This window comes from Nycticebus coucang, chromosome 3, assembly GCF_027406575.1.
Source record: "Nycticebus coucang isolate mNycCou1 chromosome 3, mNycCou1.pri, whole genome shotgun sequence".
Lineage (NCBI taxonomy): Eukaryota > Metazoa > Chordata > Mammalia > Primates > Lorisidae > Nycticebus > Nycticebus coucang.
In genome coordinates, this window is record NC_069782.1 from 148,504,760 (window position 1) to 148,648,938 (window position 144,179).

General features: G+C 41.5%; 1 protein-coding gene, 1 long non-coding RNA gene and 1 pseudogene across 5 annotated transcripts; 2 read left to right on the forward strand and 1 right to left on the reverse strand.

Annotated features, from left to right (window-relative positions):
- Positions 1-6,427: 6,427 nt before the first annotated feature.
- Positions 6,428-56,770, forward strand: SEC23IP (SEC23 interacting protein). Of its 4 annotated transcripts, none has more exons than XM_053584535.1 (19): positions 6,428-6,755; positions 12,095-12,624; positions 16,147-16,354; positions 17,425-17,618; positions 23,056-23,145; positions 25,214-25,334; positions 28,285-28,374; positions 30,017-30,158; positions 31,717-31,925; positions 32,276-32,394; positions 33,135-33,284; positions 34,971-35,066; positions 37,653-37,850; positions 43,987-44,142; positions 44,533-44,635; positions 45,887-46,072; positions 46,746-46,908; positions 47,394-47,495; positions 55,617-56,770. In XM_053584535.1, the coding sequence occupies exons 1-18, from the start codon at positions 6,593-6,595 to the stop codon at positions 47,473-47,475; spliced, it is 3,000 nt and encodes a 999-aa protein (XP_053440510.1). In that variant the 5' UTR covers positions 6,428-6,592; the 3' UTR covers positions 47,476-47,495; positions 55,617-56,770. The 4 variants fall into 4 exon arrangements, with proteins under 4 accessions (XP_053440510.1, XP_053440511.1, XP_053440512.1 ...); XM_053584536.1 differs by having other exon boundaries at positions 6,525-6,755; positions 46,749-46,908; XM_053584537.1 differs by lacking the exon at positions 6,428-6,755 and adding an exon at positions 8,161-8,200.
- Positions 56,771-113,500: 56,730 nt separating this feature from the next.
- LOC128581140 (60S ribosomal protein L31-like) lies at positions 113,501-116,431 on the reverse strand (annotated as a pseudogene).
- A 4,504-nt stretch (positions 116,432-120,935) lies between these two features.
- On the forward strand, positions 120,936-126,953 carry LOC128582165 (uncharacterized). The gene is made up of 3 exons (XR_008378997.1): positions 120,936-121,023; positions 124,597-124,693; positions 124,876-126,953. It is a non-coding gene; the product is annotated as an uncharacterized LOC128582165 (long non-coding RNA).
- The last annotated feature ends 17,226 nt before the right edge of the window (positions 126,954-144,179 follow it).

The window sequence follows — 144,179 nt, forward strand, 5'->3', positions numbered from 1 at the left end:
GGGTGTTGTCAGTTCATGCCTAGCAGGATTCAATGAAGGAATGAATGATTCAATGTGTCTTCCACCTTCCTCCTTGTTTCCAGCGGGGGTCTTGATGGCAGTTACCCTGCTTTTGTTCCACTACAGTCTATCTGGCATCTTATGGTTCAACAGACTGAGGGACCACATCCAGACCCAACAGAAGGGGTTGAGCTACACCCTAAGATCCTGGACTTTTAAGCTAGAAGTCTGGCTGCCTCCTCTGGAAAGGGACATGGATGTATGTTCTATGCCTGGGAAGGGTTGGGTGTCTGGTAGCCAGAGGGGCAAACTGTGGTGGCAGTCATCATATGCCCACCAAGTCTTCTGGTAGAATGTGGCTACCCAGGTGAGAACTGTATTTCCCAGCTCTTCTTGTATCTAGCAGTGCCTTTTGTTAAAGTACTTTTGGTGGGATATGAACCAAAGTGATGTGTGCAATGTCTTTCTCACTTGTTAAGATGAAACATTTGTCCCTGAACTGCTCTGTCTCTTCCTGGTGACTTAGATGGCAACACTGGAGTAGCCTTGGAAGCCCTCGTTGAAGACAAAAAGCTGGTCACCAACATGTACTCTTAATGTACTTCTCTTTTGTTTGATTCATTACATTTTTGGGTCTTTTTTGTTATAATAGCTTGCAGTCCCTAGTATATCTATGTTGGATGTCATATTTCCAGTATCTCATGTAGAAAGATTTTTCTTAGTTTGTTCCTTTATTTTGGTAACACACGTCTTCTTATTGCTTTCATAGAAGCTATCTTTGAGAGGTAAATTTTGGGGGAGCATTTGATCAGTTTTTGTTCTGCTGAGACCTTTAAGATCTTCTCTTTGTATCTAGTGCTCTGGTGTGGATCTATTTTCAACTTTTTTTTTTTTTTTTGTAGAGACAGAGTCTCACTTTATGGCCCTCGGTAGAGTGCCGTGGCCTCACACAGCTCACAGCAACCTCCAACTCTTGGGCTTAAGCAATTCTGTTTCCTCAGCCTCCCGAGTAGCTGGGACTACAGGCGCCCGCCACAACGCCCGGCTATTTTTTGTTGCAGTTTGGCCGGGGCCGGGTTTGAACCCGCCACCCTCGGTATATGGGGCTGGTGCCCTACCGACTGAGCCACAGGCGCTGCCCTATTTCCTTTCAACTCTTTCCGTCTAGAAACTGATACTTTTTTTTTTTTTTTGAGATAGAGTCTCACTCTGTCCTGTTACCCTAGGTAGAGTGCTGTGACATCATAGCTCACAGCAACCTCAAACTCCTTGAGCAATCCTTTTACCTCAGCTTCCCAAGTAGCTGGGACTACAGGCATGAACCACTATGCCAGGCTAGTTTTTTTATTTTTAGTAGACAGGGTTTCACTCCTGCTCAGGTTGGTCTCAGACTCCTGAGCTCAAGCAATTCACCTGCCTCTGCCTCCCAGAGTGCTAGGATTATAGGCGTGAGCCACAGCACCTGGGCCTAAACTGGTATCCTTCATTTCTAGAAATAAAAAATATTTTTTCTTTGGATGATTCCCTCCCCTGCATTTTCTGTCTCTATTCTTTTTTTTTTTTTTTTAGGCAACCTCAAACTCCTGGGCTTGAGCAATCGTTTTACCTCAGAGTCTCACTGTGTCACCCTTGGTAGAGTGCTGTAGCGTCCACAGCTCACAGCAACTTCAAACTCTTGGGCCTTAGCAATTCTCTTGCCTCAGCCTCCCAAATAGCTGGGACTATAGGCACCCACCACAACACCTGGCTTTTTTTTGTTATTGTTATTATTGTTGTTTAGCAGACCCTGGCTGGGTTTGAACCCACCAGCCCCAGTGCATGTGGCTGGTGCCCTAACCACTGAGCTTGGGAGCCAAGCCATTCTGTCTCTATTCTTAGAAGAACTCCTGATATTTGGACATTGGATTTCCTTGCCTGGTATTCTGATTTTCTTATGTTATTTTTTTCTTGTGGTTTCCATCTGTTTGTCTTTCTGCTTTTATTTTTGAGAAATTTGCTCATGTATACTTTTCTTCTATTGAGTTTTAACTTTCTGTTATCTTTCTTTCTTTTTTTTTTTCAGACAGAGTCTCAAGCTGTCGCCCTGGGTAGAGTGCTATGGTGTCACAGCTCACAGCAACCTCAAACTCTTAGGCTTAAGCAATTCTCTTGCCTCAGCCTCCCAAGTAGCTGGGATTACAAGCGCCCGCCACAACACCAGCTATTTTTTGGTTGTAGTTGTCATTGTTGTTTGCCAGGCCCGGGCTGGATTTGAGCCAGCCAGCTCCGGTATATGTGGCTGGTGCCCTAGCTGCTCAGCTATAAACGCCAAGTTGATCTTTCCTTTTTTGTTCCTTGAATATTTCTTTCTTTTTAAAAAGTAGGACCCTGATATTGTTTCTTGTTTCTAAATTCTTTTCTCTCTCTGAAGATTTTATTGATAGGTGATTTTTTGTTTATTTGTTTTAGTCTTTTTCTTCCTGTTGTGGCCTGAATGTTCGTGTTCTCCCCAAATCCATGCGTTGGAATCCTCACTCCCAAGGTGATGGTATCAGAAGGTCGGTCTTTGGGAGATGATTACATCATGGGTGAGGGTGTGTGTGCTCATGACCGGTCCTCTTATATAAAAGGCTGGAGATAGACCTCTTGCCCCCTCCACTATATGAGGGCACAGTAAGAAGCTGCTGTCTAATGAATCAGGAAGGAAACAGATTCTCCCACACCAGACATTGAATCTGCTGGTACCTTAATCTTGGACTTCCTAGCATCTAGAAGTGTAAGAAGTAAATTTTTCTTTCTTTCTTTTTCTTCCTTCCTTTCTCTTTTCGTTTTAGACAGGGACTCACTCTGTCATCTAGGCTGGATTGCAGGAGCACAATCATAACTCACAACAGCCTCGAACTCCTGGGCTCAAGTGATCCTCTCACCTCAGCCTCCCCAGTAGCTGGGACTATAGGCACATGCCACCATGCCTGGCTAATTTTAAAATTTTTGTAGAGACCGTTCCTTATCTGGAACTCCTGGTGTCAAAGGATCCTCCTGCTTCAGCCTCCAAAAGTTCTGGGATTAAATATGTGAGCCACTACACCCAGCACCTTTTTGTAATTCTGTGATATAAATCAAGTTGACTTTGGGCTTTTTCTTCTTCTGGCTTGCTAAATCAGACTATTTGTCCATCACTTTTGCTGCAAAATTTCACTGGAGTCAAATTCTCTCCCATTCTCTGTATCCTTATGGTTTATACTTAAAAACAAAAACTATTTGTGCTTTCAGCAGGGTTTCAGGAGGAAGCAAATGATGATGCATGTGTTCAATCTGACATCCTTCCCAGAAATTAGTCCTATTTCTGATCATTCCTCCTGCAATCACCATTATTTGAGCTGCCATCATCGCTCACCTGGTTCACTGCAACAGCCTGCCAACTGCTCTTCCTACTTCCAGGTTTGCTCTTTCCTTAACTATTTTATTACACTGAAGTCAGAGTGAACTTCCTTTTTTTTTTTTTTTTTTGAGACAGAGCCTCAAGCTGTCACCTTGGGTAGAGTGCTGTGGCATCACAGCTCACAGCAACCTCCAACTCCTGGGCTCAAGCAGTTCTCCTGCTTCCGCCTCCCAAGTAGCTGGGACTACAGGTGCCCACCACAACGCCTGGCTATTTTTGGTTTGCAGCCATCATTGTTGCCTGGTGGGCTCAGGCTGGATTTGAACCCGCCAGCTCGGATGTGTGTGGTTGGCGCCTTAGGTGCTTGAGCAACAGGTGCCGAGCCCAGAGTGAACTTTCTACAGAATAAATGTTATTTCTCCACCCTTCTTTAAATATGTGAGCCACCTTACAGAATAAATGTTATTTGTCCACCCTTCTTTAAATCCTTGTTTGATTCTCTTTTTCTCGTAACCTGTAAGACCCTCCACCAACTGGCCTTTGTCAGTTTTTCATCCTCATCTCCCAATTTCCTCCTGTTGTTCCCTGGGCTCCGTCCTTACTGTGACCTCTGTTTCTCTAAACACCCCAACTTGGCATCTCAGTGTTTCCCACATACTGTTCTTCAGCGTGAAATTGTCTCTATTGCTTCCTTTCATCCCAGCCTTCTCCAGGCTCTTCCAATTAACTTCTATTCATAGTTTTTCAGGTCTCAGTTTTAATTTTTCTTCTTCAAGGAAGGCTTTCCAGACTAGGTAAGTCCTCTGTTGATTGATGGTTTGAAATATTTGCTCTCTCTCTATGGAAAGGTTGTACTTCCCTTCCCAAAGATGTCAAAGTTCCAGGTAATGCACTCTGGGAAATTCTGCAGTATAACATGGATCACACTTCAGATCATTATTGTCATGTGTCTGTCTTCTTGATCAGACCCTAAGTTCCAAGAGGGAAAAGTCCTGTGTATATCTTGTATACCATTGTACCCTTGGTGTTTACAATACTCTCTCCCATAATGACAACAAAAACTCTACATTTTAGCTGGGCTTTGTGGCAGGCGCCTATAGTTCCAGCTGCTTGGGAGATTGAGGCAAGAGAATCACTTAAGCCCAAGAGTTTGAGGTTGCTGTGAGTTGTGACACCACAGCACTTTACTGAGGGTGACATAGTGAGACTCTGTTTCAAAAAAAAAAATAGAAAAACTGTCAATTTAAGGCCATGTATCTAGGATGATCTTGGCCCCCCTTAAGATGCTTGCCTGAGGCTGGGCGCCAGCCACATACACTGGGGCGGGTGAGATTGAAACTGGCCTGGGCCCACCAAACAACAATGACAACTGCAACAAAAAAATAGCCAGTGTTGTGGCAGGCTGAGGCAAGAGAATCGCTTAAGCCTAAGAGTTGGAGGTTGCTTTGAGCTGTAATGCCATGGCACTCTACCAAGGGCAACATAGTGAGATTCTGTCTTGGAAAAAAAAAAAAAAAAAGATGCCTTCCTGAGAAAGAGCTCAACCCTGCCAGGAAAATTTACTACTTGTTCCAGCCTAAACTTGGCCATATGCAGATAGGTTCCTGAGCCCTTTCTTTGAGTGTCTACTTTAGAAGTCCTTTCTCTGCCCCTTTGAGATATAAATCTTTGACCTAGGACAACTGTTTTCTTAAGGGCCTGACAACCACCTCCTTGAAATGCAAGCATTTAAGGAGATAGTTCTCAGTCTTACTCCCAATTCTGTGGCTGCCTTGGTCTAACTTACACCCCTGCCTGTCATGAAGCTGGGAAAATTATATATCACCTGTGGATAAGCACCATTTAACCCCAGAGGGCCTACTCGTGGGGATCAACCTCCCTTCATAGGCCTCAGTACCTTTCCTTCAGTGCCTTTAATTTCAGCAAAGGTGAGTTCAGTTCATGCTGGACCCTCTCCCCAACTGGAAGTTAGTACAAAATAAAATCTGTATCTTACTGCTTTAACTCGTGTCCAGCTTTTAAAAATCTTTGACAGTAATCATATTAGCTACTGAATTAATGAATTTAGGTTCTATATAGGTGTAAATAGCTGGGAGAGTGAGTTTCGTTATTTGAGGCTTCTTTTGGGGTCTCTTCTTCTCCCACTCTCCAAGAAGCTGAAAGATTGCTTATGTTATTCTTTTCTTTCATAATCTTGAACTATGAACAGTAACAATTATATCCAAATTATCCACAGTGCATTCTGGACAGAATTGGTGAGATTACTGTGGCTATTTAAAATGTCACACCCCAAATCTCCTGGTTTTCTTTTAAAACAATTTTCTCAAGGAGAGAAGTGGAGGGGGGGTGGGAAGGGAGGAGGTTTGATGGAGGGTAAACGGGGGTGGGATGGGGTGGCGGGCGTGGTGGGGTCCACACTGATGGAGCATATTGCAAGGGTACAAATCAAATCTATCAAGAATAGAATGTCTCAACACAATAATTAAGTAAATGAAGTGAAAGCTATGTTTAGTTTGATGTAAGCACTCCAAATTGTATTAAAAAATCAACACACTGTACCCCACAAATGCATAAATGTATTCATGATCTATGTGTATATGACTTAATAAAAGGAAAAAATTTTTTTCTTCCTGTGGCTTAAGAAGTTGATAACATTTACCATTTACATTTTTTCTCCGGTGCCATTTCTATTCCTGAGCCAACAAGAGTTCAGCTCTGTCCAGGAAGACCTATGGGGGCCAGAGTGGGCTAGTTTGTAAGGCCTTGGCTGAACATTGCCCACAAAACCTCTTGACAACGCTCTGCTACTCGCTCCTGAGGGCTTCCACTGTTTCTCCAAAATCTTTGCTGGTAAAACTATCTCGTGGGTACTTTTAGGAAGACCACAGCGCCCCGCCTCCACCCCTGATTAAGCGTCACTTCGTGTATTGAGCCTGAATCGGCAGGGGCAGCTCCCCAACACTCCGGTCTCAGATTTGGCCCTGAGCCTCCAGCTGCGCCTGCGCAGCGGCTGAGCGTGTCTCGTGTTAGGTTTGGGCTTGAAGCCGGAGTCGCCATGCTGAGTTTTGGCGGCACCCGCTACGGTAAGGGAGAGGGCAGTTGAGCAGCGGCTTGGCGTTCCGGCTGCTGTGCGCAAGTGCGGAACTGCGCTGGCCCCGAGGCTGAGCGGTTTCCGGTCGGTGGTGCCTCACCGGCTGCCCGGAGACGTGTAAAGGACGGTAGGCCGCCGCCATGGCCGAGAGGAAACCTAACGGCGGCAGCGGGGGCGCCTCCGCCTCCTCGTCGGGCACTAACTTACTCTTCTCCTCCCCGGCCACGGAGTTCAGCTTCACCGTGCCCTTCATCCCAGTCACCCAAGCCGCCTCCGCCTCTGCCTCCCTGCTCTTGCCCGGAGGTAGTAAGGGGAGGGCGGTCCCGCGAGGCCAGTGTGTGCGGGAAGGCGGCGGGGGCCGTGGGGCGACGAGAGCTGGGCTGAAGCGTTTTCTTCCGCCTCGACCCACCCTCGGGGTAGCTTGGCGGGACCTCCAGGGGCCATGTTTGGGTCGGCCGGGGGCTTTGGGATATTGGAGGCGGGGAACGAGTGAGGAGGCTTGCTCTTCGTCGAAGGAACCCTCTTTTCAGAGTTGTCCAGAGTGCTGGACATCCTTGTAGTGGCATGCCAGGTGCTAGCAGGGGATGTAAGTGACTTGGATAGTGGCCCTTCTAGGATCTAGTAGGCTACTCCCACTAGGAGAGTCTTAGGATACAATAGGATATTTCCTAGGATACAGTAAGATGTCTGCTGGGGTGGACAGTCTCCCAGGATACAGTGGGCTGTCTCCTTCTGGAATACTATAGGCTGTCTCTTAGAATACATTAAGGTATTGCTTGTGCCCTTCTCCTAGACTGGACACGTAATGTTTGCAAAGTAAATACAGAAGGCATTCCTTGTCTTTCCAGACAGTCCATCTTCTCTAACAAGTTTTTTTCTTGTTCTCTTAGGCGCCCACTCCTATGTGCTCCCCTGGCTCTTCGTTCATGTCTGTATTATTGTCTAGGGAGATTGCCTTTTGATGTTAGGTTGCATAACCCAGGGCATGATTAGGAGCACAGACTGTCCGTGTTTCAGTCCTGACCCTGCTAGTTAGTGACATGCTGGGTGATCACAGACATGTTACTTTACCTTTCTGTGCTTCAGTTTCTGTAGAGGTGTAGCCTCTTAGGATTGTAGTGAGAAGTGCATTAATTTTGGTAAAGCACCAAGTATAGTGTGATATACTATTTGTGAAATAAATGCATCTCCTTCTCCATTTGGACTGTGAGTTTCTAGAAGTTTGCAATCATGATTGAGTTACTTTTCTTCCTTCTTTTTTTTTTTTTCTTTTTGCAGTTTTTTGGCTGGGGTTGGGTTTGAACCTGCCACCTCTGGCATGTGGGGCCAGCGCCCTACTCCTTTGAGCCACAGGTGCTGCCCCCTATTGAGTTACCTTTTTATTTCTGGGATCTTATTTAGTGTGTAGAACATAGGTCCCTTTTAAATCCTGATTTTTTTTTTTTTTTTGTAGAGACAGAGTCTCACTTTATCGCCCTCAATAGAGTGCTGTAGCGTCACAGCTCACGGCAACCTCCCAACTCCTGGGCTTAGGCAATTCTCTTGCCTCAGCCTCCTAAAGTAGCTGGGACCACAGGTGCCACCACAACGCCCGGCTATTTTTTTGTTGCAGTTTGGCCCAGGCTGGGTTTGAACCCACCACCCTTGGTATACAGGGCTGGTGCCCAAATCCTGATTTTTTTTTTTCAGTGAATAATTTATTCACTGAAAGTTTCATGGATAAATGAAGACGGGCAAACTGGAAGCAGGTGCACATGACAGTCTCCTTCCCTTGTGTTATGTTTTTTCCTGGTGTTTATGACCACCTGACATATAAACGTATTTATTTTTCCCCACTCACATGTAAGCTTTATGAAATCTAGGACTTAGCTTTATTTACCATTATATCCCCAGTCCCTAGAATAGTGCCTGGTGTGCAGTAGACCAGTTATAGTTTTCACAGCTGTTTGTTGAATGAATGAAAGAATGGGAGTCAGGGACGTGTATATCTCGTTTTGACAGTGTGATTAGAAGGTTAGGTATTGCCATCTTTGCGGAAGAACCAACATGACTGGAGCAGGATGCTAGAATAATGTCATACCTGGGGTGTTGTGTAGTCCTCTGCTTCATGAATGTTGTTTGGTTCATATCCATCTTCCTTACCATATTATAGTATTTGGTTTGTGTGTGTCATCATTATTCAGTGCTAAACATTTTCATTGTGAAGTATAGGATAACTACATCTGTCTTTAAAACTCTTGTTTCTTAGAAACGGGGGTTTTTTTGGTCTTTTTTTGTAGAACATTAATAATTTTGAGAAGTAAAATTCTGTAGTAATTTTTCTACCTCTAAAAAATGATTGCATAGTTAGAAACCCATTTGGAGAATTTCTAGAGACAAGAGAAGAACTTGTCTCCTTGGAAGTAGCAGTTAATTTTATCAGTGAATGTTGGTGCCTGTAGTGGGCACCCTGTCGCCGCACGAATAAAAACAGCCCGGACCACGGATTGAAGATACAAATGCCTCCAAGAGGTGGGCTTCCCATAGGTGCAGGGAGAGCCTCAAGCAACCTCTGTCGTGGCCTTTTATTGAAGCATTGTACAGCAGGTGTGAGGGCCCACTTACTGGAGCTATGTATTTAATGATTGCTACGTGCTCTTTCCCACGGGCTCAACTCCCACCCTGCTGCACCACAAATGTCCAATGTATAACACCTGCTTGCTAACAAGCCACCGATCTGATCTCATTAACCCATGCAGCTGCTGAAGGACTTGTCGCTGGGCAGCAAAACATCTCCATGCTGGCTCGGAGATTGTCTTGCTCCCAGCTCCTTAAGAACCTGTTGCTGCTTCTGTAAGACTGGTGCTTGGTCTCCTACAAGTGAAAGATAGATTGGAAGCAATTTTATACACTTGACAAACATGGTATGAGCAGCTTTATTTTTCAGACTCTGTTCTAGATGTCAGGGAGACACAGAAGAGCAGATAATGCTACCCTCAGTGACTGCACAGTGTGTATGCATACACAAATATTCACCTCTGTAAGCAGTAGTGATACAGATTTAGAGCAGTTACAAAGAGGGTTTCATAGGCTGCTTGAAGGCTGGCAGAGTGGGGAGTGGACATCATTAGGCCTTTTAAGGCCTCATAGAGGAGGTAATGCTGGTGCTGAGTGTTGAAGGATGCATAGAAATGAGGGAGTCTGGAGGTATGAGAAAATCTGCAAATTTGGCAGGAGTTGGTGGTGGATGGTATGGGACAGGGATGGAGCTGTCGTCTCCTGTCCTGTCTCTCCTCTTCCCATTCTTCACTGCTTCTCAGGAAGATCACTGCAACTAGAGTGTTTACAGGGAAGAGGCTCCAGTGGTCTGTAGACCTCATACACCATAGTCAGGAATTTGTAGTTAACCCTGTGAAGTTAAAGGGAGTGAAATTAGAGGTGTGTTTCAAAGAGACTGGAGTTTTCTCTAGTTACACTGGAATAAGGCTGACTGTAGCAAGAGCACTCAGTCTAGAGGCCACGATCAAAGTCAGGTAAGACTGAATGGCAGTCTAGCCCAAATCAGCCACATAGAGTATGAAGGGCAGGGAGGAGATGTGAGAATTTTTTAGACTATACAGTTGTAGGGGTTTAGTGACTCACAGGAGGCCACACTGTCAGCTCTGTCAGTGTGCACAGAGACCCATTCTTGTCAGTCTAAAAAACTTTTTTTTTGAGAGAGTTCTCACTCTGTCACCCAGGGTGGAGCACAGTGGCACTGTTCTAATTCACTGCAGCCTTGTTCTACTGGGCTGAAGTGATCCTTCCACCTGAACTTTCCAAGTTCCTGGCACTATAGGTGTGAGCTTGTTCAGTTTTAGAAGAAGCTCTGCACCAGGTACATCATGGGTCCTATCTAGATACTTCTTGAATGAGTATTTGAATAATTAAGTGAAGGGTATGAGAGAAAGGAAGGAGGGAGTCTGGGAGATTTGAGGTTTCTGACTTGAATGTCTGGAAGGGCATAGCCAAACGTCTATTGAGATGGTAAGATATGGTAAAAGGAGCACAGTTAGAGAATAAATTCGGTTTTAGGCTTATCACTTTGAGGTATATGTGGATGAGTTTGCCAAAAGTATTGAGGTAGTTGTTGGAAAATAGGTTCTGGACCACATGAGAACAGTTGGGTTTGAGATGGAGTTTGGAGTGTCACAAGCGTGCAAGTGCTTATTAAAATTATGGCTCTGGATGCTGTATGTATGTGTATGAGACTAGGCAGTGCTCCCGAGCTGAGGTTAGTTTGTGGAGATCAGCATTTCATTTGTAATTGATAGTAATCAGAAATAAGTTTCTTGGACTAGGTTAATCTAGAGTTTTCTCATGGATAAAAGATATCACTGAGGTTTTTCTCATGGTTTTGATTGTTTGGAAATGAACTAAGAGGCACTAAAAAAGAGCTGTGGAAACTGAAAATATATCAGAGAAGTGGCATGACACAGCAGACAAAGGGCTTCTGCAGGAACTGATGTTTAGTCACAAAGAAACTAGCCCCGGCCAAAAACTGCAAAAAAAAAAAAAAAAAGAAAAAGAAACTAGTGAGAGGAGTATTTTGAATAGTGGAGTATTTTAGTTAAATTGCTGTGTGCGAATTATAATTGGTACAACCTAGAAGCTCAAGCCCAAGTCTCTGACGGCCCAGTGGCCTCCCTTAGTAGACTCAGGAAGGAGCCCAGGACTTGGAAGAAGGTTGCCCTTTGGCAGGTCTTCAAGGGCAAGTGTGCCTGTGTGCTGAGAGTGGGTCTATCCTTCTCATGGACTCCATGCTGCCAGTAAAGAAATAAGAGACGGTGAAACAAAAGCAGGAAGATTAGGAGGAGGAAGTTGAAAGCTGTAAGCTATAAGCTAAGGGTGTGCACAAAAGTTTAGTAAGAAATAGTGAGGTGGACTTCTGAGGTGACAAGGAGGGAAAATGCTCTTATTTTACAGTTTGGTAGTAGAAGAGAACTTGGTGTTGTTGATGCCCACAGTGAAGATCAAATTGGGCAAAGGAAAGTGAGGAGAATGTCCTTTGGTTGGAAAGTGACTTCTCTAGCAATTTGTGTTCTGTAATGATATATGATTGTCATGCTGCATGATTTTAGGGGTGGCAATTAGTAGTTGACCTACTTTGCTTTGGGGATATAAAATGCCTCATGTTCACTTGTACAAAAGTGCTTTGTAGGTAAGAGCCCTGACACAATCCTTGTCAACAGTGTGAATACCTGTGCTTTAGTTTCTCATCATGACTCTAGAAATAAAATTGTACATCTTTGGGTAGAGGAGTAACATTTGAATTATTTCTTTCCAAGAAAGAAAAGATCAAAAATAGTATGTAAAAGTATTAAGTATGCATTTTGTTTCTAATGGAATATATTGTATTTACCAAAATGTTAATAGTGATTGTCTCTGGGAGGTGGGCTTGTGAATGAGTTACAATTTTTCTCTCCTGTGTTTTTCTTATTCATATTTTCTACTTTTTCTTTTCAAAGAAACAAATGTTCAAAGAAAAAAAGTTTATTTCTCTAATGCAGAATAGTGTAAGTTTGAACAAGAAAGAAGTGCAATTGCTGGCTCTTCCCTATATAATCATGTCTGCAGAATGAGAGAGTACCCTTTAAGCCATTTGCTCTCCTGTTCTATTTCAGAGGATTCCACAGACGTTGGCGAGGAGGACAACTTCCTTGGTCAGACTTCCATTCACACATCTACCCCGCAGACATTTAGTTACTTCTCTCAGGTATCAAGCAGTAGTGATCCTTTTGGCAATATTGGACAGTCACCATTGACGACTGCAGCAGTATCAGTTGGACACTCAGCATTCTCCAAGCCTCCAGCTGCTCTCCCTCTTACAACTGGATCCCAGGATGTGTCAAATGTGTTTTCACCATCCATTTTGAAGGCTCAACATGGTGCTCTACCTTCCTCACCAGTGGGAATAAATACTTACCTGCCTTCTCAACCCAGTGGTCTTCCACCTTCAAATTTTGGGAGCCCACCCCAAGGAACGCCCCAACCAGGACACAATCCATATCGTCACACCCCTGTCAGCAGCAGGGCTAGTCCTTACATAGCACCACCCCAGTTGCAGCAGTGCCAAACACCAGGCCATCACTCTCCTCCACCCTCTGCACCCCCTGTTCACATGTACCAGATGCCTCCAGGATCTTTGCCACCGGTATGGAGACATGCTTTTATGTCCTTATTTACTCCAATTTCTTCTCTTTATCACGTTAGCCTGTGTTTAAAAAAAAAAACAGTGTCAGTATGATGACAAATTATTTTCAGAGGACATTCTTGTAAGCTACATGCTTTGAAGGTAACATTCCTTTAAAGGTAGCTCACTGGGTGCCTTATTAGTGAATATTACTTATTTACTAAAGTGATAATCGATTTTAAAAAGTGAGTTAGCTATATCCCAGGATTTCCAGATCTTAGTGTAAGATACCAGTAATAAATGTCATCTATAGATAGTAGCAAAAGCAATTATTATCTAACAGATTACCACTTCTTATCTTTTAATTATACAAATCAATCAAAGCACTCAATTACAGGGACTAAAATTGATCATTCCAGGAATTTCTTTTCTTTTTTTTTTTTTTTTTTTTTTGTAGAGTCAGAGTCTCACTTTATGGCCCTTGGTAGAGTGCCATGGCATCACACAGCTCACAGCAACCTCCAGCTCCTGGGCTTAAGTGATTCTCTTGCCTCAGCCTCCCGAGTAGCTGGGACTACAGGTGCCCGCCACAGCACCTGGCTATTTTTTTGTTGCAGTTTGGCCAGGGCTGGGTTTGAACCTGCCACCCTCGGCATATGGGGCCGGCGCCCTACTCACTGAGCCACAGGCGCCGCCCCAGGAATTTCTTTTCTTTGTATTTATAGAGACTTTCTTTGTATTTATATCTAGACAGCCAAGGGAGGGGAGTGATGGAATAACATTGCATTGGGTAAACTTTATGAATTGCCTTTGTGCTTTTTTTCCCCAACTTGTTATTGAACAGACTTCCAAAGAAAAAGCAACTAAATCAAACAAAAGGGGGATGATTAAAAAGAATTGAGAACACAATCCAATGTGGCTGTGATTGGAGTACAACCTCTTTTCTTGGAAGTGGAAATTGAGTTCTGTTTTATTGTTTAATTTGAATCATACGATTGTGCAAATTCTTGATCATGTTGGATTTTAGCATATTGGAAAGTAACCAGATTTATAGTGTGTAGTAAAGTTAGTACTTTTGCTAATTATAGCAAACTATAGTTTACTGATTAAATTTTTTAAAGATTTTTTTAATTAAGAAGTAAAAAAAATAATTTAGCCAGGTATAGTAGCACATGCCTGTAGTCTTGGCTACTCTAGAGGCTGAGGTGGGAGGATCATTTAAGCCCGGGAGTTCAAGGCCAGCCTGGGCAACATAGACTCTTTCCAACACCCCCTCCCTCCCAAAAAAATTACAGATTTAAAGCAGAAAATTACTAAACTAAAAATAGCACAAAGAATGCGCCAATATCCTTTACCCAGATATACCTTTTGTTAATATTTTATTTTTCTTTTTTATTTTCTTCTACTCAGATAGTCTTGCTGTGTTGTCCAGTTGGAGTGCAGTGGTATCATCATAGCTCACTGCAATCTTAAACTTCTGGGCTCAAGCAGTTCTCCTGCCTCAGCCTCCTAAATAGCTGAGACTACAGGCATGCCCCACCATGCCCAGATAATTTATTTCTTTTTCTTTTTTAGCCTGGTTAATACTCTGTTGACCAGGCTAGAGTACCATGGCCTCATCTTTGATCATAGCAACCTCAGACTCCTGGGTTTAAGGGATCCTCCTCTTAGCCTCCTGAGTAGCTGGGAGTACAGTGACCTGCCACAACACCTGGCTAATTTTTTCTGTTTTTAATGGAGATGGGGTCTTGCTGTTGCTCAGGCTGCTCTTGAATTTCTGGATTCAAGAATCGTCTCACCTCAGCCTCCCAGAGTTTTGAGATTATAGGTTGGAGCCTGGTTGATAAATTTCTTTATTTTTAGTACAGGTGGGGTCTCACTCTTTCAGGCTGGTGTCAAACACCTGAGCACAAGCAATCCTTCCACCTTGGCCTCTCAGTTGCTACAGGTTTGAACCACCATTCCTGGCTCCTTTAATTTTTAGTTTGTCCATGTGCACGCTCTAATGTGTTTGAGCCCTCCTCCCCTTTTTCCATCATCCCTTTCCTCTTCCTCCCTTCTCTTTCATTCTCTTTCTGTATATATGCAGTTTTTTTGGGAAATGTTTGAAGGCCATTTAAATATATTATGACCAGTACAGTGATCAGTTTCAGTAAACTTAATGTTGGTATAACATTTCAAAATCATTAATTTAAAAATTAAAAAAAATTCTAGTTTTGGGGCGGCGCCTGTGGCTCAGTGAGTAGGGCACCGGCCCCATATGCCGAGGGTGGCGGGTTCAAACCCAGCCCCGGCCAAACTGCAACAAAAAAAATAGCCGGGTGTTGTGGTGGGCGCCTGTAGTCCCAGCTGCTTGGGAGGCTGAGGCAAGAGAATCGTGTAAGCCCAAGAGTTAGAGGTTGTTGTGAGCTGTGTGACGCCACGGCACTCTACCGAGGGCGGTACAGTGAGACTCTGTCTCTACAAAAAAAAAAAAAAATTCTAGTTTTAAAAGCATTTTCATTGTAGAAAAATTGAAAAATACAAAATAACCAAATTAATAAAAATTGTCTATAGGTAACCACTGTTTCCATTTTGCTATGTGTCTTTTTTTCAGGGCAAACATTACATAGTACCTGTATTTTTTGTAATCTATTTTCTATGGACGTATTTTAGATATTATTAAGATTTTTTTTCTAAAACGTTTAATGGCTCTAGAGAATCTAGCATTTGAGTGAAATATAATTTATTCAATCAGATTTCCATTAGACATTTCAGTTACTTCCACTGATGTTCTGTTATAATTGACCCTTTAGTATAAATCCTTATGGGTAAATTCTATATTTTATATTTTTTATAATCTATATTCTGTGGACATATTTTAGATATTAAGATTTTTTTTCTAAAACATGTTTAATGGCTCTGGAGCAGTGGTTCTCAACCTTCCTAATACCTCGACTATTTAATACAGTTCCTCATGTTGTGGTGACCCCCACACATGAGGGGGCATGTCTCAGTGACCCCTGTGAAAGGGGAAAGGGTTGTTCGACCCACAGGTTGAGAACCAAAGGGGTTGCGACGCACAGGTTGAGAACCACTGCCCTAGACAATCTAATCTAGCATTTGAGTGAAGTATAATTTATTCAGTCAGATTTCCATTAGACATTTCAGTTATTTCCATTTATTTTCTATTATAATTGACCCTTTAGTATAAATTCTTAAGGGTAAATTCTTAACTTGTTTTATATCTGTAGGATAAATTCTTAGAAATGGAATGGCTGGGACAAAGAATATACACATTTTGAAGGTTAAATAAATCATAGGAGATGGATTGCTGGGTTGTTTGCTGTGCAGGTGTTTAGCATCAGTGTGGAAAAAAATTGACTTTGCAACTGATTTGGGGTTTGATTAGATTAGACTTTTTTTTTTTTAACTTTTAGGGTCTAGTTATACTAATTTTCTAGAAGTGTATGTTGGATAATTATTACTTATGTCAGTTTGGTTCTGAAACATAATTGTTGTTTTGGACAAGCATGACAGTCTTGGCTTTGCTATCTCCTCCAGATTCCTCCTTCAGTACAGTCACCAACACAGCAGGTACTTGCTAGACCCGGGGGTCCCTCTGAGCAGATGCCACCTCCCGTGCTACTTCAAAACCAATATGAACCTATTCAGCCTCACTGGTTTTATTGCAAGGAGGTAGAATACAAACAACTATGGATGCCTTTTAGTGTGTTTGACTCTTTGAATCTGGAAGAAATCTATAATTCAGGTAAGTGCTGGTTATGTATCACTCTTACCTGATTTTAGGAAGAGAAGAAATGAGAAGTGTTTATCTATGGCCTACTTTTTGTGATTGTCAAATCCTTTAATCACGTACATGTTGCTAGATTCTGTACCTTACAACAGTGATATTAATATAAATCTGGAGTTACCTGAGCAAGATATTTGAAGAAAGGTAGTAGCAAAATTTCCTTATTTTTTTAAAGATGTTTTAAATCAGGGAAGCTAGGAAGTTGATATAATCCAGATTGCAGTTTTCTTATTTCCCTTATTTGTAGCTTTGGGGGCATTTATGAAGCATTTTCTGTAAAACTTTTTTTTTTTTTTTTTTAGACAGTTTTAAGCTGTCACCCTGGGTAGACTATTGTGGTATCATAGCTCACAGCAACCTCCAACTCTTGGACTTAAACAATCCTCTTGCCTCAGTTTTTGTACTTTTAGTAGAGATGGGGGTCTCCCTTTGGCTCAGACTGGTCTTGAACTCGAGAGCTCAGGCAGCCCACCCACCTTGGCCTCCCAGAGTGCTACGATTACAGGCGTGAGCTACTGCATCTGGCCTTTTCTGTAGAACTCTTAGTCCTTGAGATGCTCTGTAAAAAAAGTTTAAGAAATGCTGCTTACCACATCCACCCTTGAGAGTGATGATGTGCAGGCATGTGTTAATGCTCTCAGAAGCCTAGAAGGATAGAACTATATTTCTTTGTTTATCTTGATGTTATTTGATCATGAGACTTCAAAAGAACCACCTGTTTGTATCCTTTAGAAACATACTTTATGGAGGATTCCTTATGTAAATGTTATTGCTTTGATTAAAATGAAAACCCTACCAGTATTTGAATTTTTTTTATGATTACGTATTTAAAGTTTGCTTTGGCTGTTACATTTTTACTTAAGAAGAGTTATAATTTTGAGCTGCACAGATTAATCCTAATAGTCTGTTTTTAAGTAAAAATGAACTTAGTTCTTTGTCCATAAAGATTGACTAGTTATTATATTCATTGTATGCTATTTTTAAATATTTCGTTAACAGTTGGGTAAAGTTTTGATTTTGTTCTCTAGTCCAACCGGATCCTGAGAATGTGGTCTTAGGCACAGATGGAGGGCGCTATGATGTGTACCTCTATGACCGTGTAAGGAAAGCTGTCTACTGGGACGAGGAGCCGGCTGAAGTGAGACGCTGTACGTGGTTTTACAAGGGGGACACAGATAGCAGATTCATTCCCTATACAGAGGAGTTCAGTGAAAAACTAGAGGTATGTGAGCTTTATTCCTTTGACTTTTCTTAAAAAAAAAGAAGGTTGTGTATACATTGGAGCCTTATGTAACACCATTCACAGTGGGACTGACTTTGTTTTCAGCACAGCTTTTCTTGGAGTTGTTGACAAAGACCACTTTTTATTTATTATTTTTTTATTTTCTATTTTTATTTTTTTATTGTTAAATCATAGCTGTGTACATTAGTGCAATCGCCTGTACCCATTCTAAGATGCACCATAGATGTGGCCCCACCCATTACCCTCCCTCCACCAAAACCTCCCCCCTCCCTTCCCCTTCCTTGGCCCTTTCCTCATAGTCTTGTGCTATAGTTGGGTTATAGTCTTCATGTGAAAGCTATAATTTAGCTTCATGGTAGGGCTGAGTACATTGGATACTTTTTCTTCCATTCCTGAGATACTTTGCTAAGAACATGTTCCAGCTCCATCCATATAAACATGAAAGAGGTAAAGTCTCCATCTTTCTTTAAGACTGCATAGTATTCCATGGTATACATGTACCACAATTTGCTAGTCCATTCGTGGGTCATTGGGCACTTGGGCTTCTTCCATGACTTAGCAATTATGAATTGGGCTGCAATAAGCATTCTGGTACAGATGTCTTTGTTATATTGTGACTTTTGGTCTTCTGGGAAAGACCACTTTTTAAATGGTGCCATTGTTCATGGGTACTCATTGTGATAGAATACATTTTTCAAAGGTACATCACAGATCTAATAAGTACTTGTATCATACCTTCAAAAGAATTCAGGCTGCCAGGATATTATTGACAACTGATACCAAGCATATGGTCGTTTTCAAATTAATATTCAGTATAAGGCTTGAAATTAACCTTTGTTTCTAAAAATAAATATAAAACAGAAATGGCAGAAGTGTCATGAAACGAGTTAGTCCTCTTAAAACTAACTGGCTATTAATGTTGTTTTATATAATTGTGTCAATTTCTTGTGATAATTCTACTTGGGTATTTGAGGTAAATTATGTAAATTTATTTGCATACATGGAAAATGAGATATAGAATATTTTAGTTAAATTTTTTTAATGTAATAGCTCTTCAAATTTCTTTTCTTTCTAAAATGTTAATCATATTTTGAATTACGTCAAGCAAGAACTGTTCCTTATGTTCTGTTTAGGAATTGACAGTTCAAGTATCACTATTACTAAATTGTTTTTCCTTGAGGAACATATAATTAATAGAAATAAAAAATTTAATCATAATCTCTTTCAAATCATATTCTACGTGTAAAATATTTTTTAGACTTATCAACATACATATTTTTCCTAAGAATTCTAGATTTTTTGTGGGATTTTTTGCTTTTTTTTTGTAGAGACAGAGTCTCACTGTACCACCCTTGGTCACACGGCTCACAGCAACCTCTAACTCTTGGGCTTACGCGATTCTCTTGCCTCAGCCTCCCGAGCAGCTGGGACTACAGGCGCCCGTCACAACACCCGGCTATTTTTTTGTTGCAGTTTGGCCGGGGCTGGGTTTGAACCCACCACCCTCGGTATATGGGGCCGGAACCCTACCGACTGAGCCACGGGCACCGCCCGATTTTTTGCTTTTTTTAAAAAAAAAGAGGGCGATGCCTGTGGCTCAAAGGAGTAGGGCGCCAGCCCCATATGCCAGAGGTGATGGGTTCAAACCCAGCCCCAGCCAAAAGCTGCAAAAAGAAAAATAATAATAATTTTGTAAGTTCTTAGATATTATCAGTTATGCCTGCTCTGAAAATACTAAGTTCTAAATATCCTTTTATAACCAAATCAATACCAAAAGATAAATGCTGGCTTAAAATAAGACAGAGGTTAGTTGGGCTTAAGAAAATTGGAATGAAGCTTGTTGAGGGAGAAGCTTCAAACATTTAAATTTTATATCATAGTAAGAAATACAATTTTTTATTTTTTAAGGGACAGGCTCTTGTTGTGTTGCCTAAGTTGGACTTGAACTCCTGGGCTCAGGTGATCCTCCCACTTCAGCCTCCCGAGTAGCTGGGACTGTAGGAATGTGCCACCAAGAAGTACATTTTATGTTGAGATTTAGTACATATACTTTACACACACATATACATATGTTTATTTATCAGAAACAATGGTGTTCCATTAAACTGGCTCTCTGAGGAAAGAAGTCCCTGATACAACATTGCTGATTTCCATGGAATGGGGAACCTGTAACCACCCACATGTAGCCTTCTGGATCCCTGAGTGAGGTCCCCTAACTGAATCCAAACTTTATAGAACAAATCACTGTGGCCAGTTTTAATCTATCAATATGATGTTGCAGGACATAGAGTTGGGAAGACATATGTGATCAGGTCTTGAAAGCTAGTGTGAGCCAGTTCTAACAGAGTACAAGATACAAAGGTCTGTGGACCAGTAATTACTGTACTGTGAATTATTTATGTTGATATTTTCTATTTTATTTAAAACAGTGATTTCACAGCTTATTACTGGTCATGATCCACAATTTGAAAAATACTGATTTAGAGCATTGTCAGAACCCAGTTAAGAAGGGTAAAGACTGAAGAAAAGAAGGCATGATATTAACTTAGTCTCAGAAATACCAAATATCAGGAGGAGGCACCAGTCTCTTAAAAGACAATTTTAGTTATTTTAACAAGGAAAAATGGTGTGAAGGAATATTGATATATATAACATAATTTTAGATTTAAACAAACATGTAAAGGTATGTTATAATTTTTGGTAGCCTTGGCCTCTATGGAAGCTATAATCTCCCAAGGTTAAATGTTCTAATCTTATTATTTTGGAGCTAGACTATATATTTTCAAGTCTAAGCAGTATCTCAATGTATATACTTTATTTTAACTGTATTTGATGCATGAGTGACATAGGCTTTGAGGGTGGGATAATTATCTCAACAGCACATGGCTGTTCTTCACCAAAGGAGACCTTAGCTCCTGTCTAGCCTCTTCCAGGAAACCCTCACCAGATCAGGGAAGAGGCAGATTAGGTTAGGAAGTAAGAAGGCCAATGACAGAAGAACCAGATAATACATATCACTTAGTGTCATGTAGGTGATCCTGGTCTATCAGAGTACCTCGGAAACAGAAAACATTTTTAATCTGATGATGACATGGTTGTCTACATAAAAAACAGAGGAACCTCTAGAAATACCATTAGCACAAATAGAAGAAGTTACAAAGTCTATGTGTATAAAATCAACATATAAATTTTAAAAAAATTCCAGTACAATAGAAATAATCAATTAGAAACAGTAATAGAAAAAGAAGATACTATTTAAAATACAAAACTACAGGCTATGTAGGAAAAAAGTCAAACAAAAGTAATATATGAACCTTATGGGGAAAAACTATAAGACAAAATTAAAGTGGAGCTAAACATTATAGGTATAGTTTCAATGTCATAAAGATGTCAGTTCTCAAATTATTTGACAAATTTTAGGTATTTCCAATCAAAATTTGCCAACTACTCCTAAATTTTACAGGAAAGATCAAAATGTTAAAGATAACTGAGACTTTTTTTTTTTTTTTTTGAGACCGTGTCTCACTCTTAAACCTGGCTAGAGTGCTGTGGCATCATTGTAGCTCACAGCAACCTCAAAGTCCTGGGTTTAAGTGATCCTCCTGCCTCAGCCTCTCAAAGGGCTGAGATTATAGCCTGAAATTTCTGTTTTGACAGTCAAATAATCACTGTCACTAATTTAAAAAAAAAAAGACTAACAATTTTTACTTGTCAACTAAAAATTAAATAAAAAAAAAGACTTTATAGTGGGTGCTCCAGATCCCTTACCTCAGGTTGAATCTCTCCCCAAGAGGCATCAGAGTTTTTTTTTTGTAGAGACAGAGTCTCACTTCATGGCCCTCGGTAGAGTGCCATGGCATCACACAGCTCACAGCAACCTCCAACTCCTGGGCTTAAGCGATTCTCTTGCCTCAGCCTCCCGAGTAGCTGGGACTACAGGCGCCCGCCACAACGCCCAGCTATTTTTTGATTGCAGTTCGGCCGGGGCCAGGTTTGAACCCGCTACCCTCTGTATATGGGGCCGGCGCCTTACCGACTGAGCCACAGGCGCCGTCCGGCAAGAAGAGTAGTTCAGTTGGCCCTTAATATTCACAGGTTCCACATCAGTAGACAATATTTGGGGCCTGGAATTGTGGCTTATTCCTATAATTCCAACATTTTGAAAGGTAGAAGCAGGAGGATCGCTTGAGGCCAGGAGTTCAAGGCCAGCAACATAGAAAGACCTCATCTTTATAAAAATTAAAAAAAAAAAAAAAAGCTGGGTGTGGTGATGCAGGACTTGCAGGAGGATTGCTTCAACTGAGGGGTCCAGTGTTACAGTGAGCTATGATGGAGCCATTGCACTGAAAGAGACCTTGTCTCTAACAAAAACGAAAAAGAAAACATTTCAGGAAAATAAAACACAACAATACAATAAAGTAATATAAGTAAAGAATACAGTTTAACTACATAACATTTACATTATAGGTATAAGTAATCTAGAGATGATTTAAAGTATATGGGAGGATGTGTGTGAATTTTATTCAGATAGTATACCATTTTATATGAGGGAGTTGCATACTTGGAGATTTTGGTATCTGTGAGGGGTCTTGGAACCAACCCCTTGAGGATTCCAAGGAAAGACTGTATGTCTAGGGGAAGAGTAAGAAGGTGGTTGGTAGTTAAGATTTTGGAGTCAGAATTTCTAGGTGAGAGTGAACCACAGTTCTGCCATTGCTGTTTCCCAGTTGTGTAATCTTTTACAACTGTGTACAGTACTTAAGATGCCTATTAGGGGTTGAATTGTGTCTTTTCTCTCCTCCCCCCAAATATGTTGAAGTACTAATCCTCAGTACCTCAAATGTGACCTTATTTAGCAGTAGGGTCATTGCAGATGTAATTGGTTAAGTTGTGGTCATCCTAGAGTTGGGTGAGTCCCCATTCAGTATGACTGGTGTCTTTATAAGAAGGCAGCTACACAGAGAGAATGCCATGTGATGATGAAAGTAGTGATGGGAGTTACAACGGAAGCCAAAGATGACCAGCACCCGACCAGAAGCTGTGCAAAGAGGATTTCCTTGTAGGTTTCAGAGGCCCTGCTGACACCTTGATTTTGGACTTTGAGTCTTTAGAATTATGGAACAGTAGATTTCTGTTTTAAGCCACTCAGATTGTGGTACCCTAGGAAACTAATAGATTGTCTAAATCATGGTTTTCTTATTATATAATGGGAATCATTTAGTAGTGATTGAGAGGAATTAGTTAAATGAGATAACATAATTTAAGGTGATTTTAAGGAAGTATGGTAATAATCAGTAAATGAGAGCTGCTATTACTATTATTTTTATCACCATTCTAGTTACATAATTTTCCTCCACACTGTCTCTCACTATAATACAGATTTGTTATATCGGATTATTTGTTGTTTCTGTCGTAGGCTGAATATAAAAAAGCTGTAACTACAAATCAGTGGCACCGTAGATTAGAGTTTCCAAGTGGAGAGACGATTGTTATGCACAATCCAAAGGTAATGGTATTGTTTAAGACTTAAAGTGTTAGGTTCATTTTAGTAATTATTTTGCTGTGTGTGTTTGATAAATGTTTATTTTCAGGGCGGCGCCTGTGGCTCAGTGAGTAGGGCGCCAGCCCCATATGCCGAGGGTGGCGGGTTCAAACCCAGCCCCGGCCAAACTGCAACAAAAAAATAGCCGGGTGCTATGGCGGGCACCTGTAGTCCCAGCTACTCGGGAGGCTGAGGCAAGAGAATCGCTTGGGCCCAGGAGCTGGAGGTTGCTGTGAGCTATGTGATGCCACGGCACTCTACCAAGGGCCATAAAGTGAGACTCTGTCTCTAAAAAAAAAAAAAAAAAAAGTTTATTTTCAGTGACTTTTATAGTTGGGATGTATTTATAACAAGTGTATTGCATTTAAAGTAGTTTACTATAGTTCACATTGATGCTAGAAACAAAAACACAATTCATTACCTCATGAAGTTTCTCTGTATGGCAGTATGTTAACTGAAGTTCAGTATGTACTGTAGAAGGTACTTGATACATTTTTCATTTGATCAGAGTTGCCCAAGTTTTTCTTTAAAGGGTCAGAGGGTAAGTATTTTGGCTTTGCAGTCCATATGGTTTTTGTTGCAGCTACCAACTCTGCCATTGTAGTGTGAATGCAGCCAAAGATAATACACATGTAAAGTAATGAGTATGAGAGTTTCAATAAAAGTTTTATTTACAAAAACAGATGGTGGCCAGATTTGTCCTGAAGGCTATAGTTTGCCTACCTGCCCTTCAAAATGGTTCATTTTAACTTTTCAAGTAAAAATATATTCTTTTTCTTTTGTTTGTATTGTCTCTGTGAACTTTCCTGTTTTGTTTTTTAAAGATACTGATCAGTAGTAGTGTTCTGATTCTTTGGTTCTTTGATATACCGTCTTAAATTTCTCTGAGCTCCAGATTCCTCATCTGTCATAATATCTACCTCTTAAGGTCATATTTTAGATTGAATGAAGTAATTTATGTAAAAGTAACTGTTAAAGGGCTTGGCATACAGTAGTTTCTGAGAATTAGGCATTTAATTAATTAATTACTTATTTATTTTTGCAGTTTTTTTTTTGGCCGGGGCTGGGTTTGAACCTGCCACCTCCGGCATATGGGGCCGGTGCCCTACTCCTTTGAGCCACAGGCACCACCATCATTTAATTATTTTTACATGAAAGTATAAAACACAAAATTCAACCTGATCACTTTTATAGTCCTTATCGATACTGAAAGAAATTAAAATGTTCATAGGCCAAGAAAGTTTAAATGGTTCAAAAAGGCATTAAATGAAGAATAAAAGCCTTCTGCTTTTATCTTCCTCATTTGCATACTATCTTTATATGTATTTTTTAAAATTTATGTATGGCACAGGGCTGAATTTAATATGGTTAATTGAACAGAATAGATTTTTTTTTTTTTGAGACAGAATCTCATTGTTGCCCTCAGTAGAGTGCTGTGGCGTTCCAGCTCACAGCAACCTCAACCTCTGGGCTTAAGCGATTCTCTTGCCTCAGCCTCCCAAGTAGCAGGGACTACAGGTATCTGCCACAATGCCCGGCTATTTTGTTGTTGAAGTTGTCACTGTTGTTTGTTAGGCCCAGGCTGGGTTTGAACCCCCCAGCTCCAGTGTACGTGGCTGGCGCCCTAGCTTCTGAGCTACAGGCACTGAGCCAATTGACTTCATTTTCTTTTTTTTTTTTTTTTGTGGTTTTTGGCCGGGGCTGGGTTTGAACCCGCCACCTCTGGCATATGGGACCGGCACCTTACTCCTTGAGCCACAGGCGCCACCCTGACTTCATTTTCATAGACTGGGTATGTACCACGTGTACCTATTAGTAATAGTAGACTTAGTTCCTTATGTTGACCACCTCTGTATATTGACCAGTTCGTTATAGTCCCTTGGATGGTCAACTTACAGAGGTTCTACTGTACTTGATTTGTAAATTATTAGTAATACGAAGTGTAGTTTATCATGTATTAAAATAAATTACCTAGTCTATAGTGGAAAGAATTTCATAATGAGCTTTGTCGTACTTGTGTTGTATCTTGAAGGTTATTGTTCAGTTCCAGCCTTCCTCAGTGCCAGATGAATGGGGGACCACACAAGATGGACAGACAAGGCCTCGTGTTGTAAAGCGTGGAATTGATGATAACCTTGATGAAATTCCCAATGGTGTGTGACAGATCTTTTGTAGTCATCTCTATTTATTTATTTTTAGTTTTTTTTTTCTTTTTTTTAATTAGTCATCTGTATTTTAGCATCATTCTTTAGAATGTTGAAAAAAGAAACATAATTGTTAGGATCATCTGACATAGCATGTAGAAATCAGGTAGTTTGGCATATATCTTTTTGATTTTATTTTTATATCATTTATTTGTTTTGATACATATTATTTATGGAGTATATGTTATGTTTTGATGTATGCATACAATATATAATGATCAAATCAGGGTAATTAGGATATCCATTGCCCTAACATTTATTCTTTTGTATTGAGAACATTTCAAATCTTCTAGCTATTTTGAAATAGAAAATAAATTAACTGTAGTGAGTAGGGTTATAGTCACCCTGCTGTGTTGTTGAACACTAGAACTTATTATTTCTGTGTACCCGTAGCTTTATACCCATTAACCAACCTCTCTTCCTGTCTACTTCCAGCCTCTGCAACCATCTTTTCACTTTCTCCTCCATGAGATCTACTTTTTTTAGCTCCTTCATATGAGTGAAAACATGCATATGTAGTTATTTTAAAATCTGGAATTCTGTTGAAGATACCCAAATCACACAATGTAGATTCTAAAATATGTTTTATTATAGAGAAGCAGTTTGCTGGTTGGAACCAAGCTTTGGCAGTACTTTTGGATATATTTTCATGCCTTGCTGGTTTGTATTACTCTAGTACAGTGGTTGGCAGACTTTATGTAAAGGGTCAGATAGCAAATGCTTTAGGCTTTGCAGGCCATGTGTACTCCATTATAACTAAACAGCTCTGCCATTGTAGTGTGAAAGCAGCTATAGACTATATGTAAACAGGCATGGCCATGTTCCATTAAAAAGTTATGTATAAAAATGAAAAAAGGTGGTGGGCAAGATTTGGCCTAAGGGGTGTAGTTTGCCAACCTCTGCTCTAGTGTATGTGCTTTATTTTCCCCTGTGATGCTGTTTAAGAAGGGATTCTATTTTCACAGTTATATACACTTCATGTTTGTTTCATTGTCTTTTTTTTTTAATTAAATCATAGCTGTGTGCATTAATGCAGTCATGGGGTACAATGTACTGGTTTTATGTACAATTTGAAATATTTTCATCAAACTGGTTAACATAGCCTTCATGGCATTTTCTTATTGTATTAGGACATTTATATTCTACATTTAGTAAATTTCACATGTACTCTTGTAAGATACACCATAGGTGTGGTCCCACCAAATACCCTCCCTCCACCCATCCTGCCCCTTCCACTCCTCCCCCCTCCCTTGCCCCCTTCCCCATATTCTTAGGCTATAATTGGGTTATAGCTTAAATATGAAAGCTATAAATTGGTTCCATAGTAGGGCTGAGTACATTGGATACTTTTTCTTCCATTCTTGAGATAGTTTGCTAAGAAGAATGTTCCAGCTCCGTCCATGTAAACATGAAAGAGGTAAAGTCTCCATCTTTCTTTAAGGCTGCATAATATTCCATGGTGTACATATACCACAATTTATTAATCCATTCGTGGGTCAGTGGGCACTTGGGCTTCTTTCATGACTTAGGAAATTATGAATTGGGCTGCAATAAACATTCTGGTGCAAATATCTTTGTTATAATGTGATTTTTGGTCTTCTGGGTATATACCTACTAGAGGAATTGTAGGATCAAATGGCAGATCTATTTTTAGATCTCTAAGTGTTCTCCAAACATCTTTCCAAAAGGAACGTATTACTTTGCATTCCCACCAGCAGTGTAGAAGTGTTCCCTTTTCTCCACATCTATGCCAACATCTCTGGTTTTGGGATTTTGTGATGTGGGCTGATCTTACTGGAGTTAGATGATATCTCAAAGTAGTTTTGATTTGCATTTCTCTGATGATTAAGGATGATGAGCATTTTTTCATATGTCTGTAGGCCGTGCACCTGTCTTCTTCAGGGAAGTTTCTCTTCAAGTCTCTTGCCTAGCCTGAGATGGGATCACTTGTTCTTTTCTTGCTAATATGTTTGAGTTCTCTGTGGATTCTGGTTATTAAACCTTTGTCAGAGACATAACCTGCAAATACCTTCTCCCATTCTGAGGGCTGTTTGCTTGATTTACTTACTGTGTTCTTAGCTACGCAGAAGCTTTTTAATTTGATGAGGTTCCAGTAATGTTGTTTCATTGTTTTATATGTAGTAACATTATAAAATAAATAGGTATGCATATTATGAAGTCTGAAGTAGAAAAATTAGTGTATGAATCTGATATCTGAAGGATTTGGGGAAAAAATTTTAAAGTTTTATGTTGGCAAATTTCTTATCCATGTGGGGCTTAGTGCCCTGGGGAGTTCTGTAGCACTCAGGAAGTTATGGAGGCTCTGTAGGCACAAAGTTGCTGGTCATCACATGCTGATAGCTGCTGGGGACAGAGCGTACTTCCTTCCCTTCGTGTTCTGGTTTGCTATTATTTGCCATGATGTACAAATTGTTCTATTTGGTAGAGGGTAATGAGTCTTACATGGCAGGGTTATGAATTTCTTTGGCAAGTTTGTAATGACAAAAGGGTTATCTAGAATGCTTTTTTCTTTCTTTCTTTTTTTTTTTTTTTTTGAGACAGTCTCAAGCTGTTACCCTGGGTAGAGTGCTGTGGCATCACAGCTCACAGCAACCTCAAACTCTTGGGCTTAAGCGATTCTCTTGTCTCAGCTTCCCAAGTAGCTGGGACTACAAGTGCCCACCACAATGTCCAGCTATTTTTTTTTGTTGTTGTTGCAATTATCATTGTTGTTTTAGCTGGCCCAGGCTGGGTTTGAACCTGCCAGCTTCCGTGTATGTGACTGGCACCCTACCCACTGAGCTACGAGCACTGCCATATCTAGAATATTTCTATTGAATTTGGAAAACCCAAAGCAATTGCAAGCTTTTATGTATGATGTATATATTTTTTTTAATAGGGGAAATGCCTCAGGTTGACCATTTGGTGTTCATGGTGCATGGAATTGGACCTGTGTGTGACTTGCGCTTTCGAAGCATAGTTGAATGTGGTAAGTGTTTGTTGCATTTTATTTCATGGAATGATCTGAGAAGTAATAGAAGAGGTTTTAAGTATTAATTTTTAGCTTACTTCCTAGCAATATACTACTTGCTGAGGAGCTTTAAAAGGAGATTTGAATGATCAGTGGGAAATATTTTTTTTGCACTTGATTTGCTCTTAGCCATGTATAATTCATAAAATCTTAGAGTCTGAAAAATTAGAAAGGATCTTGGAAATAATTTAGATCTTCTGACAGCCGCTGCCTGAGCACTTTCAGCACCTAGGAGTACCTGTGTGTTGAACAGTGTTTAATTTATACCTGTAATGAGTTGTGAGAAGTTATTTAATGGAACCAGGTAATCTGTCTGGTTGACTTAAACTTTTGAAATTTTATTTTTAGTGTATAATAATAGTTTATATTTATTGAATACTTTGCATGTATTGTCACTTATCCCTTAACCCTCACAAGGAAACCTTTGAGTCTAGGTACTGTTGCTGTTATCGCCACTGTTAGGTGAAGAACTGAGGGCTGGTGTGAGTGAAGCTGTCCCTTGCGGTCCCTTGTAGTCAGTAGGTCCTGGAGCCTGGATCCCATGATAGGTAGTTGGATTCCAGAGTCCTTCCCTGGGGCTCTATGCTGCCTCCAGTTCTCCTGGCAGTAAACCTAATGTTTTGCAGGCATTTATATATTCCTCTAAAATATTGAAAAGTTAAAAAGGGCTTTCTGGGGTTTGGGTATTCTTTTAATTTGTTTTTATTTTTATTTATTTATTATTATTATTTTGAGACAGAGTCTCAAGCTGTTGCCCTGGGTAGAGTGCCGTGGCATCACAGCTCACACCAACCTCAAACTCTTGGGCTTAAGCGATCCTCTTGCCTCAGCCTCCCAAGTAGCTGGGACTATAGGTACCTGCCACAACACCCGGCTGGTTTTTTGTTGCAGTTATCATTGTTGTTTTAGCTGGCCAAGGTCAGGTTGGCACACGCCTGTGTATGTGGCTGGCGCCCACTGAGCTACGGGTGCTGCCTATTTTTTTTCTTTTTTTGGCCGGGGCTGGGTTTGAACACGCCACCTTCGGCATATGGGACCGGTGCTCTACCCCTTTGAACCACAGGCGCCGTCCTATTTTTTTTCTTTTTGAAACAGAGTCTCAAGGTGTTGCCCTGGGTAGGGCCATGGCCTTATAGCTCCCAGCAACCTCCAACTTGATCTCAAGTGATCTTCTTGCCTCAGTTTTTCTATTTTTCTGTTTTTATTTTATTTCATTTTATTTTTTGAGACAGAATCTCACTGTGTCACCCTGGATAGAGTGCCGTGGTATCATGGCTCACAGCAACCTCAAACTCTTGGGCATAAGCGATCCTCTTGCCTCAGCCTCCCAGGTAGCTGGGACTACAGGAGCTCGCCACAATGCCCAGCTATTTTTTTGTTGCAGTTGTCATTATTGTTTAGCTGGCCCGCGCTGGGTTTGAACCTGCCAGCCCTGGTGTATGTGGCTGGCGCCCTCACCACTGTGCTATGGGCATCTAGCCAAAATATATCTTCATATTATAAAAAATACTGGCATATTTGAGATAATTGCTAACTAGCTATACAGCTAGGACTATTTAATCAATTTATCTTTTCTGTTTTTTTTTTGTTGTTGTTGAAGTGGATGATTTTAGGGTGGTTTCTCTCAAATTGCTGCAGACACATTTCAAGAAATCTTTAGATGATGGGAAAATAAGCAGAGTGGAGTTTCTTCCAGTTCATTGGCATAGTTCCCTACGTGGGGATGCCACAGGTGTTGACAGGTTTGTGGATTTTTATAACTGATTTCAGACTAGTCAAATTTAAATGCAAAATTTAAGCCATAATATGAAATAGTTTATCACTTCAACAAATAATATTGAAAATTATAACTTGCTGTCTCATGTGATTAAATACTGACTGTAAAGTTTGCATGTTGCTTTTCTGCGTGCTTGTGTGTGTTGTGTACGTATTCCTGTTATGAATATTCAAGAGAATCTAAGACACGGCTGGTTTTTAAATACTGTTGTCATCTCCACAGTGGTTGCTTGGTGGCCTCTCCACGCACTAGGCAGCAGTAGCGTGCCTTCTCTCCACCATGTGACAATGGGGAAATGTCTCCAGAAATTGCCAAATGATGCCTGGTTAAAATTGCTCTTCGCTGAGAACTGCTCATTTGGAGTGTTATTTCTCAATGGAGATGCTCTTGGCAGGGCAGTTCTTCGCTGTGTAAGACTTAACATCCCTCATCTGATAGCCACTAAATTCTAGTGGTGCTTACCAGGCACTGTGACAACTAATAATACTCTACTGAATTTTAAATACTCCCAATTGAGAACCACAAATATAGGTAATATTATGCTGGCACACAAGACCAGTAACATGCCTGGATTTTAGTGAACATCATAATGTTCAGGGCACATGCTTTAATAAAACAAATTCTACATACAGCATTCTGTCTGTCATAAGCCCTATTATGGGGGTGTTTTCTTTTCTTTTTTTTTTTTTTGTGGTTTTTGGCCGGGGCTGGGTTTGAACCCGCCACCTCTGGCATATGGGACCGGCGCCCTACTCCTTGAGCTACAGGCACCGCCCTATGGGGGTGTTTTCTTTCTCTGTGGATGTTCATGAACTTTATTTTGGTCATTCTCAAAGCAAGGAAAGTTTTCATTCCATATAGCATCTTTTATTCTCTGTGTAACATTCTCTTTTGTCCTTTCTACCCACTATTTTTGTCAGGTGTCCAGATTTACAATTAACTGAAAGAAAAATGGAAGAGTAATTTTTCCTCTCTAAAAATAAAATCAAAAATCTTTGTTTGCATATGTTACTTTATATATCAATTTTTTTTTTTTTTCTTTTTGAGACAGAGTCTCACTTTGTCACCTTGGGTAGAGTGCTGTGGTGTCATATGTCACAGCAACCTCAAACTCTTGGGCTCAGGTGATTCTCTTTACCTCAGCCTCCTGAGTAGGTGGGACTATGGGCACCGCCAGGACACCTGGCTATTTTTAGAGACAGGGTCTTGCTCTTGCTCAGGCTGGTTTCTAACTCTTGAGCTCGAGCAATCCATTCACCTCAGCCTTCCAGAGTGCTAGGATTAGAGGCATGAGCCACTGTGCCCTGCAATATACCAGTTCTTTAGAGAATCCCAAAATTCATGGTATAGTTATAGTTACAATTCTCTTGTTTTATCTTGATTTATAACTTAGTCTGCACAGTCAAGTCATATTTAATCTATAGGGATTTTTACTCAGTGTATTTTTGGGAATCAATATCTAAACTTTTAAAAGTTGGTAGATTTAAGGTGGATGCTAAGTATAACTTTTTTTTTTTAAACAGGAATATTAAGAAAATCACCTTACCCAGTATCGGTCGGTTTCGGCACTTTACCAATGAAACCTTGCTAGATATTTTATTTTATAATAGCCCTACCTACTGTCAGACAATTGTGGAAAAAGTAGGAATGGAGATAAACTGTCTGCATGCACTCTTTATGAGTCGGAACCCAGATTTCAAAGGAGGAGTCTCTGTTGCTGGTCACAGTTTAGGTAAAACTGTAAAATATACACATTTTAAACATAATTTTCATTAAGTCATCTTTGCTTGCAATGTAGGTGACATTGTTTGTATAATATTTAGAATTATCGATCTTAAGTTTTATAAAGGGTAGAAATGAATGCTTTGAGTTTAGATTCAGCTTTTGCTGTTCACCTCTAGTATTCTGTAGGAATGCCATGTATTTTAAATTCTACTGTTTGATAAAATAAGAATATTGGTTATTAGATCTTGATTAACATCTTTTTTATGCACTTTAGCCTGTACACTTTGAAAAAAGAGTTTATTTAGTGTTACATAAGCACCTACTACATTATAAAGCAAAAATCCTTCTTTTTCTTAGGTTCTTTAATATTGTTTGACATCTTGTCTAATCAAAAAGATTGGGATTTATCAAAGTCTCCTGGGCCTCTTTCTGTTGCTAATGGAATTGTGAAGCAGCCACATTTTCAGGAAAAGCAGGTATTTTCACATGGCCCAGTTAACATTTATATTTATTTACAGTTAGATTTGAACAGTTTTCCAAAATTGGAATTGTTACCTGAAAATGTTTTTAAGTGTCAAAATACACTGAGGTTTAGAAGTGTAGTAGAATCCTGTAGCTCATTGAGTTTCTCAGTCTTCTTTCTTAGACATTATAAATTTAAATGTAAAACCTTGTGATTGCTCCTTCCTTCCTCCCTCCCTCCCTCCCTCCCATTGTTCCTTCCTTCCTTCCTCCCTCCCATTGTTCCTTCCTTCCTTCCTTCCTTCCTTCCTTCTCTCTCTCTCTCTTTCTTTCTTTCGACAAAGTCTTACTCTGTTGCCCAGCCTAGAGTGCTGTGGCCTTAGCCTAGCTAATAGCAACCTCAAACTTCTGGGTTCAAGCTATCCTCCTGCCTTTAGGCTCCCAAGTAGCTGGGACTGTAGATGCACACTGCAATGGCTACCTAATTTTTTCTACTTTTAGTAGAGATGAGGTCTTGCTCTTGCTCAGGCTAATAAAAGCTTATGATTTTAAATAATGTAAATAATATGAAATGGCATGGATGATTTATTAAATTCATACAATTTTCAGAATATTCAAACTTTGGCAGAGAACTCTACCTAAAATTGTGATTTCTCTGTAAAGCAAAATTGTTTTAAGATTTTCCATAGATCAGGAGACATTTTATGGTAGTTTTTTCTGAACTTTGTAATGTTTCCCCTACTTTTTTTTTAAGATGCCTGAAGAGCCAAAGCTGACTTTGGATGAGACATGTGACCTCGATGATAAAAATGAAGTCCTAACTTTGCAAGAAACTCTGGAAGCACTTAACCTTGCTGAATATGTTAGCACGTTTGAAAAGGAAAAGATTGATATGGAATCTCTGGTATTGATGATAATTTGATTCATTTTTGTTTAACATTTTTCTCCTATGTATAAGATCGAAAATTAAGAATGATCTAAATACTTTGATATAAAAATATAATCCAGGTAAGGCAAAGGCTGATATTTTAAAAAAATTGAAAAACACAGAAGAATTTTTATATTTTATAATCTAGGAAAGCTTTTCTTTTCTTTTTTCTTTTTTTTTTATTGTTGGGGATTCATTGAGGGTACAGTAAGCCAGGTTACACTGATTGCATTTGTAAGGTAAAGTCCCTCTTGCAATCATGTCTTGCCCCCAGAAGGTGTGGCACACACCAAGGCCCCACCCCTCTCCCTCCTTCCCTCTCTCTGCTTTTAGGAAAGCTTTTCTAAATATGAATCCTGAAACCATAAAAGAAAAAATTGTGTGACAATAGAAATCATAACATCTGAAGGCCAGTGATAGATTAGGAAAAAAATATTTGATACACTCATTACAGAGGACTTATTTCTTTTATATTCAAAGTTTCTACAAATCAGTTACAGGAAAACCATAATGTAGTAGATAAATAGGCGAAGGATATAAACTTGATTTATAGAGAAGGGAGTAACAAATGTCTTCTTATCATATAAAAACTCAGAAATGCAAATTGAAAGTTGAACGAGATTTTCTTTTTAACCTGTCAGTTTAAAAAGTAGAAAGTTTGACACTTTATGGGGGCAAGACATGATTGCAAGAGGAACTTTACCTAACAATTGCAATCAGTGTAACCTGGCTTACACTGTACCCTCAATGAATCCCCAACAATAAAAAAAAAAAAAAAAAAGTAGAAAGTTTGATAACATACTGTGTGGCCTGGTGTAAATTGATATAGCCTTGGTGGAGGGCAGTTTGGCAGTATCTTTTAAAGTATAAAAATTACATACGCTTTGCCGAAGCAATTCACAGCCAGGAATATTTTCTGTAGGGAAATAGTTAAGAATATCTACAAGGATACTCTCTGCAGCACTGTTTGTAATACAGGAAATCCTTGAGGTACAAATATCCTTGAGTTACATACAACTTGCACTTACACATGGAGGCTATTACAGGTAAATGGACCTGTTCCAACTTACGTACAAATTCATCTTAAGAACAGATCAACAGAACCTATCTCATTTGCTACAGTATAGCAAAACTGTAGAAACTTCTTCAGTATTGGGTAGTGGGATACTAGTTAAATCATTTATGGTGTATCCACGTAATGGACCACCCTGCACTGTTGAATGGATGAGGCATGTCAGGATACTGATCTCTAGGATACATTACATGAAAAGAGCAAAGTTCAGTCTGTGTGCATAGTAGGTTACACACAGATGCTGTGTATATATAAGATATCTCTGCAAAGAGCAGATTACCAGCAATTGCTGTTGAGGGGAGGATTGGGTGGTTGGGACAGGAGTGGAGGGAAGAGATGTCATTGAGTGTTTATAGCTTTGGAATTTTGTACAACATGCATGGGTTTTCTGTTAGTAGAACGTTGTGGTGTCCAAAGGTTTTATAGCCTAAACTAATACATGGTTTAAAACCAAAAAGATTAACTTTAAAAAAATTGGCTCTTAGATTACTTTAGATGATATAGTTTCTTTGTATAATTTTCCTATTCTAATTTTAGTTCCTTTGTCACTAGCTTCCTTAATCAGTGTGCTTGTTTGTTTCCTTTTGAAGCTTATGTGCACAGTCAGTGACCTGAAGGAGATGGGGATACCCCTTGGACCCAGAAAGAAAATAGCTAACTTTGTAGAACATAAAGCAGCCAAACTGGTAAAGTTCATATCTGTTCTCAGAAAAACCCTAAAATTCCTGGTGTGAACAGCTCACTTACATTTTAGAAATTTTTTTTTTTTTTTTTTTGTAGAGACAGTCTCACTGTACCGCCCTCAGTAGAGTGCCGTGGCGTCACACAGCTCACACAAACCTCCAACTCCTGGGCTTACGCGATTCTCTTGCCTCAGCCTCCCGAGCAGCTGGGACTACAGGCGCCCGCCACAACGCCCGGCTATTTTTTTTTTTGTTGTTGTTGTTGTTGCAGTTTGGCCGGGGCTGGGTTTGAACCCTCCACCCTCGGCATATGGGGCCGGCGCCCTACTCACTGAGCCACAGGCACCGCCCACATTTTAGAAATTTTTAATAGTGCAGTGGTTAGGTAAGCTAGTTAGCTTCCTACCTGTCTATGCCAAGGTATGGCTGTGTGCTCTATCTGTGGAGCACAGTGATGCAGGCTGGAGTTTGGAGTCAGTCAGAACTGAGTTTAAATACAAATTAAGCTACTTGACCAGCCTGGTTTTCCTAAGATGGAGAACATTCCCAGGACACAGGACTTTGAGTTTTAAAACTAATATTTAGATTTTTCTGGTGCAAAAACTGGTTAAGTTCTGGACAGATAGATAAGTTGATCACCCTAATTTGTGGTTCAAATAAATATTCATGAGTAATTTGTTTAATTTTTCTGATCCTTGATTTCTTTCATTTCTAAAATTAGAATAATAATACTTTTCACATTGGGTTAGAATGAGCATGTAAAGCTTAGCACCCAATAATAGCTTACTTTTTCTCTCCCAGTCTTTCCAGTCATCTAAAGAGATGAGGAAACATACATGTACTAAAATCTTATTAATCATCAAACAGCAAAAGTTCTAAATGGTATAAAACAAAGCAACTGCTAAAAAGCATTTAAAAAGGTCTGAGCCAGGAAGTGGAAAGGAAGGGAGCAATTCCAGAGACACTGGAGACGTAGGACAAGCAGTATTGGGTTAAGTGTTGAGAAAGGTTATTAGCTTCTCCCTGCATGTCAGATCATACTAGAATTATAGTTTACAAAGAGCTCTTCATCTCACTTGAGCCTGACAACCACCCTGTGAGCAGATCCCCAGTTATCTGTCTGTGCTGAGCACAGTGGTTAGACTGAGGGTAGAAGACAAGAGTGTTAGTATCTGTTCCTGTGCACAGGCTGGGTGCTCCATGCCTTAAGTCATTTGTTTCATGTACACATTAGTGATGCAGAAGCCCGTAAAAAAGACAAAATGGTGGCGCCTGTGGCTCAGTGAGTAGGGCGCCAGCCCCATGTACCGAGGGTGGCGGGTTCAAAACCGGCCCTGGCCAAACTGCAACAAAAAATAGCCGGGCATTGTGGTGGGTGCCTGTAGTCCCAGCTACTCGGGAGGCTGAGGCAAGAGAATCGCCTAAGCCCAGGAGTTGGAGGTTGCTGTGAGCTGTGTGACGCTGCGGCACTCTACCGAGGGCAACAAAGTGAGACTCTGTCTCTACAAAAAAAAAAAAAAAAAATCATTCATAGCCTGGGGAATAATTGCTGAAACTCGTGTATGTGGGGTATAGACAAGTCCCCCATGACAACTGTTTACATTCCCCTGATGTTACCGTTGGGGCTGTATTCAGGGCATAATTACAAACCATTGTGAATGGTTTTTGTTTCATTATAGAAATAACACCTTTTATACTGTTGCACCCAAAGCTTTTATGTATTATTTGTTTATGGAAATGCATAGATCTAGGCCTGTAATTGTAGCACTCTGGGAGGTTGAGGCAGGAGGATCCCTTGAGCTTAGGAGTTTGAGACCAGCCTAAGTAAGAGCGAGAGCCCTGTCTGTACTAAAAATAGAAAAATTAGCTGGATGTTGTGGCAGTCACCTGTAGTCCCAGCTACTTGGAAGGCTGAGATTGCTTGAGCTCAGGAGTTTGAGGTTACTGTGAGCTAAGCTCGTAGCACTCTAGCCTGGGCATTAGAGTGAGACTTTAAAAAAAGAAAAAAAAGAAATGCATAGATCTGAAGCATTTAGTACAATAAGTCAGTAAGTTTTTACAGTTGTATGTGTCTGTGTAATCACTTCCTAAAACAAGAAACTATACACTCCTGTCTCTCAGGTAGCTTCCTCATGCTTCTTTCTAGTTAACTTCTCCCACCACACAACTGCTATTCTGATTTCTGTTACTATATAAACTAGTTTGTCCATCCTGCAAGTTCATATAAGTAGAACGAACATTATGTACTCTTGTTCCTGGCTTCTTTTGCTCAAAATAATATTTTTTCAGTTTGCCTAAAGATAGTACTTAATGAATCATAGTTGTTTTGCCATATTTTTCTTTTGCTTCCTAGTCGTTCTTCCTAAGAATTGTAAAGTAAATTATAGACATCATGGCATTCCCCCCAAACATTCCCCTCCAAACATTAGTATGTGTATCTAAAAATGACACGTCTCATAATAACAGTGCTGTTATTATGCCTAAGAAATTACTAGTCATTCCTTAATATTGAGAGAACATATTTTGTAATAATACCTGAAAACTCAACCTATTCTCAAGATTATATTATGACATTTTGCTATTTCATAGGAAAAGAAAAAAGCAGCATCAGAAAAGAAGGCAGTGACACCCGCTTCTACAAAAGGACCAGAGGAAAGTGCTCAGAGAACTAAAGAAACGGCTTCTCTCCCCTCTGAAGCCAGTGAGTCACAGAGGAGACTTCCACTTGGTGCTTACGTTTCTTCTGTGCGCGTTGATTATGATTCTTTCAAAGTTGGCACAGGGCAGGTAAGTTTATATGCTGACTAGGGCTTCATATTTTATTTTGGAATCATACATCTTTATCATTTAGGTTGGCTTTAAATTCTTGAAATATTCTATTTAACATTTAGGGCTTTGTGGAGAAAACTGATTTTTCTCTTAGTAAAAATTTTATGGTTCTTTAATAATACTCAAAGTAAGGGATTGAACATGTACAGAACATGTCATCTAACTTTCAAAATCGTCTTTATTTCAGTTTCTCCACCACTCATAATTTTTGTTTGTTTGTTTTTAATAGAGACAGAGTCTCACTTTACCGCCCTCAGTAGAGTGCCATGATGTCACAGGACTCACAGCAACCTCCAGCTCTTGGGCTTTCGCGATTCTCCTGCCTCAGCCTCCCGAGCAGCTGGGACTACAGGCGCCCGCCACAACGCCGGCTATTTTTTGGTTGCAGTTCAGCCGGGGCTGGGTTTGAACCCGCCACCCTCGGTATATGGGGCCGCGCCCTACTCACTGAGCCACAGGCGCCACCCCACCACTCATAATTTTATAGCATTAATCTGCACAGCCACTAACAACAAAAGTGGCTATAGCTAGGAAGTTATGTTCAGAATATACTTAAATTTCTGTGAGAGAAACTTACTGTATTCACTCAACTAAGTTTTTTTTTTTTTTTTTTTTTTTGGCCGGGGTTAGGTTTGAACCCGCCACCTCCGGCATATGGGACCGGCGCCCTACTCCTTGAGCCACAGGTGCCGCCCTCAACTAAGTTTTTTAAAAGTACTCATAAGTCTTCCCTTGGAGAAAAAAATGCTGCATTTAATATTCTTTTTTTTTTGAGACAGAGCCTCAAGCTGTCGCCCTGGGTAGAGTGCTGTGGCATTACAGTTCACAGCAACCTCCAACTCCTGGGATTAAGCGATTCTCTTGCCTCGGCCTATAGGCACCCGCCACAATACCCAGCTATTTTTTGGTTGTAGTTGTCATTGCTGTTTGGCAGGCCCTGGCTGGATTTGAACCCACCAGCTCTGGTGTATTTGGCTGGTGCCTTAGCTGCTTGAGCTATAGGTGCTGAGCCAATAATATTCTTTAAGGCTTGGTGCCCATAGCTCAGCAGTTAGGGCACTGGACATATCCACTGAGGCTGGCGGGTTTGAACCCAGCCAGGCCTGCTAAACAACAATGACAACTACAACAACAACAAAAAATAGCCGGGCGTTGTGGAAGGCGCCTGTAGTCCCAGCCACTTGGGAGGCTGAGGCAAGAGAATCGCTTAAGCCAAAGAGTTTGAGGTTGCTGTGAGCTGTGACACTACAGCACTCTACCAAGAGCAATGTAGTGAGACTCTTGTCTCAAAAAAAAACAAAAAAATTCTTTAATGTACTTGTATCTGAATGGCTTGGAAATATTAAAATTCTTTTAGACAGTGTTACTTGCAGTATATTTACAGTTGTATATATAAGAATCCATTGCTTTAAGTGAGTTCCTAAAGGCATTAAATGGAACTGGATATTCAGTATATCCTGTTTAAGCCCAACTCATTTTTAAAGTTTGCATTTTTATTTTGTTTGTTTATTTATTTATTTGTTTTTTGAGACAGAGTCTCAAGCTGTCACCTGGGTAGAGTACTGTGGCATCACAGCTCACAGCAACCTCAAATTCTTGGGCTTAAGCGATTCTCTTGCCTAAGCCTCCCAAGTAGCTCAGACTACAGGTGCCCATCACAACGTCCGGCTATTTTTTGTTGTTGTTATTGTTGCAGTTATCATTATTGTTTTAGTTGGCCCAGGCTGGGTTCAAACTCGTCAATCTTGGTGTATGTGGCTGGTACCCTACCCACTGAGCTATGGGTGCTGACCTAAAGTTTGCATTTTTAAAATATCTCTCCTTTTAAAACATGAGCAAACTCCAATTACACTGGCAAATAAAAGGCAGGTGTTTCCTCACCTACCTGTCAAGGGCAAGTGTAGAAGGGGCTCTGTTCTGCCAGGACATTTCCTGCACACCTCTCTGGGAGGTGGCTTTATTCACAAAATAGAATCTTGGGTGATGGTGGCTCTGGGCTCATCTTCTTACAGCTTTATGACCACAGAAGAAAAGGAATCTATCCTGCTAGGTCCAGTTGAAAAAGTTTCAAGGAGGGATTTTGTTTGCCCTGGTTTGAGTCCATCCTGAACTGTATGTTATGGCTGGGGACACAGGGTGATGGGGACACAGGGTGATTGACCCAGCCTGTGTTACAAGGCACCTCCGCGGCGGGTGGGCTGAGGTAGATAGGAAGGCAGAATCTGCTGAGCAATGGGTTGTCGGGCAATCCAGGTCATTGCTGTAGTGGGCATCATTCATTTCCAGAAAATCAAGAAACAAACAAATAATACACACCCTCATAATCTAGTCAACCAGAACCAACCAATCTTAACTGTTTAAGCAGGGCCTTCCTGACTTGTTTGAGCATATATTTATGTACATATTTTAACAGAAATAGAAAAGTATGTAATGCTTTTGCTAAGGCATATGCTGCTACATTTAAAAAATTTTTTTTTTTTTTCTTTTTTTTGTAGAGACAGAGTCTCACTTTATGGCCCTCGGTAGAGTGCTGTGGCGTCACACGGCTCACAGCAACCTCCAACTCCTGAGCTTAAGCGATTCTCTTGCCTCAGCCTCCCGAATAGTAAAAATATTTTTAAAAGTGTATTTAGAGTATTTTTTAAAATGTTTTTAAAAATGTTTAAAAGTATTTTTTAAATATTTAAAAAAATATATTGAAAAGTATATTATGAATACATTCCCATGTAAATAAGTATTTTTTTACAACTTCATTTTTGGTGAAGTTGGTGCCATTGTTCCCTATTTGGAAATATAATAATTTATTCTTACCCCGTATTATTGGGTGCATTGTCATGGTTCACTATTTGGAAATATAATAATTTACTCTTACCCCGTATTATTGGGTGCATTTTTCCTAGGGTTGCTGTACCAAAGCACCACAACATGGGTGGCTTTCAACAATGGAAATTTATTGTCTCAGGTTCTAGATTCCTTAAGTCTGAGGTCAAGGTGTTAACAGGGCATTCTCCCTCTGAAACTTGGAGGGGGGGGTCTTTCCTTGTCTCTTTCTAGTTTCTGGTGGGCCATCTTTGACAGTCCTTGGTTTATAGGTGCCTCACCCCAGTCCTGCATTTTCATGTCTTGTTTACACTGTCTCTTCACATCATCATTCCTCTGTGAATGTCTGACTCCATGCCCAAATTCTACCCCCTGCCCCGTTTTTTTGAGACAGTCTCACTATGTTGCCCTCAGTAGAGTGCTGTAGCATCACAGCTCACAGCAACCTCAAACTCTTGGGCTTAAGCAATTCTCTTGCCTCAGCCTCCCAAGTAGCTGGGACTACAGGTGCCTGCCACAATGGCCAGCTATATTTTGTTGCAGTTGTCGTTGTTTTAGCTGGCCCAGGCTGGGTTCAAACCCACCATTCTCCGTGTATGTAACCATTGTGCTATGGGTGCTGAGCCCAAAATCCCTTTTTTTTTTTGAGACAGAGCCTCAAGTTATGGCCCTGGGTAGAGTGCCATAGTGTCATAGCTCAGAGCAACCTCCAACTCCTGGGCTTAAGTGATTCTCTTGCCTCAGCCTCCCAAGTAGCTGGGACCACAAGCACCTGCCACAATGCCCGGCTATTTTTGTTGTTGTTGTTGCAGTTCGGCTGGGCCAGGTTTGAACCCACCACCCTCGGTATATGGGGCCAGCGCCCTACTCACTAAGCCACAGGTGCCGCCTGCGAATTTCCCCTTTTTATAAGGACACCAGTCATTAGATTTGGGCCCTATACTAATGATTTCATTTTTACTTGATCATCTCTGTAAGACCCTGTTTCCAAATTAATTTACCTTGTGAGGTACTGGTATATATCTTTGCTGTGGGGACACAGTTCAACCTGTAACATTGAGCATGTTTGCAATTTCTAGTTTTTCACTTTTTTTTCGTATTTTGAGACAGAGTCTCCAACTCTGTTGCCCTGTTAAGAGTGCTGTGGCATTCTCATAGCTCAGAGTAACCTTGGACTCCTGGGTTCAAGTCATCCTCTAGCCACATTCTTCTGAGTAACTGGTACTACAGGTATATACCACCACACCCAGCTAATTTTTCAATTTTTTTTAGTAGAGATAGGATCTCCCTCTTGCTTGGGCTGGTCATGAATTCCTGAGCTCAAACAAGCCTCCCCCCTCTGCCTCCAGAGTGGTAGGATTACAGGCATGACCCCCTGCACTTGGCCCAGTTTTTTACTCTTTCAAGCAATCCAGTGATGAACATTTAAAAATCAATTTTCTGTGCACATTGTTTATTATTTCTTTTTTGTCAAATTGGTAGAAGTGGAATAGCTGGGCATAAGATTTACACATGAAAGTTCAGGTGGTTATTGCTGCTAACCCCCGGGAAGGTACAGTTTGCACTTTTGCTGCCAGTTTATAAGGTTGTCTCTCTCGCCTCTCCTTTGCCAGTACTGGTGTTATTCTTTAAAAACATGTAGCAGTTTCATCTTCATTTTCTTCTAAAGAAACTTCTTTTATATGAAAATAGATTTTTACTTTGTTCTTAGTATTTCATTTATGTTTCTGATAACCTTATAAGGACAGTGGCACTACATTGTATTTCTTTGAGCACAGAGAGGTTAGATATTTTCTCATGTATTTTCGACATTTTTTGTGAAGTGCTGATTTTACTTTTCTACTGGGTTTCTTTTTTCTTTACTGATATTTAAGGCTCTTAGCCCCTTGTTATATATGTTGTAAATAATTTTTCCAGCTTGTAATTTTTCATTTAACTTTTTGTCTCTTTTTTTTCCTTTTTGCGGGAGCAGAACTATTGAACTTGCAAATTCAAGGGCAAGTCTAGAAATGTGAAGTCTAGACTTTGTTAGAAGGGGCAGACTAGTGTAGTAGAAAGAGAATTGGATTTGGAATTAAAAGTCCTGGATCTAAGTCCCCATTCTGCCACTCACTGGCTATGTATTGGGTAGGTCATGAGGCGTGTCTGTGCTTCACTGTGGGAGTGATGATTCTTCCCTTACCACTCTCTTTCCCTGGACCTCTTGATTCCTTGGATTATATTATATTGTTCATTGTTCTTTGCTCTCAAGATACTAAATTGAAAAGACGTATTTTCTGCCACTGAGAAATGAAAGACCTTTATAAATTAGAGTGCTATACAAATGTTGGTACTTTCTCTTGAGAGACTAGCAAGGTACCCCAAACAGGAGCTCTTGCAGGACAAATTATTTTTCTTATGGAAACAAATTTGCTTTAACTAGAGATGGTGGTAGTTAGAAGTAATACTCATTGAATGCTTACGATATGCTGAGCTCTGTGCTAAGCACTTTATGTAGATTTGGTTATTTGTTATTTGTTTTTCAACCACACTTGCGAGTTTGGCATTGTTATAATTTCCATTGTATAGATGAGGAAACTGAGGTGGAGGTAAGAGAGGTTAAGAAACTTGCCCAAGGTCACACAGTGAGTAAGCAGTGGAACTGATTTAGACCAAGTGGAATGATTCTGGAGTCTGCACTTTTAATCGCATTCACTATGTATAAGCATAATAAGGTTAATAGTATATTAAAGTAGACAATAAGTAAAAGTATAGTCAGAGGATATGATAGTCTATAACGATTTTTTTTTTTTTTTATCTTTTGAGACAGTCTTGCTCTGTTGCCTTGGCTAAAGTGCTGTGGTGCCAAATCTAGCTCACAATGACCTCAAATTCCTGGGTTCAAGCGATCTTTCTGCCTCAGTCTCTCGAGGAGCAGGGACTACAGGCACCTGCCAAGATACCTGGCTAACTTTTTTCTGTTTTTTTTTTTTTTTTTCCTTCTAGTAGAGATGGGGGTCTTAGTCTTGCTCAGGCTGGTCTCGAACTCCTGACCTCAAGCAATCCTAATCCCAGAGTGCTAGGATTCCATGCATGAGCCACTGGCCCAGCCTCTATCTAGATTTTAAAGAGAAATTTTTAGTCCTTTTAGCTAGGAACAGCTGTCAATGAGGGGTATTATTTGTCTTTGGATTCTTTTAAGTATGTAGTTCTAAGAATTTTTGAAAATTCAAAAGAATTTTGTATATTGTAACATTGGAATGATCATCTTTTATTCCTGTTTGATTCTTCCTAGGTATGTGTTGTTTACGACTCATTAGACTTTGAACCAGAAATATTCTTTGCCTTGGGATCTCCAATTGGTATGTTTCTCACCATTCGAGGAATTGATAGGATAGATGAGAATTACAGGCTTCCTACCTGTAAAGGATTCTTCAATATTTATCATCCGGTGAGTGATTTGAGTTTACTTCTTCTCTGAAGAAGATGAAGAACCTGTCCTCTTCATGCTAATAGATTCTCATTCTTGGAAGTTAGTATTGACCCTTGATTTTGTAAGGTTCAGCTCTCTTAACCTAAGAGATAACAGTTCAGTAATGTCCAATAAATTTTTCTACCCAGAAGCCTTTGTTGAAGGAAGTAATTCTGTTGCTCACAAAGTAGTTTTACTCATAAACGTGAAAATCTTAAAATTGCCAGTATTTAAATAAGGAGTGTGAAAAAAAAGTTCTGGTTTGTCAATTATTCATTTTCTTACTTAGCTAAAGCATAGAATGTAATTCAGAATGAAACAGCTTTTCATAAATTTATTCATTTATTTATTCATAAATTCTGTTTACAGCTTGATCCAGTGGCATATAGATTAGAACCTATGATTGTTCCAGATTTGGATCTAAAAGCAGTTCTTATTCCACATCACAAAGGCAGAAAAAGACTTCATTTAGGTAAAAAGCCAGTAGTGTAAAGATGTGTTCCCTTCTTGTCATTTTGTAATCTGTGATGAATTATGAAAATATTAACACTAAATTCTTTCTGATAGAATTAATGTCATGTACGTGCCTACCATACTCAGAACTTTCTTACTAAGGATTTGAGGATCTATAAAGAAGTTATGATGAATTCCTCTGTGATGTCATTCTGGTTGTTGAGATAATTAGGAATGGAGGGAAGTTGATAATAAGTTGCATAATTAGAGTTTTATAGAGTTTGGTTATGATTTTTGGAATTGAGAAGACGAATAACAATTAAGCTAATAACCAATCAAGAAATAAATTTGATGTTGTCTAAGTCAAGTGAGCTATTATTTTCTTGCTAATTAGATACACTTTTCCTATTAAAAAATTTAGTAACTTATGAGATTGATAATTGCAAGTGGAGTTCAGATTTCTCTTTTGCCTGTTAACAATGTGTATTATCAAAAAAAAAAAAAAAAAACAATGTGTATTATCCCTAGATTTAAAAGTTTGAAAGGGGTGGGAATATAAGAACAAGAATTAAAAAAGTGATTGTCCCAGGAGTTGGAGGTTGCTGTGAGCTGTGTGATGCCACAGCACTCTACCGAGGCCATAAAGTGAAACTCTGTCTCTACAAAAAAAAAAAAAAGTGATCGTGCCCCCTTTTACTTAAAAGTGTGCTTTTTTCTTGTTTATTTTGCTTAAAAAAATTTTAACCTTTTGAAGTTAAAATGAGAAATTTGATAACTCAAAGACCCTGAATTCAAATGTGATTATTAGATAAGAGGGGAAAAAATAAAGGGGTAGGGATTTTATTTTTTCATTTCTAAGTTAGAAGTTTAAATTGTTCTATCAGAATGTTAAATTCTCCAAAGTTCTTCATTTTTACAGATTAGAAAAACAGTGATTTATTAATCTTTTGAGCTCATATTTTAACATGTGGTTTTTAAAAAATCTATTACTGTGCTCATATTTTTATGGTATTTGAACTTTTGTTTTTGATGAGAGGAAATGTATAGATTTTGGCTGGACCTAGTTTCGTTGTTTTAAAAAAACGACAGAATAAGACTTCCCATGACATTTTGTCATTTTGAGGGTTCTTGGCTGAGATACTCTATATTTGACATTTAAGAGGGGAAGAAGAGGTAGTATCCTTTTGAGAAGAGTATTAACTTTTAATTTTTGTAATGCAGAATTTTATGTGGTGACTAATAACTTGGTGTGTCAACTTTATCTCTTTAGAGTTGAAAGACAGTCTCTCTCGTATGGGATCTGATTTGAAGCAGGGTTTTATTAGCTCTCTGAAAAGTGCTTGGCAGACATTAAACGAATTTGCCCGCGCTCATACCTCTTCAACTCAGTTGCAAGAAGAATTGGAGAAGGTGGCCAATCAAATCAAAGAAGAGGAAGAAAAGCAAGTAGTTGAAGGTAAATTTGACATTTGAGACATTTTCCAATACAAATGTTATTTATGAACATAACACTTAAAAGTTCCTGGTCATTGTTAAATTGTAAAAGCTCTTCCTATAAAGGAAAATCGTCCTGATAAACTGTACTGTCAATCGCATCACTTCAAAATATGTGTCATCCTTTTTTTTTTTTTTAAACTAGGTTTTTACCTAACAGTTACTAAACTTTTTTGTCTGTAATTTACAAATGTTGTTGAGATTTATAAGGCCAGAGTGAAATATCAGAGTTGATGGTTCAGGTTGTATTCTGGCGTTTTAAAGACTCAGATTCTGAGAAGTTACCTTTCTGATACTGTTGTTTACGTGTACCCTTACAGACTTCATACGCAATGTCAGGTCCTTATGCCGTGATGTTTTTGACTTTTTCAGATTCTAATTCTATCTCCTTTCTTTCTGCAATGCTCTCTGACCCTTATCTACACAACTTCTGTCAGCTGTTGGCTTTTTCTCCTCTCTGTGGGGTAAACAGCCCCTCTTCCCCTGGCTTTTTGGAGGAATGGGAAGTGAGCCTGGTAGCTCCCCGGTTTGCTACGAGTGTCAAGCAATATTCTCATTGAACCCAGAAAGTCAGCTAAAGTCAAAGGATAATGATTAAGTGATTGACTTTGATATTGAAATGGTTTAAATTCTAGCAGAAAAGATTGTTGAAAGTCCAGATTTTTCCAAGGATGAGGACTACTTAGGAAAGGTTGGAATGTTAAATGGAGGCCGCCGAATTGACTACGTTCTTCAAGAAAAGCCAATTGAGAGTTTTAATGAGTATCTTTTTGCTCTTCAGAGTCACTTATGCTATTGGTAAGTATTCTTAACTAAAGTAACATTTGAGTGGTTTTTAGGTGCTAGCTAGCACATGTAGCAGTTTCAGGGAGATTTTTTTTACTGATACATCAGGTGTTAATATTCATTTGAATTCTTCAGATATCCCAAATCAGTATTTTTCCCCTTTAGTTTTCCACAAGATGGCAGTATGTCATCTGCCTTTAACCAAAGACCCTTGGTACTTACAAGCTTTTTGTAGGAATGCCTTTCACAGGGGGAGTGGTAGGGATTTTGAAAAGCCCTTCTTTTATATGTCCTGTCACCAAGGAGAATTGTAACACCACTGGTTTGGAGCGCTTCAGTATCCACCCAGCTCTGAGATAATACTGCTGTTATTCACCCTTCTTAGCGTGGAATAGAATAAAAACTGCGTTTTCTACCTTTGCACATAGAGGCTCATTTCTACTAAATGGCTCTTAGGTAAATGTGCTGTTTTTTCTTTTTCTTTTTCTTTTTAATAGGGAATCTGAAGATACAGCCCTGTTATTACTTAAGGAAATTTATCGAACAATGAACATTAGTCCAGAACAGTCCCAGCATTGATCAGACTTCAGTTTTACTCTGTGAGTTTTTTCTTGTTGTATGTATAATGCATAAATTCTGAGTGTTTGCATTCCTAGGTTTTTTGTATGGAATTAATGTTGAGTATGATTTTCTCTTTGTTTCCTCTGAGTTGTTTTGTTTTTCTCTTTTTATTTCTTTTTAAAAGATAGGGTCTTCCTCTGTCACCCAGGGTAGAGTACAGTGGCATAGTCATAGTTCACTATAATCTTGAGCTCCTGGGTTTAAGTGATCCTCTTGCCTCAGTCTCCCGTGGAACTGAGACTACAGGTACATGTTATCATGTCCAGCTAATTTTTATATTTTTTGTAGAGATGGCGTTTTGAGTGTTACTCAGGCTGGTCTCAAACTCCTGGTCTCAAGTGATCCTCCTGCCTTGGCTTCCAGAAGTGCTAGGATTATAGGCATGAGCCAGCACCCAAGCCTGTTTTTTTTTTTTTTTTTTTATTTTTGTTTTTATTTTTTAATTTAGAGATATTAGGAAGGGAATTGGTTTGCAATATATATTTCTGACTTACTATAATTTTTCTAAAACTATAAAGCATTTGAGTTATTTTATTTTATTTTTAAAATAGATTTCCAGGAATATCAGTTAAGAATTCCTTTGGCTATAGGTCACAGAACTCAATTCACAATACCTTAAACAAATAGAAATATATATATATACACACACACATATATACACATATATATAGATATATATATATATATTTTTTTTTTTTTTTTTTTTTTGAGTTAGAGTCTCACTATTCACCCTGGGTAGAGTGCCGTGGCATCATAGCTCATAGCAGCCTCAAACTCTTCGGCTTAAGCAATTCTCTTGCCTCAGCCTCCCAAGTAGCTGGAACTATAGGTACCCGCCATAAGACCCGGCTATTTTTGGTTGTAGCTGTCACTGTTGTTTGGCAGGCCCAGGCTGGATTCGAACCCACCAGCTCTGGTGTATGTGGCTGGCTCCCTAGGTGCTGAGCTACAGGTGCCAAGCCAAACAAATAGAAGTATATTTTTCTTATGTAACAGGAGGTGTTTTCTGGTAAATGATACCACCAGACACCCAAACTGCTTGCATCTTTCCACTTGAATGTTGGCTCTGACTGCCTTATAGTTAAAAGATACTTTCATACAATCAGTGTAATAAAATTCTTTGTACCCTCAATGAATCCCAAACAATAAAAAAAAAAAAAAAGATACTTTCATAGTTCATTGTGAAGTGAATCATCTTCACATTCACAATATGAATAAGGAAAGGAGAAGGTAGGATAGGTCAAATCTATCCCTTTTAATTGGAAAACAGAAGCATGCCTACACATTCATTCATATATATATTGACTACGCCTGTGTTGTCCTAGGTTGGCCTTTCTTACTAGTCAATATGAAAGGTCATAAAAGTGATGTTTTAAGCATTCCCAGTCTTTAGGGAAGAAAGAGAAAAGGGGGTTAAATCTGTGCTGGGTGAGCCAACCTGCAAGTCTGCCGTGCTCCATATTCCTAACTGTCTTCCCGAGACTCTAGGTACTTATTTTTCTTCACTAAATTATGCATCACTTTAAAAAGTAGGTAATGTATTTTTTAAAAAGTTAGAAGTTATAAAGCCTTTGAAAGTGAGATAAAAAATGCTGAGCTCTTGATTATTGAAATCAAAGGTTCTTTTTGGTATTCTGATGGTAAATGATAAGTGGAAGTTTCCTTTAGCTTCCACCTTCTCATTTTAGAGAGGTAACCAATTTTAGTAGAGTTTTCTTAGAGAAATTTTTCTGTGCATATCCAAGCAAATTTTTAAAATCCGTTAAAACAAAGGCATTTTATTCACGTATTGTTTTGTAACCTGATGTTCTCATCAGACCGTTGCCCAGCCTTCTATATTAGCATATGTAGTCTTTTTCATTCTCTTTAATGGTTGTGCATAATCCATTGTATGGCTACATCCCATCTTACTTAGCACGTTTCTGTTAGTGAACATTGAGATAGTTTTTAGGGTTTTTTATGCTGTGTTTTAGGGAGTCTTAGTTAACAGAGTAGGTGAAAGATCTAAGAAACCATTTCTTAATCGTACTCTGTACTGTTTTATCAGTTGTATCATTTCTGATATTGTATTACTAGACTGAGTATAATGTCAAAATCTATCACAGTCCAGATTTTCAATAATAAAATAGTAATTTAGTTGGTAGACAAATATTTATTCAATACCTGCTATGTGTCAGGCACCAGTTTTCATGCTAGGAGTAAGTTCATTCTACTGGGAAGAGATTGATAGTAAATCTGTAGTCTAAATTTCAAATATAGATAGCTTCAGTGGAGAAGATGAAATCGGAAGATGTGGTGGGAATGACTGGGGTTGCTTCGGAAGAGGCCTCACTGAGGTGATGCCATTTAGTTGAAAGGTGAGTGGTGAGAAGGAAATGGACGTGGGGGTGTGGGGGAGAAGGGATGGAAGCTGCAGGGGTGCCAAGATGGGACTGATTTGTGGTGCCTGAGGGACAGGATGTAGACCAGCAGGGCTGGAGGGTCATAAATGAAGGGGAGAAGGGAGTGAGGTGAGTGGGGAAGGTATGCTTGGGAGGAGGGGGCTTGGCCTTAGGGTCGTGAGGATGTGGGAGGCTTTTAAGAAGGAAAGTGATATGATTGGGTTTATAGTTTAGGAAGGTGCTCTGGGTCTTGAGTGGAGGACAGCCTGTTAGTGGGAAAAGATGGAGGCAGGGTCACTAGTTGAGAGGCTGGCAATGACTCTGGTGAGAGTGCTGGTGGCAAGGGTGTTGAGAGGTGATGGAACACATCTGTTTTGGAGGTAGAGTTTTTTATGACTTGCTAATGAAGTCATTGAGGGTTGTGGGAGACAGAAGAGGTAAGTGTGACTCTTAGGATTTTTTTTTTTTTTTTTTTTTTTTTTGTGGAGACAGAGTCTCACTTTATGGCCCTTGGTAGAGTGCCATGGCATCACACAGCTCACAGCAATCTCCAACTCCTGGGCTTAAGCGATTCTCTTGCCTCAGCCTCCTGAGTAGCTGGGACTACAGGCGCCTACCACAACGCCCGGCTATTTTTTGGTTGCAGTTCAGCTGGGGCCGTGTTTGAACCCGCCACCCTCGGTACGTGGGGCCGGCGCCTTATGGACTGAGCCACGGGCCCCGGCCGACTCTTAAGATTTTGATATGACATTTTCCTGGGAAGGCCTGTGGGGGCACAGGTTTTTGGGAGATTGTGAGGGATGAGGAGTCGGTAGTAATTTGGTTTCTTCAGGTTAGTAGATGATACTAGTCTAAGGCTCAGAACTTAGAATCATCAGCATATACTCACCATTTTGAAGCCACAGACTGGGTCAGATCACCCAGAAGGAGTGTGTAGGTGAAAAGAGAAGAGGTGTCATGGAAAAGGGGCCAGTGAAGTGAAAGAAAATCCAGGGACTTGGTGATCTCAGGGAGAGAGTGTCCAGCCATGGCAGCTGCTGCTGAGGGGGGAAGCAAGTGGTGACCAAGAACTGGACATTGGCTTCAGGAAGACGAAGGGTGTTTTTGGTGACTTTGACCAAAGCTGTGGTGATGTCATGGCAGGAGTCAGAGTGGTTGAGGGGAGGTAAGGATCAGATAGAAGGCAGAGGGGGCCATTGTGTGATACTAAGGTGTATATGTTTGCCAGTGAGAATGATCCAATATGGGGAAAGAACTGAGAAGGCTGGAATGAAAGGGGATAATTGTTCAAGGAAATCTTTGTGAAGTCATGTGGCAGGGGTCAAGGTAAAGGAGAAAGCTTAGCTTTTAGAGGTTCAGGGAGCCAGATATGATGGTGCCCGTAGTCCCAGCTACTCAGGAGGCTGAGGAGGGAGGGTCCCTTGAACACAGGAGTTTGAGGCCAGCCTGGGCCTATAGCGAGACCGTGTTTCTAAGAAAATAAGTAAATAAAAGTAAGGTGAAAAAAAGCAAGAGGAGTGAGGAAGCGCCCTTTATTGTTCTGTAGGAAGGCAGAGGATGTGGATGCAGGGGTGGTAAATCAGTGGTGGGAACAGGAAGGGTTTTCTGTTTCTTCAGTTCTCTCTCAAGTGTGCAGGAAGGCCATCCGTTGAGGGCACCGTGGCCAGTGGAGGGCCTGTGGGAGATTTTGAGGAGAGAGGGGCAGAATGGTACTCATCTCAAGAGTGTGGGAGTTTGCCAGCACGGTGTGGAGGGATTAAACTGCAGGCTTGAATGCCCATTTGCTATTTTGGTCTTAGGTTTGAAGTGTGTCCATTTGGCACAATTGCCTGACTTTTCTCTGGCCATGTTCTGCTCTTGGGTGGGGTTCAGAGTAAACAGATACTTGGGTTTACCAGGTTAGGGTTTTGCCAGGTGATTGAACAGGAAGAAGGTGGCGAGAGAGCCAAGAAAAGTGACAGCACAAATTGTTAAGTGACAGCAGTGGATGAAGACGGGGAGTCTCCCTGGGATGTGGTCCCCCAGTCAGGGATGCGAGGGTTAGGCTGGGAGGCGGTGGCCAGAGAGTGGAGCCCTCAGAGTGGGGTCGTGGAGTCAGTGCAGGCCTTGGTTGTGTGCCAGGGTCCGGGTGCTGCTGCGCTGGGAGGGGAATGCTTTATGTGCTTCAGAGCAATAAAGCTGGGAGTGCCTCCCAGAAACCCAAACAGAAACAAACAAAAAAAACCCAGGAACAAGCAGCAGCAGAAGTCACCTGTATCTAAGTCTGTATGTTTTCTATTGTTTGCTATTTTGTAGCCTGTTTTTTCCATTTAAACAGGGTACTATTTCAGGTGCTGGTTCACAGCAGTGGACCAAAGTCTCTTACTTGCTCTGAGGAAAGCAGACAGCATATGAACAAGTGTGTGTCAGAGGGGGAGTGCAGAGCAGGGGTGAGGGGAAGAGTGAATGTGGGACTGGAGCAAGTCGCAGTTACGGGAGGTGGCTGCCTCACGGGTCATGTCATTTGAGCAAGTGAGCCAGGTGGCTGTCCGGGAAAGATTATTTTAGGTTGAGAGAAGAATATATATCAGAACTCGGAGCCTCATTCTTTTTAAGGCTTCCATTGGTTGGTACACCATAATTTGTTTAATAAGTCCTCTCTTGGTAGCCATTTAGCTTCTTCCAATCTTTTTTTTTTTTTTTTTTTTTTGTAGAGACAGAGTTTCACTTTATGGCCCTCGGTAGAGTGCCATGGCATCACACAGCTCACAGCAACCTCCAACTCCTGGGCTTAAGCGATTCTCCTGCCTCAGCCTCCCGAGTAGCTGGGACCACAGGAGCCCGCCACAACACCCAGCTATTTTTTTTTTTTGTTGTTGCAGTTCAGCCGGGGCGGGTTTGAACCTGCCACCGTCGGTATATGGGGCCGGCGCCTTACCAACAGCCACAGGTGCCGCCCAGCTTCTTCCAATCTTTTAATTGTATGAACAGTGTTTCAGTGATACATGATATTTTAATACTTGCATTCCATTTTATAGTTCTTGTATTTATTAAAATACTTAATTTATCCTTCATTGATGTGCATTAGGTGATTTTCCAGATTTTTACATCTATAAATAACATACTTTTTGTCTGTATTTGACTGTTTGCTTGGGATGAATTTCTGGAAGTAGCATCATTATATCTAAGAATATTGCACATTCACTCCTACTTTTTGCTAAATTATTTGCATTGTAGATAGGTTGCTCAGTTTTCATATCTACTATCAATATATAATAAGTGCCAGTATCCTTACATCCTTGCCAACACTGGGTTTTACTGTTTCTTAAAATTTTGCTAATTTGATAGGCAGAAATTGTTTCTCTGGGTATTTTTATTTACATTTCTATTTCTAGTCAAGCACTTCTGGTGCATTTTAACTGACTGGGGTTTTTTTGTTTGTTTGTTTTTGGAGACAGAGTCCCACTATGTGACCCTGGGTAGAGTGCTGTGGCATCACAGCTCACAGCAACCCAAACTCTTGGGCTTAAGCGATTCTCTTGTCTCAGCGTCCCAAATAGCTGAGACTACAGGCACCCGTCACAATACCTAGCGAATTGTTAAGCTGGCCCAGGCTGGGTTCGAACCCGCCACTCTTGGTGCATGTGGCTGGCGCCGTAACTACTGTGCTATGGGTGCCAAACCAATTTGCTGGGATTGTATTTTTGTCATTCATTGTTCTTGATCTTTGTGCATTTTTCTGGAAGTGTGGGGTAGTTTATTGCTGATTTATAAGGATATTAAGCTTTTGTCATTGCAAATTTTGTTTTTTTGCTTTTTTGCTATTCCTAAATCTCGAGAAAGCTTTCCCTTCATAGTTGGAATATGATTTTGGGTAAATTCTTTTTTTTTTTTTTTTGAGACAGAGTCTAGTAGAGTGCTGTGGCGTCACAGCTCACAGCAACCTCAAACTCCTGGGCTCAAGCAGTTCTCTTGCCTCAGCCTCCCTAGCAGCTGGGACTACAGGTACCCGCCACAAGGCCTGGCTACTTTTAGAGACTTTTTTTTTATTGTTAAATCATAGCTGTGTACATCAATGCGATCAACTTGTGCCATATGTTGAATAATGTACCCTTTTGTCATTGGTTTGATGTTTTTATCATATGCCAGTTATTTTGCTGCTGTTTGACATTTTTATCATATGCCTAATATTTATTTTCCAGGCCTTGTCATATTTATCTATCATATTTCATTGATTTTAAGTCAGATATTTTTCTACATTTTAGCATCTTCAAATTTGAAATGTATCTTAAAATCAGCTGTTGCCTGGATTAAAGTTTTTCCTCAGAGAACAGGTATCTTTTTCTGCCAGTCTCTGAAAGGTTGAGGTGGGCATTACCAACCTGAGTGTGCTCAGGCTAATTTCCCTGCTTGAGGTTTTCTTGGACTATGCTGGCAGTGTGAATTCTGAGTACAAAATTTGCAGGTGGGGTAGGATCGGAGGACCGGTTCACTCATCAGAGAGTTTTCTCCCCTCTTCCCATTGTCGAGAAAGGCTGCTTTGCCAACTCTTCTGCATAGCAGGGATGGTTTCCTTTTGTCAAGGCTTTGGCCATTTGATGTCCCCACGTTTTGTAAGGGTCTCTTCTTTGAGACTCCCTTTCCTGGTCATCTTTGTTTTTCATGGTATATAAAATAATGATGTCTCTTATAAGTAATGGTGCCATTAATTGAAGTATGGCATTTTAGTAATTGTAACTTTATATTTTTCAATATATGGCAATATACATTCTCATCCCAAATGAATTTTGAAATGATTTACGTTCCCCTGACAACCTCAACAAAACAAAACAAAACTAACAATAACAATCCTAGGATTTTGGTGTCACCTAATGTGAAAGATTTGGTAAGACCCTTTTATTTTACATATAATTTATTCACTGTATAGTTTTATTTCTTCTTGGTTGTAAAACTTAGGCAAGAAATTTAGTTCCTTATTAGCATACAACTATGCTAATACCAAAAGATAATTCATTTAAAAGATAAAGAATCCTTTTATATGTGGTTCATTGAAGCATTCATTTTGCTGAATAATTGTTTTATGTTGATCTCCTTTTAGGCCTTTTTAGAATTTTTCTTTAAAAAGCCTCACGTTTGGGATGGCGCCTGTGGCTCAATGGGTAGCTCGCCGGCCCCATATACGGAGGGCTGTGGGTTCAAACCTGACCCCCAGCCGAACTGCAGCAAAAAAATAGCGGGGCATTGTGGTGATCACGTGTAGTCCCGGCTACTTGGGAGGCTGAGGCAAGACAATGTTATGTTATGTTATGAGAATGTTATGACTGTAATCTCCTGGGCCCAGGAGTTGGAGGTTGCTGTGAGCTGTGTGATACCACAGCACTCTACCAAGGGCGATAAATTGAGACTCTGTCTCTACAAAAAAAAAAAAAAGCCTCAAATTAACTGACAGATAACTAACTTTAAATTTTCTTTTACTTGCTATACTTGCTTTGTTGTGAAGATTATTCGGCTGGTTAATCTTACTGAATGTTCCAAGTGCACTGTCATCCCTTGGGAAGGCCTGAGGACTTGTGCTCACAGGCTGTGTTTCCTTGGAGGCACTTGGCAGTGTTTGTTCAGTAAAGTTGAGCACTTACCTGTCTGTTCTTTTACTCCAGGAAGGGCCAACAATGCATTATTATGTTATGACTGTAAATTTATGAAGTTTACTGAGGATTCTTTTTTTTTTTTTTTTTCAAGATTTTCCTGTCTTCACAAAAAGTCCAGTACAACATAGGTTGCTGAGAAAACCCTCAGAAACCATTCCTTTGCTCCAGCGTTGGATGACAGAAAAGTGATTCATCAACAATTGCTCAGATAACAGTTCTCGGATGTAAGGATCCATTAAAGACAATACACAGAACCAAAAGATGATGAAAAAAAATCCATACTGTATTTGGATAGTATAGATGAAATATAAATTCTAAAAATGATGTAATGAAAAATTGCTCAGATCAGTTTAGTCATACAGTTGTTAAAGTTAGGTGTCATATCAGTGAAGAAATACTAGTAGCATGCCAATGATTGTTTCTGTTTCTTAAAAAACTATTGTCAATGGGCTATTAAACTTGCATTTTTCTTTTTATTAATATAGTATGTTCTTTTTATTCAGGTATGGACTTCTTGAGAAACCATAGTAATATGATTTTTAAGAAATGTATGTTCTACTTTAAATATGAATTGTAGTTCTGAGCTGCCTTAATGCAGGGTCATTTGTATTTATTAAAAGGAGGTAACCAAGATCACTTATTAAGAGGAGGTAACCAAGATCACTTATATTTCAAGCTGAATCTGAGAGTTTATAAAGCCTTTAACCTATTGTTGGCGAGGCTCCTTGTGGAAGGAAGTGAAGTCACCTTACTGTACAGAAGTCCCCCACAGAGCTCTCCTAGCATGTCCATCTCCAGTAGGAGAGGGGAGGAAATGAAAGACTTTTCTTTTTGTCATCCGAGGTGGCTGTGCAGTTGCCTTGTTGCTGATGTTCCAATTAATGTGAGAACCAAAGTAGAGATTTTTCCTTTTTTAATTTTTTTGGTTTGTATTAGTTTCACTTATACCAAAGTGTTTGAAAATATGAAATGTATTGGTTCTAGGCTAGAAGACTACTTCATGAAAAGACTGCTCTGTAATAATTCACTTTGTGTACTATAAATTCAAGTTACCTAAATATTTTCCTAATACATGAGAATAGTGATTTTCTTCTTTTGTTAAGTGGTAGAAACATTTTACATTGTTTACATAGTTCTCATGGAACATGGAATTTTTGAAAGTGGCCTATGATACACATTTTTTGTGTATATATTCTAATTAGTGTTAAGAAAGGAGTAGCATCAGTGCATTTTTTAAGAAGCAAACTTTGTATTTCTCTTGTCTTCCTTAAAAGTATTCCTATGAATTCATTGTTTATTCCCTTTTTGTTGTGAGTTCCCACTAAATAGTAAATTTATATGTTCAGCATTTACTTCTAATGATAGAACAGCAAAATTTTAGAGCTGTAGTTGACCCATACAACATTATTTCAGTCACCTCATTGTACAGCTGAGGACAAGACACCAAATGCCTTTCCCAGACTGCGTAGTGTCAGATCTGGCTGGAATATGGTTTCCTTGATTCCCCTTCAGCTTTTGCTTCTCTATCCCAGGACTATTGCTTTTTACTTAATTTTCACTTACCTTCACAATACTGATGAAATAAAGAAAAAAAATGAAGATTATTTATGTATACTTTAATAAAATCCAGTTTGATTTTCCAGCTTATAACTGGTTTTGTCTGTGTCACTCAGCCTGTGTCTTCCGAGTAATGGCAGAGCAGGGATACTTGGGCTAGTTCCACAGATGAAGCGTGGGCATTGTCAGGAATCTGGCCCTTTCGTTTTAAACTTGAGGAAATAGAAAATAGGATTTTGTGGTGACTCTGCCCATGGATATATGTATATCTGTATCACTGCTGAATCTCTTAAAAAAACAACAAAAGGTAGATCCCCTGAGGGTAGAGGTCACTTATTAACGTATTGTTCACTGTAACCAACATTACAGTCTTGCTATATATATAGTGAGGTACTTTCCAAATGTTTGTTAAAGAAGTGAATTTTTAAAATCAAAAACCTAATTTAATAATTGGAAAACATCCAGATCAGTAGTTACCAAACTTTTAAAAAGCAGCAGAACCCTTTCCAAATGAAAATGCTTGCCAAATTTCAGTCATATATATATATATCAGATGAGAGTGTAGCTACTGAGTAAAGCTTGGCCTCCCTCTTCTCCTCAGAAGCAGCTCATGCCTTGGAAATCTCCCCTCCCATCCCCAAATGTGGATTAATGCTCTTGTTTTCCCCAGACGAGCAAAGTCAAGTCTAGTTATTCTGAAAGCATTTCATATGTAGAGTTTGGCACAAAAATTAAAAAGGATCAGTGTCTGGGATTGAAGGTAAAGGAGTCATCGTAATGCTAATGTGGATGACCCTGGCTTGGTCTGTTCTGGTCTGTAATGTAATGTGGTAGATAAACAAGAGGAACCTGCTTCCAAGTCTGATGGACCTGTGTGCTGTTTGAATCCAACCATACAGATGTGGTTTTTTAAAACCAGTATGATTATAAGAAAAGATTATAGTGATTTCTGAGGTAAGTATGTTATTGTAAAGGTATGCTCTACATAGGATCTTGAAAATGAAAAAGACTAAATGCCACTGTCTTGGTAGAGATGATCATTGGGTCTGACTATCAGAGGAATACTCCCAGAAAATCTGGAATGATTGGGCTTGGTGTTTGTATTACCATCACAACTCTCTGGTGGTAACTTGATTGCCAGTGTGAATTTCACCGTTTGGGAAAGGAGGTAAATTGAACTGCAGAGATTGTTTTGGTTTTTTTGCAAATTACAGTTCTCAGAGTAACTAATAAATGGGCATTCTGCCTTAGTACGTATAAGTCAGTTCCGGGACTGGGTTCTCTGAGGAGAGCTGATAGAGTTCAGTTCCCTTATGGGCTGAGGTGCTGACACTGTGTTCCTACTGTTGGCCATCTCCCTGCGATGCACAGGATGGATTGCAACTGACTTGCCTCCTTGGTATTTCTATAATCCTTTGAACAGGTTGTGAGTCTGGTCCTGGTATTTCACCTCTAAGTCAAGCTTACCAAATACTTAACCAGCGTGATAGAGTTCTTGTGTCCACCCGCCTGCCTTTGTGTCCAAGCTCTACCTATTAGCTGTGGATCCATGTGCAAGATTTTTTTCCCCTAATCTCTCAGCAAAGTGCTTTTTGTTGTTTTTGCTCAGTTTTCTTTCTCTATCATGAAATTCTTAACGTCAGAAAGGAGTTGTGAGGATTAAGTGAAAACGTGAGTAAAATGCCTGTCACAGTGCTCAGCACAGAGCAGGTGCATGGAGTGTTCGCTAATTGCTACTGCTGTTCTTTTACCAGAGCATTCAGGTCTGGGGAAGATCCAGGCCTTGGTTCCAGGCCATTGTTCACTTCCTGTCCTCTCTGGGTAGTGCATTGGCTAAATTTCTTGTGCTTGAGTGCTGCCAGAGTGAGCCTTAGAGTCTGCTCACAGAGCCTCTGGGATGTCTGCAGGGGAGCGGGGGTGGGGTGGGGGGGGGTGGCAAGCCTGGAGGAGGCGCAGTCATTGGAAAGGTGGGCTGGGAACTGGGGCTTCAGCTGGGCTGTGCTGGGTGGAGGAACGGGTTGGTGATGTGTGTTTGCTTGTCAGTGGAGGGCTCACATAGCATTTTTGTATAACTTCTGCATGCCCTAGGGAAAGGATAGAGAAAACATTTTATTTTTCTTCCTAAATTATTTTTTCTTTTTCCCGGGATATTTTTTTCCTGCTTTAAAAACTCTATTGCAAATTTTCCCCAGGGTATTGGCTCCTCAGAACACTGAAAATGACTTCCTGTTGTTACCACTGGTGGGAGCTTGTGAAATAGCGTGGGCTCTTTGTTTAGTACTCTTTTAGCTTCAGGTTGAATGAAATGAGTTTGGGCAGCATACCTGTTTGATTTTAATATCACAGTATATGAAATTGTATGACAATATATAAAACAGCAGGGGTTATCAAGGACTTATCCATGAGACAGTGGGCAAATATGTGCTTGATAGTGGATGTCCTGAAGTTCAGGTCCATGGACAGGTGGAGCTGGTGAACTTGGCATCACCCATCAAATTTTATTTGATCCCTTGTATTCAAGAGTGATTTTTTTTTTTTTTTTTTTGCAGTTCTTGGCTGGGGCCAGGTTTGAACCCACCACCTCCGGTATATGGGGCCGGCGCCCTACTCCTTGAGCCACAGGTGCCGCCCCTTCAAGAGTGATTTTTAACAGGCTTTGTTTTGAGATTTTCACACATCCTGAAAAGCATGGAGAATAGTATAATGAATCTACACATGCCCTCCCCCAGCTTCAGTGGTGGTGTCAGGGATCTAAGAGACAGGTAAGGAAGAGGGGCCAGGTGTAAAGGGAGGGAGGAAAGTGCATGCACTATCTGGGGAGATGCGAGGTGGGGAAGAGCATCGCACACTTGGGCAACTGGGGAAATTAAGTTTTTAGGCAGAAAATTTTGTAAGAGTGCTGTATGGAAATACTGAGTATGATTTTCACTAGTTTTTTGTTTGTTTTTGTGACAGTCTCACGTTGTCACCCTTGGTCGAGTGCCGTGGTGTCCTAGCAACGTCTTGGGCTTAACCTATTCTCTTGCCTCAGCCTCCCAAGTAGCTGGGACTATAGGCGCCCGTCACAACAACCAGCTATTTTTAGGGGCAGGGGTCTCGCTCTGGCTGAGGCTGGTCTGGAGCCTGTGAGCTCAGGGCAATCCACCCACCTTAGCCTCCCATAGTTCTGGGATTACAGGCGTGAGCCACCGTGCCTGGCCTCACTAAACAATTTTTAAAGACAACATCTCTAGTGATGTCTTATTTTTCTGGCCCCTTAATAGCATTCAGTCTTTCAGAACGAAGCACAGTTTGGAATACTGGACAGTGCTTACTGTCAGCTAAGTCACTTTCCTCTTCTGTGCCTCTCACAGCTTGCCCAACTGAGGCCTGTGTGCTTCTCTTTTCAGGATATATTTATCAGTCAGGACTTGCAATGCTTTTCTGCTGTTCTGAAGAGCACGTCTGACTCCTGGAGCAACTCAGGTGAACAAGGCTTTTGTGGTTCTTTCCTACCTGCTGGAATAAAGTGGGAGGGAAACTCGTGCTTTTTGGATGTTGACTGTTGCAGGCCCCTGCTTGCTGACTTTACAGAGGTAGTTGTCATCCTCCCCATTTTACAGATGAGAGAACCAAGCCTCGGAGAAGTTAACTGTGGCAGGGCAGGATAAAGTGTGCTTAGGCCTCAAACGTGAAAATAAAGGGGAAGCCTGGACTGTAGAAAGATCTTTTCACATACTTGCAAATGGCGTGCTTCTTTTTGCAAACACCTGGACAGTTAAAGCTCATTTCAGTTTTTTTCTTCTGTCTTTTTTTTTTTTGCACAAGCAAAATCCCTTTCAAAAACAATCTTTGAAAGAAAAGAATAGGTTTTAAGAGATGTGGATCATAACTGGGTTTGTTGTTTTGCCTGAAGTTTTTTTTTTTTAAGTAGAAGTAAAGACCTTGTATTAATGAAGATTGCTAAATATTGTCTGAGGCTGCCCTGAGCTATGATGAGGCTGGAACCCAAGTGGCTGAGACACTGTCTGAAAAAACAAACAAACAAACAAACCCAAAACCATCTTTTCCCTGTGGAAAGGTTTAAACCCTCCCCTCAAACAGTTTCTTCAAATAATACTCATGATAGTTTTTACTAGATAGACTTTTCTGGATAGCATCTGGAAATCCTTCATTTTCAGAAGAATGAAAGGGACATTTAAGTGCCCCTTTTCTGTCGTTCTCATTAGAACTTTTTGGCAGTTCCTTGAAGGCTCCTTCCAGGCTCTTTTCTTCTGTGCGTATGAGAGAGGGAGAGAGGAGAGGTTTGATTTCATTCAGCCCTGGCAGGCGGCTCTTCTCAGATGCTCGCGTTTGGACTGTCCAGTTACAGCTCCATGTCATGATGTTTTTTCCTTGAAGCCGTCTCTGTCTCCTATTAGTTCAGACACCTTTCTTTATCTAACTTTTTCAAAATTCAAATTCTGATGCCACTTTTCATTTTCCAACAAATTTCAGAAGGAAGCCTCGGGCAGTCCTGGGTTTCTGTTCCTCTTGCAGATCACTTTTGTCAGCATTCAAATCTAGCATGACCATGACTCTGGATGACTTGGAATGACCATCTCCCTCTGTTGCCACTTTTTATTGCCTGGATCCTACAGAGTTTTATCCTGTATATAAGGACAATAATTTTGTTAACTGAAAGTAATAGTCTGTTAACCCCAACCATTGTCCAATACGATACATTTTGAATTGGTAATTTTGAGACTTGAGAAAAATATGTCTCTTCCAAAAGTGACATGTTGATGAAGGTTTCTGAATCCTTGGACTTCTCCATAGTCAAACATGGGCTTCACGTATGCAAAGAATTAATTCTAGTCTGGAGATTGGGTTTTAGAGTCCTATCTGTCACTGCTTTCTTAGCTGTTGAGAGAAGAATATCATCATTCTATACCTTAGCGTATCATAGAAGTTCCGGAAAGCTTTTTTGCATTGTAAGAGGGCTCCTGTGCAATAAACTGGGACTAAATTTCCATTTCCCAAGACCCAAAAGAAAATGAATGTTTAGGAAGTTTTTATTTCATAGATATTTAGATTTGCATAGTATAAATCCCAATCAGATTAAAAGTGGTCATCTTTATTTTTTCGTGTGTGTTGAAACAGGATCTCACTCTGTCCCAGGCTATAGTGTAGTGGCAGTTTGTAGCTCACTGCAGCCTCCACCTCCTGGGCTCAAGGGATGCTCCTGTGTCACCCTCCTGTGTCATCCTCCTTAGCTGGTACTACTACAGAAAACATTTTTTCTATTTTTTTTTTTTTTTTTTTGTAGAGACAAAAAAGGTGGCACTGTGTTGCTCAGGCTGGTCTCAAATTTCTGGCCTTAAGTGATTCTCCCACCTTTGCCTCCCAGAGTGCTAGAATTATAGGTTCAAGCCATCATGCCAGTTAAGTTTTTGTTTTTATGCCTAGAATTAAGTCTCCCATCTTTTTTAGCTATGGAAGAAATTATTTTCACAGACTTTCCTATGGTGAACTTTTAGCAGCTTAAAAAATGTGAAAAGAACATGAACAGACAATTCAGTAAGAAACAGAATCTAGCAAACTTGAAAGGAAATGTTCATCCTTATTATCTCAAATTACATTTGAAAAGGGATCTTTTATTAAAAATAATTGGCAAATAAAAAAAAATCAACAACACACTTTATGGGGGCAAGACATGATTGCAAGAGGGACTTCACCTAACAATTGCAATCAGTGTAACCTGGCTTATTGTACCCTCAATGAATCCCCAACAATAAAAAAAAAAACAACAACAACAAACAGATGGGCGTACAAGCTCAGGCATCACCAGTAGGAGTATCAGTTGCTGCATCTTTTCCAGAAAAGGATTTGGTGTAATATGACGCATATCAAGACCCTAAAATGGCCTGCAGCCTTTAGCCCAGTAATTGCACTTTCAGAAGTAGTTTTGAAAACACTGACAAAAGATTTGTATGTGCAAAGTTATTCATCCTGGGAGGGTTACAAGGGCATAGAATGGAAACCTGGAAACAAATAATCACTGTGATTGAACAAAAGAAGACGGTCAGTTTGGTGGCATTGCAGGGCAGGGTGCCCCTGGGACAACAGGTCACTACTAAGTCAACAGACCAATCTGGAAGGATGGCGGACATATTGCTCAAACCCTGGCTCAGGTATCCACTTGACCAGTCCCTGGTGATCTGAGAAGGGAGGGGCTGTGGCCATGCTTGTAGATAATGAAAAAGCCAGGACCAGCGTCCCAGTCCGTTCCTGTCCCCCTCAAGCTCCAAACTGAGTAACAGCTTCCTATGTCACCTTAATGTTTGGGGTATGAGAGTAGCACAGACACATCCTTCGGAGGAAGAAACAGATCAGAAAGGTTGAGTGACTTGTCCAAGGTCACATATTGGAATTGTGGTCAGAGAAAGCAAAAATTTTAAAATTTTAGGTTGAAAATCTGTATTTTTCCTTATCTTAGTTTTTCTTATGGTCTCCCAAAGTTTAGACAAAATCTTGCAGCCTGTTGATCAAGATTCTGTTTTTAGTGGATTTGAAAGGGAGCGGAGTATGTGGTCATCTGAAAAGGTGATCTTATCCTTCTTATGTGGACGTAGCCTCCACAGCATTTTTACCTTGCCACCTTCTGCCTCATGTCACTGTGGGTGATTTGCCACTGGGGGCCTGGGACAGCTGTTTCTTCACTGCAGTGGTTTCTGTAAACATCTCATTTATTCTCTGTATTGACTGGAAGTACCTGCCTGTCCAGCGCTCCTGCCTTGGTGCTCTGTGCAGCTCCCACGTTCGCGTTTGAGGGAGCAGGTGCGTGATAAGGATGGATAATTTATCTGATGTGAAATACGTGGCCTTTCACTTCAGAAGCTTGAGTCATAGATCCATGAGAACTCTGAGAGCATCTTCAGTAGTTACTGATGATTCCCTTTATTGAATCATGCTTCTGCTTTACAGATGGCTTCCGTGGACTTAATTACATTTGATTGTCATTTTTATTAAGGGAGGACAGAAGGACAAGGATGCTGATCTCCATCTTTGGTGTTTTTTCTTTTGTATTTTTATTTTCATTAAAAAATCTGTTTGAGTTGACTAATAAAAATTGTGTATATTTATAGTGTACAACATGATGTTTTGAAGTATATACACGTGGTGGGATGGCCAACTCAAGCCAACTGACATATCCATCACCTCACATGCTTACATGGTCTCCACCTTCACAGACGAGAGTGCTGAGGCCCCAGGCAGGATGCAGAACTGCCCCAAGTGAGCCAGGGGATGGTGGACAGTAAAGTTGGGCTTGGCTCCCATCTTCCTGCTCTAGGCCCAGGCTTCTTAATGTGACACTATTTTGTTTTACTATGGAAATAGATGACTTACCAATATATTACTGCTAAATCTGATAGGCCCTAAAATGGATGAATAGGAAATAGCTGTTGGTTCTGTGTTGGAAAAAGACGAGAAAATGCAAAAAACATACATGAGGGCTGGGCGTGGTGGCTCACGCCTGTAATCCTAGCACTCTTGGGAGGCCAAGGTGGGTGAATTGCTTGAGCTCACAAGTTCGAGACCGGCCTAAGCAAGAGTGAGACCCCTCCCCCACAAAAAATGAAAAACTGAGGCAAGATGATCTCTTGAGCCCAAGAGTTTGAGGTTGCTATGAGTATGATGCCATGGGACTCTACCGAGGGTGACAAAGTGAGACTCTCCAAAAAAAACCCAAACCAGCCAAATAAACAAACAAACCTTAAGATCTTAAAAAAATACATACAAACAAGAAAATCGAAATCAGATATTCTACCCCCACCATTTTTGTATTTTTCCTTATAAAAAATTAGATCACATTATCATGTTTGGAGTTTGTTTTTCATTTACTAGATCTTGAATTTTTTCTGTTATTTAATTTTTTCCCTATAGATTCAGTTTTTATTTAACCAACTCATTATTTGATTTTTGAATTATGTCTAGTTTTCCACTTACATGTGTATAACTGGATAGAAAAATATTTTGATAGACCACCCTTTTTTTGTGACATTGTCTTACTCTGTTGTGACTCGACCCCTACAGCCCTGGTCTTGGTCGCCGCACAAAGGAACCAGGCATGACACGGATTAGAAGTACAAGCTTGCAGGAGGCAGGCTAACCTTAAGTGCAGAGTATCCCCGAACCCCCTCTGCAACAGAGGTTATACACAATGGGTGTGGAGAGCTAAGGTAATGACCTACACAACAGGTGTGGAGAGTTAAGGTGATTACACACGAGGGCTGTGTGCATAAGGATTGCCATGTGTTCTTTCCCCACGTGAAGTACCAAGCATCAATGTTTAACACATGCTTACTAACGAGTGACCGATCTTACTTCGGAACACTGAGTTACCTGGGTTTGCCCCCAAGTCACAAAACGTCTCTAGGCTTGCCAGGAGACTGTCCCGTTCTCAGTGTTTCCTTTTAATGTGATAAAAGTCAGTAACTGTCCTTGCAAGCATGGTGTCCATTCCTCTACACTGTTGCCCTGGGGATAGTGACACAGTGTCATCGTAGCTCATAGCAACCTCAAATTCTTGGGCTCCAGTGATCCTCCTGCCTCAGCCCCCTGAGCTTGAGGCTCTGTCTCAAATAAATAAATAAATACAGTGTATGCATACGAGAGAAGGGAGAGATCAGCAAGGTCCATCCAGTGTTTCCTCTGGCCTAGAAATCTTTTTTGTTTTTTTGAGACAGAGTTTCACTTTGTTGCCCTCAGTAGAGGGCTGTCGCGTCACAGCTCATAGCAACCTCCAACTCTTGGGCTTAAGTGATTCTCTTGCCTCAGCCTCCTGAGTACCCGGGACTACATGCACCTGCCACAACACCTGGCTATTTTTTGTTGCAATTCTCATTGCTGTTTTAGCTGGCTGGGGCCGGGTTGGAACTTGCCACCCTTGGCATATGCGGCCAGTGCCCTACCCACTGAGCCACAGGTGCCGCCTTGGCCTAGGAATCTTATCTTCCAGGTGATACCTATTTCCTTGTTGGCTTTTTACCCCACTCCAACGACTAGTACTCAACTCACCACCTTTTTCAATTACTGTGCCACAGGGATATAGAAAAAAAGCTGTCTGAAGGTAGCACAGACCTACCAAGGAATCTGAGTCATGAGAGGCCAAGGTCTCAGAGAGGAAGGAAGCGCAGCAAAGTAAGCCTGGCATTTAGGTGTTCCTGCTCTTCGGGAAGTAACTGCCAAAGCAGACAGTGGCAACCGAGAGGCTGAGAAGGTGAGAGTAGCCACTTGGTAACTTTTACAGGACCGAGGAGACAAAAATTACACTTCAGGCCACACCAACAAAGAAGGACCTTGGTATATACCTCAGAATTTCAGTTTGGACTTTTGACAGTCTATTCCTTCAGCTAGGGAGAAGTCAGGAGGAGAGCCACCCTCACAAAGACCGAAGCCCAGATTTAAACAACTTAATCCTTGATGGTATTAAGGTGATCTATGCAAATCTCCTGCAAGAAGCAAAGCAAAACCTTTTGGGAGGAAGATAGCATTACCTAGAGCTTCAAATTATCTTTATAGTTTTTCTATATACAACATCCAATCTGCACCACTGAAAATCAAAAGCAAAAACACAGTAAAAATCGACTTCTACTAGATCCAAACATTGGGGGTATTAGACACAGACTTTAACTGATTAATATTGTTGAGAAATTATGTGATAATTTAGAGACTTCTAGTAAAAACTGGAGATATGAAAAGAATTGAATAGAAATTCTAGATCTGAAAAATGTAACAACAGAATGTGAGAATTCAATTCAGATAAGACATAACTGAAGAGAGTAATAATGAATTAGAAGGTAGTTCAGAAAGAAAGAGGCTGAAGCAAAGAGGAGAAAGATAGAAAACACAGGGAAGAGATTAGAAACATAGAATATGGTGAAAAGTCTACGTCTATAGTTGGACTCCTTGAAGATAAGCAGGGCAGAGAATAGGGCAGCAGCAGTATTTAAAGAGATAATTAACAAGAACTTTCCCAAACTAGTGAATGGTTTCAAGAAGCATTACATAGCTGGGTAAAACGAATACAAAAGAACACCACACACTAAGGCATGTCATGGTAAAATGGGGAGAGGCTTTAAATCACCCTTGAGTCATGACTTGACAAGAATGTCTTGTACTGGACACATATTCACCATTGCCATAAATGGGCAAGCACTATTGCTGTGAATTTCCATGTCTACTTTCACAGCTTTGCCTGACGTCTCTAGCTCTTTGGAAACTTTTCAAACTTGATATTCACGTCTTTCTTTGAAGGATGAAGTACACCAGCTCTTGTGTGTGCTTAACGAGGTTAATTTTTAAGCTGTCTCCTCTGATATAAAATGTACACCATGTCCTCTTGTTTCATGTTCAGTTCCCACCAGAGCAAACCCGGGGAGTCATTATCTTTGAGGAACATTTTCCAAGGACCAGCTTTTGCCCTTAGTTAAAGTGGCTGCACCCAGAGCTGGTGTTCCAAATGCACCTTTGTCTATAATCCATGGGGAGAAACTGCCAATACCTGGCGCCCCAGCAGATCCCCCACTGTGCTGTATCACTGGTGGCTTGGATGGGGTGTCGGATAGTGGCTAAGAGCACAAACTTCAAACAGAAGTCTCTGTTCAAGTTCTTGTTCTGCCATTACTTACTCATCATGTAATCTTGGACTTCCCAAAAGATTGCAGCCTTACCTAACTCTGGGCTGTTACGGGATTTGAATGAACCCATGGATGTAGTGTTTGACATATAGAAAACAATTAATGGATGGGCTTGTTTTTAAATCCCCTGACCAATTTCTTCCCCTGATCTGCAGCCACATATTCTTTCCCATAATAATAGCTGGGGCTCCTTCAAACTTTTTATGCCTGGTTTGCTCCAGTGGGAACTGAACATGAAACAAGAGGACATGGTGTACATTTTATATCAGAGGAGACAGCTTACAAATTAACCTCGTTAAGCACACACAAGAGCTGGTGTACTTCATCCTTCAAAGAAAGACGTGAATATCAAGTTTGAAAAGTTTCCAAAGAGCTAGAGATGTCAGATAAACCACCTAGACTGGTTAAAGGATTTTCTCCTTATAGATGAAGGTTAACTATTCTGACCCAATTTAAATTTGCTTCCTATTTCTTTTTACAAAAAAAAAAAAAAGATGCATAGACCGGGTGTGGTGGCTCATGCCTGTAATTCTAGCACTCTGGGAGGCCAAGGTGGCCTGAGTTCATGAGTTGGAGACCAGCCTGAGAAAGAGTGAAACCCCATCTCTAAAAATAGCTGGGCATTGTGGTGGGTACCTGTTGTCCCAGCTACTCGGGAGGCTGAGGCAAGAGGATCGCTTGAGCCCAAGAGTCTGAGGTTCTGTGAGCTATGATGTTAGAGCACTGTATAGGGGGCAACAAAGTGAGACTCTGTCTCAAAAAACAAACTAACATAAAACGCACCATTTTCTCTATTAGAAATTTCTTTCATAATGGTTTTCATTAATAGAATCTTTTATTCCTGACTCATATGTGTTAACCTGAGTACTATTACTTCTAGGTTAATGAATTTTTTCTTATAGAAAGTTTTTACATGTTCATATGAATTCATATGTATTTTCTATAATTGTTTACATCTGCATATACTTGGTCTTTTACTCAAATTTATTGTACTCATTGTATTCCTTCTCTGTAAGTAAATATTTGTACAATTTAAATGGTAATTGTAATATAACTATACAGCAGAAAACGGGAAAATAAATTTCACTGAATATCAATGACTAAACCCAACCACCCTTGGCATCAACCTGTCTGGATATTTTGTCTCTCCCTGGGTTAGCACTGAGGAGCGTTGAGAAGAAGTAAAAGTAAGTAGCTGACTGCCTTTCACAAAGCTCTCGCTAGGTGCCAGGCACGGGACGAAGAGGTTGCCAGGCATGTTCTCATTCAATCTTCAGGTTCACCTGGAGGTGCCTTTGCTATGGGTCAAGGGTGTCATTTCTTTTTTTTTTTTTTCTTTTCACTAGGCAGAAATATTATTTTAATCTGAGTAAATCTGGGCACTGAAATGGGTGGCAATCTTTACTTATAAGCCAGGCTTCTGCTGTAAAGGAGATTCCTCAGAATTCATTTATGTGAAGGTATAGAATTACTGTGAGGGAAGGCCATGCAGCCTTCTTGTTTGAGGGCAGTTCCTGGGAGGGACTGATCTGAAAGCCATGGCAGGTGACACTTCTGGCAGCTGGGGAAATGAGTGCCTCTGTGTGAAGGGTGGACTGGCTGGCATGTCCCAGCATCCACTCCAGCGCGGGAGTGAGAGCCACCAGATCATGCAGGAGGCCCCAGCAGGCATCTAGCTGAGAGCATAAGGTTCCTGGACCTCCATGGGAGCAGGGAGGGTCAGGACTGGCTGGATTCAGGATCTAGCTTGAAGGCAGAGGCCAGAGGGATTTCTCTTCAATTGGGTTTGGGGTGGGAGAGAAAGAGAGAGCTCCAAGGGCTGGGGCTCAAGCAAGAGCCTTAGAAGAAGGAAGTTCCCGAGGGCCTGTGGAGAAATTGGGGTGGTGAGAAAGGGGGATATGAGAAATATTGCTGAAGGTTATGGATTGGCTCTCTTTTAATATTTTTGGAGAGGCTCAAGTTAAAAAAAAAGAAATTTAAATGACTTTTGCCTGTTTGAGCTGTGTTCCACTTCAAATGCTATAAGCATGGCACTTGTCCCTTTGCCAGGGTTGGTTCAGGGATGGCCAATGTTTGGAGGACAGGCAGCTGGCTAGGAGGGGCAGGATGCTTCTGGGAAGGCTCCCGCTTCTGAGGAAGGGCCTGTAGGGTGTTTGCTGACTTTGATCATAATCATAATCATCCCAATAGTCATGATGGCTGCCCCTCACCGTGCAGAATGCCAGTCATGTTTCCTGCCACCTCTCACAGCAGCCCTGTGTGGAGGCGTTGTCGTCTAATTTTATAGGACAAAATTGGGAGTAGGGGAAGGCAGGAGACTTGGTTAAGATCACACATCTAGTGAGAGAAATCGCACATGAAACCCTTAGGTTTGGCACTGCTGAGAAAATGGCATTAATCATTGTAATGCTGGACTTCCTCAGGGAGGAGGGAGGGGTCATTTGCCTAGATTTATGTCTTCTGAATTAATTTTTGATTCTTACAGCTTTTCTATTTTCCCCTTATCGTGCATCGTCGTTTGCAATTACTATCCCCATGTCTCCTTGAGCCATGATGTAACAGAAAGAACTTCCAAGTCTGTATACCTCGCTTTGTATCCCAGCTTCATCACTTAATAGCTGTGTGACCTTGGGAAAGTTACTTAATGTCTCTAAGCATCAGTGTCCTCCCTATCAAATAACAACCTCAGAGGGTGGTTTGAGGATTAAATAAAATGCTTATTACCACATTACCTGGAACACAGTCAGCACTCAGGATCACTGGGCATTATTTATTTATTTAGAGACAGAGTCTCACTTTGTTGCCCTGGGTAGACAGCCATGGTTGTCACAGCTCACAGCATCTTCAAACGCTTGGGTTTCAGCGATTCTCTTGCCTCAGCCTCCCAAGTATCTGGGGCTACAGGTACTCGCCACAATGCCCGGCTATTTTTGTTGTTGCACTTGTCATTGTTGTTTTAGCTGGCCCAGGCTGTGTTCGAACCCTCCAGCCTTGGTGTATGTGGCTGGCACCCTACCTACTGAGCTACGGGTGCCGCCGTGGGATCAGTGGGCATTATTATCAGCCTTACGGTATTGATTGCTTACCCAGCTAGATCCTGCCAAAGGGTCAAATGGAGAGAGTGGAGAGTGCTTTACAAACATTTCTTACACTGCTAGACAAACTCGACTGTAGGGAGGGGTGTGCTGTATGGAAAATGAGTTTATACAAGAGATGTGCACGCCTAATGGGCTAGAAATCTGGGTGTGGGGAAATGGAAGGACGGCGCACGAGAGAGGGAGATGGAGAGAGACCGAGGGCGTATGGTTGAGTATCACTTTGTGGGTTTTGGGCCGTGGATCACTTTGGGGCCTATAAGGAGCTGAGGATTTGGGAAGATACTAGGAGTAAAATGAGAGGGATTGTCCAGGGGAGTGCACTCACCCAGAGAGGCAAGTGATGTTACTTTTCTGGACCACCTTCAGGAAACTGCCTGGTCCTCTCTCTCAAAAAAGGCCCTGCTGGAGTCCCTGGAGTCAGGCCCGTCATTGGGAAGGTCCAAAGTTTCTCACTGCTGAGGCAAAACAGAAGTTGTGCCAAGGGGTGGGTGAAGGTGTACAGTGTCAGTGAAGAGTTCTGGGCAGGAGGACAACTGGATCTGAGCCAAAGGGTCAGGACTTGGGGGCAATGACATGGAGCAAGGTGCTAGAGAAAGTAGATAGGAAACTGAGTGATAGCTTTCCTGGGAACTGTGGTCCAGGCAGCCGTGGTACCTCTGACCTTGCTCCAGGCCCCACACATTAGTCCAGGCTTGGAAAGTTCCTAAGTCAGGAATCTTTCAGAACAAATTGTTCACAGGGAGTCTGAGCCCTGCACACGGTTGGACCACTGAGCCCTGCAGGAAGTCTGGATTTGTGTTTGCATTTAAATGATGCTCCTTAAAAAATAAACACACACAAAGAAAGCAAAAATCCCACAAAAGCAGGACCCCCCTAACTCATGCTTACTGAGTCTCCTTGTTGAAGCTACAATCCAATCAAGTCTTTTTTCCTTTTGGCTTTATGATCCAAAATGTCCTTCCAGTGTGTCTGTCCCCTCAGGACAAAACCTGGCACCACCCAGTGATGCTGGGTGGGTTCCAAGACGGCAGAACATAAAGGAATGGCTTTTGGATTTAGACCGATTTGCTTTCAAATCTTGCCTTTGGACAATTTCCTTAACCTCACTTTTAAGGTTTTTTTTTTTGTTGTTGTTGTTACATAAATAATTGCTATAAAAATTCAAACCGTATGGAGGTTTGCCAGATTAAAAGTGATTTTTCTCACTCTCTTGTCCTCTTTTCCTATTCCTACTTATTCAGTAGATTTTCATAGTCCTTTTTAAGTATTTTATAGTTTTTGTGTTGTTATGAATGGGATTTTTTTTCTTTTTCAAATTTTTAGGTTACGTTGTTTTCAATTCTAAGATAAAGTTCAAGTTGTATTTTGAACCCCTCTGCCAGGGGGCATGTTGAACACTGTCTCATTGTGAATGGGATTCTAAAAACAACTTCAAATGAATTGTTAGTCCCTAGACAAGTAGTGATCGCTGTCCTTTACTGCTTGTCCATCTGCCTTCGTCCTCTCCCTATCATGCTGATGGCTTTCAGCTGTTTGCTTGGAATTGTCGAACTTCGGTTTTCTCATCTGTCAAGTGCCAGTGATGTTGACCTTACAGAGCTTTGATGAAGATTCCATGAGATGAAGTGAGGAGCTTGGTTTAGCACCCTTGCTCAGTGGCAGCCTGGTTAGTATGAATTCCCATTTTTACCAATGTCATCCTCATGATGAGAAGTTTTTCTTTGCATCTGTCTTCACTGATGGTGGAGAAATCGATCATGGAGAAAAATGATTTGATCAGAAAAGCTCGGCATACTTCTGCTTATTCAGAAAGACTGACCGATGGACTGCCAATGTTTGGGTTATTTTTTTTTTAATTTTGGAAAAATATAGGTAATATAAATTTACTATCTTAACAATATTTAAGTGTTCATTAAGTATCATTTAGTACAGGTCATAGTTGTACAACCATCACCACTATCTATCTCCAGAACACTCTTCATCTTGTGAAACTGAAACTCTGCATCATTTGATAATAACTCCCCTTCCCCCTGGCCCCCGGGACCTGGCAACCACCATTCTATCCTCTATCTCTATGAATTTGGTGACTATAGGCACTGCATGTAAGTGGAGTCATATACACACAGATTTTTCCTTTTGTGACTGTCTTATTTCACTTAGCATGTGTCTTCAAGGTAGATTCATGTTATAACGTGAATCTATGTCAGGAGTTCCCTTCTTTCTGAGGCTGAATAATATTCCATTGTACACACACACTGCATTTTGTACATTCTGTCATCAGTCAGTGGACATTCGGGTCACCTCCACTCCTTGACTCTGGTAAATAATGCTGTTATGAACATGGAAATACAAATATCTCTTGGAGTTCCTGCTTTCTGTTCTCTTGGGTGTATATATCAGTGGAATCTTGAAAGCTGTAGAGGACTGATGGAAAATAATCCAGGGAACCTTCCGTGGTGTTGGTAGCTCTGGCAAGAGTCACCTGACCGGCATACCCTGTGCTCTTAGGCTGCTGTGACAGGAAGGCGTCATCTGCCTCTGCTGTTTCACGGTGTGGTGCACTGGCAAAGTCCCACAGGGCTGCAGAAGGCACTGGATGAGTGGGAGATTTGCTGCTACTATTGTCAGCTTTCAGGACTTCTACAAATGTACATTTTTCTATTTTATTGTGTAATTCCAATCGCTGACATTGACCCTGAAAAATGTGCAGCCTGCAATAAAGCATCAATATTTGGCTTCCAGAAAAATAAAAATGCAGCAGGGGGAAGCAGCACCTGGGAAGTACATACTGAAGCGCCTCAGCCATTTTTTTTATGTTTCATTCCATCGTTCAAGCTCCCTATGACATTCAGGACAGCGTCGTTTGCACCGGCAGAAGGTTGTGAACAACCTATATGTCTTTCAATGGGAGACAGTTAGATTACAGCCATGGATAGCTGTAAAGAAGGATGATCAACCTCTTCTTTGAAAAAGATTTAAAGTGAGATAACAAAGGCAAAGTGCTGAGTAGATTGTGTAGTGTTCTGTCCTTTGGGGAAAAGGGAGCAAATAAGGGAGGGAAGAGAGAGAGTGTGCACGCACATGCCATGCTTGCTTGCATGTTTATGATGAAATTCTGGAAAGATGCATAAGAAACCAATATCTGTGGTTAGATATTAGAGTGGGAGGAAGATTTTCACAGTGTTCCTTTTATATGTTTTTTTTTTTTATTTCTGAGCCATGTGAATTTATCATCTAATGGAAATTAGGAAAGGGCATGTATTTTCCCACCAGCCTGGCCATAGGAAAGGCCCAGAAATTGAAATTAAGTTGATTTATAGGCAACAAACAATTGTGCGATTGCTTGCAAGAAAAAGTAATTTCACAATTCCAGGCTATTCACAATTTGTCTTCTCATCAAGGAAGGTTTGATCTCAACCCTGTAGATGCCTGAGAAAGGACAGGGGATGGTGACAGGAGCACTCAAAGTTTCATCAGCAATGGACGCTCAATTCTTTGGAGAAAGGGGAGTGATGGAATCAGGCCCTGGACTCTGGAACTGCAGAGAACCTCCCAGGCTGTTGGATTGTGGCTGCTTGCTCCATCAGAGCGAGTAAGACAGGGCATGCTGGTGGCAAGAGAAGCTTGGCAGTTTTTGCAACCTCCTCTGGGAATTGATGTTCCATCCCCTTTGTCCTTTTCTAGAAGCAAGTCTCTAGGAACAGCCCTCACCCCGGGGGAGGCGATTGCACAAGGGCAGGGATACCAAGAGACAAGAGGAAATGACAAAATTCTTAGGATTAAATCCAAGTGGCCCATGACGATATTTGTGTGATGCAAATAAAATACACCAGAACGGAATGTATGGTGTTGAATACAACTAGAAAACAGGACAGGTAGAAAAATACATGAGCTCAGCTTTCAATGCAGGAAACAAGGAAATAGAATATTAGAGTAAATTAAAGAAGTAATGGTGAAAGCAGAAATCAATGAAATAGTAAAGTAAAATAAATAACTAATAGATGATTTTTCAAAATCTGGAGTTAGGTTTTGGCTAGCAGGTTGTATGTGGGAGCTGTGCATGCAACTTCTGAGGTGTTTCTTTTGTTTATCCTGTTGCCTGGAACATGGATGTGATGCTGGAAGCAACATCTTGGTCACGTCCTAGGGCAGGTGCCTGGGCCCTAGTGACTGTAGGATTATAGCACACTCAAACTCCCTCCATCCTGACTTCCACATGGGAGAAACATAAACTTCTATCTCTAAGCCACTGTTAGTTTGGTTCTCTGTTACATGAAGCTGAACCAAAATCATAACTAATACAGAAAATTGAAGAGACAAAATTGTGATTATTTTAGATAGTAAGAGAATTTACATAGTAAAACCCAAGAGAGTAAATGAAGCATTAGAACTAATAAGACAATTAAATGTTCAGCAAGGTTTGGAGGTACAAAATCAATATTACTAGTACCTTTGACTCTAGAAATAATTCATAAGATATAAAAGAAACTAAGGTACCAATTAAAATAGCAACCCCCCCCAACCTCACAAATCTATAAATTTTCTAGGAATTAACATAATAAAAAGTCTCAAGGTCTTTATGAAGAAAAATTGGAAACTATTAAGAATATAAATAAGTTGTATATAAATAAAAAGCTCTGGAGGGGATGACAGTATTATAAACAGTGTTTATAGACTTAGTCTATAAACTAATGCAACTTCAATGAAAATTCTGAGTATTTTTAGGGTACTTAATAAATGGAGTCTGAAAATTAGAAGGATGAATAAAGCTTCATGAATAGCTAAGACATTTTTTGGGAAAAGGAACAAAGAAAGGAGACTTGAACTCCAGGATATCGGCATATGTTATAAATCAGGGCATAAAAACAGGCCCAAGAGAAGAGAAATAGACTCAGCATGTTTGGGAAATTGATACTTTATAGACATAGGGAAAGGGTAGACTATTGGTAAATAATCTTGGGAAAGTTAGTTATTATCTGCAGAAAAATAATGTTAGATTCTCATTTCATACCATATCCAGAAGTCAACTCCTAGATAGAAGAGCAATGCTAATAGGAAAAAATATAGATTATTTTTGTGGTCTTGGATCAGGGAGATATTTCTCAACAGGATCCTCTAAGTATAAAGGAAAAAAAAATAGATTTGAATATACGAAGAATACTGTGGCAGGGGTGGGGGCTGCTGATGGTAAACATCATTAAAGTAAATGAATAGGGGCCCGCTGGCAGGATATATTTGCAACATCCATGATTGAGAAAAAATTAGGTTGTAGAACATAGAGAAAAATGCCTAAAAATCATCATGGAACAAATCAGAAAACACATAAGGAAAAAGGAAAAACTAAAAGGGGGAATTATATGAAAAGGAAAATTACAGCGGGGGAAGCCTGGATAAGTATATGAGGATGTTCTCAACCTCGATCAGGAAAACAAACATTTAAATAGTGATGAGAATAAACTGTGGGTGGGGAGGAGACAAGATGGCTGACTGAAGCCAGCTTTCCACAGAGGCTCCCGTCCAGAAGGAGAGTTAAAGGACAAAAATTCAGCAAGTAACCTGGTGGATTTGAGCTGCACTAAGAGAGAAGGTTGTAGAACGCACGTCAACCCCGCTGAGGTGAGCTGCGACCACAAGGATACAAACAAAAGGTACAAAATCCATCACCAAGCAGACGGGAGTCCCCTCCCCCATGAGAACGGCTCAGAGTGCCCCACAAACAACTGGGCAGAGTTCAAAGGTCCTCCCACTACACTCCATGGGAGACAGCCTCTAAAAATTAGACCTACCTCCCCTACTAGGGTGCCATGGCGTCCTCCTGCCAGGCATAAAACTGTATAAACTGTATATAGTCTCTACCTGGAATTCTGAGTTCCCAGCACTCCCCTTCGCTCACACTGGGGTCTGGAGGCCACTCCCGGTTGGAGTGGCAGTTCCCTGAGGCACAGTGCGACAGCCGTCTTTTGGTGACAATATGGCCAGGCATAAAACTGTGTAAAGCTGTGTGTGTTCTCTGCAGAGAACACAGCACTCCCAGCACAACCCCAGGCTCCCAGCGCTCCCCGCACTCCCCTCTGCTCTCTCTCCAAGGTCTGGAGGCCTGTCCCCCGGGGGTGCAGACTCTTGGGCGATTGCTCGAGGGGTGTAGACAGTGCTGGGCTGCAGCTGGTAGGTGAAGACTCTGGGGTACGGGAGCGGAGAGAGGACGGTTGGCCGGAGGGGAGCTACACCCAAGCAGCCGTTGCCTGAGCCATAAAGCAGCAGCCCTCTTTTGCTAGCAATACAGCTCACTACCGAATATTCTGAAGCCACACCCCCTGTCTCCCTGGGCAACCAGAGACTCTGAGTTTGCCTGAGGCAACTCCAACTTGCAAACCAGGGAAACTCCCAGGGAGGGGCTGACCCAGAGGTCCACTTTACTAAACCTAAGACGCACCTGGCCCTCAGGGGATCGTCAGCCTATAGACAATACAAGAGCAAAGACAAGCTGATTTGGAGCTCAATTCAGCTTCTCTTCTGCAGGGGAACCGCAGAGTTGTTCTGTTCTGTTCTGTTCTGTTAGTAACATTAATCAGGGGCGAGACTGGACCTGAGTGAAAACCCCTCAACCTTCATCAAGCGCCCGAGGTTGTCAGGCCTCACCTCCTCCTGCTGGAGAGAGGCAGAGCGCAGTGGCCTGGCAGACTTTCCTTGTGATTCAGGAAGGTACAAACTCCTGGAGTACTGATTCACTACAGGCAACTGGGTCAGCCAACTGCAGGGCTATCAGTGACTGGGTGTGAAGTGGTGCAAGGTGGGGAAGGAGGCAGCAACCTTCCCAGACTGATTTATTGGCTGGGTGGCTTCTCCTGACTCCATGCAGCACAGGAGCAAGCCACACCAGAGTAGTCACCAGACCCCTGTGATCCAGTTCCCAGAGACCTCTTAAACTCTCTCACCCGAGACAGGTGCAGACTGAAACAATTGATTTGGACCTTTTTGAACTGAACCAATCGCTTGAGGACAAATCAGGTGGTGCCCTGGGTGCACGGTGGTAGGAAGGTTTGATTTTTCTTTTCCAATTGTTTGCCGGTGGGGGGCGGGGTGACTTAATTGCTGATATTTCTCCACAGCTGAGACTTCAATCCAAAGTATCTGTTTCACTAGGGTGGAACAGAAACCAGCTGAAAACAAGACAGAACCACTTAGCCCCACCACACCAGACAGGGCCCCAGTTTCTCAGGCCACAACACTGTACAGGCCCTCGACAAAGCTCCGGGGGAAAAAATGAGAGGGAGTAAAACAACCATGGGGCGGAATCAGTGGAAAAACTCTGGTAACATGAATAACCAGAATAGATCAACCCCCCCAAGGAAAGATATGGCAGGTGCAATTGAAGATCCCATTCATAAACAACTGGCTGAGATGTCAGAAATCGAATTCAGAATTTGGATTGCAGACAAGATTAACAAAGTGGAATTAGGAATTCGAGGAGAAGTTCAAAAGTTGTCTCAACTCCTCTTTTTCTGGCTGGAACCATGGCGGCTGTTGAAGAGAAGAAAAAGAAGGTTCCTGCTGTGCCAGAAACCCTTAAGAAAAAGCAAAAGAATTTCGCAGAGCTGAAGATCAAGCGTCTGAGAAAGAAGTGTGCCCAAAAGATGCTTCGAAAGGCAAGGAGGAAGCTTATTTATGAAAAAGCTAAGCATTATCATAAAGAATATAGGCAGATGTACAGAACTGAGATTCGGATGGCAAGAAAAGCTGGCAACTTCTATGTACCTGCAGAACCAAAATTGGCATTTGTCATCAGGATCAGAGGTATCAATAGTGTGAGGCCAAAGGTCCGAAAAGTGTTGCAGCTTCTTCGCCTTCGCCAGATCTTCAATGGAACTTTTGTTAAGCTCAACAAGGCTTCCATTAACATGCTGAGGATTGTAGAACCGTATATTGCATGGGGGTACCCAAATCTGAAGTCAGTAAATGAGCTAATCTACAAGCGTGGTTATGGCAAAATCAATAAGAAACAAATTGCATTGACTGATAACAGTTTGATTGCACGATCTCTTGGTAAATATGGCATCATCTGCATGGAGGATCTGATTCATGAGATCTATACTGTTGGAAAACGCTTCAAAGAAGCAAATAACTTCTTGTGGCCCTTTAAGTTATCATCTCCACGGGGAGGGATGAAGAAAAAAACAACCCACTTTGTAGAAGGTGGAGATGCTGGTAATAGGGAAGATCAAATCAATAGGCTTATTAGAAGAATGAACTAAGGTATCTGCCCTGATTGTTTTTGTAATCTGGTCAGTTAATAAACAGTGACTGCTTTCAAATTGAAAAAAAAAAAAAAGTTGTCTCAAGAATTTAACGAATTTAAAGACAAAAGCACCAAAGATTTAGTCACACTGAGGCAAGAATTTGCAGCCCTCAAAGATATGAAAAATACAGTAGAATCCCTCAGCAACAGAATGGAGCAAGCAGAAGAAAGGATTTCTGACATTGAAGATAAAGCCTTTAAACGCTCCCAAACTCTCAAAGAAGAAGAAAAATGGAGAGCAAAAATGGATCATTCTCTCAGAGAGCTCTGGGATAATTCGAAGAAGGCAAATATCTGAATCATAGGAGTTCCAGAAACAGATGAAGTGGCCTCGCTGGGCACAGAGGCCCTTCTGCATGAAATTATGAAAGAGAATTTTCCAGATATGCCTAGAGATTCTGAAATTCAGATAGCGGACAGCTTCAGATCCCCAGCACGACTCAACCCCAATAAGACATCCCCCAGGCATATCATAATTAACTTCACTAAAGTTAATATGAAGGAGAATATCCTCAAAGCTGCCAGGAGAAAGAAAACCGTTACCTTCAAAGGGAAGAATATTAGAATGACTGCAGATCTCTCTGCTGAAACTTTTCAAGCCAGAAGAGGGTGGTCACCGACTTTTAACCTCCTAAAGCAAAATAACTTTCAACCCCAGATCTTGTATCCAGCTAAACTGAGTTTCATTTATGATGGAGAAATTAAATACTTTAATGACATTCATATGTTGAAGAAATTTGCCATAACAAAACCAGCTCTTCAGGATATTCTCAGACCTATCCTCCATAATGACCAACCCAATCCTAAACCACAAAAGTAAACTCACTCAGAAACTTTGGATCAAACTCCAATTTCCACACTGGCGAAAGGATTAAAAATGCCCACTGGACTTTTGAAAAACTCGATACCCAAAACTTCACCAGACTTATCAATATTCTCCATTAATGTGAACGGCTTAAACTGTCGTCTAAAGAGGCATAGGTTAGCTGATTGGATACAAAAACTCAGGCCAGATATTTGTTGCATACAAGAGTCACGTCTTAACTTAAAAGACAAATACAGACTCAGGGTGAAAGGATGGTCGTCCATATTTCAGGCAAATGGTAATCAGAAAAAATCAGTTGTTGCAATTTTATTTGCAGATACAATAGGCTTTAATGCAACAAAAGTAAGGAAGGACAAGAATGGTCACTTCATATTTGTTAAGGGTAATACTCAATATGATGAGATCTCAATTATTAATATCTATGCACCCAACCAGAATGCACCTCAATTTATAAGAGAAACTCTAACAGACATGAGCAACTTGATTTCCTCCAGGTCCATAATCGTCGGAGATTTCAACCCTCCTTTGGCAGTGTTGGATCGATCCTCCAACAAGAAGCTGAGCAAAGAAATCTTAGATTTAAACCTAACCATCCAACATTTGGATTTGGCAGACATCTACAGAACATTTCATCCCAACAAAACTGAATACACATACTTCTCATCAGCCCATGGAACTTACTCCAAAATCGATCACATCTTAGGTCACAAGTCTAACCTCAGTAAATTTAAAGGAATAGAAATTATTCCATGCATCTTCTCGGACCACCATGGAATAAAAACTTGAGCTGAGTAACAACAGGAATCTGCATACTCATACAAAAACATGGAAGTTAAATAACCTTATGCTGAATGATAGCTGGGTCAGAGATGAGATTAAGAAAGAAATTGCCAATTTTTTGGAACAAAACGACAATGAAGACATGAACTATCAGAACCTCTGGGACACTGCACAGGCAGTTCTAAGAGGGAAACTTATAGCACTGCAAGCCTTCCTCAAGAGAATGGAAAGAGAGGAAGTTAACAACTTAATGGGACATCTCAAGCAACTGGAAAAGGAAGAACATTCCAACCCCAAACCCAGTAGAAGAAAAGAAATAACCAAAATTAGAGCAGAATTAAATGAAATTGAAAACAAAAGAATAATACAACAGATTAATAAATCAAAAAGCTGGTTTTTCGAAAAGGTCAATAAAATAGATAAACCTTTGGCCAACCTAATCAGGAAAAAAAGAGTAAAATTTCTAATCTCATCAATCAGAAACGACAAAGACGAAATAATAACAGACTCCTCAGAAATCCAAAAAATCCTTAATGAATATTACAACAAACTTTAATCTCAGAAATATGAAAATCTGAAGGAAATTGACCAATACTTGGAAGCACGTCACCTTCCAAGACTTAGCCAGAATCAAGTGGAAATGTTGAACAGGCCCATATCAAGTTCGGAAATAGCATCAACCATACAAAACCTCCCTAAAAAGAAAAGCCCAGGACCAGATGGTTTCACGTCTGAATTCTACCAAACCTTTAAAGAGAAATTAGTACCTATATTACTCAACCTGTTCCAAAAGGTAGAAAAAGAAGGAAGACTACCCAACACGTTCTATGAAGCAAACATCACCCTGATCCCCAAACCAGGAAAAGACCCAACGAGAAAAGAAAATTATAGACCAATATCACTAATGAATATTCAACAAGATCCTAACAAACAGAATCCAGCAACACATCAAACAAATTATACATCGTGATCAAGTCGGTTTTATCCCAGGATCTCAAGGCTGGTTCAATATACATAAATCTATAAATGTAATCCAGCACATAAACAAATTAAAAAACAAAGACCATATGATTCTCTCAATCGATGCAGAAAAAGCTTTTGATAATATCCAGCATCCCTTCATGATCAGAACACTTAAGAAAATCGGTATTGAAGGGACATTTCTTAAACTGATAGAGGCCATCTACAGCAAACCCACAGCCAATATCATATTGAATGGAGTTAAATTGGAATCATTTCCACTCAGATCAGGAACCAGACAAGGCTGCCCATTGTCTCCATTGCTTTTTAACATTGTAATGGAAGTTTTAGCCACCGCAATTAGGGAAGAAAAGGCGATCAAGGGTATCCATATAGGGTCAGAAGAGATCAAATTTTCGCTCTTCGCAGATGATATGATAGTATATCTGGAAAACACTAGGGACTCTACTACAAAACTTTTAGAAGTGATCAAGGAATACAGCAGCGTCTCAGGTTACAAAATCAACATTCATAAATCGGTAGCCTTTATATATACCAACAACAGTCAAGTTGAAAAAGAACAGTTAAGGACTCTATCCCATTTACAGTAGTGCCAAAGAAGATGAAATATTTGGGAATTTACCTAACAAAGGACGTGAAAGATCTCTATAAAGAGAACTATGGAACTCTAAGAAAAGAAATAGCTGAAAATATTAACAAATGGAAAAACATACCATGCTCATGGCTGGGAAGAATCAATATTGTTAAAATGTCTATACTACCCAAAGCAATATATAATTTCAATGCAATCCGTATTAAAGCTCCACTGTCATACTTTAAAGATCTTGAAAAAATACTTCATTTTATATGGAATAGAAAAAACCTCGAATAGCCGAGACATTACTCAGAAATAAAAACAAAGCAGGAGGAATCACGCCACCAGACCTCAAACTATACTACAAATCAATAGTGATCAAAACAGCATGGTATTGGCACAAAAACAGAGAAGTAGATGTCTGGAACAGAATAGAGAACCAAGAGATGAATCCAGCTACTTACCGTTATTTAATCTTTGAGAAGCCAATTAAAAACATTCAGTGGGGAAAAGATTCCCTATTTAACAAATGGTGCTGGGTGAACTGGCTGGCAACCTGTAGAAGACTGAAAGTGGACCCACACCTTTCACCATTAACTAAGATAGACTCTCACTGGATCAAAGATTTAAACTTAAGACATGAAACTATAAAAATACTAGAGGAGAGTGCAGGGAAAACCCTTGAAGAAATCAGGCTGGGCGAGTATTTTATGAGGAGGACCCCGCCGGGCAATTGAAGCAGCTTCAAAAATACACTACTGGGACTTGATCAAACTAAAAAGCTTCTGCACAGCCAAGAACACAGTAAGTAAAGCAAGCAGACAGCCCTCAGAATGGGAGAAGGTATTTGCAGGTTATGTCTCTGACAAAGGTTTAATAACCAGAGTCCACAGAGAACTCAAACGTATAAGCAAGAAAAGAACAAGGGATCCCATTGCAGGCTGGGCAAGGGATTTGAAGAGAAACTTCTCTGAAGAAGACAGGTGCACGGCCTTCAGACATATGAAAAAATGCTCATCATCTTTAATCATCAGAGAAATGCAAATCAAAACTACTTTGAGATATCATCTAACTCTAGTGAGACTAGCCTATATCACAAAATCCCAAGACCAGAGATGTTGGTGCGGATGTGGAGAAAAGGGAACACTTTTGCACTGCTGGTGGGAATGCAAATTAATACATTCCTTTTGGAAAGAGATGTGGAGAACACTTAGAGATCTAAAAAGAGATCTGCCATTCAATCCTGTAATCCCTCTACTGGGCATATACCCAGAAGACCAAAAAGCACATCATAACAAAGATATTTGTACCTGGGCGGTGCCTGTGGCTCAGTTGGTAAAGTGCCAGCCCCATATACTGAGGGTGGCGGGTTCAAACCCAGCCCCAGCCAAACTGCAACCAAAAAATAGCCGGGCGTTGTGGTGGGCGCCTGTAGTCCCAGCTACTCGGGAGGCTGAGGCAAGAGAATCGCTTAAGCCCAGGAGTTGGAGGTTGCTGTGAGCTGTGTGAGGCCATGGCACTCTACCGAGGGCCATAAAGTGAGACTCTGTCTCTACAAAAAAAAAAAAAAAAAAAAAAGATATTTGTACCAGAATGTTTATTGCAGCCCAATTCATAATTGCTAAGTCATGGAAGAAGCCCAAGTGCCCATAGATCTATGAATGGATTAATAAATTGTGGTACATGTACACCATGGAATATTATGCAGCCTTAAAGAAAGATGGAGACTTTACCTCTTTCATGTTTACATGGATGGAACATATTCTTCTTAGTAAAGTATCTCAAGAATGGAAGAAAAAGTACCCAATGTACTCAGCCCTACTATGAAACTAATTTAGGGTTTTCACATGAAAGCTATAACCCAGTTACAACCTAAGAATAGGGGGAAGGGGGAAAGGGAGGAGAGGGAGGGGGGAAGTGGGTAGAGGGAAGGGGATTGGTGGGATTACACCAGCGGTGCATCTTACAAGGGTATATGTGAAACTTGGTAAATGGTCTGTAAAGCTAGTGAATGATGCCCCATGATTATATCAATGTAAACAGCTATGATTTAATAAAAGAAAAAAAAGAATAAACTGTGATCTATGTACCATGGAATACTATTCAGCCATACAAAAGATGGAGATTTAACATCTTTGTATTAACCCCGATGGAGCTGAAACATATTCTTCTTAGTAAGTATCACAAGAATGGAAAAGCAAGTATTCAAAGTCCTCGATACTAATATGAAGCCAGCAGATGAACTAGTACATGTCCACATAAGAGAAAAACCTCAATACAATTCAAGTTGGGGGGAGGGGGGAATTGGTGTGCTCCCACCTGATGGGCACCATGTAAGGGTATATGGTACACCCCCTGGGTGTGGGACACAACTGTAACAGGGACTTTACCTAACAAATGCAAACATTGTAATCTAATCTCATGTAAATCTGAAATTAAAAATAAATAGCAGTGAGAGCCAACATGCATGAGATGGCAAAAAGAGAGTCTTCACGATCACGCCACTCCCCTGGGTAAAACCCTTCAACAGTTCCCTAATCAGAAGATAAAACATCCCGCCTGCACGATGGACACCAGGCCTACCTCTCCACGCCCTCCTTGGTTTCCTCATACTGCATTTTAGTGTGACCCTAATGACCATGGAGACTGGAGAGAGAAATGACTAGAAGCAGGTGACAAGTTAGAAGTCCTTTGAAAGAAAAAAGGAAAGCAATTCCTCAACTGGAATACAGAAGAGGAGTTGAGGGGGAGAAATGGAACGTGCTCCTACTTCTGAGAGGCAGAGAATGGCTGAGAACAATGTCTAAGTTTTGGTGTGAGCACCATGTTGCTGCGTGATGCCATTTGTTGAGATTGAAAGGAAAAATTATAGTTTGACAGGTAAGATGATGTCAGTTTTAGATAGGTTGGGTTTGAAATCTCCATATATTTGAGGGGAGGCATACAGTTGCAGGTGGCTATGAGGGTTGGGGCTCAGGAGAGATATCTGGTCAGAGGTGTTAATTTGGATGTTATCAATCCACAGTAGGTAGTTAACACCATTGGATACAGTGAGATGATTGCCTGAATCATAAAAATAATGCTTCCCTTTGCTTATAAAAAAGAAGCTTTCTAACCACTATTGTGATACCTTTATTTAATATTATAGAAATGGGGCAAGTTTTTTCCCTCACAATTTACCACTTTCTCATTTTTTGATAAAACTTAACCTCTTATTTTAATTTTAAATATAAAAAAATCAATACATAATAATTGCACATATATATAGGGTACATAGTAGTATTGGGATACATATAATGTATAGTGATCAGATCAGGGTAATTAGCATACTCTTCGTCTCAAAAATTTATCATTCTTTGTGTTGGGAACATTCAAGATTCACCCTCAGTTATTTAAAACTAATATATTGTTGTTAACTATAGTCATCTGATACTGTCATAGAACACTAAAATTTATTCATCTTCTCTACCTGTAATTTTGTATCCTTTTACAAATCTTACCTGTTTATTTTTTTTTTAACAGTTTTGGCTGGGGCTGGGTTTGAACCCACCACCTCTGGTATATGGGGCTGCGCCCTACTCCTTTGAGCCACAGTTGCCTCCCTCACCTGTTTTTTTTTAAGAGACAGGGTCTTATTCTGTTGTCCAGGCTGGAGTGCGGAGAACAACTGGGCTCAGGGGATCTTCTGGCCTTAGCCCCCTGAGTATGTAGGACTAAAGGTACGCATCACCACACCTGGCTCTTTTTTTCTTATTTTTTGCAGAGACAGGGTCTTGCTATGTTGTTCAGGCTGGTCTTGAACTCCCACCTCAGCCTTCCACTGCACCTGGCTCACCTCTTATTTCAGAGTCTTCATATGATTGAAAAATTATTGATTGAAATTAGTGGAGAGACCATGACAGTGAGAATGATGCAAGTAAACCAGTATATACCTAAAGATTCAAATTCATGGCCTTGGCCTCGGTAGCACTATGCTTTAACTAGCCACCTGGTTATCAGAAGATGACGTGTTAAATGGCTGGCTGTAGGTCAAACTAATAATTGCTGTTACTAGGACTTCCAGGCTGTTGATATTTAAGGATTTATGATCTAAGGTTACTTTCTGGCACCGAGGATATACAAATTCAAGGAGCTTGATGTCTGAACTATTGTGATAAAATAGGAGTCACAGGTATGATTTGTTCCACGCCTTTCCCCAGTTAGTCTATCAGGGTGAACAGTGTGGTGAATTAAAAGCATAGGATTTGGAGACAGATTTAAGACCTAGCTCTTCCATTTACCTAACTTGTGTCCTCTTAAGCTATCTGCTCTTATGGTTCAAAGACAGCTGAGTCAGTTCCAAACATCCAGAAACAGGAAAAAGGGAATTTCCTCTTCCTGCATCTGTTTGAGCTACTAAGTAACCTTTTCAGAAGGCCAAACCTCACTCCCTCCTGTCCCCTTGGTTAGAATTGTTCTGCATGCCCAATTCTAAACCAGCCGCTGGTGGGAGGAGTGGGATTATTCGTTGGCTAGACCTTGTTTTCTGTTCTTCCAAATCTCACAATTTTATGATTGGGCATAAATTTATCTTATACCCTGTCAGTTCCCTTTTAATGCACAGATTCATTTTTTACCTTCTGAAAGATGTTCTTGCACTATGAGTAAGTTGACTTTCTTCCTTTTGTTTTTCTGTAAACTCATTCTAGCACTCCTTTTATTTTAGCATTGGAACTCCTACACTGAGTTACTATTCTTCTTATATCTTCTAGTATTTTTCATTCTTTTGTTTTTTTTTGCATTCTAAGTTTATTGTTTTGGCTTTTAAAAATTAAAATTCCAAGAACCCTTTTTTTCCCCTCTCTTGATGTTCTTTTTATAACACCCTATTCTTGTTTCATGGAGATAATATCTTATTGCTCTGAAAAATTAAAGAGAATTTTGAAGCATTTTTTTGTTATCTTTGTTTTCTGTTGTGTGAAAGGTTTTCCTCAAATCCCTGGTAATTATTTTTAAGATTGAGGCACTAAAAACTATGTGTGAGATTGGGCTTATTGAGTGTAAGCCACATGGTAGAGTGGGCTGTTTCACTGGGGGATTTCCTTCTCTTGTCTTTAAATATTTTGGAGATATTTCAGTATCTTTAAGTTTTTTGTCTTGGATTGGCCAGAGAAGATTTTTTTTTTGAAGCTAGAGTCTCACTCTGTTGTCCTGGGTGGAGGGTAGCATGCAGTGGCCTCATTAGCTCACACCAACCTCAGACTCCTGGGCTCAACTGATCCTCCTGCTTTAGCCTCCTGAGTAGCTGGGATTATGGGTGGGTGCCAGCAGGCCCAGCTAATTTTTCTATTTTTGGTCAAGAGTGAGACCTGACCTGAAGTGATCTTCTTACCTTGGCATCCTAGAGTGTGAAGGTTATAGGTACTGGGCCCAGAGAGGAATTTTTAAATCTCCTTCTTGTAATGTAGAATCCTGGTTTCCTCCTGTGTTCTGAGTCAGGGAGGATAGCTGAGTATTTCAGCATTCATTAATATGTAAACTCTTGCTTCATTTAATTATTTCCAGAGAGGCAGCTGGTGGATTGCACCTAGTTGGGAAGAACACCTAGGACATCTACTTCTTTTAAAATATGCTTTCTCTTTAGAATGGCTTTAGATTTACAGAAAAACTGAGAGGGTAGTACAGAGTATTCCTGTATGCCCCTACCTCAGTTTCTTGGTTTATTAACATCTTACCTTGGTGTCACATATTTTATAATTAATGAATCAATACAGATAATTTTATTGTTTAGCTAAAATCTATACTTTATTTTCTTTCCTTAGTTTTTTCCTAACATCCTTTTTCCATTTCGAGAACCTCTCTTGGACACCATATTACATCTAGCTGTCATGTCTCCAAAGGCTCCTCTTGGCTATGACAGCTTCCAAGACTTTCCTTATTGACTTTTTGAGATTCTGTGGTGCAGATTATGTGGCCTTGTGGCTTTTTCCTACTGTTTGCTTATGATTCAGCTTCTTTTCTTTTCTGGTTTTTGGCCAGGGCTGGGTTTGAACCCACCACCTCTGGCAGATGGGGCCGGCGCCCTACTCCTTGGAGCCACAGGCGCTGCCCTGCTTCTTTGTATTTTCTACGTTTGATTCAGTTTCTTGATTTTCCAGTTCTGAATTTTCATTGCTGTTGTCTCCTCTGATTTCCTGTCTTTATGAATTTATGCTGGTTTTTTGTTTCTTTCCTGTAAGTTTGGGTGTGGGTATTGGGAGGGAATAGGTGTGGTATTTTTCTTTTCTTTTTCTTTCTTTCTTTTTTTAAATAAACTATGACTAGGCATAGCTTTAATTTTTCAAAACCAGATTAAAAAAATTTTTTTTTATTGTTGGGGATTCATTGAGGGTACAAAGAACCAGGTTACATTGATTGCATTTGTTAGGTAAAGTCCATCTTATAATTGTGTCCTGCTCCCAAAAGGTATGTCGCACATCAAGACCCCCCACTCCTCCCCCTCCTTCCCTCTCTCTGCTCTTTCCTTCTTTCATCCCCCTCCCTCCTTCCCTCTCTTTGCTCTTTCCTTCTCCCACCCCATCCCTCCTTCCCTCTCTCTGCTATCCCATTCCCCCACCCCCAACCATGTACTAGATGATTAATTGTCCTCATATCAGGATTGAGTACATAGGATTCTTGCTTGTCTGTTCTTGTGATACTTTACTAAGGATAATGTGTTCCACTTCTATCCAGGTTAATACAAAGGATGTAAAGTCTCCATCGTTTTTAATGGCTAAATAGTATTCCATGGTATACATATACCACAGCTTGTTAATCCTTTCCTGGGTTGGGGGGCATTTAGGCTGTTTCCACATTTTGGCGATTGTAAATTGAGCTGCGATAAACAGTCTAGTGCAAGGGTCCTTATGATAAAAGGATTTTTTTTTTTTTTTGTAGAGACAGAGACAGAGTCCCACTTCATGGCCCTCGGTAGAGTGCCGTGGCCTCACACAGCTCACAGCAACCTCCAACTCCTGGGCTCAAGCGATTCTCCTGCCTCAGCCTCCCGAGTGGCTGGGACCACAGGCGCCTGCCACAATGCCCGGCCATCTCTTGGTTGCAGTTTGGCCGGGGCCGGGTTTGAACCCGCCACCCTCGGCATATGGGGCCGGCGCCCTACTGACTGAGCCACAGGCACCGATGCCCAGTAATGGGATTGCAGGATCAAATGGGAGGTCTAGCTTGAGTTCTTTGAGGGTTCTCCATACTTCCTTCCAAAAAGGTTGTATTATATTGCAGTACCACCAGCAGGGTAAAAATGTTCCTTTCTCTCTCCATCCATGCCAGAGGTGTGGTAGTTTTAAAGGCAGCCCCACAAATTCTCCTCTCTTGCTCCCTGCAGGAGGTAGAGTTTTGTGTGTAGGCTCTACTTCTTATCCCCTAATAAATAGAAGGTGGCAGAAGTGATAGCATGTCACCTCTGAGATTAGGTGTCCCCAGGCCCCACAGGTGACTCAGGGATCCTGCTGGGCGAGTTGTCCCCGGGCCCCTTGGGACCCTGTCTGGGAGGGTGATCGTGGCTTCTATCCTGGATATGTGTTCTTGCTGTGTTGATCACTTGCTTTGGGGAAGGCCAGCAGCATATTTGTGAGCCTCCTTCTGGAGAAGCCCACATGGGGAAAAAGTGAAGACTCCACCACCAATGAGCAAGAAACCGAGGCTGGCAGCAACCACATGAGTGAGCTTCGAATTGGATTCTCCAGTCCCAGCTGAGTCTAGAGATGATGGTAGCACAGGCTTCCAGCTTGGCCATAACCTCATGAGAGAGCCTTAGACAGATTCAGCTGAGCCACCCCAGACCCATGATCCTCAAAAACCATATGACATTAATAAATGTTTGTTATCGAGCTGCTAAATTAGAGTTTAATTTGTTATGAGGCCATAGATGACTAGCATGAGAGATAAATTTCAAATAGAGACTTTTATAAATATTACTGATGCAGTAGGTATGGCCTCAAGCGATCCTCCTGTGCCAGCCTGTCAAAGTACTGGGATTATAATGGGTGAGCCGCCTCATTCAGCTGGTGCTTTTTTTTTTTTTTTGAGACAGAATCTTACCCCGTCACCCTTGGTAGAATGCCATGGCACCACAGCTCACAGCAATCTCCAACTCCTGGGTTTAGGTGATTCTCTTGCCTCAGCCTCCCGAGTAGCTGGGACTACAGGTGCCTGCCACAACACCCAGCTATTTTTTTGTTGCAGTTTGGCCGGGGCAGGGTTCAAACCTGCCACTCTCAGTATATGGGGCCGGCACCCTACCCACTGAGCCACAGGCACCGCCCAACCAGCTGGTGTTTTTAATGAAGCAATGGATTGCAGTATTCCTCAGAGGATTTAGAATTTTATCATTATTATAGTAAGTCCTAGCAAATAGTAACTCTGTACCAGATACACTGCCAACTACTTTGCCTACACTAGCTGAATAAATGTTTATTCAATTCAAGTACATAAAATGAGAATTGCAAAATTTTTTCAGAGGGCAATGCTTGGTCTCCCCTCCATGGGAAAGTCTTGAGTGATATCTAGAAATGATTCCTCAGCAGGCCCAATGTGGTTGACAGAAAGGACACTGCCAGAATGGATTTCACAGCTGTTCTAGAAACAGCACGCTGTGTAAGGGCTGTGTGTCTGTGTGCCAAGGACAGGCAGGAGAAATTCGGTCTGGCTTCTCAGGTGAATGTATGCAGAGAAAAACACTGCACGTCTATACCACAGGGGAAGAAAATACAGACTCCTAAGACTCACTTCTGCCCCTTTGAAGCTGACGGCCTAAGTTTTGAAAACTTCATTCTAATTAAATACACTTCATTTTAATTCAGTGCAAAAGTTTTACCATCCCTTAACATTTGAATTTAAAATTTTCACTCGTTAATATTACTATTGATGTTACTATTGGCATTTTAGTGAAAATGGTAAGTATAAATCATTTGCTGGATGTTTTTATGGTGGGGAGACGTGGAGAGGGAGATGGTGCCATCTGGGAAGATGGTGGAAATAAATCTTAATGGAATTTGGGAAATGGGAAGAGCTCAGTTGGTGATGTCTATGGCTGACGACGGGGATGCATTCTGGTGGCAGCTCGACCGACATTATTATTAAAGGGTTTATGTGGTGGTTTATGTATTATTTAGAAATAATAATAAATTGGAGCTGAACTTTTGGCTCTTCTCCCAGATTAAATCCCTTGAATGTTTATCTTATAGAAGACACAGGAAGAATTCAATTTTGAACCCATATATTTGTCTAAGTGCCCTGAGTGACAATTTCTTTGTTTTGTTTTGTTTTGTATAGGGAAAAATAAAAATGTGTTTCAGAATAAAATACAGAAAAAGTCATTAAAGTAAAGCTTGAAGACTGAGCCTCTGTAATATAGTTTGCTAGTGGCAGCCAAGCCTGGTAAATCAGGGCTGTTTGTTTACCTTCTTTATAATTGATTTTCCATGTTTTTCACCAAGCCACAGAAAATTCAGCTTTAAAGATGTCTGTTTTAATCTATAACCTTCTATGGGAAAAAATTACTTGTGTCCATATTTTAAATTATTTTCCCTCGTACAGTTTTCATGGTCTTACCTCCAGATTGCCTTTCCATAAAGGGGGCTGATTCATTTATCCACCCACTGTTTATAATTGCCTTGCATTGGATTCTGAAATAGGGTGGCATTTTATACATATTTGTTGAATGAAGAAATGTCTGCATGACACAACATCGTTCTGAATGTGTTTCCTAAGACATGGCCACTCGAGGCGGCTGATTTCCTTTCGTTGTATGTTCTCCCTTTCTTTGACAGTAATAGAACTTTTAACTTGGTTCTGCCTTTAAAAGTCAAGGGCTTGCCCTTTCCTGGCTGCCTTTTCGTTTACTAGCTGGAATGTAGACAGGGGTAGAGAGCCTTTGTAGGCAAATGAAGGCAACTGTCTGGGGATGGCAGAGCCACGTTTTGAAGGTGGCTGGATCCCTGCTCCTCCCTCGGCTGCGGTACCATCGGTACCATCGCAGGAGAGAGAAGCAAACTTCCCTGTTCAAGCCATTGTTGCTCGGAGGGGCCTCTCACATAGTGGCCAAATTCATCCTTTTATCTTACAGTTCTCAAGGCGCTTAGCTTCAGAAAGGGTGAGGAGAGCGGTGCTCCAGTCGCCATAATGGAAGTCAGAATATGAGAAATTCCTCGAGAGTCCAAAAAAAAAAATGCTCTGAGTGTTTGGAGGAAGGAGAGTTCACGTTCATCCGTAGAGCGCATTAGGAGATTTTTAGAAACTAGGATGTGTGAATGTTGAGGGCAGCATTAGACTCTAGAGTCTGATGGATACGCACGTTATTATTTATGGATTCCTAGCTGCCAGGCGTGTTTTATCCGGCTGTCTGTCATGGCATCACTGCCTGCAGGCTTAGGAATGAGCTGTAGTCCACAGGGTCTGTGGGGTCAGTGTAGACTCAGCTCCTGCCAGAATAAAGAGGCTGTCTGAGCTTTCTCTAAGTCAATGGATTATGACCCTCACAAATTACCGAGGGTCAGTCAGTCACGGTTTCACATTCTACTTCTATCACTGACCACTTGTGAGACTGAGCAGAATATTGCCGTGGTTTAGATCTGGGCTCTCTGAGTTCAAATCTCTGCTGTACCACTTGTGACCCAGGTAATTCGTTTAACCTCTCTGTGACCTGATTTTCTCGCGGGTACGGAGGTAATGAAAGTGCCTAATTCATAGGGTTGTTGGGAAGGACAGATGAAAACTTTTTATAATATGAAGTCATTAATACACATTTAATGCTTAGTATAGGCCAGGCACATGCACAGACATTCACATTTATGTTTTTATTTCATATATGTAAATAGAATAGTGTGTAGTAAATACGTAATATTACCTATTGTTGTTATTAATGACCTAATTTCCTGGTGCCTCAATTTGCTCACGTGTAAAACACAGGTAATCATAACTCTCTCCTGTCCCCTCTAAGAGTCAAAAGATTATGCCTCTAAAGCACTTATACAATGCCTGGTACACAGAAGAGTCAGTGAATTACTATACAACTTTTGAAGCGGGTCTCTAAAACAATTTCCCCATGCATTTTCTCTGTTACTTTAAAGGCCATAAAGACTTATGTGCAGTATGGCTAAATGCAGACTTGGCAGCAGGAGCCATGGGCGTATGGCAGGTAGTAAGTGCTTAGTCGCTGTCTTTGTAAGGATGCTGTGGCAAAGACAGGGAGAATTCCAGCCGGAGTCTGGGCCTGGGTCCCTTCTGATGGTCACGGAAAGTGAGGCTTAGGAAGGTGACTCACCTGTTCGTGGTCACCCAGCTGGCCCGTGGCATATCAGTGACTTAGCTAAACCCTCTCTGGGAATCTGGTTCCGGCTTAAGTGCCGGGAGCCAAATGGGAGTGTTGGAGGTTAGCTCAGAATATCTTCCTCCAAGGTCCCTGCCTACCAGAGGGTGTCACAAAGCCCCCAGTCCCTGCCTCCAGTTGTCCCAGGAGGTGCCCAACCAAAAGAAACCTGGACCCTGCAGTGGCCCCTCAGGGGATCTTCCCCTGGATCTTCTAAGCTTTGTTCATTGCCTGAACTTCGAGGGACTAAGCCTCCATTCCTCCTCAGCTAGAGAGGGAGCACTTGGCCTGCGGTGTCCTCACGAGGAAGAAACAGCGGACAAACACCAAAGGCTGGCTCCAGAGGAGGTTGGGAGGTGGCTTAACTCACAGGACCAAGAGGACCTGGCGAGGTTGTTGGGTTTAACAAGGGTCAGGCCTCAGTGGGCAGCAGCACCTTGAGCTTTGTTAAGGAAGAACTGGAAGGAGATAGCGAGGCATCGGCTGAAGGGCACACCTGGGGATGGCACCAGGCCCCTGCTCGCCCTGGACTAGGAAGGTGATGACCGTGGCCTCTGCTGGGCCTAATCGCTCTCATCACTGTCACCCTGTAATTTTCCAAATCTGAGGACAGAGGAAATTGCCATAGTGTGTTATGACTAAGGACGGAAAACTCATGTCGCACCAAGAAAACCAGGCAACAAATCAGGGTCCCCAGACATATTGGTACATCAGAAGGTCAGCCTTGTCAGCATTGTCACATCAGAAGGTCCAGAGTCCCCCAGACCACAGTGACACCTACCAGCCCTGGTCGGTGCTTTCAGAGATTTCATAAGCAGAAATCTTATGAGGCAGAGGGGATGCTCAGCCCTCACCTGGCAATGGCTCTCACCTACGGTGGGGCTTATGATACTTCCAATCATAAGGGGAAGACAATTTCTCAAAATCTATTGTTTAGACTTGGGTGTATAAGGAACATACTTTTCCTTATTTCCTATTATTTAATTTCTGATCCCAATCCTTCATTAGTCTGATATAAGAAAATGTAATCTGGTCACTTCAAGTTGAAATAAGTCAAAAGACAGTGGCTTTTCAGTTCATTTGAGAATGGTTCAGTTCACTTTCAGGATGGTTTCCCTGCTTCTACCGTCCACTCCTTTGGGGCAGCTGCCACTGGGGCAGCCCCTTCTGAATCCCAATTGATCTTGGTCCTACTGTGGCCTCCTGACCCAGGTGTCCCTTGTCCCCACGGTCTCTGGGTGTGTCTGTGATCCTCCAGGGCCCCTAAATGCCAGACTAGGAGTCATAGTTCCTGATGGTATTGGATGGTTACCAGGACACGAGATGAGAGCAGAATCCCACTCCCCTTGTGTGAGGGATGACTTCTCCCAGGGATATTTGTAGAGCACTTCAGGGAAGAAGGTTGGTTGGTCCTCTGTGTCCTCCCTGAGTGCTGCCACCATGCTCAATAATTCTCAGCTGGTCATAGTGATACTTGGGTGGGGACCATGGCTGGCTTAGTACAGTGCTCCCTGCATTTAAGTTGATTTAAAGAAATGAGAGATGTGACATTCCTTGCATCTCAACCTTTGTAGTTACACATTTGTAACTACATTACAAACCTGCACTTCAAACTGCAAAGATAGCTTCTGAGTTGGCTTCTAATTTGTCTGAAAAGGTTTAGAGGCACCTGGAAGCAGGGAGAGTCAGACAATCTAAATTGTCATATTGTTTGCAAACATTACTGCCTCTGAAGAGGGATGGTGGCAAGTATTAACACGGATAGGCCACTACTAACAGAAGGATGTGTGACGTGTAGGACTCGGGGGGTGACAGAGTCAGTCAGGCGGGTACGGCGCCTCTCTCCTGGGAGCAGTTCCATCCTTTGCTGATGTGCTGGAGCGTGGGCTTGGTGTTGCCAGAACTTATGTTTTTAGTGTAGTTGGAAATCCACATGCTGTGTGGAATCCTCCAATCTTTAAATGCAGCCAATTAACTTTTCAGACCCCTATACAGGTAGAGAAAACCCACATCTGTGGGCCATAGTTGGCGTCTACAGCACGATAGGTTAGGACAATATTCCCATGGCCAGTCAGGTGACATTGTCTTTTCATGCATTTTTTGGTCCACCTCTGAAATCCTTAAGTCCTTATTTTGCCTATGTCTTGTGATTTATGAGCCAGTTGGATGAGTTACTAACCTCTCTCTCACTTACCCTCTACTAGGACTGATAGACTGACTTTAACATTCTTAAAACAAAAAGGTGCCTGCGCTTCTGGATGTATTTTTAACATATGCTAGTGGAATTTTGGTGTAAGGTATGAATTCTGTGCTCTTATAGAGATAGGCTGAATGAAAATGGAATTTATTATGGAAACATCAGTGGTCATGTTTACTTTCTGAATGTGAATTCAAGCCTAAAGTTGATTTGGGTATTATGACATCATTCTTCAGTTTGAACAGAGCAAGATCCTAAGGCCGTGGAGTTCCCGTCTGCATTATTAGAGTCTGCTGCTCCTTCTCCGTGAAGTGAAAGATGAAGGTTGTAGAGACAAAGATGAGCTCAGATGCTCTCAGATGCTCTGCCTACCTTCCCTCCATCCTCACACATATATAAAATACATCTCCCTCCTCCTTCCTCCGTACACTTGGGGAGTGGGGTGCGGCCTTGCGTGTGTCAGCACTAACTAGTGATTCTTCCATTTCTGGCGCATCGCTACTTTCTTCTGAGGGATCAACCGACTTCAAGACTCTAAGAACGTGAATAAATGTGATTCTATATGAAGGATAAGAAAAACAAGTGAACGGAATTTGGCCGTACTCGCCACCTTCCCTGCTCTGTGTTCTAGCCACGGGGATGACAGCGATGATAAAAGCCATTTTTTGATGGGAATTTCTTTTTACTAGAGTCTAGACACTTCAAGTGTCAGTAACTCATTTCCCAGAGCAGTGGAGACCTTAAAACCCTGCCCTCCACCGAGCAGCGGAGAGTCCCTTCCAAAGTCAACTCAGGTATCGGAAAGAATTGCGAGTTTATAATATGGAGAGAAAATAGAGTTCAAAGAGCCAATTCCTCATGATTTGCCGCATTACATTTAATGTGAGGACAAAGCTTACATTACAAGGTCGCAAAAAATGGTTCCTTGTGATTATATTTCTTCATGGCTCTTCATGGCAATTGATTGGGATTTAAAAGTCGCGGATGCTTGCCTTGAACTAGTTCTTGCCTTTGTCTCTGTTGGTAAAGCCATTCTCATAAATACTACCTTCCCTGGGTGGTGCCTGTGGCTCAAGGAGTAGGGCGCCAGTCCCACATGCCAGAGGTGGTGGGTTCAAACCCAGCCCCAGCCAAAAAAACCACACACACACACAAAAAATACTACCTTCCCATTGGCTTCCAGTAAAGACCTTGTGACTGACATCTCTTAACTCTATCACAGTTCTAGAAGGCACAGGTTTTCAATTTCAGTGTGTTCCAAATGCGGGATGCACTGTACATTGCCACTTCTATAATTAAAAAATAATGTTAGGGGACACGTGAACGGCTTTTTAAGTGGCCATATATCTAAAGGTAGTTAAAAAAATATAACTAGCACCCAAAACCAGCGAGTTCAAAGATTTTATGTAATCCTTTTGAAGTAGATGATTTAAATTATTAAGTAAATAATAATCTGTGTGACATACGAACATGACACAAACCACGCAGATGGTACAGAAATGACTGAAGCGTGGGCAACTGAGTAAATGGAGTCTATTTGCATCTATCAGGGGTGATATTGTTTTTAACTTTAAATTTTCAATCAGACTAGAATTGGATGGACCTTGAATGCCAACATAGATGTTAAATAATGGGGATTTCCTGAAGAAAATGACAAATCAGCCGCCAAACTTAGCTTCTCCTCTTATTTTCTGCTAGACCTGACTTTTTCATTTCTTTCAGGGCAGCTCATTTTGTATAAATAATAGTGTAGGCTCAGCTGTCAGACTGCCTGTGTTTGAAGCCTGACTCCACCACTTATTACTTGTGTGATCTTAGGACACTTATTTAATCTCTTTGAGACTTACACTTCTTTTCTTTTCTTTCTTTCTTTTTTTTTTTTTTTGAGACAGAGTCTCAAGCTTTTGCCCTGAATAGAGTGCTGTGGCATCATAGCTCACAGCAACCTCAAACTCTTGGGCTTAAGTGATTCTCTTGCCTCAGCCTCCCAAGTAATTGGGACTACAGGTGCCCATCACAATGCCCGGCTATTTATTGGTTCTAGTTGTCCTTGTTGTTTGGCAGGCCCAGGCTGGGTTCGAATCTGCCAGCTCCAGTGTATGTGGCTGGCACCCTAGCCACTGAGCTACAGGCTCCAAGACTGAGCCTTATATTTCTTATATATAAAATGGGGGAAAATAGTAACTAACTTGTGAACTCCTCTTATATTAATAACTCAAAACACTACAGAGACTTAGGACTGTCACCTCATGAAGTACTGCATAAATACTAGCTATTATTATTCTGTGTTTCTGAAAGAGTACGTAAAGGTAATGGTTTATACATAAAACTTTATTTATGATGTTACAAAAGAGTTTGTTTAAAAGAAAAACTTGGTGAATCGCATTGTGAAGCACATAATTGGTAACTTCACAGTAATGAATTACTAGAAAGCATACTTCTTTTAAGGTCTGTGTGTTTGAATAGGATAGGTTTAATGTGAGGCCATTCTTACAAACATTTAAGGCCCATAAGGGTATGAAAGGCATTTCTTTTCATTGATTTTCACCATGACTTAGAACAAAGAAAGTGCCTTGGAAAGGCAATATAAATTAGTTCAGTATTCTTGGTGTGTGTTTGGGACAGAGTCTTGCTCTGTTGCCCAGCAGGAGTGCAGTAGCATCATCATTGCTCACAGGAGCCTCAAACTCCTGGGCTGCAGTGATCCTCCTGCCTCAGCCTCCTGAGTAGCTAAGATTTTAAGTAGCTAAGATTGTACTTTTTGTAGAGATAGGTTCTTGTAATGTTGCTCACCAACTCCTGTCCTTAAGCAGTCCTCCCGCCTTGGCCTCTTAAAGTGCTGGGATGACAGGCGTGAGCTGTCATGCCTGGCCCAGCTCAGCATTCCGGAAGGCAAATATTCCAAACTGTATGTGGAAGACTTGAGGATCCAAAAAGACAACTTCTATATTTCCCCAGGAAACCTTTCAGAAGAACTCAAAATTAAGGTCTTCAGAAATAAGTTTTCGGTTTCCTTTCTCTTTAGCACTGCTTGAATAGGAAGACATTTGATTCTTAAAATTTCATTCTTTATACTACAGCATCATCTTTCAAAATTTTAAAAAGGCTTGTAAGGTGTCAACTGTTCTGCAATGAAGGATTCATATATTCTTGCTTGGGAGAATTTTTTGATCGTAACTTTTTGGGTAGAGCTATACGCAGAATTCCAGGATTCTCAGAGTCCGAAGGAACATGAAACATTGCTGAGTTCTCTTCTCGTCCCTGTTCTTTTCTTTTTTTTTTCCACTGTGATTTTAATTTTTAATAGTTTTAAACTTTTTACACAACTTTTGTAATAAGGATATGTGCTCACTGTACGGATCTAATTAAGAAAACTATGAAGAAGAGAAAACTGCCTGAAGGGCTTACCACCGTGGCACCATTTTATAAACATTTTTTAAGTCATCTTTATTCATTTACATGTACATACAAATGCATGGCTAGATAATAGTTGCATAAAGGGATTATACTATATATGTGACAGAGTCTTTCATACTATAATAGGGGATTATACTATATATGTGACAGAGTTTTTTTGAGACAGAGTCTCACTATGTGGCCCTGGATAGAGTGCCATGGTGTCACAACTCACTGCGACCTCCAACTCTTGGGCCTAAGTGATTCTCTCGCCTCAGCCTCCCAAGTACCTGGGACTATAGGCGCCCGCCACAATACCCCGCTATTTTTTGGTTGCAGTTGTCACTGTTGTTTGTCAGGCCTGCGCTGGATTCGAACCCGCCAGCTCTGGTGTATGTGTCTGGTGCCCTAGCCACTGAGCTACAGGAGCCGAGCCTATGTGACCTTTTTTTAAACTCAACAATTTCATAGATATCTTCCCATGTCTGTAAATACAGATATCCATCATGATTTTTAATAGATTCTGAGTATGCTATTGTATCATAATTTATTTAATGAGTTTTGGTTTGTAGATTATTTTTTTTAAATAGTGGTACTTCAACATGAATATCCTCGCTTATATATATTTTTTATTAAGTCTTTTGCACATAGATCATAAATACATTTATGCCAATTTCAGCGTGTTGATTATTTGTACAAATTGGAGCATTTACATCATACTAATCAATATAGCTTTCAGCTCATTTACCCAATTATAGCATTAGGAAATTTGTGCTCTACACATGATAGTTCCAACTTGTACTTCCAATGTGCTCCATAGTTGCGGGCCCCCTACTATCCCCTACTGGCCCTCCTATTCCCTTCCCATCTTTCTCCCTCCCCTTCCCTCCTTCATCTCAGGCTAAACTTGTGTTTCATTTTTCATATGCAAGTGTGAGTGATTATAAATTGGTTTCACAGTAGTACTGAGTACATTGGATTTTTTTTCCATTCCTGAGATACTTTACTAAGAAGAATATTTTCCAGCTCCATCCATGTTTTCCTCCCTGCTCTTTCTCTCACAAAGCCCTAGAGATGTTCACTAACTTGTCCCAGGTTGCCCAGCCAGTTGGCATCAGTGCTTGGCTAGGAATCAAGTGCAGATGACTCAGCAGTGTCCCCAGCTGAAGTCCTGCCACAGACAACAAGCCTCTGGAGGCCAGGAACTCATCATTCTCACCTTCGTGTCCCTCGCCCCGGCACTGTTTCTGGCAGGCAAGAGGCCTTCACCGGAAGTTTGGTAGCTCAGCGGAGGTCACCTCTTCCCCACCAGTGCCCCTTGATGAAATTCTAGGGATAATTATGTCATAGTGATATGATTTCCACTTTGGAAGAATCTTTTTTACTAAAATTGCATACATTTTATTTATAAAATGGATTTTGAGATACTTTTAGTGAATAATGTTGTAATGGGTTTTTAAAAAAATTTGACCCAGGGGCTACTTATAGCAGCATCTTCTAGAGTCCTTGTTAAAAATGTAGATCCAACCCCAGAAATTTGGAGGTGTCTGATAGTCTGCATTTGGAATCTCATCAGGTGCTATTAGTGCTCACTAAAGCCTGAAGACCAGGGCACTACTGACTTTTTAGCAAAGTATATGTTGTTTTTTTTTGCAGTTTTTGGCCGGGGCTGAGTTTGAACCCGCCACCTCCGGTATATGGGGCTGGCGCCCTACTCCTTTGAGCCACACGCACTGCCCTATATATTGTTTTTTAGACACAGGGTCTCACTGTTGTACAGGCAGGGGTACAGCAGTGCAATCACAGCTCAAAGCAGCTTCGAACTGTGGGGTTCAAGCAATCCTGCCTTAGCTGGGACTACAGGTATGTACCACCATGGCCAGCTAATTTAAAACTTTTTGTAGAGATGGGGGTCTCACTGTGTTATCTAGGCTTGTCTTGAAATTCTGACCTCAAACAGTCCTTCTGCCTCAGCCTCCCAAAGTGCTGGGATCCCAGATGTGGGCCACACCCAACTGCTAGTGACCATTATAAGGAGCATTTATCTTTCAAATAATTTGGAATCTTTCATCCTAAGCACAGATTTCAGGAAGGATTTTCTCTTTGTACATTTGTCCTGCTATAATAAAAATATCTTAGCCTGAGTAATTTATAAACAGTAGAAATTTATTCCCAGTTCTAGAGGCTGGGAAGTCCAAGATCAAGGTGCCAGCATAGTCAGTGTCTGGCGAGAGCCTAGTTTCTCATGACAATGTCTTTTATTTGTCCTTATAGATCAAAGGGGCAAATGAGCTCCCTTGGGGTACTTTTAAAGGACATTCATCCCATTCATGAGGGCAGAGCCTAATCACCTCCGAAAGGCCCCCCCCTCTTAATACTATCGCCTTGAGGTTAGAATTCAACCTATGAATTTTGGGGGATACAAAAGACCACAGCAGGTTCATTAATATAAGTAAAAATCAGAGAAACACATCTTCAGCAGGAATGGAGGGAGTGATGTGGGAAATTTCCCTTTCATCCAAGCCGGCTGTTTTGAATAGAGTTGTTGGGAGCCAGGCCAGAGAGTGGTAAGTGCTTATAGAACAGACCAAGGCACTTGGGACAGGAGGAGTCCCAGCCTTCATAATGGACTTAACTGGCATAATTAACTCCTTTCTGAAGTACTGTGGGTTGTGATGTTTCCCATAGGTGGCACTATGTCTTGTCCTTGTACTGGTTGTGTTTGGAGTACAAGCAACCTCAGGGATACCCTTCCCTGCATTTTCTATCTGCAGTGAGACTCCATGGCTGTGACCCATTTGCTGCCGATCCTGGGCCTGGAATATAGTCTCTTGTAAATTGACTTTGGGCTGGGTGATTCTAGCTGCCCAAACTGTCTGCTGATTGAATAATGACAGCAGCACACATTTATGGAGCACTAAAGGTTTCCCATGCATTATTAGTTCCCTTAATTCTCACAACATGTTTATCAGTCAACTACTCATATGGTTAGCCCCATTTTGCAGATGAGGCAATGGAGGTTAGAGAAGCTCAAGTGCCCACACCTGGTGAGTTGCAGAGGTAGAATTGAAAGGCAAATACACGTGATTCTAAGGCTTTTTCCCCTTGCCCATCTGTTAGACTGCTGGTGCTCCGCTGACATCATCCCTACTTAGGGTCTGGGTGACTCCCTGGCTGCTTCCCTCTCCATCAAGGCTGGGTTCCATCTGTGCAGCTGTCCTTCCCCTGTTTCCAGAAAGCAGCTCGGCCCCCTGTTTCACAGCTTACAGAAGGGGCATGGGCATCAGAGGCTGTGGGTAGGGCGGGGGTCTCTGTTGCAGGGAGGGGCGGGGCCTCAGCCATTGTGGGAAAGGGGCATCAGAGGCAGTGGGTGGGGTTGAGCTGAGGAGGTGTTATTTGGGAACTTAACATGTTCATGAGGCCTGCACCCACCATATTTCTCTTGATTAAACTTATAGCTGTGTGAAGTCTTGTTTTTTTTTAGAGACAGTCTTACTTTGTCACCCTCAGTAGAGTGCCGTAGCATCTTAGCTCACAGCAACCTCAAACTCTTGGGCTCAAGCGATTCTCTTGCCTCAGCCTCACAGCTAGCTGGGACTAGGGGCACCTGCTACAACGCCCGGCTATTTTTTTTTTGTTGCAGTTGTCATTATTTAGCTGGCCCAGGCTGGGTTCGAACCCGCCACCCTCTGTGCATGTGGCCGGTGCCATAACCACTGTGCTATGGGCACGGGGCCATGCGTGAAGCCTTTCTTATTTATTTATTTGGAGACAGAGTCTTATTATGTCACTCTTGCTAGAGTGCTGTGCTGTCACAGCTCACAGCAACCTCAAACTCTTGGGCTCAAGTGATTCTCTTGCCTCAGCCTCCCAAGTAGCTGGGACTACAGGTGCCTGTCACGATGCCTGGGTATTTTTTGTTGTTGCTGTTGCCATTGTTGTTTAGCTGGCCTGGGCCGGGTTTGAACCCACCAGCCCTGGTGCATGTGGCCAACGCCCCGACCACTGAGCTACCATAGCCAAGCCCAGCTGTGTGGAGTCTACTGGGCCTATATTTCAGAGCTGCTGGGGGTGAACGTTACCAATTTTTTTCATGCATAAGGGTAAGAGAGCTTAAAATGATAGAGAATTCCCTAGAGGTAGGACTTAGATGGATGAGGATTTGAGGAATTTTACTTTCCTGACTCTGAGAGATGGTGGAAAACTCCCCAATGAGAATCTGAAGGCAAATAATGAATGTTAGAAAAGTTAGCCAGGTGCTTCGTTTCATGAAGTAACAGAGCAGAGTTCTGGCATGCTAAAAACCAAACTCTTGATTATTAAAGGAGTTAAATTCTACTTTGTTATTGCAAAGAAGAAAGGATAAAAGTATCCATTCACATTAAATCTCCCATTTAGATATTGCTCCTTTTCCCCGTTTGGCGCCTGCCTAGAGGATTATGGGGCCAGCGACCTTGGTTATTTCACCGTGACCCTTTCATTTGCTTACTTACGTTCACTTCTCCTCGGCCTCACTCTGGGATCTCATCTTGCTTGATGCATCATATATACTAATGAGCTTTCCTCCCGACAACAATAAAGAGGAATATTTGGGTGTTTTCCCTGTCCCTGTAAAAGAGCATCAATCCACCACATGTAGAGATGTTTAGATTAAAACAAGCCATCCATTGGGCAGCTAATCAGCCACTCCCTTGTTAGTGAGAAATAATTTAGGTGGCTTTTCTGTCAACCCGCGCATGAAAGCTGTATTTCGGATGGATCTATTTAAGAGGTAGAGAAGCAAGTGGGGGTGGAGAAGAGGAGTGAGTAGTTGTGAAACGTGGAGGAGCTTTTGCCAAGTCAGAGGGAAGAGAAAGTCACTGGTGGTGCTGGGTGGAGGGGCGGAGAGAACTGTACTCAGGTGATTTAGTCTGGAGGAGGTGGGGCTTCTCCAGCGAAAGAGTGATTATTGGACTTTACCATTCATGTTCCTTCATGTGTATTTATTAAAACCATCCTGAAATAGCCTGGTGGGACTTTTGTCCTCTTTTCATTTGAGAGCTGTCATGTTTCTAGTGGAAGAAAAATGTTACAACAGCAAATTGGAGTTGTTGCAGAGGGAGGCGTCTCCTTGGCCAGCTGTGCAGCTAACCTTTCACCTGGTGGCTAATTGCCCGGGGGTCTCAGAAGCGGAAAGTAATTAGAAACCAAGAAATTAGAAATCTCAGTAAGTGGGCAATTCTGACTGTCTTTAGAAAACTTTTGTTTCCTTCCCAAAGCAAATGTTGGTCACATATACCTGTTGCCATTAAGAGGGAAGTAGGATCTAAACTTCCTACATGAGTAGTTCTCCAGATGTGTTGAGAATGCAAAATATGTTTTAAGACTAGGCCTTACGTATGATCCACTTTGTTACACACACACACACAGCTAGAGAATCTTATAAGTAAATATACAAATGTATTTATGTAAAGTAGTCTCATGGGGTTGTTAGAAAGATTTTTAAAAAGATAAAAAGATAAAAGATGGTGGTGTAAAATACTTAGAATACTGGTAGAGTAGTGTTAGCTATTACTATGATATAATTCATAGAAAGTTTTATTAAGAATTTGTTGCCAAGGGCAGTGCCTGTGGCTCAGTGGGTAGGGTGCTGGCCCCATATACTGAGGGTGGTGGGTTCAAACCTGGCCCCGGCCAAACTGCAACCAAAAAATAGCCGGGCATTGTGGTGGGCGCCTGTAGTCCCAGCTACTCGGGAGGCTGAGGCAAGAGAATCGCTTAAGCCCGGGAGTTGGAGGTTGCTGTGAGCTGTGTGAGGCCACGGCACTCTACCGAGGGCCATAAAGTGAGACTCTGTCTCTATAAAAAAAAAAAAGAATTTGTTGCCAAAAGTCTAACAGCAGGGTGGGTTGAATTTCAGCCTTATGTTTAATGTCTAAATAATTTTGAAAAAAAGAAATACATCCACACATCTCTGTGTAATTAAAACAATTTAACAGAGCTTAACAATAACAAACGAGTGAATGTATTCAGATGAAACATTGAAGAGAGACGTTACAAGCAATGCTGCATTTGGATCTGGACGAGAGGGTGGCCTGAGCCTGTGCTTTAGAGTCTTGCATGTCATAAAAACACACAGACACGTGTCAATGATAAACAGGCAGCCCTGCCTCTTAGGAACTGGTGCCCGACACAGGCTCAGTAGGATTCACAGCCCTGACACCTGCTTTTGTGACCAATAAATACCCTTCAGGTCCTAGGGAAATACTGCTTCGTATCTCTTGCCCTATGTCCTTGAACTGAAGCAGCTGTGTCCAGATCCCGCAAAGCTGAGGTTTGTGCGGGTGCCTGTATTGGACTCGCTTGGGAGTCTAAGAATGATTTGACAGCAGAGCACCAGGTAAATAAAAGAGAATGAACTTAGCTGTAATTAATTTGCACTGGATTCTCGCATAGAGTGTTACTGTATTTAGTGGTGCTGAGTGTTCATTTTCTTGCATCTCTCTGTATTCCAATTCTTGGTTCCAGAGGTACTCGTAAATTAGCACAGTGTTTGCAGTAGTTACACATGGCAGCTGGGGAATAATTTGCAATATCAAAATAGTATATGTTATTCTTAAATTTATGTTCATGTAGGTCTAGACACAGCATGCCTGAGTGTGATACTTATTCTTTATATAGGCAACTAGATGGAAAGAAAATGCTAGGATTAGGAATAGTTTTACTTCTATAAAATATATGTAATAAACTTTAATTACAGTTTCAAAAAATTAAATACAATTTCAGCTTTAAGAACTCTTTTTTTTTTTTTTTTTTTTTTTTTGAGACAGAGTCTTACTCTGTTGCTTTGGGTAGAGTGCAAACATCATAGCTTGCTGCAACCTCTAACTCCTGGGCTGAAGGGATCCTCCTGCCTCAGCATCCCCAGTATCTGGGACTACAGGAATATGCTACTAGGCGAGGCTAATGTTTTCTATTTTTTGAATACACAGTGTCTCCCTCTAGCTCAGGCTAGTCTTGTACTCTTAACCTCAAACAATCCTCCTGTCTTGGCCTCCCAGAGTGCGAGGATAATAGGCATGAGTCACCATGCCAGCTGAGAACTCTTGATATAAAAATTTCGTATGCCTTCACTAAAACTTTTGTTTTGTATGCGCGCACACACACACACAAACTTTGGAATATTGTAGGAGAAAAATAACCTATTTTGAAAGCATAAAAAAATTTTAATTTTAAAAATCAAATGTTTTCTTTTGATTTACATTATTAAAATTATTCCAATTTTATAGATTTTTAATATTATTACATTTTATTTATAACATAGGCCATTGCTATCGCTATAACACAAATTGTATGAAAATACTGAGGATAAAAATGTGATGATTTTACTGAAATGAAGTCAGGAAAAATAAAATTTATGAATGCTGTAGAAAAACACCACTAGTCTATTAATATAATACCCAACACACATGTCTGGGTGTTGTATTAATGTTTATTTATAAAAGATTTATAAGTAAATGTTTTATTTATAATAATAAAATCACTCATATTTTGCCAACTTTCATTTACATAAAACCCTAATAACTTTACACATATTTAACATTTTGCCATATGAAAGTATACTTGCCAAAGTAGGAGGATAAATACATTTCATTCCGCAGTTTGACAGCTTGATTTCTGACATCAACTGTTTAGGCAGAAAAAGCACAGGAGTCTCCATTGTCAGCACACCGAAGCATCATTTTCAGGAGTCAGGGCTTCTTATTCTGAACCGTTCATTTGCTGGGCCCCTTGCTTCACTCCACCCTATGTGTGAGGCAAGGGATCAGCTTCCTGAGTGAGCCCCAGAGGCTGAGCAGCTAAGAGGAAGAGCCATCTGCTCGCTCATGAGGTGCTGTCCTAAACCTTAGGGGGAAACCGCAGTCTTCTCTCCTCTTCTGTTCCACTTCTACAAAGCTGGCCTTTCAGAGGGTTGCCAGCTAATTTTAATTATTGGCTAAGTTATTAGGTACTTGTAAATTAGCACAGTGTTTGCGGTAGTTCTACATGGCAGCTAAGTCATTAGCCAATAATTAAAATCTTACCCCAAATGGGATTACAGAACGGACAAGGTAGGCCCTGTCTGGAGATAGCTGTCCTTACAAAAGGCGGCATCTCTCACGGTGTTCTCAAGGTAAATTTTGGACATTAAATTTTGGACATTGATTCACCTAATGAAAAGTTACTCTCTTTTATTTTCTTTGTAGTTTTCTAATTACCTCAGGAAAAAGTCTCAATTTGTTGTCGTCATAAAATTTATGAGTTGGCCCTCCATAACCCTAGGTTCCTTATCTGTGGGTTTGACTAACCAGGGGTGGAAACTATGTAATAAAATCCCCAAACCAATAAAAAGAATAATACCATGAAAACGGATACAAATAACAGTACAACTGTTTTCATAGCATTTACATTGTAGTAGGATTGTAAGTAATCTGGAGATGATTTCAAGTATTGGGGAGGATGTGATAGGTTATATGCAAATACCGTGCTGTGTTCTGTCAGGGACTTGAGCATCTTTGGATTTGGGTATCTGCAGGGGTCCTGGAATCTCCCGCTGATACCCAGGGCTGACTGTATTTTAATGCTTCTTCTGGGCAAGTTTCCCTTTTTAAAAATATCAAGTTTATTGAGGTAAATTTGTATAAAATAAACTGCACATATTTTAATTTTGGTGAATTCGCTGAATATATACACGTAACTACGACTATGATCAATACACGTATTTTCTATCAGGCCCAAATTTCCTCTGTCTCTTTATGGTTGCTCCCTTCTCTACCTCTGATCCCAGACAACTGCTCATCTGCCTTTATCACTGGAGAGTAGATGGGATTGTCTAGAATTTCAACCATAGGGAATCACACAGGACATATGTATTTTATACCCGAATCCTTCTACTTTGCATAATCTTTTGAGATTCACTCAGTGTGTATCAGTAGTTTGTTTATTTTTATTTTGGAGTCTTCCTTTATTTGGATATAGCGAGGTTTGTTCATGTATTCACCTACTGATGAGCATTTGGATTATTTTTAGTTTTTGACTATTATGAATATAGCCACTTTGAACATACACATTAAAGTTTTGTATGGATATATACCTTTATTTCTTTTGAGTAAAAAACCAGAAGTGGAATAACTGGTTGTCATAGTATCTGAATGTTAAATTTATAAGAAACTGTCCATTTTTCCAAGGCGTATCATATTACACTCCAATGGGCAACCTGTGAGAGTTTGCTCCATCTTTGTCAGCACTTGTTATTGTCAGTCCTGTTAACTTTAGCCGTTCTAGTGGGTGTGTAGCTGTGTTTTATTGTGATGTATTTCTTTTTTTTTTGTTTTTTTGTTTTTGGCCGGGGCTAGGTTTGAACCCGCCACCTCCAGCATATGGGACCGGCGCCCTACTCCTTGAGCCACAGGCGCCACCCTGTGATGTATTTCTTGATAACTAATGATATGGAGCATTTTTCATGTGCTTATTTGCCTCCCATATATCTTCTTGGTGAAGTGCTCAAATCTTTTGATTATTTGTCTTATTATTGAATTTTAAGAGTTGTTAATATATTTTGGACAGATGTAAGTTTTGCAAATGTTTTCTCCCAGTCTGTAGATTGCCTTTTTTTTTTTTTTTTATTTGATAGAGAGTCTTACTTTGTCACCCTTGGTAGAGTGCTGTGATGTCATAGCTCACAGCGATGTCAAACTCTTGGGCTATTACCTCAGCCTCTGGAGTAGTTGGGATTACAGGCTCCTGCCATAATGCCCAGCTATTTTTAGAGATGGGGTCTCGCTGTTACTCAGGCTGGTCTTGAACTCCTGAGCTCAGGCAATCCACCCGCTTCAGCCTCCCAGAGTGCTGGGATTATAGGCATGAGCCACTATGCCCAGCTAGAGTTTGCCTTGATTTTTGAAGAGTAAAGGATTTATATTTTAATGCAGTCAATCCAATTTATCAATTTTTAAAAGTAGTTCCTGCTCTTTGTGTCTTACTTAAGAATTTTTTGTCGAACCCAAAGCATTAAGATTTTCTCCTATGCATTCTTGTAGACATTTTTATGGTATTAGGCCTTATATTTAGGTATGTGGTCAATTTTGAGTTATTATTTTGGTGTGAAACAAAGTTTGAAGGCTTTTTTTTTTGCAGTTTTTGGCTGGGGCTGGGTTTGAACCACCACCTCTGGTATTTGGGGCTGGACCCCACTCCTTTGAGCCACAGGCGCCGCCCTGAAGGTTTTTTTTTTTTTTAAGCATATGACTCACCAATTGTTCCACTATCATTTGTTGAAAAGTTGTTTTTTTTTTAACCTATCGAATTGGTTTGGCAACTTTGTTGAAACCCAAACTGATGATTTATGTGTGTCTAATTCTGGACAGCATTCTATATATTTCATTGATTATTTGTTTATTGTTTTATAAATGAAACACTGTCTTAAAAGCCTGAAGTTTGGGAAGATATGACAAGAGAATAAAAAGCCTCAGGCATCTCAGAAATAAAACTCTTTACTGAAAGAATGACCAGTCGCAAGTGCCTATTTTGAGGCATTTCAAACCACACTGACATATGCAGTGAAGAGAATTTTTATTTTGGTATTAAACCTTCAATGAAGTTTTCTGTAAAATTGCTTCTAGAATGTTCTGTGACATCCAAATTCAGAAGTCCTTCTAGATTTAGAGGTTCCTAAAATAAACCAAATTCAATGAAGGTTGAGATATGAAACGGTAGGAAGTTTGTGCTTGCTGCCCATCAGAGATGGCACACTGGGTGTTAAATTTCAATCTCTCTGCAGAACGTTATTTTTTTTGTTTGTTTTGTTTGTAAGACAGAGTCTCACAATGTCACCCAAGGTAGAGTACTGTGGCATCACAGCTCACAGCAACCTCAAACTCTTGGGCTCAAGCGATTCTCTTGCCTCAGCCTCCCAAGTAGCTGGGACTACACTTGCCCATCACAACGTCCAGCTATTTTTTTGTTGTTGTTGTCATTGCTGTATAGCAGGCCTAGGCCAGGTTTGAACCTACCAGCCCCAGTGCGTGTAGCTGGTGCCCTAACCACTGAGCTATGGGTACTGAGCCCAGAACATGGTCTTATTAAATAAGGAAAGATGAGATGCCCCTTCTGCCGATATAAAAAATAAAAATATTTATTGCTCTATTTACCAGATGCTTAGGATCCATTTTCTTCTGTCTTTGATTGACAGTGTGACTTTAGCTGTGATTCCCGTATCTGCAGTGAGTTCCAAAATCAGTAGGAGAGACAACATCACTGTGCTTTTATTTGCCACCTGCCTTCTGTATGAGTAGGTTGAACCCAGGAGCCGAGTGCAAAGCTAGTTGGGTGAGAAGGGCATCAGTGTTCATAGTCTCAATCTGTTCCCCAGAGCACATGGTTTATTTCAGGAAACAAAGACATGATCGGTCTTGATTTAAGACTGGCTACAGTAAAATTAGGAAATGTGTTAAAAATCTAAAAGAATCACAATTTAAAAATCATCATGTGCTAAATTTATGTTAGAGGATAGCTCAAATTAATTGCTGTGTCAAGTGGAAAGCTTGGTCCTGTGTTTCTTTGGAAACACAGAGCAGGAGGGTAGTCATAGGGAACAAAGGAAATGTGAGTGGCTTTGCTGTAAATGAATGGAATGGGTAATTTATAAAGAAAAGAGGTTTATCTGGCTCACAGTTCTGCAGGATGCACAAGCATAGTGCAGCATCTGCCTCTGGTGAGAGCCTCAGGCTGCTTCCACTCATGGCATAAGGGGAAAGGGAGCCAGTGTGTCCTGAGATTACCTGGAGGGAGAGGGAGGCGGAGAGAGGGGAGGAGGAGGTGCCAGGAGCTTTTAAACCATCAGTTCACATGGGAACTAATTAAGGATGGCACCAAGCCATTCTTGAGGAATCTACCCTGGTGACCCAAATACCTCCCAATAAGCCCCTTCCCCAACATTGGGGATCAAATTCTAATGTGAGATTTGGAGGGGTCAAATATTCAAGCTGTGCAATATGATATGCTATCTGGCAAGTTATCTGGCCCAGGCTTTCCCTTCCCCAACATCTATTTTGTTACTCTTACTAAAGTTGCTTATACTACTGTTACTTACTTCAGTTGCTTGTACTTTTGTTAGATTTGCTGAACCACAGCTTCCCATGGTCAACGTGCTCAGTCGAGCTTTGTTGACTTGAATTGTTCTATTTCGCATTCCCTCAATAGTTGATCCACTGCATGAATTCTACCCTTGTCTTCAAATGGCCACATGGTAGCCCAGGCAACAGGGGCCTTGTGATTTAGAGCTCCTGGCTGTTGTCACTTCCCTGACATAGGTCATCCAGCCTCCCCAAGGTGCATGTCTGGGAGACAGAATAAAGACATATACCTGAAAAGAAACTTGTGGTTTTTATCACCTAATTTGTTCTGAAAGAATCTCCACCCAACTGTTTGTGAAATTGATTTAAGACTGGTTACAGTAAAATTAGGAAACGTGTTAAGAATCTAAAATAATCACAATAAAAAAATCACCATGTGCTAAATTCATGTTAGAGTATAGCTCAAATTAATTGCTGTGTCAAGTGGAAAACAACGTGTAGCATGAGCTTTGCCCCTAAATAAGACAACTTTGCATATGTTGTGTGTGTGTGTGTGTTGGGGGGGGAGGTGGGGAGGTCAGGAGCCCTCCTCTAAGATCGATGGTAACTTGAGAGAAATAGGCTGGTTGTTAGTACTGAAACTGACCTTAACTTCAAGTCTTTAACTTTATGGGGTCCAGAGTGATGAGGTGATTCTCCTAAGGTCCCACAGCCTCCACATCGCAATCTCCAGAGGTGGGGTCAATGGTTTTCATCTTTTTCTGGTGTGTATTTTAGGAAACAGCTCTCATGACTATGGAGGCCAAGAAGTCCTGTGATCTTCTCTGTGTAAGATGGAGAACCAGGAAATCTACTGGTATAATTCAGTCTGAATTCAAAGACCTGAGAACCAGGGGAGCCAGTGCGGTGTTGTTCTGAGTCCAAAGGCTTAAGAACCTGGAGCGCTGATGTCCATAGGCGGGAGAAATTGGGCATACCAGCTCAAGCACAGAGAAAATGCATTCATCTTTTTTCTAGCTTTTTGTTCTATTTGGACCCTCCATGGGTTGGATGATGCCCGCCCACACTGGTGACGGTGATCTTCTTCATTCAGTCTACTAATTCCAATGTCTTTTCTGGAGTCACCCTCACAAACACACGTAGAAATAATGTGCCCAGCTGCCCGGGCATCCCTCAGTCCAGTCAAGTCAACACTTACTTGACCATCACAAAGGCCCACCTTATTTAGTAAATGTGCATGGCATAGATTTTGTTTTAAACTGTTTCTTTTCAAAAAGTTTTCCTTCTCCTATTAGAATTTTACCAGCCATCCTGCTTTCCCCAGGACTCTCAGGGTTTCGGGACTTTAGTGCTAAAGCTGAGAAAGTCTGGAAAGACTGGGATGAATTTGCCACCCTAGTTAAAAAGGATTTGCAGCTATCCACCTGGATGGTTTGTCTCATGTTCCTGGGGACCTGTGGGTTTCTGGCCCAATCTACACAGAAGGAAACCTGAAAGGGAAAATGACTATAGTGTGGTAGAGAGGAGGCAAACAGTGATCGCCTCTGAGCTTCTGGCTCCTGCTCACCTTAACCCAATCCTTCCTGCCCTTCCAGGCAGCCCCCCCCCACCTCCTTTACCAACTCGTGACCTCTGTGATTGTCATAGAAACACTGTGCTGATGGACAGGCCTGACTTCAGAACTCAGCGTTTCACCATATGCTGTGAACCATTGTTGAGTAATATTTCCTGTGGCAAGATTTTATCTCATCATCAGATATGGCAAGACCCTTCAGGGGTCTTCATTAGGTCTTTATGTCCCAGGCAGGTTAAGATTGTGGACGCTGGAGGCAGAAAGTCTAGGTGAGAACCCTGGTGCTCTGCCACTTTCTTAGCTGTGTGATCTGAGCAAGTATCATAACCTCTCTGTTTCTTAGTTTACTTCTGTAAAATGGGAGATGATAATAGTACCCACCCTGCAGGGGTATTGTGAAAATTAACTTCGTTGATATATAGGGAGTGCATAAAGCCACACTGTGCCTGCTAGGAGCGAGGTCTCAGTAGATTCTTTGTTGGCTGCATGGTTTGAATGCGTATTCATGAGGCAAATTCCTCTGCCTTTACCTTTTGCTTACAGGGTCTGCATATTAAAAATGGAGACGGTTATGGAGAAGATTCCTTGCTGCCCAAGCCGTTAAATGATTCTGTCTGTGTGGTTCATTAGAATTCTAACTGCACTGGGGCTTGAAATAGAATCTTTAAGCACAGGGCCGTCTGATGGTATCCACTTGGTGATTTCTCTGTGTAGGTAACGCTTTTCCATCTCTGAACTGACTATTTAATATAGGCATGTTAGCAATTAAAACTTATTCAAGAGCATATTAAAGTGACAACTAATTTCAATTCCTTGGAATAGATCTTGATTATATTTGATACATAATTTGAATTTTATTGCCAAGATAAAAGGTCAGATTTGATAGGTAACTGAAATAGAACATGTGGTTCATAGGAACTTTACTTTAAAACTTTTATGTACCTTGGTGTAATTAATAAAACATTTTTTTTTAATGGCAGAATTACACACCTGAACAAATCCATGAGCTTCTAAGTGTCAAAGCAAATTTTACTACTTCAATCCTCAAGGAATAAAACTGTTCAAGTATCAGTAGTTTATACATTCCTAACTTTGGCTAAGGGAAGCTATACTATCTTCAGAGGAAGGAATAAACATTTCCTCCACCTATAAGATGTCTGGCCAGAGACAGTGACAGAACATGTTGATGTAGTGTCTACTGTGCTTACCTGACCTCTTCTAGTAGTGAGCCCCCCTCCCTTCTGTGGGGTACACCTCTTTCTTCCCCTCTAGCCATGTGTTGGGGGCTGCCATTATGGTACCCCACCTCTGTGGCACCTGACCAGCCAGGTATCCTACCCTCTGTGTGAGTTTCCCAGGGCTGCTCTGATGGACACCACAAGCTGTGACTTACTGCAACAGAAATGTGTTCTCTCATAGTTGTAGAGGCTAGAAGTCTGAAATTAAGGTAACAGTAGGATCAATTTCTTTTGGAGGCTCCTAGGTAGAATCTGTTCCATGCCTCTCTCCCAGCTTCTAGTAATTGCTGACAATTCTTGACATTCCTTGGCTTGCAGGTGCATCACTCCAATCTGTGTCCAAACTTCTCTCTTCTTGTAAGAACATCGGTCCTTGGGTTAGGGCTCACCCGATCCAGTCGGACCCCATCTCAACTTGATTACATCTGCAAACTCCATTTCCAAACAAAGCTACACTCACAGATACCAAGAGTTAGGATTGAACGTATCTTTTTGAGACAGGGTCTTGCTCTGTTGCCCAGGGTGGAGTGCAGCAGCACTGAACTCACTGCAACCTCAAACTCCTGGGTGCAAGTGATCCTCTTGCTGCAGCCTCCTAAGTAGCTGGGACTATAGGCCCATGCCATCTCACCTGGCTAATTTTTCTATTTTTGATAGAGACAAGGTCTCACTATGTTGATCAGGCTGTTTTTGAACTCCTGGCCTCAAGTGATCCTCCTCCCTCCGATTCCCAAGGTGCTGAGATTACAGGTGTGAGACACCACACCTGATCTCGAACATATGTTTCGAAGGGAGACAATTCAACCCACAACACCCTCTTTCCCACAGCGATTGGTCCACCAATAATCATGTGATTCAACCCAGGCCGGGGAGAGAGTTTCCTGCTTGGAGTTTATCATCGGAGCTGGGAGGGGGTGCTCTTGTCTTTCTGCCTGAGTGTGTGATAAGCAAGGGGATGCTGGCTGTCAATGGCTGCAGCCTGGTGGAGAGGCTTGCCTGAGACCATGCAGTTGATGGGTGTGCAGAGAAAAGCTGAGACTAGAAGTCAAAATCCCAGTAGTGTTCTAGTCGTTCCATGCAGACACCCCTTTCCTTGGTTGGCTTATGTGAGCCATCAAATGTGTGCTCCTTCTTTTTTCTTTAAACAAGTCTGAGTTAATGTTTCAGTCATTTGCAACCCGAGGACCCTGGGTATGATATATTAAAGAGTTTTCAGATTTGGGGGAAAGGGTCCTAACATGAAAATGTCATTTCCTAGAAAAGTGACTGCTTAGCCAGGCCCGTTCCAATGTGCCCGTATGTACTTGGCAGCAGTGACGTGTGTGCAGGGACAGCTTTGTGGCCTGCTGGGAAGCTGCTCTGGATTAGTACAGCGGCAGGCACCAGCACTGACCTCACTTCACTTCTTTTTCTTTTCTTCTCACAAATTTATTCTGCTCATTCATCATTTTCATAGGGGTTTACAAAAGAAACCTTTTCTTGAGTCCCTAAGAACAATGTAGAATAATGTGTTTTTTCTAAGATGACGTCAGCAAAGCTATAGTAGAATATGAGTGTCTTTTCCAACTGCCTGATTGATGGCAAGCATTGGAAGATCCCACCGCAACCCCACTGAAATGCCGCTCCGTAGGCAGGAGGCTGGTTGGCTGTGGCATCTGCAGGACACTTCCAGCTGCAAATAACAAGACCTAGTGAAAGGAGCTTAAGCACACGGAACTTCTTACCTCGTGGAAGGGCTTTGACATCACCAATTCCCTCTTGCTTCCAAGCTTTTAGCTCTGTGATGTTTGTTGGAAACATTTTCCCTCAAAGTTGCAAGATAGCTTTGTGGACGTCCCAGACAACATTCCCTTTGTGTCTGTCTTTTTTTGTGTGTGTGTGTGATTTTATAATTTTAGTTTGATATGTCTGACAATCACCAGTTAGTTCTCATCCATGTTGACTGTAGATTTTTGAAAGTAGTAACAGGTACATAGGTAACCAAAGTATAGAGCTTGTTTGGTGAATCTTCGTCTTCATTGCGTTTTCTGGATAACCACCAACGGATACCGTATGGGACGTTCTTTATGCCTTTGGCCCAGACAGCTTTGTTAAGCCTGGTATCAATGCGCACATCTGGATTTCCCATCTCTTTCATGGCAAATTTCCAGATCTCTTTGAGTGCCCGAGGGGCACGCTTCTTGAAGCCCACTCCATGGATGCGCTTGTGAATATTGACAGTGTCTTATCGAGTCACCACCTCGTTGATGGCAGACTGGCCCTTCTTCTCGCCACCCTTCTTGGCGGGAGCCATTCTGCAGGGCCTAACTTGGAAAGAAAGAGCGCGCGGGATTGTGGGAGGAGGAAAGGGGTGTCTTTTTTTTTTTTTTTTGACAGAGTCTCACTCTGTCACCCTGGGTAGAGTGCCGTGGCATCACAGCTCACAGCAACCTCAAATTTTTGGACTTAAGCGATCCTCCTGCCTCAGCCTCCTAAGTAGCTGGACTACAGGAGCCCGCCACAACACCCAGTTAGTTTTTCTATTTTTAGTAGAGATAGGGTCTCACTCTTGCATGGGCAGGTCTTGAACTCTTGGGCTCAGACAATCCACCTGCCTTGGCCTCCCACAGTGCTAGGATTACAGGTGTGAGCCACCATGCCCGGCCCCCCTTGTATCTCTTTTTTTTGGGAAGATAAACTTTTCTCTGCATTCTCTCATCCCTACTCCAGGTAGCCTTTCCCCCAGTCCCAATGGCTGGGATTGAGTCACATGCAAGGTTTGGACCAATCACACTCAGAGGGATTTGGATCCCTGTGGTGGCTTCCTTGCCCTGGGAGCTGGAAGCAGCCTGTCCAGCCTTGGATAGTTGATGCCTGAACAAAACTGGGAGTGTGTTAGGAAGGAAGGGGGAAGACCAGCAGCAGGCCCTGCGCCAGCACAGGGGCCACTGATGGAAGCTGCTGGCCCTGATGTCAGCTCCTCAGTGGTGCCCGGGGCACTGGGAAGGAGTAGCACTGTGGAGTACGGAGCGCGTTGTAGATGTCCCTGCAGGGGATTCTGCAGAATTGACCTGGGCAGAGCAGCGGGGTGCTGCTGACGTGCTGTAGCCCACACAGCGGCTGCTGAACACATGTAACCTGGACCCACCCAATTTGGCCATGTAGGCTCAAAGGAGCCCGAGTGCTCTCCATACAAAGATCTCGAGAAGCTGTGTGTCCATAACAATGTCAAAAACCTCACCAAACCACCAACAGTAGGCATCATTCTTGAGACTTATTTGAAAGCTAGGGTGAAACTCTGCAGTGGCACTGAAGTGGCAAGATAGCACCCCAACAGTCAGATTTGGAGGTCCTATCCGTCATGCTAGGGAACATACCAGGAGAAAACCTCTGTTCACCATTCCTTAGCTTCTATTTATGGTTTCAGAGTTCTCTTCATATCAGAGGGCTTTCTTAGATTTTTAAGAAAGATACTAAGGTCAAATACCCCCCTTTGCACTAACAGGAAGTACAATGGGTTGGGAATTACTTAGTACTACTACTAAAAGCAGTTGCAAATTTCATTTTAACTCTTTAAAACTAGGAGGGCCTTCACTCACCTGTCACTTCCCAGATGTGCGTTTGGAGGTCAAGAGGGGAAAGTGACCAAAAGAGAAGCCCCTGTCATTCATGATCACCCAGGGTATATTGGACGTTGGCTAGCTGCTGGGAATACGGAGATAGAGAAAAACATACTCTCTGTTTTGTTGTTGTTGTTGTAGTTGTCCTTGTTGTTTAGCAGGCCTGGGCCAGGTTCTAACCCACCAGCCCTGGTGTGCGTGGCCAGCACCCTAACCACTGTGCTACAGGCACCGAGTCACATACTCCCTTCTTTAGGGAGCTCAATCTAACAGAACAGACAGACACATTCATGGATTACAGTATGGTCTGGAAAGTACATCATGCTTGCATAGAAATGAGGAGGAGAAAGGGATTAATGTTACCCATGTCACTTAAGTAGCCTATCCAGATCTCCTGCCACAGGCCAGACTGCCCTCCAAGGCGGAGAGAACAACCGCATCTTACTGAGTTCCGCATGCACTGGAGCCTGACTCTATCACTCACAAACAGCATTACTTTAGGCAGCCTCGTCAGCCCCGTAAACCAGCGTCATTGTCAGGAGGGCACCAGATGAGACCACATGGTCGAACGCAACCAGCGCCTCTCCTGGCTCTTTATAGATTCTTGGAGTTTTCATTTCTCATTTTCCATCTAAAATAGCACTGCCTATTTTTCAGTTTTGTGGCTTGGGTTTTTTTTTCGTTGTTGTCCTTGTTTGTTGCCCAACATGTTTACCAAACTTGTATCCAGTTGGCTTTGGGTTGATTCAAAAATATACTCAAAAAGAAAAAAAAAAACCCAACTTGTTGAATATTTCTTAGAAAGAAATTGATAGGAAAAAAAAAAGAAAGAAATTGATAGGAGTCAGTTAAAGAATATAGTAAATATCTGATCATTTTTGGAACATGCTACTCCTGGGAATTGTTTTGCATGGAGTCAGGTGGTGGGCATCTTTGAGCACTTGCCTTGCGATCAGACTGATGGTAAGAAAAGAATCAAAAAAAAGCTTCTTCCAACCCAGCTGCCAGCTGCCCATTTGTCCATTCCTTTCTTTTTTTTCCTGCAAAGTCTTTATTCATGAATTAACATTTGCCTATTATTCCCAGAACAAATATAGAAATTTGATCATGTGTTGATGGTGATAAAGCTGAATTCTTTTTAAGAGATTGATAAATTAAAAGGCAAAAGCTCAAGTAGATTTATAATGTTTAGTTATCCTGTGAGTCTTGAGAGAAGTTGGGAGACAACTCCGTTAACTCATCATAATACGGAACTCAAGTCTTACAGTTTCTTTGGCACAATACCTCTTCAACCTTTTCCTTGAAGATTAAATTCTGACAATAACTGTGTGATTATGAGGTTTGTCTGCCAACAGACTTACCTATTTACTCCTTGTTTAAGTTGACTGGTGTGATAAGGCAGCGGCAAGGAGGCATACAATCAATTCTCAAGGTATTAAGTCAAAGAGGCCCGAGCTCCCACAGCAGGGCAACAGCTTTGCCCACATCATGATAGTCGGAATAACAAAGCTTAGCAAAGGTTGAAGCCGAAAGTGCCCAAAGGCGTGTGTTGGCAGCTTTCTGGAACGTGTCCACATGGGCATAGTCACAACTTGTCCAAAGCCCCAGTGGCTGTGGAGAGTAAGGGCTGCAGCCAGAGAGCGGCCACCCCTATTGCAGAACAAGGATTCAAATAAGCAGCGGGAAGCAGGTCCGGGAGCAAAACACTGATGCCCCTCTCACTAGTTCAGTGAGAGATGCACCCCCCCATAATGGCGGGTTGGTAACAGGCACGTGCACTGCATCCATACCATCCTGGGGTAGGTCTGTCGTGGAGAAATGCTGAGACATGAGCAGGTCTGACTCCTGGAGTTTGGAGGAACAAAGATCGGCCTCCTTGGGCACTGCGGAGGACACAGCTTCCAAAGAACTGCCACATCACCCTGGAGGGCTCCCATGTGTCCATTTCACTGAGTTGTCCCCACCAAGATCCTCCTATCAAGGAGCAATGTGGGCCGTCACTGGAAAATTCCCAGAGGAAGCAGATGGAGGACTTTAGCCACCCTTCTCCCCAATAAATCCTGAGTTCCCACCTCTCTGCTCTTGCCTTACCACTAGGGATCTCTTTCCCTGTGCAGGGTTCATCCCAGTTTGCTCAGCCAGGTGAATAACTGCAGTGAACAGCCCTGCCCTCACCTGAAAGCAATTTCTATAGTGAGCCTATAGTTTTACCGAAACAGAACATTTGGGTCTCACCATAGTTGCCCATCCCAAATTCTTAGCAAGATGTCTTTTCAATAAGAGAAGGTGTCATCCAGTTGCTAAGACACAATGTTTCTTCCCCATCTTTTTGGGTCAGCAATACTGGTGTGGGCCTAGGACTCTGGCAAGGGGCCTCCTCCCTCACTGCCAGGTCCTCATGATGTTGCACCTGTTACCTTGGCCACCTCTGGCCCTCCTCAGCTATGCACAGCTGCCACTGGTTTCATGCGGGCCCCTCTTGAGCCACCTCCAAGCTTCAACTCCTCCTACGCTCCCTAGGCACTTGCCTTGGCTATGGGGAAATCAGTGTTAAGCACTGAGTGCCTGTATGTGTCTGGCTGGACCATGATTTACCCTTTGTGACAGCTCTAGGGCCAAGCAAGTACCCAGGGAAGATACTCAAAAATCTTGGGGAATAAATCCAATAAGTATCCCCAGACCACTGAATGTTATATGCGACTCCCCTCTACACAGACTATGTGTTAATACTTTCCTCCTGTGGAACAATGTGGCAGTTTTCTAGGGCTGCTGTAACAAAGAAACACAAACAACAGAAATTGATTCCTTCACAGTTCTGGAGGCTGGAAGTCAGAGATCAAACTGTTGGCAAGGTTGCTTCCTTGTAAGAGCTTTGAGGGAGAATTTGTTCCAGAGCCTCTCCTGGCTCCTAGTGATTTGCTGATAATCTTTGGCATTCCCTGCCAGACATGTAACCTTGACCTCTGACTTCATGTTCAATAGTATTCTCCTGTGTATGTCTGTGTACAAATTTTAGAGACAGGGTCTTGCTTCATCACCCATGCAGGAGTACAGTGGCGCAATCATAGCTCACTATAGCCTCAAACTCCTGGGCTCAAGTGATCCTCCTGGCTCAACCTCCCAAGCAGCTGGGACTACAGGTACATGCCACCATGTCTGGTAAATTAAAAACATTTTTTTTTTTTTTGGTAGAGATGCGGGTCTTGCTGTGTTGTCCAGGTTGGTCTGGAACTCTTGTCGTCAAGGAGTCCTCCTGTCTTGGCATCCCAAAGTGCCAGGATTATAGGTGGGAACTACCTATATTTTCACATTTTATATGAATACTAGTCAGATTAGATTTGGGGTCCAACCCCCCTTCAATATGAGCTCATCTAACTTCTTTAATTATGTCTGTCCAAATAAGGAAATAGGATCTGAGGATTCTGAGCTCTTGATGACTAGGACTTCAAACATCTGAATTTTGCAGGACACAGTTCAGCTTTAATAATGGGTTACCAAGCAGTGTAGTTACTTTTACTCAGGGGTCCTCAAACTGTGGCCCGCGGGCCACATGAGGCGGTGTGATTGTATTTGTTCCCATTTTGTTTTTTTTTTTACTTCAAAATGAGATATGTGCAGTGTGCATAGGAATTTGTTCATAGTTTTTTCTTTTAAACTATAGTCCGGTCCTCCAACAGTCTGAGGGACAGTGAATTGGCTCCCTGTTTAAAATGTTTGAGGACGCCTGCTTTTACTTGTTTGCAATTCTCTTTTGCTGTTACTCCATTTATGTTAGAACAGGTTGAAACTCACATGGGTTTCTGTAAAGTAGGAACACTGCTGAGGGGGAACCCAAGGAAACGTGCTGCATATTAACACCACTTATGGAATTTTTATTTTTGTTTGACAGTGACAGCTGAGGCTGAGAATCTTGGTAAACAATGCTACTCCATCCTGATGGTGCGCATTCCTGGGAATAAATACTGCTTTCTCCTTGGAATCAGTCAGTTGCTTGCATGAGATTACCCTGGTTTTAGCTGTGAGATGTAGGGGCTCTGTGCTTCCAGAGACACAACAGACACAAGAAGTATTAGATGACACAAGTTAGGAATAGCCTTCCCCATCGTGCTTATTCTGACGGTACTGCCCTGCTCCCCACAACCCCAAGAAGCAGCTGCAGTTCCCATGGCTCCAGCCACAGATGCTGATCCGGGTGGCCCAATGGCTCAGTGCTGTCCTGGACCCCGTGGTGCTGGGATTGCTCAGGAGGTGCTGGAGTTTGGGCGGTCTGGAAGTCCTGTCCTCAAGGAATCTTCCCATCCTGGCATCCCAAAGTTCTAGAATTACAGGTTGACCCCCATGCTCACCCATATTTTTCCAATACAGCACGGCCTGCAGCATATTGGGGAAAACCCAGGCCCCTGGAGGAACATAGCTGCCTCCAGGCTGTCCTGGGTTGTAGTTAATTGTCACCGCCTGAATTTAGGACTGAGATGTTGTTCCCAAAAGATGCAGAACCCAGGTGTATGCCAACCAAGAGTGGCACTGCGGGGGTAACAGAGCGGAGCCACGGGGTGCAGGCAGCCAGACTCTGCAGTATATTGGCTGGGCTGGGTCACCTCTCTGTCCAGCGGGGCCTGTCCCTTCAGAGGTCCTCCCTGTGGCTGCCACTTTCTGTGCCCGCCATTCTCCACTCATTAACAGCTCCCCGAGGGGCTAGGGCACAGATAGCAAAGACAGCCAAAAAGCCTAGTGTTGAATTTGGCAGAGGAGAGTCTGGCAGGAGTGAGATTGGAACATGGGCTTAGGTGCCCAGAGTGAATTTGCATTCACCCTGGCACCTACATGGGAATCAGAACCCCGCTGCCCTGCCTGGCAGCTACAGTTGCTGCAAGACAGACGGACAGACAGACACTCTGCTCATTTGGTCTCCAAAAGTCACTGCTAAGAACTCATATACTTGGCTTGGCCCTGGGGTTGCCGCCATCTTTATCATATTCAGAATCAGGTCTCCAGAAAGCATGGAGCTATTTTCACGCTACTGGTTTGTTCAGCCATCTTTTTGTGTACCTACTGGTGTACCAGAATGGAGGTGGGGAAGAGCTGGATTCTCTGCTCTGCCTAGATGTGAACAAAACTTACCCCAAGTCAGGGACACACCAGGGATCCCTTAGCAATCTCTCTTCACCCCCACCTCCAACATAGTTCTCTCATTTGTGAGAGATTGTCTAAGCTTGGAGATGCTCAAGTTCGCACTAGGGGGTGGGGCACTTTCCAGGGCCAGGAGTATATATATGCCCTTAGAGTGGAGTGCTGGTGGATGATTTGTTGGGGTGGGAGTTGGTGAGGGAAGAAGAGCCAGGTGGTCAGCCTCACTGTCTGACCCAGTGCATTAGGGCTGACTCAGTGTTATGGTTAACAGCCCAGAGGTCATCAACCGGCTCCCAGAGGAGTGGGAAGAGCACTGGCCTGTGAGTGACTAGGGCACTTTATAGACATACTAGATGTGGCTCTGTTTTCCTCCCCATAAAACAGGAGAGTGGCTTTGGGTGAAGTGTATGGGTTGTGCAATGACAGCACTGCCTTAGTTCCTGTCCGGCTCTGGTCCTTGCTGTATGTGAACTTGAGCACCTCTCAGCTTAGTCAACCTCTTGCAACTGAGAGAACTACATTGGGAGTGGGGTGAAGAGAGATCGCTAAGGGACCCCGCCCCTGATCGGGACCAGCATTCTCCATGCTGGAACATGATTTTTTAAACCAAGTATCCACGTCGATCTGACAGCTGCTTTCTGGGTTTGTATGGATGACACACACAAACTTTAGAATTTGTGAGAGAAGGTTCTAGAGAACAGAACTGTTCCCACCTGGATTTGTAAGAAATAAATCAATAGCAGGTGGTAAGAAAATTGTTTTTAGGACTAGAGAATTGGGAAACCACAATAGATTAATGACTTAATTTAGTTTTGTGACCATCTGCAGACATGTGATATGAATTTAAATCATAACCTCTTAATGCTGTATTTACATGTATAGGTTAAACTCAAGGAAGATCGAAGGGTTTAAGAGATTTATCCCAAGTAAAACTGATCTCGGCTTAAAGTTTCAAGTAGGCTAGGCTGACAGAAGTGATTGCTGAGATGGAGCGAGCACAGTCTTTGTAAAATGTACCTGATTTGGTTTTCCATGTGATTTCTCTTGATTGATTTTTGCCTGATTTTCTGGGACCTGATTTTAAATTTTACAGTGGTTCTGAGCCCCACCTCCATTCTGGTACACCAGTAGGTACACAAAAAGATGGCTGAACAAACCAGTAGCGTGAAAATAGCTCCATGGTTTCTGGAGACCTGATTCTGAATATGATAAAGATGGCGGCAACCCCAGGGCCAAGCCAAGCCTGGTTCTGCTCAGCCATTTCATCTGTCCTAGGAACCTTTAAAATAAGGAGTCTAGAGGGCATTTTTGGGTCAGGAATGCCTCTGAGAGCCTGATGAAATTATTGCTCCTCCCACTCGAATCTAGATGATGCACATAAACACAACATTTTGTGCAAAATTCCAGGGGCTCACAAACTCAGGTAGTCCATCTCTGGTGAAGAATTTCTTCATGCAAACCTCTGTCTTTGTCGTGTTCCCTGATATGAATGCAGGTGCTGAAACAGAGGAGTGCATGTGGCTTAAGACAAGGAAAGGCCGAGTGTCAGTATCTTATCATTTTGATGGGTTCCCCCACCCCAAAGAGGTACAGAAGATTCTAGAGTGAGGAGAGGATAAATATGATGGTATCGAATGTTTAGGGCTCATTTTATTTACTGGTTTCCTAATTATCAGTTTGATGCAATAATGTTTATTTCCTTGGCTTGTTTTTTTAACTCCTTCTCAAGGAAGTCAAAGTAGGAGATTCATTCAGGAACCCCGGCCTGTTCACAGTGAATGTATTGCAGTGTGTTCTGTGCCTGCATCTGCTGACATGGTCTCAAGGTAAAGTGATTTTTAGAATAGTGTGTTTTCCTGTCAACATCAACATATTGGACTTTTTCCTCCTTATGATATCTGGAAATTCTAAGGGACGATGTTGCACACATTTAGCGTTCAGATTTGCCTTTGGCTTCTGATTTCCTTTTTGCCTCATTGCTCACAAGTTACTTTCTGTGTGCTCTCAGGCATGGCTACATCCCAGCTACTTTCCCGGGCAAATATTCAACTGGAAAAGAGTACGTGTGAGGATCAGCAACATGTTCAGACGACTCTTCTCCGTCATGGCCCCATGTGGAATGAATCACTAGGAAATACAACCACCATCTTTTCAGCTTGAAACTTGTTTTTTAAGCCAATTTGATGCCATTCTAGTCATGATCAGCAAAGTTATTTTAAAGTCCTGATAAGTCATTTTCCAAGTCAGTTTTGAACTCTAGGGTGTTTCTTCTGGGGAGGGAAAGATTGAGTCACAGTCTGGGATTCACAATCGACGTGTCTGGCTTGGACAGTAAGTGTCCTTAGAGTAGGGTTTTGTGTGGGGAAGCTAAAAAGCAAATGTCATAAGACCTGAGCCAGCGCAAAGTAAACTTCCCGGGTTCTCAGATTCCCTGATTTGGTTAAAACTCTTGGTTTCTCCCTCTGCAGGGGGTTGGACCCTGCAGTTCATGTCCTCACAGGAGCTTGTGAGCTCTGCCATGCACCACAGTGCTTCTGTGGCCCTGACAATTATCTCTGGTGGTGGACGTCCCATCCCCAAGGGACGCAGTGAGAGACAGACATCCCAAAGCCACTAAAGAGAGAAACTTGATGTTAGCATTCGCATTTGTTCCCTTTTAAGAATAAGTATTAAAGGCAGTGTAGCTGGGAGGTTTCCTAAACCCAACTAAACCTGTTGAGTCCTTTGATTAAATCCATATCTCCTTAGAAGATTATGACCCATCCAAAGGACTGAGCTTGACTTTTGAGTGATGTGGAGGGCAGGAGGTCTGCTTCCATAATTTTGTTTTTATTAGAAATATTTATCACACTGTTCTTACTCTTACCTAGGAGTTAAAATTTCCAGATGGCATTTTTAAAGGTAAAATGTCTTCTTTGTTTTATGGAACTTTTTTACTGCAAGGGAATTCACATAATGTGAACTTAATAATTTTAAAGTAAAAAGTGTCAGTGACACTTAGTACATTCACAATGTTGTACAGACACAACCTTTATCTATTTCTAAAACATTCTCAAGACCCCCAAAGGAAACCCTGTACCCATTAAGCAGTTCCTCTTAGCAGTTCCCACCTCTTAGTAGTCCCCTTGCAACCATCTGTTAGTCTGCAGTCTGTCTTTATGGATGTACTTATTCTGATATTTCATATAAATGGAATTATGCAGGACCAGAAATAAACCTGTACATGTAAGGTCAACCAGTCATCGCTAAGGGTGTCAGAAATGCACAATGGGGAAAGGACAGTCTCTTCAATAAATGGTGCTGGGACAAATGGATAGTCATATGGAAAAGAATAAAATGGGGTCATAACCTTATACCATATACAAAAATTAAATGAAAATGGATTAAAGACTTAAATGTAAGACCTGACACCCTAAAACTCCTAGAAGAAGAGAGAAAAAACTCCTTGACATTGGTTTGGCAAGAATTTATTTTAACTGATATCAAAAGCCCAGTCAACAAAAGCAAAAATAAATAAGGGAGACTGTATCAAACTGAAAATCTTCTGCACAGCAAAGGAAACAATCAACAAAATGAAAAGATAATCTACAGAATGGGGAAAAAATATTTGTAAACCACGTATGAGATAAGGGATTCATATCCAAAATATACAAGGAACTCCTATAACTCAGTAGCAAACAACCAAATAACCTGATTTTAAAAATGGGCAAAGCACCTGAATAGACATTTTTCTAAATATGATGTACAGATGACAAACAGATGTATGAAAAAGTGCTCAGCATTACCAATCATCAAGGCAGTGCACATCAAAACCACAAGGAGATACCACCTCAAACCCGTGAGGACGGTTATTACAAAATAATATAATAACAGGTGTTGGCGAGGCTGTGGAGAAATTGGAACCCTGTACAGTGTTGATGGGAATGCCAACTGGAACTGGTGTAGCCATTATGGAAAATCACACAGCGGTGCCTCAAAAAATTGAAAAGAAGAAAATGCCGTGAAGGCCATGTGAAACAGTTTGATGAAAATATTTCAAATTGTATATAAAACCAGAACGTTGTACCCCATGATTGCATCAATGCACCCAGCTATGATTTAATAAAAAAAATTAAAAAAATTACTTTAAAATCTAGCAGTTTTACTTCTGGATATATATCCAAAGGAAATGACATCAGTATCTTGAAGAGATATCTGCATCCTCATATTTATTGTAGCATTAGCTGCAATAGTCAAGATGTGAAAATAGCCCAGGCATCCATTGACGATGAATGGTTAAAGAAAATGGGATATATATATATCTATCTATCTATATATATATAATGGAATACTAGTCAGCCCTAAAAAAGAAGGGACTCCCGCCATTGGTGGCAGCATGGATGAACCTGCAGGACGTTATGCTAAGTGAAATGAGTCAGACGTGTTTATATGTGGAGTAAAAAAGATGGAGCAGAAACAGAGAGTAGAATAGTGGCTTCTAGGGACTGGAAGATTGGGGGAAATGGAGGGATGTTGGTCAGAGGGTAAAACTCAGTTTTAAGGTGAATAATTTCTTTCTGCAGCACTAATGTACAGCATGGTGATTAAGGTTAATGATACCGTATGGTTTGCTTGAAATTTGCTGCAGAAGTAGATCTTGATAGCTGTGTGTGTTGATAGTTGTGTTAATCAGTCTGATTGTGGCCCTCCTTCCAGGGGTATGCACACATTTTTCTTTTCTGCTGCACATTGGAAGGAAAAGAGTTATCTTGGGCCACCCAGTAAATACACAAACACTAATGAAAGCTGATAAGCAAAAGAAAAGGTCTATGCATATTTTTTGTGATATCTGACACCACAGCTAAGCCATACAGTCCTCAAATAATCTGCATGTGGCTCTTAGGCCACAGGTTGGACACCCCTACTTATACAATCTGTACATATATCAAATCATTATGTTGTATATTTTGAATACATATAATTTTCTTGTCAACTATACCTCAATAAAGCTGAGGAAAGAAAATAATTACCACTAAAAGGATAAAAAGGCCTTTTGTGCCCAGCATATTTCACTTAGCACCATGTTTTCAAGGTCCATCCACACTGCAGCACATGTCAGCATGGACCTCATTCCTTCTCATGGCTGAATAATATCCATCGTTCAAGTACATGTTTATTGATAATATCTTGTTTGTCCATTCAACTGTTGATGGACATTTGGGCTGTTTCTTCCTTGTCATTATTAAATGCCTATGTAAAGTCATACATAGCAGGATAATGCAACGACACACACAGTCACATTCTGTTTTGGAAGAGTCACTCCATGGTGCACAGCAAGGGGACAATGACAATCCTATCTCATCTGCAGGAGATGGAAAGAGAAGAACGTTCCTGGTAATTGGCAAGTCGCTGGAACAGCTTTGCTTTGCCACTTTCCCTTACTTTTCTCGTTTCTTGAGAGTAATTGGGCAAGGCTTCCTATACACGAATTAGCAATCTTTCCAGGCCTGCCTTGCTTCAGTTGCCATTTTTATAAATCATCAGTTGTTCTGCAAAACTTCGACATTTCATTTCACCGGTATGCTTGCCTTCCATAAAACATTTGTCTTTATTTCAATAGATTGTTTTCAAGTCAACTTTCCTCAAGCAATTCACAGTGAAATTCTACAAATAAACCACAATTCCTGTCACTTACAAAGACAGAAAGTCAAAGGCAGAGGAAACCCTCAGGCCCATTTCAATTCCGCTAATGGCAATACTATTCCAATCTGTGGTACATTCCAACGCTGCGCCCCTGAGACCTTTTTCTTGATAAATAATAGGAGCTGACTAATTTCCCCCCATTAAACTTTGATTTGTCCTTTTCATCAATTTAAAATACCTGGACTCAGCTCTTTTAAGCCTTTTTTTTTTTTTCTGGCTCAATGGAAACTAGTCAAACAGATTGCATACTCAGATTAAGATGTGGTATTTTCACCAATCTGTGTAAGTTGATCTGAATGAAATTTTCATTGGACATTTGTTAGAGCATCACTATAATTTTTAGGCATGTGTCCTTCAGGAAGCCCAAAAGAGGCTTCTTTGCAAGAGGATTGCATGATGGAGAGCATTTAATGTCTGTCTACTGAATCTAGTCAGAACCTCAAGGAGTCTCCTTACCCTCCTATGTCTTGGTGATTGATAGTTCACATTCTGGTCTCAGAGCATGGGTCCTGGAGAGGAGCATTCACAGTGGGGGCAGTGCGGGAGCAGGTGCAGGCCTCATGAACTCCAAGGTGGTTTGCTTTGCTGCTGGTAATCTAGTGTGCAAGCTTATTGCTTTCAAGAGATTCCTAACATGGGCTTAGATATATGATCTATGTCAAAATCCCGCTGAGAAATGGGGAGTAATGCACTCCCAATCACTCCTAGCCTCAGGTTCAAGTTTCCAGTTTTATGACAGATAACAAGAGACTAATAAAAGACACAAATGGAGAGAGAAAAAGGTTGCATGGTAACAAAATGAAATGTAGTCACTTGTTTTTGGTCAATCTTCCTACCGTCCTTTGAGGCTTACACAGCGACTCTTTGTAGCCCTTCCTTTTGTTTATTTGGCTTGTGTTTGGGTGTGATAGACACCTAATGATAAGGATGATGAATAATTTAGAATCTGATATCCTGGCCTTGGTTCTGGGCTCTACCTCTTTCCATCTGCATCATTCTGAGTGAGTTACTTAACTTCTCTGAATATCACTCTCCTCAGCTATAAGATGACAGCAATAATTCCACAGGATTAGTATAAGGATTAAGCAGGATCATACATGGTACATGCTTAGACAAGTTTCAGTAAAGGGTACTTATTAGTGTTATTTAAATAAATGCCAAGCATGTCATTCAGCTTTGGTTGTTTGAAAAAAAATCCCGAGATCTGAAACACATGAGATGATCCCTAATTAAGTGTTTTTGTCACCAGATATCATCAACTGCACAGTAATGAATGTGGCCTTCTGTTCCAAAGCAACGTAATAGTGATAAACGGAGTAATCTCAAGTTGAAATGGAAAATCTTCTCTGTTGGAGGAAAGGGTGCCAGAGACTCTGAGGCAGGCAGAATGTATGTGAAATTGATTGAAATTGACCGCTGACAAATAGGATTCCATGAGTAAGAATAACTTCTCAGAAATTACTATAAATATGTATGTATTATATATGTATGTATATACACACACACACACATGCACACACACAGTATATGGTTGCCAATGATTGATATCCATTACAGCTGTCACTGGCAAGAATTCACCTTCTTGATAATATGTATACATGTCCAACAAATATTTATTGAATTCTCACAAGCAGCCAAGCAAAGTATTGACACTGGTGAATAAAGTCCCTGTCCTCGGGGAGTTTATGATCTAACTGGTGAGGAGATGGCAAAAAATATTGTACAGAACACGATGGGAGCAGAGCAGTAGAGTGTCTAACCCTGCAACAGGGCCCTGTAATCCTCCCAGGCTAGGGGACCCATAAGCTGAGGGTTAAAGAAAGAAAGAGGAATTAAGTAGGTGAATAAGTCAGGTGCAGGGGGGCAGGTGAAATCCTTCCAAAGAATTCTGTTTGCTGAAGCCACCTCAAGTGGGTTTTGCTATTGGCAGCCAAAAGAATATTCATTAGAAGAGGTATTCAATGAGACCAAGAAGATTTTTGGAGCAAATTGAAGTGAGAAGAACCGAGTGATTAAAATAAAAAGTAAGAAAATCAAATCTGTGTCAACAAGGAAAAAGACGGGCTGGATGCTGAGCACCAAGAGCAGAGGTGGACACCCGGGTGGTGAGCTGGAGAGCCACAGCCCTTTGTGTTGCCAGAGCACAGGAGGGCTGGGGAAGTGAGAGAGGAGGTGGGCGGAGTGGAGGGAGCCACAGTTTCCAGGTCTTGGACTTGATCCGTAGGTGACAGAGAGGCCCAGAAAGGCTGCACTCAGAAACCAAGGGGTCAGATTCTGGGCACTGTTAATTATTTTTTGGTTTTAACTTTAGAAGCTTGCTTCTCTCTCTTTGGTTTCCCTCTCTCTTCTTTTATCCTTCCACATTTTCAATGCTATATGAGAATTGCATGCTGATTCCTCTCCATTGTGCTGGTAGGATGATCACAACTTTGCATAAGGTCTTCCCATTGGTTACTTCGTTGGCTCTTCCTGAGAAGGGTATTGTTGGCTGAGAAACTTGGGAAAGGACTTTTTTACCTCTAAGAAAGGAAGGCAACCGCTAGGGGATAGTGCAGCGACAGGGTTCACACGAACAATGGCAGATGCAGAGATGCAATGTCAAATGTCACCTATTCAATTCTGCTTTCATGAGAGCAGGTCACTTATTGCAAGGAAGTTGTTGATTCCTTCCTTATGTAGCCCCCATCGTTAACTTTGGCTCCTTTCTGCATGTTCCCAAGACACTTGCCAGTGTGGTTTTCTTTCTCATAGGAACTGTTCCTTCTCTTCACCTTGACATTGCTAGCTCGTGGGGGGATCCTGTGGTTGTGGTCCGTTGGCTGTTACTCATCCTCCAGCACAAGTCCATCCTTGTGGACACAGATTTGGTCTCTTTACCTCTTGTGGGAAGATCACATTGCTCTTTTCACTTCACGTTCCTCCAACAATCATCTTTGCTCTTTGCCTCGTTGACATCTCTTTCAATTAATACCCTTTTAGCTGTAAGAAACAAAAACCACTTGAGCTAGTTACAGCAAACAGAATTATTATTATTATTCTTTGAGGCCACTCTGTTGCCCAGGCTGGAGTATAGTGGCACAAACCCAGCCCACTGCAGCCTCAAACTCCCAGGCTCAAACTTCCACCTCAGCCTCCTGAGTAGCGAGGACTACCTGCCCACGTCCCCATGCCCAGTTAAGTTTTACAGTTTTTTGAACACATGTAGTCTTACTATGTTGCCCAGGCTAGTTTGGAACTCCTGGCCTCAAATCATCCTCCTTCCTAGGCCTCCCAAAGTGCTGGAATTATAGGCACGAGCCACTGTGCTTGACCTACAAATAGAATGCTGTGGGGTCCATGGCAGAAGCTAAGATCAAGGACGTGGCTGGGACTCAGCACAGACTAGCACGAGTCATGCAGTATCTAGGAAACCGCTGCCAGTGGCTCCAGCAGTCTATAACCTTCTCTCTCTCCCACCGAGCTGCCTCTTCTGATCTTCATTCCAAATTCCTGGGTAGAGGGTTTTGGTCCATGGTCACGGGGTGGGGTCGGGGGGTCATGCTCTGAACATGACTGTTCCCACTGTGAGCCTGTGGAGGGGAGCGAGGTCCTCAAACATTGCACCAGCCAGAAAACAGACAATGGATTCAACCACATGCAATTATAGTTTGGCTGTTTATAAATAGAGCTTTTGTTTTTTTCTTTGGGCTTGCATTTGAAGGGAAAAACATATTATCTCTTCTGAGTCTCTTAAAAGTGATTGAAGTTGTTATATTTATTGTTCCTTTCGTTTTCTTGCATGGATCTCCTTCTTCTTGGCCCTTCTGATCAAAGCATTCTACAGTCCTTTTCCTTGGTTCTTTTTCTTTACCTTACCTTAGAAGTACACGGCTTTGTGTATGTGCGCACACGTATGAGAGCGTGGACAGACTGAACTGAACCTGGTGCTCAGACATGTCTGAGTGTGTGTGGCGATAAGTGGGCAAAGGGCCACTGACTGGGAGGGGAGGGAAGAAAGATTTTTTTACAGTGGTGTCCAGGGAGAGCCTGGGTTGAGAAGGGCAACATGGCCCGTGCCCTGCCTAGTTATCTTCATTTCAGATTTAAGAACCTGGTCCTAGCCCCACAGAGTGTGGCCACTGGCAGAGCTGTAGGAATCACTGAGTTTCTTGGGTACCTACCAGCTGTACTTCACTGTCAGCACAGTGGGGGTTCACTCTTCTTCCTCCACCCAGTGTGGTTTAGGGTGGTGAAATCCTTGTGAAACAACCCTGGGCAGCTCATTATTACATTGCTCATTATTACGAGGCACCATTGTTGACGATGACTCCAGCTGTGAGGCTATGCTTCAGAAGAGGAAAAGATTATTGAAGCTAAGATTAAAAGAAAAAGCTGAGGGGACAGAATGTAGGATGGAGCATCCAGGTGGATGTTGAAATCAGAGAATAATTTTTAACAATAGTGGGAGAAAGAAAGAAGTGAGATGAATTTGGACATTGTCCAAGGTTGATAGATGGAGCCTTGAGGAGCGGTGGAGTCTGATGATGGGGTCTTGGAGGGGTGAGGGGCTGCAGCCTGGGCTGTCTCCCGCTGTCATGTAGAACGTCCATTACACAACATTGTCACCATATGAGTGGTACCCTCTGGCCTTTTCCAAGATGCTTTCCCTGATTTCAGGGAAAGGAAATGATTAGAGATTGTAGGAGATCAGAATATGCCTCCCCAGAATATGACACTTTGGCATAAGGATTATTTTGAGCCCAAGGCACATGAGAATCAAAAGATGCAGACGGAAACCTTCCCAGAGCAACTTCTTTGACTATAATCAGAGACTCCTGAGGAAGGAAGATGATCAATAATCGTTCTCCCAGGGAAGTTTTATGGCCACAAAGGAGTCAGAAAGCCATCATTAAGACCTGCGGACACAAACCTCATTCAGTTAATCTTATCTTCTTCTGCTTTCTCCCATATATTTACCTTGCTATGGTTTGTTTTTAAGCTCAAATGCCTTTTCCTTTGTCTTGTCACTTCTCTAAAAATGTATTGTTCTTTGCTAAGATTCTAAATTAGTCTCAAGTTCTGACCACTTCTCCGAGTTGCGTATCACTCTCTCCTCTGTGTATGCACATCATGTGTAAACAGTTTTCTGTTCTCCTGTTAATCTGTCATCGGTCCGTTTAGTTTCTAGAGCCCCAGTTGGAGAACATAGAAGGATAGAGAAAAATGCTTCCACCCACCACAAGACCATCTGATTTCTAGAGGAACAAGAAGGAAATGTTCCAAGAAATGGCGGTGGGATTTGAGGGGCAGGTCTTAGTGTATTATGTGCTGCTGTAACAGAATGTCACATACTGGGTAATTTGTAATGAACAGAAATGTGTTGGCTGGCAGTTCTAGAGGCTGAAGTCCAGTTTTCAAGGTGCTGGCAACTGACAAGAGCCTTCTTGCTGTGTTATCACATGGCAGAAGGCAGAAGGACAAGAGAGAGTGAACCCATTTCTGCAAGCTCTTTTAATAATGGCATTAATTCATTCATGAGGGCAGATCTCTTACGTCCTAAACACCACCTGCTAAGCCCCATGTTCTAATACTGTTTCCAACACATGAGTTCTGGGGGACACATTGAGACCATAGCAAGGGGTGTGTTGACAATGAACATGAGTAGAAGAGTTCTGGAGCCATCAAGGTAAGGGACAGGATGTCAGAGTGGGTGCAAGGAGTAGAAAGTTGACACTCACTGGCGTGCACTCAGAACAGCCCCCCCCCCCCCATAGAGCAGCCCCATTAGAGACCTACAACTGCACCTTGGAGTTCCAACCTAGTGAGTCTGACTTGGTGCCTGTAGCGGAAGGCACTATGTGGTTTCTTTGTCCCCCGGCATCATGCACCGTGTCTTTTCCAACAGACCACGACACAGATTTCTTGCTGGATTTAAGTCTCAATAGTCCTGGGGGTGACCTCAGAACAAAACCCAGGGAATGCTACCTAGTCTATGTTTTAAGTCCGGCTGCCCAAACATGCCCCTGTATCACTGTTTCTGTGTAACATGGTTTCAAACTGTCACAATCTTAACTTCAGTTATATAGATTCTCTGTGCATTCTAGAAAAGATATAAAATCTCTAAAAGAATAGTTTAACAAGATAAAATAGAAGAGTAAAGAAACTGGGGTCAAGGAACATAAGGGTATGAAAAATCCGACAAAGCCCAGAGTAAGGTTAGCACATCAAGAGCCCATGGCATGGTCCCAAAGGGTGGCTATGAGCTGCTTAGCCTCCAAAGCACAGGCATAAATAAGATTCATGGCACGTAAAAGATTAAAATAAACCAGCGGTTCAGAGAAGCATAGCTGTTCTGGTTACAGAGAGCTGAGAAATTTCTCTTGTGGGTCTTCAAAAGGAGGCCCAGTATGATGTAGCAAATAATATTCTCAAATACATTCACGGAGAATGTAGAGTAATCTATAATAATGAGTTTCCCCAGGTCGTGTCACATAGCAGCTTTCAATGTAGGTCAACAGTATATTGAGAAAGTCTAATTTAGTAAAAACTTTTATATGGGAAACAAAAATGGATCAATGTTTCTCTCTAAGGGTCTGGCTGACTCAAAAGGTTGCCTTTAAAATGAAAGAATGGACGGCATGTTCTCTGGATAGCACTCTGTTGCATTATTTCTCACACCTTAGAATTGATAAGTATAGGCTGGCAGTGAGTTTGATGTCTGTTCTCTGGAAAATAACTACTCCACTTAAGTTGCCCTTTAAAGCGGTGGTTCTCAACCTGTGGGTCGCGGCCCACAGGAATTGTATGAAAGGGCTGCGGCATTAGGAAGGTTGAGAACCACTGCTTTAAAGGAAGGTCCTTGGAAAGGAGAAAGGGTGGGCGTCTTTTTATGAAAATGGGGAGTCTGACCAGGATTTGTGCCTCACCTGGGAGCTGGTCTACTATCCCACGGAGATGGCTCACGAAGTACTTGTCGGCAGTGTCAACATTTTCCTTAGAGGCAATTTTAGATCTAACACACAAATAAGTGCATGATGAAAGCCCCGGGGTTTTATGTGATTCTTAGCTAAGAAAATATTTAAAGCAGATTTCTTCTTGGTGAGCATTAGTGAGGTCCCATGTTGTACTAAGTGCTAATGATAGAGACTGACACCTTACGTTAGGGACCTTGCTTTTTTAGGGGGAGGAAGATAGAACTGAATAACTAGACGAAATGATCATTATGAGTTGTGCTAAGTGCTGGGCGGGAGATAGGATGATGTGAGGGACAAAATCGTTACGCGAGATTAGGTGAGATGACCATCCGAGGAGGAGATGCGGAAGCTGTGACCTGCATAAGACATTGACCTTGCACAGAGCCAGGAAAGGAGCCTTTTAGGAAGAGGAAATGGCCCTGAAGCAGGAAAGGCTTGGCATTGAAGGAACAGAGGAGGGTGAGGCGGGCAGATCCACCTAGTCAATGGGAGTGATGGAAGAGGGTGTGAGATGAGGCTTGGAGCTTGGGAGGGCCCATTGGAGGGGATCTTGGTTGGCCATGAGACGGTCTTGGTTGTCTCCTAACTTTAATCATTGTACTTTCTTGGTATATTCTTTAAAATAACTCGGTTCCCAGGTATACTCTTAGGGAACTCAATGAGTAAATTCAGTGTGCAGTTTGGTTAGTTTAAAAGTTAAAATCTTGTATCTTTGCTGCATAAAAAAAGAAAAAGTTATGGTTGAAAGCTAGAGGCAAATAGTGACTTTTATGACATCTGAATTATATCTCAACTTAAAAAAATCACAAGGGCAAGGGCCACATCTTAGTGTCCAACGTGGCTATATATCCAATTGGTGCTCAGGAAATTATTTTGATGATTGTAAAGAAGAATTGGTAGCGATCTGTAAAAGGAATGATTTTGACTGCAGGAGGGCTGATATTCTGTCTTTCTGATAGTCATTATCCGAGCCAGCAGTCTATTTTGTGTGTGATGACCACTTGTATGTACAGGGAATATTGTCTTTTAGTTCAGAAGTCAAGGTTGTTCTGAGGGGTTTCAGCCATTTCACAAGAAGTTTCAAGTAATCAGGGACTAAGTTTAAAAAAAGAAAAAGAAAAGAAAAAAGTATGGGAGGGCAGAACCTACTGGAAAAGACCTCTTCGTTAAGGGGAAATTTTGCCAATCTTGATCTTGGATGTAGTGATAAAATAAATGACAAAGCATCCAGTGCTGATAACTCAAAGCTGGAGTTATATACACACCATTTTAAGGGGGTTCATTTCCCATCTTTTACTTGCACACATCTGGGCTGCATCACTGTCCTCCGAGGGCTGCTAACAGTGCAGTGGTAGGAGGGTGTCCATGGAGTGGGGGTGTGGGCTGGAACCTCAGCTTTTGAGCCATTGATGACTGATTACCCTCTTCTGAGCAAGATTTCCAAGAAAAATATGTACCTGGAGTACAAGGTTATCCCCAAACACTCTCTTTGATGATGAAGACTTGTCCCAAACCCTGGTGAATTCTCCTGTAAGAAGAGGTGTCTTTTGTATAGTGGACAGCCTGCTCCTAAATGGTTTCCTTTCCCTTTTGCTCCAACTGCACGTGCTCTGTGCAGTGGAATCCTGTGGTGATTCCATGAAGAAGCAGGCATGAGGAAGGAGTGAGAAGGCGAAGAGTGCCTCCCTGCAAGTTCTGTGTGGGGTAGGCACATCCCTTCCCAGGCAGGCCTGCCTTGGCGGCGCATGTTCTACATGGGGGCAGCCCTTGCCTGCCCAGCCTCACTGGAGAGAGTGAGCAATTCTAATTTCTTGCAATTGGACCCTACTTGTCTCTGTACAAAACTGGACTCACGAGTCCTTACAGTTTCTTCAAAGTAGATTAACAACAAGTTTTCTGCTTTCTTGTTTACATCATTATTTTGTTTAGCAAATAGTTTGTTCTCAACGAGTATACAGTGGTCCCCCCTTATCGAACTGAACTTGGGTCCACTCACTCAGCACTTGCTCAGCACAGCAAAGCCAGACACTGATCCCAAGATTTGCAGTGAGAGAAACAAAGACGTTTATTGCATGGCCCCAAGCAAGGAAAATGGGCAGTTGATGCTTAAGACCCAAAGTCCTTGATGGCTTACAAGCCAGGGATTTTAAAGGCAGGGGCACATTTCAGGAAAGCAGAAGTTATATGCAAAATCATAAATCAATGCATGGAAGTTCTATGTTGATTTGGCCTAAAAAGGTCAGATGTCTTGAAGCACGGGGCTTACAGGTCATAGGTGGATTCAGAGAGTCTTCGATTTGCAATTGGTTAAGGAAGCAAGGCCTTGTCTAAAACTTGGGTTGGCGGAAAGGAATGTTAAGGTGTGGCCTATGGAGGGAGACTCTCTGTAGGGCCCTCAGGAAGAAATCCAGAACAAAGAACGGTGGTCAGAGTTTAGTTCTCACTCCTCCCTTATCAGAGTTCAGTATTTTCCACCTGTTGAGGTCAAGGTTTCTGAAAAAGAACTCAAGAACTATGTTAAGGTGTTTTCTTTTAGTTTTAATAGGGAAGCCAAATAGCCTGTGACTCTGACTTGCTGGGGATCCTACTGTTCACATTCTTACCATCTTCTTGGTTACCAGGCTGCTCATTTACTTCTCAAGGCTGTTAGATATCCAGAATTTCCCTTGAAGGGACTCAAGATGTTTCCTTTCTGTCCATGCTTGGGCGTGGGTGGCAGGGCCCTAAGAGGGTCCCTGCTCCATCTCACACCATGCTGACAGGGTCTATACTCGCATTTTTGCTTTAGCTTTTGTTCTTCCTTCTACTTTCTGCCCTTGCTATGGTAACAGTGAGTCTCCCCAGCACTCTAATGCCCTTGTATGGACAAGCATAGGGCCAGGTGTGGGGAGCCAGGGAAAAACCCAGAGGCACAAATGAATCCTCTGTCCATAAGGTTTGCATATAGCTGATGGATTTGAGATTTTCAGAGCTGAAGACTATCAGAAGGATTTTGCTTGATGACAAATAGTAGGTTTATGTCTAAAAATGCTTTACTGGAACTGGCAAGGCAGGTCAGGGGTCTCATAGGACTTAAATGTTTGCTTTGAGAGATAACACAGAAATGCCTTTGTCTGTCTGATCTTGGAGAATGTTGTGAAGAAATAGGCCAACTTTCTGAAAGCCAGTTTGTTGAAAATCCATTCTTGGGGGTGGCTAATTAGCCAAACTCTAATTTTCCAAAGAAACAAAGCATTATTGTATGGAAGCCAGCAATTATTATTTTAAAAATAATTGTTTTGTTTTGACACATGGTGGCCTGCCAGGGGCTTATTGGAATTGCATTTTTGGTGAGTTGATGGGGACTCAGATACTAGTGACAGCGTTGAAATTTTTTTTGAACCCTATGCTCCCAAAAAGCTATGTTCATTGAAAAATCTCCCATCTTTTTTGGTTCTGAAAAAGGACTAACTATAGGTGACCACTCTGTTCTCACATATTCTAGCACATTCTAAGATGAGAACCACTTCCCCTTCTTTTTCATGAATCTTATAAGGAGTAAGGATGAACTCTTTGTCTACCTTCCTCTTAAAAACTGTAGTACTCCTTCCTTTTTTTGAGTTATTTTTCATTAATTGATGTCTTCTTTATAGGGGAAAGAAAATTTTCTCTTTACCTTCTGAAGAAGGTTCAATAGTTGAGTCTATGACATAGATAGACAAATTAATAGGAGAAAAGCTATTTTAACATGCAAATGCATGGGAGTCCCACAGAATACCAAACTTGGAAAAGGGTCAGATGATTGAAGCTTATATGGCATCCTGAGCTACAGAAAGGAATAGGGGCCTGGTGCTTCTGGGGCGGTGGAGATACAGTTGTGGAAGGGTGAGGGGAAGAAATACATGACATAGTGAAAAAAGGCTATCTTGCTATGCAGATAAAAGGTCTTTCAGGTAATAGAATTATCTAGGGAAGCCCTCAGAACAGGGCATAGTATGTGATAAAGCCTGTCTGGGCATGGTGTTGACCTTCAATTCCTTTTCTTGGGGTACAGTTAATTTTCTCTGGTTGGTGAGATTCCGAGGGAAGAGGCTCCTGACAGCTGTATTCTTTCTGGAGGGTCTGTCTTTAGGCATATAAGGGAACTTCAGAGAGAGTCCCTTTCTGAATGCTTTGGAGTTGGGGGAAGGAAAGAGGGACAGGAGGGCAGGTAAGATCAGAGACTAACTGTTTTCAGTTAGCTAACAAGAGTAGGTAGTGTTCTGGTTATAGATAGATCAAGAGATGAGCTTTCTAACTGGCATCACCCATAGGTATGCATATGCCAAACATCTGGCTAGAAAGTGATTCCAAATATGTTGGTTTGAAGATAAGTATAGATACAGTGCTGAGATGACCCATTGAATTTAACTTTCATCTTTGTACCTGGTACTAGGTTGGTACAGACTTCAAGATTTACTAATTGTTGGTTCGGTGCCCATAGCTCAGAGCCCAGTGAGTATGGGCGTCAGCCATATACCCCAAGGCTGGCGGGTTTGAGCCTGGCCTGGGCCTGCTAAACAACAATGACAACTGCAACCCAAAAATAGGCAGGCGTTGTGGTGGGTGCCTGTAGTCCCAGCTGCTTGGGAGGCTGAGGCAGGAGAATCGCCTAAGCCCAGGAGTTGGAGGTTACTGTGAGCTGTGATGCCACGGCACTCTACCCAGGGTGATAAAGTGAAAAAAAAAAAAAAGAAAAAGAGAAAAAAAGATTTACTAATTGCAATTTTAGTTGGGAGAAATCTTAAGATAGAGATAGACTTTTTTCCTTCTGTCTAGGACAACATTCCATAGGCAATTCAAATGATTTTATTTGAGCTATTGCAATTAGGAGATCATTTATTAATGAGGGAACATTTCAAAGAAGAGGAAAAAAATTTGGGATTTCATAGATAAAGGAGCTGTAGCATGAAGGGAAAACTGGAGAGGTTCATTGATAAATGAACCTATAAAAGACAGATTAATTGGAGAAAAGCTTACAAACTTTATTAACGTGACCATGATGGAACCACATGGTGAGTAGCCCATGTCCTAATGGGACCCCAATATTTATATTATCTTATTTAAGCAAAGAGGAGGGAGGTGGGAAATAAAGGCAATTCTATTAAAGGGCAATAAATAATTACTAGGGGAATAAATGGTTAACTCAAGAGGACGAATGGATGAGAGAACAGAAATCGACTTATAAGTGGTTCTCTTGAACCTGAGAGACATTGTTCTGTGGAAAGATCTGATCAGGTCTGGTGACACTCTTTTTTATTTTATTTTATTTTATTTTATTTTTATTAAGTATATAGACCTGCTGTTTGATCCTGCAATTCCTCTACTAGGTTATATACCCGAAAGACCAAAAATCAATTGGTGACACTCTGAGTCTTCTTTTCTGCAATAGATAATGAGATAATGGGGTTAGGGGGGAGGCAAGAACCATTGTTCTGTTTGGTGAGTTTGTCAGGTCTTCATGTAGATAGGGAAAAGTCATTTCCTGGGTTTGTTGATCTCTAAGGGCTTTTAATTCAAAATACTCATTATACCAAGGAGTTGTATTTTGGGGGTGATATTTCCTGCACTCCTTCTGAGTCATCATGAAAAGATGGGGATTGATCTTATATTGGAATATGGGAGCACAAGGTGCTCTCCTCAACCATTACTGCTCAGAGTGGCTTTAAAGGGCACAGAGCTCAGATAAATTTGACATTGTCACTTTCAATTTCACTTTGAAATTGAAAACTGGTTATTGGTGGCTTCTATTTTGTTACCTCCAATTTCAAGTGTCTGGATATTCTTCAGAAAGCACAGGCTACTATAATATGTTTTTTGAAAAGTGAAATTATATTGTTCCCTAGAAACTCAGAACTGGCACCTGCATTATTAGCCAGCAAATGAATCCTTTGTCTCCAAATGGATGGTGATGGACATTTTCTCCAAGATGTATTGATTTCTTTACAAAAGTATCTTCATAATTAGCATGGCTTTGGAATGGAATGAAAGCAATTATGGCTAAATTCACAAATCTTTTCTCAGAATGATTTTAACCAGAGTTCACATCACTAAATTCTTAGGTGCAACAAATTCAAATTCTTTTGTAGTTAAGGGCATCTTAATTCTTCTTGTCTCTTGAGTCACCATCTTTTCAACTTGAACCTCTAGGGCTTTCATAAAATATCAAGTTAGCCAAGATGCAGAATGACAATGACTAACATGTCAGTGACCTGGTCTCTCTTTGATGGGAATTATTTTAGCTGGGATAATGTAACTTTTGGTTCATGCCGTATGGGAATCACTGTTGGCACCAGGGAGCAGTTTCATGGAAGACAATTTTTTCTTGAACCTCTGAGCTCAGACAATCCACCCACTTGGGCCTCCCAGAGTGCTAGGATTATAGGCATGAGGCACCATGGCTGGCCTGGAAGACCATTTTTTTCTCACAGACCAGGGTTGGGGAAAAATGGGAAGGAGGCAGAGCTCAGGAGGTGATGCTATGCAGCTGGGTTTTTATGTTATTTTTTGTATTAAATCATAGCTGTGTACATTGATATATTCATGGGGCATCATTCACTAGCTTCACAGACCATTTACCAAGTTTCACATATATGCAGCTGGGTTTTTAATAGGCCATGGAGCGGTAAGGGTCCAAGTCTGGTACCGGGGCTGGCAGAACGAAGACCTCATTCTTATGGCACTGATAAGACAGCTGAACGTCCACAGCTCCACCCTTCTTAAATGAGAGGAGTAGGCTTGCTGCCTCTTATAAATCCAGTTGAAAGGAGAGGGCTAAGGGTTAAGATCCACAAAAACTTTGGATCTCATAAATGTCTCTGCTTCCTGTTTCTCAGACCAGTAGGGATTGGCATGAGCTCACTGGCCCTTCAGTCCTGAGGTCCTAAGGCCTTGGCTCTCCCTCAAACCATCTCTTGTGACCAAAGTAGGTAGGAGGAATGAATAATGCATGGTATAGGAAAACTCTGAATGCGTCAGGGGAGAGAATGAGTCCAGAGAATGAAATCCCATTTATATTTAAAACAGAGCAAATGTTTAACTAGTAGTATAACATGTTCAACATACTGGGTCAGATTCCATAAGAGAGATAAGAAGCTCAAGTGCTAGTGTAGGGGAGGAATGATGGACCTCTATAACAAAAGACAGGTTAACAAGAGAAAAACAAACAGAAGTTTAGTAACATGTATACATGGTGGATACCGGCAAAAAATGAGTAAATCTCAAGGAGGGGCCTTACAAATCTGGATTATGTAGCATAACATTTTTGGAGAAGCGACGAGACAAAGAGAAAGGACCTTGAGTCTCTAGGGGCAGAAAATTGTGAAAAGGCGAATGAGTGAGAAACTAATGGTAGGTAGAGGCTGGTTAGTAAAATTGGTTATGGAACTTCCTCTGATGTCATCTCCAAGCTGATAGTGATCTAATGTTGCCTTTGATGATCAACCTTTGTCCCTCCTGGTAGACAGTAGAGGAGGGACACTTCTGTAAATTTATGCCCTGCTTTTAGGCAGAAAAGGAGAGGTAAGAGAACTTTTCCTGCATCTATTGGTTCTCAATTTCAGTTCAAAATAATCCTATGCCAAAGCGGCATATTTTGAGGTGGTGTGTTCTGGGCTCCTACACAGGGATTAGCCTTCTTGAAGTCACGATGAAAGTGTTGCCAGGCATTGTGCCAAGTACTTTGTACTTATTAGCTTATTTCCATTGTAAACTAAACTAAAATCCTAAATCCTCCACTGACTGAATAGAACCCCCCCTCTTGCCCAGGGGAGCCTTAGGAAAACCTTGAAACTGAGTTCTGGGCCACAAAGGGCAAGGAGGTCAGACATGTTCATCATACCCCTCCCTTGTGGAATTTAGACTAATTGCAAACTGACCTGAGGCAAAGGTTAAGTCATGCTTGCAGGCCTGTCAATTTGCTTGACAGATCACTGTGAGCCAGTATATTGTGGCTTGCTCTATGATTCACAGACTTATCTTTTCTACTGATCCCAGGCCTTTAGACAAAGTTTTGTTTCTTTAACCAATCACAAATCAAAGAATCTCTCAACTCCCCTGTAAGACCCCACTTTGAGATGTCCTACCTTTTCAGGCCAAACCAATGTATACTTTTCATGTATATGTTCTATGATTTGAGATTTTACCTGAAATTCCTGTCTCTCTGAAATGTATCAAACCCAACTACAACCTGGCTGCCTCAAGTGCATTTTCTCAGAACCTCTTAAGATAGGTTCCCCTAGCTAGTTGTTACTCATATTTGGCTGAGAATGAACCTCTTTAAATTATTTTTTAGAGTTTGGGCTTTTTCATTAGCACCATTTTTGCATCACTACCATGGAGTGAGTGGGTATTATCAGTCCCATATCCATCGGAAGAAACTGACTCTCGGAGAAGTTAAATCACCTAAGTCCATGTACTTAGCAAGGAGCAGAGCTGGGATTGGAAGCAAGGTTCCTCTGACTCTAAATTCCATGATAAATCTACAGTTGACCTGAGGATTTAAGGTACAGTTATATGAGAAAGTAATAATTTACTGACTATAAAATAAATACTATGAGAGTTTAAAAGTGGAGAGATAATCTTATCTGAGGGAGGTGGTAACATAAAGCATTTTATAGGAAGTACCTTCATTGGACTTAATAGGAGCAGAGTCAAGTGT

Coding starts and splice junctions, on each gene's coding strand:
- SEC23IP (XM_053584535.1), top strand. CDS start 6,593: ATGGCCGAGAGGAAACCTAACGGCGGCAGCGGGGGCGCCTCCGCCTCC. Junction 37,851..43,986: donor TCAAAGTTGGCACAGGGCAG/GTAAGTTTATAT, acceptor GATTCTTCCTAG/GTATGTGTTGTTTACGACTC. Junction 46,909..47,393: donor CAGAGTCACTTATGCTATTG/GTAAGTATTCTT, acceptor TCTTTTTAATAG/GGAATCTGAAGATACAGCCC.